This window comes from Amblyomma mixtum, chromosome 10 (genome assembly GCF_055824585.1).
Source record: "Amblyomma mixtum isolate Tamu chromosome 10, ASM5582458v1, whole genome shotgun sequence".
Lineage (NCBI taxonomy): Eukaryota > Metazoa > Arthropoda > Arachnida > Ixodida > Ixodidae > Amblyomma > Amblyomma mixtum.
Window position 1 is genome coordinate 32,752,209 of NC_143021.1, and position 106,937 is coordinate 32,859,145.

Here is a 106,937-nt window from a genome sequence, read left to right on the forward strand (position 1 = left end):
CACCGCACTTGTCACACTCTACTAAAAGAACCAGGAGTAGGTGCAGCTCTCACAGGGTGATCTGCTGCTGCGGCGCGGGGAGGTGGCGACGGAAGCGAACTTTTCTCTGTGGCCGTCCAGGCAATCGGCTATGTCATGCAACGTTTTATTCATTGATATTTGCTCCATTATGACACACGCTTGGTTTTCTACATTTTCTTATCGAAACAAACAGAAGTATCCCGTATAAGGAGACTTTTTAACGTCATGTTTAATTGATTTATCTGCCATATCCTACACACTGAGCCCCCCGTAGGTGATGCTCAATTTGAACGAGCCTGCAAGGCATGCCATGTACTCCGACTTCCTTGTCGTTTGGCGAGATGCGCTTGGACGGCGCTGTAAATCCTGAATCCGGCTCTTGATGTGTTAATAAGTGCAAATGAAGTCGCAAAAAAGTCAGCGCGGTCAACGCGCATTATTACGTATGTGTTCGACGTTGAGTATTCGAATAAAGGGCGAAAAAGCGTTACATGTGCAAACGTTTGTGCGTCTGTTGTCTGTTTGCGTTGAAGTTTAGGCAATGGTTCAGGACGCTTGATACACTCGCGGAAAAGTTGACCTCTTTTTACTGTTATAGGGCAGCTATTGCATTTTTCTCAGACATATCTGATGCTGAAAAGTTTCTAGACATCTCGCGCTATCAGGAGCTGAATATTTTAACTTCAAGCAGCCGTTGCCTAGCGCTATGCCCGAGCTTACTACTGCATTTTTTGCAGCAGAATGGCTGCGCTGCAAATAGCTATATCATTCAAATTCTTGGAGGACTTTCGGTACTGTTTCTACATCCGCCACGCACGCTGAGTAGTTAGAGTGCTCGGCAACTGAGCCGACGACCCGGGTTGTATACCTGCCGCATTTGATGAAGGCAAAGAGCGAAAGGCACCGGTGTGCTCTGAGATGTGAGATTCCCAAAGTGTCTAAATATATTCAGAAGCCTTCACAGCGGCGCCTCTCACAGGCAATGTGCAGCTTCGAGGCGCACTTCACAATTTATAACTTTTCCTAATTTTTCTAGTCTTTGGCAAGCTTCCAAGTGCACTGCATCGGAGCTGCACTGGTTTTCAGCCGCGCGGTATCACTTGAACTGCCGTTGTCTACAAGCAAAGTGCACCGCGTATTAGTCGCTGCGCTAAAATCGGCACATGAGGCTCGTTGAGTTCTTCCTCTAGAAATTCTGCGTACTTAACAGTGCTTCACAACCTTACCTAGGCACACAATCTGCTTTTCTGCCGGTACATGTCCCTCTCAGAACTTCTTTTGTTCAGTAATCGCTACTGTTTATGGCATAATTACTGCCGAATCTGGCATGCTAGACAACTACCTGAAGAAATTGAATTTCAATTGGGCTGTAATGCGAAAATACAGGTGCATGACAAATATGCTGCATTTTCAGCACTACTGTTTCCTTTCTGCTAGCAAAAATTACGCCTCAGCCAGCATGCACCGAGATTTTGTGGCTGAAGACCTCTACTAATGCGCGTCAAGGGCATTGATGGGCAAGTGACACAAAAAATTATGTTAATCGACTTACTGAGGTTTTGGTGCAGGCGAGATAACCTCACACACTAACAGAGTTAACAAAGCATAAAAATGCACGGCAATGCATCTCAGAGAATGCATGCAGGTGCGATAATTACATGCCATTTATATATCTGTTACGGCTCTTAGTGCTATTTGTTATCGTCCTTGATTTTTTCAATGCTGGTTGCTACGTTATGTAGGTGAAATAGGACGTCCTAAAACAAATGCTTTGTTTTATGGCGTCGGGTAAAAACTTCACTACATTATGAATATAAACTCAACATTGCTGCCCATCAGGGTAGAGGAGACTGTGTAGACATTTTGCTGTTGTGTACTTTGTACTGGGAGCCTAGTCGAAAAAGAACCACCTTGGTGTGTAGGGGCAGATGTCCTCAACGGTTGCCTTCTCAAATATTAATGCAGATGTAGACAAATGTGGAAATGCATTGTGCGCCGAGTTTAGTAATAACACTCAAAGCTAGGCAAAGGTCAGCTTGCCTTGTGTTTTTCCTAATGGAAACCTTGTGTAAAAACAAAGCAATGTGCAGTTTTGGGACAGTTGGTTATTCTTAATTTACAGGTTGGCATAGCGCCAGTCAAAAGAGGAGAATAGAGGGACACAGGACAAGCGCTAACTTTCTCGAGCTAGCAAATTTGCTTCCGTTTCTTTCAGTTGCAAGTTAGCGCTCATCTTGTGTCCCTCTCCTGTCATAGTTTGTCTCGCGCTAAGCCAACCTGTAAATCCAAACAAAGAACCAAGGTCCCCTGCAAAGCTTCGCTAGAGGCACCGCAACAAAAAGAAACTCAGGCACAAGGACAAAACAAACCGTAGGTTAAAGCAGAACTAGCTCAATAAATCGGCAGGCTTACTACTGAACTCTAAAAAAAGCAAGTTTTCCCGCTGCTAGTGGGAAACTTTTCTTGTGGCTTGGGTAAGAATATATGGTATGAAGTGTTTCTTGCAAAAACGTTTGCAGCACTTTTTTTGTCATGTAATAAATACTATTGTAGAGCGTACAAAAATTTTGCATCGGCTCTTCCAGCACAAATAGAAACTTGATCAGAGCTGATTTCAGAATATTTGACCACTTCCTATGGCTAACTCTGGCAGGCTGTTGACCCAAAGGCATTCACATCCGGTTCTAGTTCCGGCGTTAGCACTGCTGTAGAGTGTGTGCGTTAAAAGCATTCCCATCCGGTTTTAGTTTTGGCGTTAGCACTGCTGCAGAGGATGTCCCTTAATAGACTTTGCGAAATCATTGGAAGACATTGGTGACACCAAAAATTCTGGAATGTATGTGAACATAATGTGTTCCTTCGCCTTTCAAGTACAATTATTATCCTTTATCATTATGGACCCATCGCCCATTAAACGAACCTTTCCATTCCTTAGAGCATCTTGCATTTTTTGAAATGGCCATTGACCTCACTCTCAATTTAGCTCGGGCAGAGGTCATTGCTCCACCCAGCTCGGACAATCGGCAAATGCCCCTCTGTACCATGGTATCCGCCGTTTCCGAGGAGATTCGCTGCTTTAAGGGCCTACCTGCAGGTCCGAGGAATGTTCTAAACGATTCTGCATCACCAACAGATATCCGCATGGAAACCCGGGGTCTACTTTGGCAGTGCAGTGCACATTAGCCAAAAGCTCAGTGCTCTGCCAATTGCTTCTCCTTAGGCTAGCTGGAAAGTTCAGCGTGGAGAGTTCTTCAGCTCTTAGCACTCATTTTGACAAAGTAGCCAACAGAACTCACGCGGTGGACTTTTCATTATCCTATTTTTCTATAGGCTACGTTTGATATTTTTCTGACCTTTGAGCTAGTCTCCGAAATCTTTCCAAGCAATGATTTGTTCCCTTCCTAAGGAACCTATACTGTTTTGTCAGTTTGCAAAAACAAAATTCTGTTAGGTACACCAAAATGTGGAGGCATAAAGAAAGAGTTTTAAATTAATGGGCGCGAAAGAAAAACCACCCTGAAACCGCTTGTTTACCCGCGGTGAGAAAACAGATCAGTGCCAGAAAAAGTTTGTTCTAACGTGCTGGCACCCAGGATCGAGAATTCATGTTTCTCACCGCTTCCTCCCACTGAGAAGTGCGTAACCCCGTTTCACGCACAACGCGGGTGAGCTCGCGCGCCATGTCTATGAAGTTATAGGGCCTTCATTCCAGTGCACGAGCCATGTAAGGGCTGTCGCTGTAAAAAATTCACAGAACGCTGTTGAGATCAACGTATCTCCCTATCAACCTATCCTGTTGTGATCATCCTATGCCAGGTGGCACATGCCTGATGATCAGCGAAGAAATTCTGATTTCCTCACTTCGCAGCGCTGATGCCGATGCGAACATGATTTGCGCTATACAATGTTCTACATGAAGCTGTCGCTGTAAACTAAACAGCTTCTGCGAGTAGCAAGCGAGCATAGAAGGCGTCGACACCTGATGGACCGCGGCTGTTTGCTGGGCTCTCTTTACGCATCACAGCGGGGAAGTTAACTGGACATCAGAGAGCGACTACGCCACGATCCATTTTGCACACATCACAGAATAGGTCACGAAGCTAGAAGTCTGTATCCCACTCTCGATGCGTTACACGTTTGCTTACGGCTCATTGTCTACGGAAAAAAGAAAGAACCAACACATGTCAGTGCAACACCGCGCAAAAAAAAACACCTGCGCGTCGCTAGAACCCGTACCACAAAACTCCACGCGTATCACATTTAGCATCATGAGACCATATGCACCACGCCGTTTAAAAGCAGCTAAACATTTTTGATAGCAATGCATCGCATGTCAGCTGTGTGGCTGCTTATTTTCCATTGGCGCAACGTGAGCCGCACGTAAGCCTGCATCATATTTAGAGAAATTGGGCAAAACAGCAGGCTTTCAGCTTCGCGAACTATTCTGCTATGTGTACGAAACCGCTCGCGTCGCGGTTGCTATCCTGTCTGTAATCACAGTTAACTTTCCATCCTCAAACAAGGCGCGAGACCGCAAGTTACAACACTATTGCCTCGTCAGCTCCGTTTGCAGTGCGGTAGTTTGTGCTTCTAACCTAGAGAGACAAGCTGCGGCTTAAAATCGAAGCGCTCGAGATGAGCGCCGGAGCGGAAATTGTGATGCGATTTGGCTTGACGCACCGCAGCTGAGAAACAGGCAAGGGAAGTGTCAGAAACAATCCTGCTGTCTTTGTGATTGATTGTGAGTCGATTTTATGTACTACACCCCCTCCCCCCTATGTAATGTCCCACCAGGTGTCGTTAAAGGCCTAATAGATAGTGGTGAAGGTGACGGTGATTGGGCTGAGAGCGCCAGCGATGAGTACTGGTTCAATATGCCAAACGAAGGCGTGTCAGGCTTGTAGCAGAAGTTTGTGCTCAAATATGGGAATTAGTATGGTTGGTTTGCTAAGGTAATGGTGCATTCTTGATCGCGATCGCGACTCGCTGCCTTTTTTCTACATGAACGCAGTATCCTCGACTAAAAAATGCTCTGTTTTGACGTTTATTGGAGGAAAATACAACGTTTTTTGGGTGTTGAGTATTACGTCAGTGGTGCTTCATGTTCATGAGTGCAAACTGCTGGGCTAGTTGGTTCATATTGCATAGAAAGGGAACCAGCGAAAATAGACGCAAGACAAGAACAATGAAGGCACACACCACAACGCTGGACTTACAGTTGTAAGTCCAGCGTTCTCGTGTGTGCCTTCTTTGTTCTTGTCTTGTGTCTATTTTCCCTGGTTCCCTTTCTATTCATGTTCATGCTGCGCATAGTTCAGATTGGCCATGAGAGGTCGAGAACTATGGGAATTATGACGTCAGATAAAGACTGCCTTAAGACATAAAACTGCCCTCATAGATACCGGCGCCGATGTGAGTCGTGTTGTTGGCACAGCTGGAAGCCATGTGGTGATGCTGCTCGCTGTCTGCACTGTCTGGGCAGGAAACTTGGGGAAGCTGTACGTGCTTAGAGTAGTAATGTACATAGATGACATCACCATGTGCTGTAGTAAGGAATCCTTGGCCCAAAAAGAACTCCTACAAATGCAGCAGATATTGTAAACGAGCACGTGCAGAAGTGTGGCATACAATACTCAGCGGAAAGTCGGCAGTCATCAGGATTAGCGGATGGAAGAAAGGGGAAAATACAGGAAAGCTTACAGGAAAAATTTAGCCCAACATATAATTCCAGAAAAAGTAGTAGTCAATATTAGGAATGTGGATACAATCCAGTCAGAGATGTAGACACACCATCATCCTGATAAAGGACTGAGCGTAACAAGTGGCGAGGATGTCTGGTAGAATCATGAATAGAAAGGCGGAGATGAAGGGAAATGAAACCCTCACACTTGCAGACAGTCCATTACCAGCAAAATTGCTCACGCGCAGCCCTACCACCTAATCAACAATGAGTGGGAAGGAAAAATAGACACCATCATTAGGTCTGTCTACAAAACTTTTCTTAGACGGTCGAAGAAGCAAACGAATGACCTCTTTGTCCTTGGTGTAATTAAAATCTTCCAGGATATCAGAGAACCCGTTGTGAAAACGCAAGAGAAAATATTGAGATCCACTAAAACCAGTCGAAAATTAATGAGCACGCTAGGATACAGATCAACCCACAAATCGAAGACAACGACGTGGAAGAAATAAATGACACGCATAGGGAGCAATACTAGGTAGCACCAGTCCATAAAAGCACAGATCCCACGCAAACAAGGGAACAAAAACTGCCCGAGTTGTAAGCTATGAAAGAAAGTCTCGATTGGACATTTTGGCGAGATTCGCAGATGCAACCAAAAAGAAATTCAAAACATCCACAGTAGTCTGCAGTGACAGAAACGGTAAAATCAGAGGCTCACAAACGATCACCAAAAGCACAACCCAAGAGCTGGACGAAGTTGGAGTCGTCCTTGCGATCAGACTGTACCACCTAATCAAAACCTGCACCAAAATCTATACCGATTCTCAAACAGCATGTAATGGCTACCTCAAAGGATAGAACTCTGGGCTAGTTGGAGGCTGTTCATGATGACATTAGAAGGCGCAAACATGACAAGCACAGAGAAAAAGAGGACAAAGGATACGCGCCGCCCTCGCAACGAAACCTGCTGTAATACGAAATAACAATGACATGACAAAAAGTAATCAGTTTAAATCAGTGAAAGTTACTTCAACTGATTACTTTTTGTCATATCGTTGTTTCGCTTGAAGCAGTCGTGGACTTTCAAATAAAGCAGTTATGCGAACGACGCGTATCCTGCAACCTCTTTTTATCTGTGCTGGTAAAGTTTGCTCCAACAAATTTCGTGATGAGAAGCTACCTCACCGGGGACATCTGCAAACAAGCGAAGAAAATCATAAAAGACTGCCGAAAGCACTAAACAGTGTGCCCATCCAATAGCCCACGACCGACAATAATGTGGATATCCGGACATGAAGTGATCACGGGACGCGGAAGAGACGGCACGAGCATTCTCTCCTCAGGAGGCTAACGCCGTGCATGCGGAAGACTTGGCCCCGTTCACATTACTTACCCTTAAACAAGAAGTAAATACTGAGGGGACAGGAGAACCTACCCTCCCCAAGACAGAAGCCGGGACATCACTACTTCGACCACGCGGAGAAGATTAATGAAAAAACACGTACGTCAACCAGCATATATTGAACAAGGTGCACTCACCTGTTTAAAAAAAAACATACCTATGGTGGGGCAGACAACCCACCCTAGCACATATAACATGGATCTGCGACAAAAAATGCTTCCAGAGCGCACACCCAAGCCAACATGCTGGCCAGCGATGGGCCTGCTGCCCACGCCTAGCTAGCGCACAGAGCGAACAGCTGGCAAACTCCGCTGTAGCCCTGGAAAGAGGGCGCACACATTTAGCATTTATGTACAATCGCTAACAAACGTTTTCTTCTCTCTCTGTCTTTCTCTAAGGGCCTCATCATCGGCATTGACTTTCTTCACGAACACCATGCTCTTATCGACCTCCGCGAACTCATATTGACAACTTCTACCCCGCGCGCCCAAGCCTTCGACGTGAGCCAGGCAGGCCAGTTTTTCGCCTGTCAGACGACCACATCACTCTGCCACCGCGCTCCAGCTTATTTGTTACGATGGAATGCGACAAACCCCGCGCGACCACCGGCATCGAGGATCCAACCTGTCGCTACTCCTCAGCCACGAAGTCTGCATCACTCGGGGAGTCCTTCCACTCAAAACAAGTGAACTCCGCTTCTAGTCATAAACTTTAGTGCCGAATGCTGCCATTAGCCGAACGAAGGATATAGCCATCGCCCCTTTCTTTGAAATTACCAAGCACAAAAACCGCTGCGCGTTGTGAGCGTTCAGAGAAACCCCTCCAGGCAGCACTATTAAATGAGTTAAGGCTGTCTTCAATCCTAACTTGACCACTGATCAGCAACAACGCTTGGAAACTACACTGCCCTAATCTTTCCATGACTGCTTTCAGACCACCTCTGCGGCCTGACAGACACCAGTAACGAAACATCGCATCATAATTGGTGACAGTAAGTGGCCTATTCACCAATACCCCGATCGACGAAAGAATGTGAGGCGACACGGCTGCAGGTTGACGATTTAAAATGCTCCCGGATGGCGTTATACAGCCATCTACAACTTCTTAGGCTTCGCCAGTTGTGCTGGTCGCCGAGAATAACGGGGCACTCCGATTTTGTGTCGACTATCGAAGACTAAACAAAATTATCAAAGAGGACGTTTACTCATTGCCGAGAATCGATGCGTACTTGGATCGGTTGTGTCATTCCCGCTACTTTTTTATTGTTTTTTATTCATAGAGCATAGTATGCCGGCCCAATGAAGAGCCCTGGTAGGAGGGGCACCGCAAACACGCAACAAAAACTGCAAAGCAACACATTAACAAAAACAAATGAATGAACGGCCTGTTCTAAGGCATCGATGTCAACTAATGATGATAATGGTAGCTGATTACACTCGGTAATGGTAAGGGGGAAAATAAAATATTTGAATATAGTTGTTCTGGCAAAGTGAGGTTTTAACGATTAAGTGTGCTTGTTTATTGTTAATCTGTACGTTATCAGCTGAAGGTACGAATCAGGAACCACTGAAAATTTCGTATTTTTTAGCAGAAAGAGAAATATTAACATTTGTATTCTGCAGCGAACTTCAAGGGCTCTAATTATGGAAACATTAAAGCAGTTGGAGAGTTAGTGGTGCGATATTTAGAAAATATAGACCAAACAGCTTTGAAGATTTTTTCTAGAGCATTAATGTTATTCTTTGCGTGAGGATCTCAACGAGTGCACGCATACTAAAGTTTGGGTCTAATCATGGTGTTATAAGCCAATTACTCAACGTTAGGCAAAGTTTGTTTTAACCTGCGCCTAAGAAAACGAAGATTATGAAACGAAGTAGAGCATGCGGGGTTAATATGTTTATCCATGCTGAGGGTACTCAATTCAATTCAATTCATTTATTTCACCGCATGTATACATGCTAGGAGCTCTTGGGCAAAGAGCTGCTCCGGGCAGGTTGACGAGGCCCAAGAGACCATAACAAGCTAGAGCAGTGCAGATACATGATTGCAATATGACAAAAAACCATTATATGCAATATTATACGCAAGAAAAACACGGTTAGTGTATACAATGCAAGAACTGACTCTGTATATCATATACTGAAACACATTAGATGTTCAAAAACAAACTATCGTAGGCGAGGTAATCATGCAATGGTCGTCAGTATTTGATAAAAAAACATAATGTGATCAAAAGACGGACAGGCATTAAGTCTTTTACTGTGCGTTCAGAAATTGTTCCCGCAAGTCGTTTCTTGTGGGCTTAGCGTCAAATTTACACTTGTTTAGCAGTGAGGGTAGCTTATGTTTTAATGACTGGTTCTTATACTTTGTTCGCAAACGAGGAACGTGCCAGTTTTCTGTACTTCGTGTACATACGACTGGTTCGTGGCGTTGCAGTGTTACTCCTAAGTTCTTGTGTTCTTTGACTTCTGAAAGGTGGGAGATGGGAAGGTTATGTTTTAAAGAACGACTCTTACTTTTATCAGTGATCGGCATAAATACTGTCTTGTCAGCTTTTAGTTCCATTCCCCATTTAACAAACCATTCGTTAATATTACCGTAAGACGGGTATTTATTGAATGCACTGGGACTTCTGAAGCAGGTACAACGTCCATGGTTAGGCAGGTCGAACACACAGCATGCGCAGTGATGGCAGTGCCACCGCAAAAACAGAATGTTCGTCTTAGTATTTATAATTGCCGCCGGGGAGAAAAGGAGCCACCCTGGTGACTTAGGGTGCAGGCAGGATGGCAGGGTCGTAAAATGGCTTGAGGCGTTCATTGTGAACAGTCTCGCGTCCACGTCGGCGGAGGTCAGAAGACGTGATGAGAGGTTCTACTGTGTAATTAACAGGAGATATGAGCTGGAGGACACTGTAGGGGCCATGGTACTTTGCAAGAAATTTTTAGGACAGCACAGAGTATTTGTCGGAATCCGGAGCCACACTAAGGTTTGAGGCCATGGCGAGATTTCTGTCGGCACCGGGTGTCAGTCGTGAGAGCGCGGATGATGTGATGACCGTTTTCAGCGTGCTGTGCCGCTTCAAAAAGAGGTGTGTACTCGGAAGCGTCTGGTTGGTCCGGCAGAATTGTATCGATGGTAGCAGAAGGGTGACTGCCGGCCATAAAGGGGAAATGAAGGAGAGAAGCCAGTACTGGACAGCGTTTAGGAATTGTGCGCATACGTTACATACGGAAGGACAAGATCCCAGTTAGAGTGGTTTGAAGAAGCTTATTTCGACAGCGTATCTCTGAGGGCACGATTAAAGCGCTCGGTGAGGCCACTGGTTTGCGGATGATATGCGGTGGTGGGACGGTGAATTGTATTGCACTTGATGAGCAGCACTTGCAAAGTTCTAACAAGAATACACTGCCTCTGTCACTCAGCATTTCGCCAAGGGCGCTGTGACGAAGGATGAATCTGTGCAAAATAAGCGAAGCAACTTCTGAGACTGTTTCTGCCAGAAGACCGGCGGTTCCTGCATAACTTTTCAAATGATGAACCGTGGCTATAGCCCACGGTCGCCGCTTGAAGTGTACGGAAGTGGTCGTATAATTCAATGCCGACGCGGTCAAATCGGCGTCGAGGGCAAGGTAGCGGCTGCAATTCTCCAGCGGAGCGAGAAGGAAGGGTCTTGCGACGTTGACAGGTAAAGCATAACCGCACGACGAAGTTGTACATACTACGCCAATAATATCTGCGCCGAGTGTGAGCGTATGTCTTGAACACTCCGAAATGACCACACTCAGGGTGAGCGCGAAAATGGTCGCAGACTTCCCAGCGATGGTAACGTGGAACAAATAGTAACAGCTCGTGGCAATATGAGCTTTAGTTGCGGCAACAAAGACACTATCTAAAGACACTATGGGTGATGGGACCTTTGGGACACTTTAGCACACTATCCTAAAGGTACTGTGGGTGATAGGAAAGACATGGATTAGGTTCAGTACTGACCTGCTTCCCGCACAACTCCTTTTAGCTCGGGAAATAAGTTTTTTCAGCGAATGATGATTATATGCCTCTTCACTTGGTGTTATTTTGTTGCCTTTTGATAAGCAAAGGCAACAGCTTCAAATATGACGTCGTATTTAGAAATATGCGGAGAGAGAAGCTAACTTTAAAGGTCACTGGCGAGTTTCCATGGCATTGTATGCTCTGATATGCGAAGTAGTTTTCAAAATTCGCCAAAAATAGTGTTCCGAATAGCGAGGGCATCAGCATTTTGCTCTTTTAATGCAACTTCTTATGCAAATAGATGACTATTTTGATTGCACTTTAGGTCTGTTATAAAAAAAAAGGACGATAGCTGTTGCAGGAAAGAATAACGAGGAAATCCGACAGCGAAAAAATGATATTTTTAATTTATTTTTCTCTGCTGACAAGGAATTTTAGCTAAGAGCGAAGAAAGCTTAATGCAAAAAAAAGGGCAGAGAAGCAAAAGCAGCGCAATAAGAATTTTTTTTTGCTTCCAGTGGGCAGCAGTGAGGTAATAGTTTTATTTCCTCTTCCGTGCTGTTGCTTCTCTGCAGCTGATACCAATTACAGGCTCAGGTCTGGGTTGTCGAGTTTGCATAGTAAGTATTGTACGTCATTGCCTCTACTGGGGTGGGTTCAGTATGAATACCGTTATCAGGTGTCATTCACGCGCTTAAGCACCAGAGGATCATGGTGATTGGGCCGGCGCCGTACAGAAACTTAACACTCTGTACGACTCTACTGTCCACGCGAAGCATCCTCGAGGCGACGTCTCCTGGAGAGTGGACAGAAAAAGCAGTTATTATTATCATTAAAGTAGTAGTGCTTTCGGTCGAACATTAGTCTGTCGGCAGTACATCATTGCTACTCGGCACAGCAGCAAAAGTTCGACAGTAATAAACACGACCAGCAGCGCTGGGTAACCTGGCTTTTCCGACAATTGCACGCTGCAGCAGTTTCGACGGAATCCGATACGCCATATATTCCTGCTTCGAGCTAAGTGCCCCGAAGATGACTAAGTAGCAAATATTTGCGCGTACAAAAGGGTTATACTTCGGTAATAAAGACAGCCTGCCAGCCCATGTACAGATATCTTTTTTTATTCAGATTATCAGGTAGCACTAAGACTGACTATGCGGTATCTTAAAACTCATTTGAGCATTGCTATTAACCACGCTCATTTCTTTGAATAGTCAGGTATTTGCAGGTGTGAGGGGCTTGAAATGCGCCAGCCATATTCGGATAGAGAGTAGTCTGTTTCAAGGAACCCGCCTGCGTGCACGCCTGTTGGATGTGCTCAATATGAAGAAACTAAAAGCTGCACCGTTTACGTGTGTTGTGTTAAGAAAATCTCCAGGTGAGCGTAGTCGATATTTTTCTACATTTTCATTTGCATATAGTGTATACATCGCCACCCTACCTCTCTTCTTTATTGCTATCGTTCCCCACTTTATATCACACTCCCTTTCCTCTACCTGTCCTTCTTCACACACTAACCAATCCCAGATGTTTCAGAGTTGGATGACAGATGTCGCGGTTAGGAACATATTTTCCTTTCTTTGTTATGTTAATAACGAAGAGCCACTATTAATAATCATAATAGTAGACTCTGTCAGAGTCGACCACGTCAGACCATTGTCAGTTCGTGGTGCTCACTGTGATCAGCCGCAGCGTAACGGGGTAGCTGTTTTCACAGCAGAGCTGCATACAAACCGACTTCATGCTCAATGTAAAAGAAAGTAGCGCTAGGAACGGTAAAAATTATGAAAAAGAGACAGACTTCCTCTTCCGCCCTTTCATCCTTGTTTGTTGTGTTGTCTTGGGTTTAATGGCGCATAGGCAGCTAAGGCCACTATGGATCAAGCACCATGTGTAGAAACTTTTCTGCAGAAGTTTATAAACGGTGAAATGTGTTCGTTGGTGTAGGTGGCCATTAACGTTAACTATTATACCTAGTGATGGCAAACGAAAGGCATTTTAAAAACAGCCACTAGTAAAAACATTAAAAGGGTCGGGAAAACCTCTGCAACTATCCTGGACAGGCAAGGATATCGAGGCTCTCCACCATCGACAAAAACCTCACCCTTCGTCTCGGGAACTTTTTTCCTTGTGTCTATGCGAGCTGCTGCTTCTACATCTCTGTTGCTCGCGAAAAGTTCTCGTGCCTCTCACAAAAGTGTAGCCATAAAATTTAAGGGCTCTTCTACAGTTGGCAGGACGAGACGTTAATGAATATTTATGCTTTACCTTTGAAAGGACGTGTCCTGAAGCAACACTCTTCCAAATATCCCTCGACTACGTATTCACTCAAGGAACCGGACCGGGAATCAGGTGAAAATATGTTTCGAGCTGGTAGCGCTTTATGAAAAAAAAATCTCTAGCTGCACTTCGAAGAAAGTATGTGGGGAGCACATCGTGAATGACAGTTAGCACTCAACCACTTGTCGTTTCTTTTCTTGTGAACAAAAATTCCCATAACAGTAAGGAAACATTTTCGGCATAAAAAATTCCTATTTCTGTGAAAACTGTCATTTCCACAAGACATTGCACCTAAAAACTAACCTGTATTGTCTAATATACTAGTCCTTTTTTCCATCAAACCTGAGTGCTACGTTCTGTGTTGTGCGAAAAGAGAGTTTTCAAAATGCAACACACTATTACTTGAATACGCACTGATAATATCAAGCGTCGCTCATATTTATACCTTCTGTTATGTCCCACTCCCTCTTTCTTTTCTTGGCCTCTGCACTTCGTCCTGACTTTCATTTTGACTCCCCATAATGAATCGCGCTCAGCATTGCTAGTAACTGGGATTGTACAGTGTTTCAAATGCGAGTAATCTGAACCAAGAAATAAAAAAAGGTGCGTACCGCAGGTGGGTAGAACCTACATATTGTCTCGTGTCATGTGGCGTTCCTGCGACCAGAATTTAACTTCAGCGCAGTTAATTAATTAGCTATGAATATTGCGCACAGAAAATTATATTCATATAGGAATTACTCGCGCTTCATCAAGTTGCAGAGAAGCTTTCGAAACAGCTTATCAAGTTTTTTCTAGCACCGCATCTGCCACGCGGTTCTTTTATCCAGCATATAAAGAAAGAAATATAACAAAAATTAACTAAAAAAACTTGTGATAGCGTTGTCAAAAGGGTTCTGAATGAACAAAGCGTGCGTGCTTATCGTCTCGAAGTGTGCAGCCGTCGCCGCTATTAGGATGACATTGAAAGTGCCTCAGCACAATCGTACACACGCGGAAAGCGAGCGCTGGTATAAGCAGTAGAAAGGGCACTGTCAGCCACTTCAGCTGGAACTTCTACTGAGCCGTCAGCCAGAAAAAAGCAAAACAGGAATGGAAGGCAGTGAAGACGCTTTTTTCAAGGTAGCCTCTCTTTTCGTTATATGTATCAATGTGCAGCTCGTCAAAGTGAGCGGCTGGAGCTCAATTGGGCACGCTCAGTACGCACGTTTGATTCGTTCTAACCACGGTTGGGAACGCTGAAATACGGTAGCGGATGAGCGCAGTCAGGTGTTTTTGATATTTCCAGGGTTTTCTTTAAATGACAGAAAAGACCAGAAAGTTGCCACAGAAAAACTTCATTGGTTGTATCTTAATCTCTTTTACAACTTTGCTGAACTCACGTGGCCCTCATGTGAATAATATTCCATTATTAAACTTAATCTTTGGTTGAAGGTACGAGAACCGCCGTTATATGATACATGTACGCTGCTTCTCTGGATTTATTCGCACACTTAGAAATTGTGTTCAAGCAGTGTTCAAAAAGTACTGTTTCAGCTAATATTAGATCCTCCCAAATCGGCATTTCTGCAACTTTTATGCGCATATACCAGTATTTATGGAACTGCGTGCTGTGAAATTCTTTGCTGACCTCTTCCGCAAGAGTGTAATTAATGTTCATCTAAATATATTAAAACTTCACATTATTTTCTCATGCAACAACACCTATAGACATGAAGTGCGGGTGGTAGTTACCGAAGTGTTCTCTAATCGCAGTTTCTCTTGTGCTCACTGGGGCCACTGTAAACAAGAGAAAACGATTAAGAGAACTTTTGTTTCAAGTAGCATAAAACGTTTGTTAAAACTAGTGAGAAAGGCGACAGAAGAAGTTAATAACGCTTAATAATATATATATATATACGTCTGCTAACAAAAACCGCTTGTAGTTATACACAGGACAGAGTATAGAGCTTTGGAAAGGAAAATGACGGGTGCAGCTTTGAGGACGAGGGAAAGAGCATACTTGGTCAGAGAACGGGAGTGAAACAAACATATTCTAGCTGCAAGCAGGAACATGAAAAAGACGTGGTAGGGCATATACAAGTTGTTTGATCAGCTTGAATAAAAGTGTAAATTACAGTGAGGGCAAGTGTAGCAGGAGAAGCCAGAGAGTGTGTTTGGGGATTAGATTAGGAAGTTTGGGCGTATGAGGTTGCTTTAGCTTGCACAGAACAGTCCTAATGAGAGAACAGTCGGAAATTTCCTTCTGTACAAAATGCGGCGGGGCTACTTGTGGTGATATGTGCTTTTCCACGACAACTTCAGGAACATGCGCTATGAGCAGGAAAGAAAAAGTGATCCGAGCATTGCTTGTGCTATTCGCAACTCTTTCTGAACAATGGTTTCTCGAGCTACTTTTATACGTGTTGAAAACTGCCCACTGATTAATATTGCACTACAGCTATCAGCTAATGACTACGAAAAATCGGCAATAGCAGTGAGCTGCTGCAGTATGGCTTATGCATAGTAACTGCATAATGATTGTTTCATAACTTGTATCTGGAAAAGCGGGGGATTGAGGTTTTGCTCATTTTAATACCGTAAATTTAAATACCCTGTGATTTGCACTAAGGTTAAGAACGTGACACTAAATCTCTTCCTTATGCATTCGGCGCAATTTTCACAGTTGGTAACAACCGAAGACAAAAGACCCGGTTTTCTGGTCACGCATAGGAATACATATTCCTCCTGTAGTACGGCTTCTGCATAGTAGCTACATGATCATTGTTTCCTAACATGTAATTGGAAAAGCGGGGGTTAGAGGTTTGGAAAGTTTTAGTAGTATAACTTGAGATACCCTGGGATAGGCTGTCGCTACATTTAGTTGCACTAAGGTGGAGAATGTGATACTAACTTCTTCCTTGTGCAGTCGACGCAATTTTCACAGTTACTAACAAGCGAAGACAAGAAGCCCGGTTTTCTTGTCGCGCATAGGAGTGCATATTACACGGGGGAGCTCAAAGCAGAGGCAAAAGCAACGTCCGCTCTAATTTTCCGCTGTCGTTGACGCTCTGCTGTCGCCGCTTCTCCAGACGAACTTCTCGTTCTCCTCTTTTTCTATTTCAATCCTAGCACGTTTCCTCTCTACCTACTTCGGTAAACGCGTCCTGCCGACTTTCAAAATAATAAGAACCATCAGATTCAATCAGCCGTCTAGGATGCACAGTCGAAGCACTGGTTCAAGCGAGTGACTCCTTCATAGATATCTGGGAACATCAAGCAACGCTTCGCTCATTTTATTATCTTATCAGATGAACGGCGAGTCATGTGGTTCAGCGCACTGCGAGCGAACGCCGCCAGCTCCGCGCGCTGCAGCTGCGCCGAGGCGCAGTGACTCACATGGTCAGGTTATTGTTCGAAGCGACATAGCCTTGAGGCTTTACATGACAGGAGTACATTTTTCGCTCTAAAAACTCCGTTACTGTAGTCAGTTCTAAATTTTGCGGTTTAACACCACCACTCTCTATATTCTGAGGGGCGCCATTGAATGAAAGGCCCCAGAAAGATATTCACCGTCCGAGGTTCTTCAACATGCCATTACATCTCAGGGCACAAGGCTGTTTTTGTGTTTCTCCTCAACCGGCAGAGCGCCGCGATCGAGCCCGGAGCTTCGTGCCAGGAGCCGAGCGCTTGAAATGCTGAGACATCACGGCGGGTTAAATCGGTCTCACTATATTCATAACTGTCTTAAAACCAGTCGGAATACACAACGCAAGCGAATAGAATAGCAGAAGGGTATTTCTCTTCCCCTGTGCTCTGTCTTACGGCTGGTTTTAAGATGAATCACTACCAACTCGCACAGTCGCCAGCCTTGTTGATATCTTTAACATCGGCGTGTCTTTGTGTACGACTGGTGATCCCTTTGGTTAGTCATATTTATTTATTTATCTATGAAGATACCGGCAGCGCCAAAGACACTGCTTTGGGGGGGGGGGGGGTGTATAGCAAGAAATACAGAAGTTAGGACACATCCGACCACGGGAAGAATAAAAGGCATGCAAGAAATGAAAAAAAACGCATTAACCGTGTATTTTCACTGTTCACGAAATTAAGGCAGGTTTAGAGCTGTATGCACAGCCGTGAGAACGAGACCCATTCGGTTTGGAAGGCTTTTACACGTGCCGCATGAATAGCGGTTGTAAAGGTGCTGCGTGCAAAATCATAACTAAAACAAAGGAAGGCACGACACCCCTGTGAGCACGACCGATGATAAAGGACCTAAACTAATGCTGCACTGGATATTTCGCATCTTGATTAGTTCATCTCTCGGCCACCTTCAGTTCTCCTATTTAGAACACTGAGCGGAACGATTTGCCTTATCAAGAAGCGGTACATGCGTTGGCACACCAGCAGAAAAAGCGTCACATAAAAAGCTGTGAAGTACTGTGGGGATACGCACTGGAGAATCGGCCCTTTGTTCCAAACGAAAATATTTAGGAAAACATCAACGATTTACATCGCTGAATTTAATGTGCGAAACGTCTGTGCTGGCAACAATTACAGAACTTCTAAAATGACTTAAAAACTTACATGAATCAGCTGGCAGGGACTCGTCGTAAACAACAGACCACATACCGTAAGAGAAGTCTGGCGCCAGTATTGGCTTCAGAATGGCGGCATATCTGAAGCAAAAGAGGTAGTTTGAAAAAGGGGTCGAATTTTGCAAAGCCTGGGTTTACCCATGCTGAATGCAACGCTTACAGCTCTCCACATAGGCGTCTGCTCGCACCAAGCTTCTCAACATTGAAGTGTCGTGAAATATAGACTTACTGACTGCACGTCATGTAATCATTTATAAAGCGACACAGCCATCGACGCCAAGTTCATAGTGTGCAGCGCTTTCTCATGAAATCGTTTGACGTTCCTGGGAAGAACGTAGGTGCCAAAACGCCACTCTGAAGCAGTAGGATTCTGCGCTGTCTAGCGACGACCCGGATTGGTCAGAGTGGTCGAAAAGAGGCACTAGCGAAAACCCCAAATTGGCTTGTAACAGATAGAAAACGACCGCATTCCAAAACTATATAGGTTTGCGCTCCTTGAACTGCAGTAGGTACATCTGTCTACGGAAACACAGCTGTTTACCCTGTATATATTACGGATACTGGCCTGCGAGTATGTCTTCGACGCAGCTGAGAAACTTGCCCTTTGCGGCACTGCGTTTGTTGCATGTGGATTTTAAACGTTGGTTTCAGAAGTAAGTGAGGTCTTCCACATTTTAAGTTCCTGCTGGACGCGATGGCAGAACTAAATCGAGTCAAGAAGAAAGGATCGCTTTTCTATGCTAGCAATCATGCGACAAGGTTTACGGCGAGCCTAGAGGTGCTCTCTGGGGTTGTTATGCGTTTCCCTCTGATGCGACAATTTTTCCTGAAAGGACACTAAAGCGCCATCTTCATTGTTAAAACAGAGTGCTTTATGCTTGCTAGTGACGGTGGTAGCGTCTTTTATAGGAAAGAAAAATAGGAGGCCAGCATACGCTCCAACTTGTCCATTAGTCCGCGTGTGGTAGTTTAAAATTTTCAACTCTTCAAGTTATTTTTCGAAAGTAGGTTTCTTAAATATGCGTACTACACATTTAAAAATTTTCTCCAAGTAGAACGTAATTTGTTCCTGGAAGCTCCTGAGGATCGAAAAAGTCCAAATGCGATGGCGGGGAATTCGCAGCATACTTTTTCCCTAAACTACAGCGCGCGAGCAAATATTTTAACTTAGTTTTTCTTTGTTGATGCATGACTCGCAAAACAGTATTTGGTCGTTTAAGGTTTCAATACTCACTTCAGGTGTGGATATATTCCCTCACCGTCGGCAAGTGCCAAATATTTCAAACAAATCTTCCCAGAAAGCATATTCATCATCATAACGGCACTTGACCGTTCTGTTTAAACGCATCAATCATGGACTGCATTGTTCCTCACATATGAGGAGCTGCGGATTAGAGGGGTTGCTTTCCTATGCTGCTGCAAAAGCATTCCTCTCTGAATGAAGGCTTCACAAAGAATGCAATAATTACCGGCACAAGCATAACTAATGCATGGTTTTGTTTTTTCCAACATAAATAAAAGTGTTCAATGCAATCCCAAAAGATCATTCCCATCCGACCAAGCAAGCCCAGAAAAGGCGGTTCACCTTGCACGGTCTTCATTCTTCATCGCAGTGAATCCCGACCTGTCCCACACGATGTCCACGGGTCCAATGCATTCCCTAAGAAATAAAGGAAAACGTAAAAGAAATTGCTTAGCTTGCTTCTTCCACGCTCTCGCGTAGAGTAGAGGTAAGTTTAAGGCATTGACTAGTGCAAGTCGTTGCTTCCCATCCCGCACCACGCCAGGAATAATGGAGGCCTGTTTCTTTTAATATCCTCCTCGACGGCAACCTGGTTGTCGGAGGAAGGTTTTCAGCTTCTTGTAAAGCTTAGCAGCGCAGTATACGCGCTTAGCGTATTAAAGAAAACCTTTAAATTTTAACGCCAGCAAAAATGAGAGCGCGATGGTATAAAATGAATTGGCTTGTATAAAAACTACATCATCATCAAGGTAAGAAATATATTCTGACGCTGTTCATACGGTGGCTTTAATATTAAATAGGACGATAAGTAGTGGAACCACTCTATTGGATGTTGTGAATGCTGCACTGCAGCGGTATTAGTCCATTCGCAGAAGTCGCTGCTTTCGGAGATGAAGTGTGTTGCAATAAACGCTGGTCTTTTTCGGGACTTACTCTACAGACCCACCCTTATTCTGGTACGAAAATCTTTTGTTTGGAAGAGATCGCCCGAAGTGTGCAACGTAGGGGTCGAAGCGTGGGTCCAGAGTTCGAAGCGTGGGTCCAGAGTTTGAATACTGGTGTAGCACAGTTTTTTTTTAACTACGAAGTTCCTTCGAAAGCTGTTCAGCTTTCCTTTGTATCTCTATGGTTGCATTTGGGTAAGAGCCAATGAGTAATTACTCCGTTATTAGAAATCTACTCCACACTGACCGATTTCACTAAAGTTCTGGTCGAAGAAGTGACTTGCAGTGGAGCAGAACAAGAGAGCGGGGCGGAAAAATGATGTGCAGCCCTCCGTTTGTCTCTTTTCTTTCGAGCGCTCAACATTTATATTGCCACGTATCATTGTAGTGTTTGTTCGTTCACGCTCAATGCTGCAGGAAAGGGCTGTTATCATTTTTGTTCGTGACGCGAGAAGCGACCAGTCTAATCTCGATTTATCGCAGCCATGAAAGGCTGCATCTCGGTTTTTCCAGATTACTGTAGATGATCTTGTCCTGCTATCTGGAAGTTTCCTTGCTGGCTTTAAATTGAGCGATGCCGCGAGCGGCGGACATTCGTAGTTCGACGATTGACGAGCACGCTTGTTGCTTACGCCGCCACCGAGTGAGTCAGTTCTTTTGCGGGCGCAAGTCAGCCCAAATAAAGAGCTTCGTTTGTAAGTATTTGTGGTGTCTTCCTGACCGCTGGACTGCCGTCACTACAACGTGACATCTGGTGGAGGGGCTGGGTGGCCTTCCATGTACCGGACACCCCCTACAAGCCGTGCCGCCAGCCCTCTGAGTCATCAACCGCAGGACCTGAGTCCAGTCCACCGCGCTAGCCGACGTCTGCAAGGGGACGCACCAGAGTTTGGGAATCTGCCGGACCCTACCCGGAAGCGGAAGCCAGCCGCAACGTCTACCATGAGCTTGCCCCAGACGACGACTCCAATCATTCTTCACCAGCCCCGGGTGCCACCAACCTTCGACGCTTCGCCTGGCGCCGACCCCGAAGAATTGCTGGAGCAGGTCGACCGTGTGGCTTTCTTCAACAACTGGGACGATGCCACGAAACTTAGGTACGTCTTCTTCGCCTTGGAGGAACCAGCAAAAGTCTGCTTTGAGAATGAGGAAGCTAACCTCACGAACTGGGAAACCTTCATGGAGCAGCTTCTAAAGACCTTCACGAACATCGTGCGAAAGGAGAGAGCCCAGCAGCTGCCACAGTCTCGCATACAACACCCAAACGAGACCGTTGATGTGTACACTGAGGAAATGAAGCGTCTCTTCCGGCGTGCCGACGCGAGCATGAAGGAAGAAGAGAAGGTGAAGTTGCTTATGCGAGGAGTTAAAGAGCAACTATTTGCCGGCCTCGTTCGCTACCCACCGAAAACCGTCGCGGAATTCGTAGAAGAGGCATCCACAATGGAGAAAACTCTTGACGCCCGAGCCCGCCAGTATGACCGCCAGCAGCGCTTCTTGTCAGGAAGCTGCATGGACACCGCTAACAACGATAATCTGCGGGAGGTTATACTTGAAGTTGTGCGAGAGGAGCTCCAACAATTGCTGCCAACGGGAACGCAGGCGCAACTTTCATCGCTCACTGACGTCATCCGGGACGAGGTTCAACAGGCCTTGGGTGTGACGCCGACACCAACGCAGCCTCTGCAGTCCCCAGCCATGACTTACGCCGCAGCTGTGCGCCGTCCTGCACCTCGACGACGGGACCCAAGCCCCTATCGCCCTCAGCCAGCTGCGTTGGACCGCCGCCCACTCGCCCCAATCCGCCCGTCCTACGAGCGACGCGCGCAGCCGAGGAAATGCGACGAGTGGAGAACTCCCGACCAGCGCCGCCCACTATGCTTCCACTGTGGCGAATCCGGTCACGTCCTCCGGCACTGCCCATACAGAAGACTTGGCATCCGAGGGTTCTCTTACGACGCTCCACGACCCCGACCCGACCAGAGACCAGCTGAAATCGAAGAGTTTTTACGTCGGGAAGAATACTCATCGCCGAGCCGCCTATCACGTTCCCCGTCGCCATCGTCCCCGCGCTTTGTATCTCCTAGCCGAGGTTACGCCGTGCGTGGACGCTCCCCCAGCCCCCGAAGGTTAAACTAAATAAAGGTAGCCTCTGGAGGTGAGGTTGCTTCTAAGCGCAATGACAAAGATCCTCCATCGACGAGTACTCAAGACCATGCCTCAACTACGACGACAACACCGACGACGACGACACCGACGACGACGACACCGACAACGACGACGACGACGCGGCCAGACTTGAAGCTTTTTCCGCTGCCCAGTGAAGTAACGTCGCAGTACGCCCACCGCAGCCTCACTACTCGACGAAGCCGAGATCGGACACCGAAGACAACGTACAATACGAGAACGCGAACAAGTGACCTTGAAGTTACGGTAGACGGTCACACGGTTACTGCCTTGGTGGACACGGGAGCTGACTACTCTGTCATGAGTGGCCCACTCGCTGTCCGACTCAGGAAGGTAACAACAACCTGGGATGGCCCGCTAATCCGCCCCGCAGGTGGCAACCTGATTACGCCGTCAGGACGCTGCACCACGAGAGTTACTGTAAATGGGAGAACCTATGCGACAACCTTCCTGATCCTACAGCAATGCTCGAGAGACGTGATTTTGGGAATGGACTTCCTGAACGAACATCGGGCGATCATCGACCTTCGATCTAAGTCGATCAAGCTTTCCACGGAAAAAGCCATACCGGCTGCGACGGGCGCGACTCATCACGTTGCCTTAAACGTCCTCGATGAAGCATTGAGCGTGCCGCCCCGATCAAGTGTTCTCGTCGGCATAGGTACTGGAGACATCGAAAATTCCGAAGGTGTTATCGAGGGGAACACCCAGTTACTCCTGGATCGAGGATTGGGCGTCGCGAGGGGAATCGCCGAAATCCGAAATGGCCAAGCCCAGGTGTTGCTAACCAACTTCACCGAAGAATACCGGCATCTAAACAAAGGTACGACGATCGCTTTCCTCGAAGAGCTGGCAGACATCAAAGACGTATTTGCCCTACCCGACCAACCCGCAGAACCATCTGACCAAGGCCATCAACCCACGTTCGACATCAACCCGGCATTGCCCCGGAGCAGACAAGACCAAATACGCAGTCTTCTTCAAAGGTACTCCGATTGCTTCTCATCAGCATCGAATGTGCGACGAACCCGGCTTGCCAATCACCGCATTGTCACAGACGAACACGCACGACCACTGCGACAGAGCCCCTACCGCGTATCGCCTCTAGAACGCCAAGCTATCAGTAAGCAAGTTGAGGAAATGCTTCGTGACGACGTCATACAGCCATCGAGGAGCCCCTGGGCAGCACCGGTCGTCCTAGTGAAAAAGAAAGACGGCACTTTTCGCTTTTGCGTCGATTACCGCCGCCTGAACAACATCACGAAGAAGGATGTCTACCCCCTCCCCCGCATCGACGATACACTGGACCGGCTGTGCAACGCTAAGTACTTCTCATCGATGAACCTGAAGAGCGGCTACTGGCAAATTGAAGTCGACGAAAGAGATCGCGAGAAGACTGCATTCATCACGCCAGACGGACTCTTCGAGTTCAAGGTGATGCCATTCGGCCTCTGCTCTCCCCAGCGACGTTCCAGCGAGTAATGGATACGGTGCTCGCAGGCTTGAAGTGGAAGATTTGCCTAGTCTACTTAGATGACGTTGTTGTCTTCTCCTCAAGCTTTGAAGACCACCTCAGAAGGCTTCAGATAGTGCTGGAAACGATCAAGTCTTCAGGCCTGACACTGACACCAGAGAAGTGCCACTTCGCCTACGAGGAGCTGCTCTTCCTTGGTCACGTCGTAAGCAAGGACGGAGTTCGCCCAGACCCCCAGAAGACGGCTGCGATCGCAGAGGTTCCACAGCCTAATGACAAGAAGGCTATACGCAGATTCCTTGGATTGTGCGCTTATTACCGGCGATTCGTAAAGAACTTTTCGCGCATCGCTGAACCTTTGACCCAACTTACCAAGGCTGACGTACCTTTTAAATGGGAAAGGCCACAAGAGAAAGCTTTCAACGAGCTGAAGCGCCGCTTACAGTCCCCTCCTGTGCTCGGGCACTTTGACGAAAACGCCGAAACCGAAGTTCATACCGATGCAAGCTGGGTGGGCTTAGGAGCGGTCCTTGTTCAGAAAAATGGCAGACAGGAGAAAGTTATCGCGTACGCTAGCCGTTCACTGTCGAGAGCCGAAGCCAACTATTCGACGACAGAGAAATAATGTCTCGCCATTATTTGGGCCACGTCCAAATTTCGGCCCTACCTATACGGATGGCCATTCAAGGTTGTGAGCGATCACCATGCTCTGTGCTGGCTGGCCAATTTGAAAGATCCCTCCGGCCGCCTTGCTCGTTGGAGCCTGCGTCTTCAGGAATTCGACATAACTGTAGTCTACAAATCTGGCCGCAAGCATTCCGATGCAGACTGCTTGTCACGAGCTCCTGTCGACGCAGCACCCGAAGAGGAAGACGACGACGCTTTCTTAGGACCGGTAAGCGCCAGCAGTTTCGCGCAGCAGCAGCACTCGGATCCTGACTTGCAAAGCCTAGTTGATTATCTGAAAGGCAAGACCGCATCGCCTCCCCGAGGGTTCAAGCGGCAACTGTCGTCCTTCGTCCTTCACAATAGTGTCCTCCTGAAGAAGAACTTCTCGCCGAACAGGACAGTGCATCTTCTTGTCGTGCCCAAAAATCTCAGGCAAGAAATTCTGCAGGCATGTCATGATGAGCCGACTGCAGGACATCTCGGGATTGCTCGCACGTTGCACCGCATTCAGGAGAAGTACTATTGGCCACGGCTAGCTACCGACGTTTCCCATTACGTGAAAACGTGCCGTGAGTGTCAGCGATGCAAAACGCCTCCGACTAGACCAGCCGGACTCCTGAACCCCATAGCACCGCCAACTAAGCCCTATCAGCAAATAGGGATGGACCTCCTCGGCCCCTTTCCGACCTCTTCATCAGGAAACAAGTGGATCATCGTGGCCACCGACTACATGACACGCTACGCCGAAGCAAAAGCGTTGCCTAGTGGTACCGCAACAGAAGTCGCAAAATTTTTTGTCGAACAAATTCTCCTGCGACACGGCGCCCCGGAAGTGCTCATCACAGACAGAGGAACGGCGTTTACAGCGGAGCTGACGCAAGCCATTTTAAACTACAGCCAGACAAGCCATCGGAGGACCACTGCCTATCATCCACAAACCAACGGACTCACAGAGCGCCTGAACAAGACCATCGCAGACATGCTCTCCATGTACATCGACGCCGAACACAAGACGTGGGACTCCATTCTGCCCTACGTGATCTTCGCTTATAATACTGCCGTCCAGGAGACAACCAGGTTTACCCCATTCCAGCTGGTATACGGCAAGAAGCCCACGACAACACTAGACGCAATGCTCCCGCACGTTTCCGACGAAGACAACACCGACGTCGCCGCCTACCTTCAGCGCGCCGAGGAAGCCCGAAGACTTGCGCGGCTTGGCATTCAAGACCAGCAGCACATCGACGCCCGACGCTACAATCTGCGCCGACGAGACACGCATTACAAGCCAGGTGATCGGGTTTGGATATGGACGCCAGTTCGCCGCCGTGGATTGAGCGAAACGTTGCTGCGACGCTACTTTGGCCCGTACAGGGTTCTCCGTCGCATCGGTGACCTCGACTATGAAGTCATCCCCGATGCCACGACAGCATCTCAGCGACGCTGCCCACGCCCGGAAGTCGTACATGTCGTACGACTGAAGCCATATTATGAACGCTAAAGGACTCGAAGTTTCATTTTCCGTGTTTATTTTCATTTTAAAGCATCGAGACGATGCTTCTTTGGAAGGGGGGTAATGCCACGTATCATTGTAGTCAAATCAAATCAAATCAAATCAAATTTATTCATTTTCATTTAGTACATGAGTTTTCCCGTCCAACCTAAGCACAGCGTGCTTGTTGGTTGTTCAGGCAGTACAGTGAATCACCGAATGTGTACAAAAAATTATGCACAAAACAATAAATTTGAGAACACTAATGCATGCATATTATACAAAAATTATGTATGCATATTGAGCAAATAGGAATGCAACTCGAGAAAAACGAAAACAAACATGAACAGACGTCATCACAACTTGAAATGAGCCATCTAAACAACTGAACAAATCTAAAAATATCTAAACAACTCTAAAATCTGAAGCAAAAGGGAAAGTAGATTATAGCAAAAACAGAGAAAGTAGATTATAACATGTAAGAGGCCATCAGTGATTTATCTGCAAGGATATGCACCATTTTCTTATTGCTTTAGTCATTTTACGTTTTGTTTTGAAATTGTAAAATTCTTCACCAAGTGTATTGAATACCTGTGGCACGTAATATCTCCGTATCTTTTTCCCATAATGCGTGAAGCAGCGCGGCTTAATATAAGCTTCTGTCTTTCTTAAGGCAGCGTTTTTCTTGACGGGTATTTTGAAAGCATTTGTAAAGTAATGACGTGTGAGCACTGTGTAATAAAATAGTTCCCGCATTTCCAGTACACCTAGTATACTGTATTTTTCCTCCTTATCAACCTCCTGCAGCATAGTACCATAAGTTATACTGTTTACAATTCTTTTAATTATGCGATTTATGGATCCCATTTTGTGATCAGAGCAGGTGCCATATAATGTAATGCCGTAGGTTATAATAGATTCAGCTAGTGCCTTGAATATGACGCGCCTTAAGTGCATCGAAGTCTTACCTCTGAGGTTGTACATCATCGCGGACACGGCTCTAAGCCTGTTACATATATACTGCACATGATTAGTCCATGCCATATGCTCATCAAATATTATTCCGAGATATTTTACTGAAGGTTCAAATGGTATGATATTACATGTGCACGAATCACAATGCGAGCCATGTAAAAAAAGTGACTCATTTAGGAGTACTCGCTTGTGCGGGTTTCTAAAACAGAGAAGTTTCGTTTTTTGCTGGTTTAAATAAATTGAGTTTTGAGCAAGCCAGTCTATTACCTTGCATATATCCTGCTGAAAGCTTTTGCTTGCAAAATGAAGATCAGTGAATTCTAGTGCTAGTGCTGTGTCGTCTGCATACTGAAAGATTCTCGACGTTAATTTCAAAAAACCGAGTTCAGAGACGTACATATTGAATAGTAATGGGCCCAGTGTACTTCCTTGTGGAACACCAAATTTGATCGCCCTAAATTCACTGTATTTATCATCAATTCTAACGCACTGTGCTCTGTCTGTGAAATAGCCCTGAAAGAATTGATGAAATCGTCCCCGGAAACCCATGTTTTCTAACTTTTGCAACATTAATGCGTGATCAATAGTGTCAAAGGCTTTCGATAGGTCTAAAAATAGTGCTAATGTAAGATGATTGTTTTCAATGGCGGTGTTAACGTAATCCGAGAATTCTTCTAAGAGCGTAGTTGTGTTCCGGTCCTTTGTAAAGCCGTATTGTGCCGGGTTATTTAAAGAAAACTTCTCGCAAAAAGACTGCATAACTAATCCCACGTGTTTTTCCAAAATATGCGCAAGAGCAGATATAATAGAAATCGGTCTGTAGTTTGCGCAGTCATTTCTTTTTCCGCTTTTATACACAGGCCTCACTATCGATATTTTCAATTGTCTGGGCATTATTCCGGTTTCTAATATGCCGTTTAGTATTTTGAGGATCACACCTTTTAATATGTTAAAGTTGCAGTACAGATCGCGCACACGGATCTTATCAAAACCTGGCGGCTTGAACATCTTCATTCTACGTATGATGTTCCACAACTCAGTCTCTGTTAACTCGGGAAGGTACGCTGTTTGTGCGCATGTAAGTATTGGCTTGTATTCTAGACGTTTTGTTCCATGAGCGACGCGCAGCTTATCTGTTGCGTGAATGAATGTGTCGTTAAACAGTTCACACAATGACTGTGTTTCTTCCTTCGGAAAGTTTTTTTCGATCGTCTCCTCAATCGTAGACTGTTTGACCCGGCCCATTAAACTGTTTGCTAATTTCCATGTCTTTTTTCCGTCGTTCTTGTTCAGTGCAAACTGCTGGGATAGGTATCTTCTTTTAGCCAGTCGCGTTTTGGCTGTTACAAGATTTCGCAATGTGCGAAATTGCTGTCTAAGTGCAGTGTTTTCAGGGTCCTTCCTACAGTTTTGCCAGGCTTTATCCTTTAAGTAACACAACTCCATAATTTCCTGCGTTATCCAGTGGTTGTCTGGTTTTCTTTGTTTAATTCTGACAGATTTGTATGATGTCGAGTATATTAGGTGCAACTTTGCAAGAAATGTATTATACAAAGTCATGTGATCCAGAGATAACATCGCATCCCAGTTTGTTTGCTGAATTGCATTGTCTACACTCCTGTCGTCTAAAATTTTCCTAGCTATAGGTCTTATGTTCGCACTACCTTCGTAGTTGGAAGTTTCTGTCATGGTTACTAGTGCCACAAAGTAGTGATCTGCGAGTTTCAGCTTAATTACTCCTGAAGAGCAGTGTTTGTCTGCCATGCGAACAACTATATGGTCGATGCACGATGTCGTTATCTTGGAACCTAAAAATTCCTCTCTAGTGCATTTATTAATAAGGTTAGCTAAGCCAAACTCTGCCAGTAGATCAAGATAGTCCCTGACTACCCTCTTTGACTCTTGCATTATATCTATATTTAGATCTCCGGCTAAAATAAAATGCTTCTCGTTCATATATGTTTTTACTAGTGAGCTAAGTTCTTCCAGGAATAAAGTGGTGTTCTTGCTGGGTGGTCTGTATATTGCACACACAGTGTAAGTTACATTCAATTTGTTAAGAGAAACAACAACCATTTCTGCGTTGTCTATGGATACCTGAATTTCGTATGACAGCCAGGTATCATTAACAAACACGATCACACCTCCTCCTTTTCTGTTTTCTCGACACCAAGTGTAATGAGAGTAACCAACAAGGCTGTAAATGTTTTGTTGTGTTGCGTCTAGATTAACCTCGGTTAGGACAATTACATCTTCTTTCTTCTGCCGGCTATTCACATAAGCACATAGCTGATCCCAGTTTTTTTTTATGCTACGTATGTTTACATGCAATAAACTTAGTTCCTGAATCAGCCCTTCTTCTTTTGCAACCTGTTTTACATGAGAATCCCACTCAAAAAAAGACATGAACTCAGCCATTAATTCATTTTTTCCAAATCACTTTCCGTTGCAATGTTGATAGCAGTACTTCCTTCTTCCCGCCTTGCAAAGATTTTGCCATTGCGCATCCAGACAAACTTGTAGCCCTGCTGTTTGCCCCTCTGTTTACTCTGCCAAAATAACTTCTTTTGTGCTCGTGTCAGATTTTCATTTATGTAAATGTCATCAGACTTCAGTGCATACTTCTTCGAAATCCAAATGTCACGATCAGCCAAGTCCTTAAATCTGACAATGATTGGGGGTATCTTATCTTTCTGCTCTTTTAACCTGTGAACGGCTTCTAGTGAGTGACGCTCGACTGTCGCTATTTCTAGCTTTGCGCTCAGTTCCGCTAGAACTTTGTACAGATCTTCGCCCTGCTTATAGGGAACGCCATGCAGCTCGACGTTTTTCCGCCTTGAGTACTGTTCAGCACTCTCAACGTTTTCCTTCAGTCGTGCAATTTCAGTGTCCTTTTCTGAAATCCTTTGCATCAGCTCTGCTGAAGTGGTTTTTAGTTCAGCAATATCCTTTTCTTGCCTTGCCATGGTGGCGATAACTTCGTCATATTTATGCGACAGGAGTTCCATCGATGCTTCTATTCCTGCTGTTGTCGTGCACTGGCTGTCTACCTTTGTTTCCAGCGCTTCCAGCCGAACCAAGACTGCAGCCATCTTTTGGCTAATCTCCTCAATCAGTTTTGCTACATGACTCATTCGACTTTTCTTTTCTCCCCTTCGTTCTGTACTTAGTTCTGTGTCACTGGTTTCTGATGTTTCTTCCTCTGTGTCCTTCTTTTTACAGCTCTCACACATCCAGCGGTCGATTTCGCGTGCTGTCATGTTTTTGAAAGTTTTTTTAGTCATTCCCGCACATTTACCTGCATGGTATACTTTTTTGCATTTAGCACATGATACACTCTCTTGACCGTTTTCAAGCAACTTTGAACATTTCATGCAATCTCGCGGCGGCATGGTTCAATACAGGAATGCAGTCCAGTGGAGCAAAGAAAGACGTCTGAACTCAGCTGAAAGGCCTCTTACCTAGAAGTAAGCAGCAAGATCAGCACGTAGCTCGGTGCTCCACCGGACTGCACCCCAGCATCGTTTGGCTCTTCCTTTTGTAGGCTTCAGCTCCTTCCAGGCCCCTGACGTCACCGCTGCCGTTGAACATCAAGCGATGATGTTATCGCTGGCCCGCCCACGCTCTTGGCTTAGATGTTGCGCCGTGCGTATTCCGTTGCTCGCTCGTTGATCAGCCGGCAAGTAGCCGGCAGGCGGCAAAGTGAACGGGGGCAGCAGGCGATCGCAAAAACGCTCAATGCTGCAGGAAAGGGCTGTTATCATTTTTGTTCGTGACGCGAGAAGCGCCCAGTCTAATCTCGATTTATCGCAGCCGTGAAAGGCTGCATCTAGGTTTTTCCAGATTACTGTAGATGATCTTGTCCTGCTATCTGGAAGTTTCCTTGCAGGCTTTAAATTGAGCGATGCCGCGAGCGGCGGACATTCGTAGTTCGACGATTGACGAGCACGCTTATTGCTTACGCCGCCACCGAGTGAGTCAGTTCTTTTGCGGGCGCAAGTCAGCCCAAATAAAGAGCTTCGTTTGCAAGTATTTGTGGTGTCTTCCTGACCGCTGGACTGCCGTCACTACAACGTGACAATATCATGAAATCTTCACAGGGCTGCTTCGTCGTGGACATACATAGTCTTTTTGCTAACCAAACTTTGTCTCCGGCGGCTAGCGGCAGTCATTGTTACCAAATGAACTGAAAATTTCTAGAGTGTGGTTGGTGCTTGGATGACCCAGAACTATGAGCGCCAAGGGCGCAAAGAAAAGTTCATAAAGCTGGCAGCCTGCTAAACCCAGAAAGCCTGCTTGCAAACACAACGCAAATGTCGGCACGCCAGTCCCACGACCCCGATAAATATTAGGGGCACTTTGACGGTGCCTTCAGACTATGGGGCGATAACAGCCTGTAGTCCTCTTTGACTACGGAGACACTCATTGGCATACGCTTGTAAGATAGCGCTATACGTGAGAGATGACACGACATGCATATAAACCCAGCTTGTTCACAAATCGTGCAAACGTGCTTGTTCTGCCCGTGTCGGCAGTGCCTTCGGCTCGCACCGCATAGGTCGTGGATTCAAATTACGTTCAAAAATTTCTTTACAAATATCTTCAACTGATAGCCATTACGAACGAAGTTCATTCATTGGAGATATCAGGAACTTCTTTATTTTGCATTTCATGTGTAACGACGAAGAAGTTCTTGTTCAGGCAAAGACGACGACGAACTTCTGACCGTTGTGCTGAGCGGCATTGCCATCGCTTTGTGTGTGAGCTCTCGGTGCTCGACCTGTGTGTCTACGAGGCCTGTGTCTCTGTGTCTACCACCGGCGCCCTGCTCCTCTAACCGTCCCAGTGCCCATATTACATTTGGTGGAGGTGCTGGGTAGAAATCTCCATCGTGGAGCTGCGTAGCCGCACTCTTCTCACGCTTGAAATGCCTGAAGACGCCCAAAATCAATCTGTGCAAACGGGACCAGCTCTCATCTGCGCCGGCTCCCTTCGCCAGCGAGATCCGGCAATCTTCAGCGGAGCCGATGAGAATGACGTGGAAGACTGGCTCGCGTCATACGAACGGGTGAGCCTGTACAATAGATGGGACGACGATACGAAGCTGAACAACGCAATTTTTTATCTAACGGGGGTCGCTAACCTCTGGTATCGGAACCATGAGGGAGACATCCGAACATAAACAGCCTTCAAAACGAAGCTTGCCGAAGTCTTTGGTCGCCCCACTGTCCGGCAACTTCGGGCTGAACAGCGTTTGCGTGAACGCTCGCAGCACGTCGGCGAAAGCTTCACCAGCAATATAGAAGAAGTCATTGACTTATGCAAACGTGTCAATGCGAACATGTCCGAAGCCGACAAGATAAAACACATCTTGAAAGGTATCGACGATGATGCCTTTCAGATGCTATTAGCCCTTGACTTGCGCACCGTTAAGGAAGTCTTCACGCTCTGCCAAAGCTTCGAGGAGCTGCGCAAAGAGCGGTTATTGACTCGGAAACACCAACAAGCCCAGGTTGAATCGCTTTCTGGACTGGCGCGTGCAGCTGACAACACCTCTATGCTGCAACAAATCAAAGATTTCGTCCGTGAAGAGGTAGCTCGGCAACTTTCTCTTCTGCCTAGCCCTCAACAGGCGCCGCCTTATTTGGCCCCGGCTCTTCGACAGGCTATACAGGACCAGGTTACTGAGGCGCTTCCATCCTTCCATCCTCCGCCACCTTTCGCCGCACCCTTGATTTACGCCGATGCTGCTCCAAGGTCTGTCACCAGTCCCATGCCTTGCGCCGACGTCGCCCCAAGACCTGTAGCCGGTCCTCGGACTTACGCCGACGTTCTAGTACAGCCCCCGCCGTCGTGCTATCCTACAATGTACGTGCCTGTGCAAGCGTCGGCACCTGCCCTGCGACCAGCTCGAAGAGCAAGCAATCCGTGGCGCACCAGTGACAACCGTCCTGTATGCTACACTTGCGGAGTGCCTGGCCACGTCGCGCGCTACTGCCGTCGCCATCTCCAAGCTCCAGCCCCACGCGCGCAATCTTCGGGGTACTGGCCTTCAACCCGTCAGTATTCTGAGCCTGTCGACCAAACGCCAAGTCGTCCTTTCTCCCCTGATCGTTCAGCCCTCTCCAGCCGCCGCTCCCCTTCGCCTCGACGCCGCTCTATCTCCCACATGCGACGTCGCCCTAATTCTCCTCAGCAGGAAAGCTAGGCGCCGAAGTTCCGGAGGCAAGAACTGCGCCCCCGTCGAAATTTCGAAGACCTCATCGATCACCTGCAAACCTTATTGATGTTTTTGTTGAGGGCGTGTCTGTGATGGCTCTGATAGACACCGGTGCAGCGATTTCGGTAATGGACGAAAAGTTATGTACTTCTTTAAAGAAAATTAAGACGCCAGTTTCGGGACTCACGCTGCGCACGGCCAGCGCACAGCCGATTACGCCGTTAGCAGCATGCACCGCTCGAGTTCGAATCCAGGACACACTATACTCCATCGAGTTCGTCGTGCTGCCTTCTTGCTCACATTCTTTAATTTTAGGGTGGGATTTCCTGTCGCGTCACGAAGCTGTCATCGACTGCGCTCGCGCAGAAGTTGGGTTCTCCGCTTTGCCTAATGTCTCGCCAGACGCTGCTCCTTCTCTTCCGTGCGCTAAAGCCGTCGTCACTGAAGACATCATCCTTCCTCCCAGCTCCACTGCGCTTGTAAGCATCTCTTGTGACTCTGTTTGTGATGACGTTGTTATCTTCACGCCTGCCTGCACTTTCCTGCGCCGCAAGTCCCTCCCGCTGCCCTAGGCTGTGCTCACTATTTCTGCAGGCCTTTCCGTGCTATGGGTCTCTAACCCGTTTTCCTTCCCTACTGCTTTGCGCCATGGCGAATGTCTCGGCAGTATACAATCTATTGCGTCCATTCTCACCTGTGAGGACCCCGCCGATTCACCTCATCTAGCCATGACTGCGCTCAGCCCTCCATCTTCTGCGCCTGATTCCTCCGCTACAGACCTCTTCCTTCGCTCTATCGACACCGATCTTCCTTTCCCGCAACAGACGCAGCTTCTTAACCTCCTTCACCAGTTCCGCTCCTCCTTCGACTGTCATCGGAGTTCCTTGGGCCAAACTTCCACGGTCACCCATCGTGTCGACACCGGCAACCACGCACCAGTGCGGCAGCGCCCCTATCGTGTATCTGCCACCGAGCGCCATGTTATCGAAGAGCAAGTTGATAAAATGCTCCAAGACGGCGTTATCCAGCCCTCCAGTAGCCCTTGGGCTTCGCCTGTTGTGCTGGTCAAGAAGAAAGACGGCTCCATCCGATTTTGTGTCGACTACCGCCGCCTTAATAAGATTACGCGGAAGGATGTCTACCCTCTTCCGCGCATCGATGACGCTTTGGACTGTTTGCAAGGGGCCGAACTATTTTCTTCCCTCGATCTTCGTTCCGGATATTGGCAGGTCCCCATGGTAGCGGCCGATCGCCCCAAAACCGCTTTTGTAACCCCCGACGGCTTATACGAATTTACAGTTATGCCATTCGGCCTTTGTAATGCGCCTGCAACATTTGAGAGGATGATGGACACCATTTTGCGGGGATTAAAATGGAAGGTATGACTCTGCTACCTCGACGACATCGTCTTTTCTGCGGATTTTCACACCCACCTCCATCGCCTGAGGCACGTCTTGAACTGCCTTTCTGACGCCAGTTTGCAGCTAAACTTGAAAAATGCCGTTTTGCCGCTCGTAAACTCACTATCTTAGGGCACGTTGTCTCCAAGAAAGGCGTTTCTCCAGACCCAGCCAAACTTCGAGCGGTCGCTGCTTTTCCCAAGCCTACATCTGTCAAAGAACTGCGCAGCTTCCTTGGCCTGTGTTCCTACTTTCGTAGATTTATCCGAAACTTTGCATCGATTGCTGCCCCTTTAACACAACTCCTATCCAGCAGCTCCAACTTTTCACAGTGGTCACCCGCATGCGACAACGCGTTTTATACCTTACGCCGCATCCTCACCGCACCACATATCCTGCGCCATTTCGACCCGACGGCCCCTACCGAGGTCCACACCGACGCCAGTGGTGTTGGTCTCGGAGCTGTACTCGCTCAGCGCAAACCTGGCTTTCATGAGTACGTTGTCGCCTATGCAAGCCGCACCCTGACGAAGGCAGAGTCCAATTACTCAGTGACGGAAAAAGAGTGTTTGGCTATCGTTTGGGCTCTTACCAAATTCCGCCCTTATCTCTATGGTCGTCCATTTGATGTCTTGACGGACCACCATGGGCTTTGCTGGTTATCCTCCCTGAAAGACCCCTCCGGCCGCCTCGCAAGATGGGCTCTTCGTATGCAGGAATACGATGCCCGTGTAGTTTATCGCACCGGACACAAGCACCAAGATGCCGACGCCCTTTCTCGCTGCCCACTTCCGATTGAGCTCGCCGGCCTCTCAACACTCGACGACTCTCCTCCGTTGCTTCACATCAACGACATGCCTTCAGCGCAGCGCATGAACCCTTGGATTGCGTCTCTGCTTGATTTGCTCTCTACCACTACGGCGGCTTCTCCATCACGCGCTCTCCGTCGCCAAGCTCCTCACTTCGCCATTCGTGACAATCTCCTTTACCGCCGCAACTACAGCGCAGATGGTCGCAAGTGGTTATTGGTTGTTCCTCGCCACCTCCGCTCGCAAGTCTGTGATTATTTCCACGCTGACCCACAGTGCGGACACGCAGGAGTATTCAAAACATACAATCAGATCCGGCTGCGTTACTACTGGCGCGGAATGTATAACTTCATCCTTAAGCACATCCGCTCATGCCTGCCCTGCCAACGTCGCAATCGCCCTGCCCACCCTTCTGCAGGCGAGGTGCAGCCGCTACCTTGCTCACCACGCCCATTCGACCGCGTAGGCATTGATTTGTATGGACCTCTTCCCTACACCGCAGCCGGTAACCGTTGGGCTATCGTCGCATTTGACCACTTGACGAGTTATGCAGAAACCGCCGCCCTTCCGTCCGCCTCAGCGTCTGACGTCGCCTCCTTCATTTTGCGACGGTTCATTCTTCGCCACGGCGCACCACGCGAACTCCTGAGTGACAGAGGCCGCGTTTTCTTATCGGAAGTTGTGCAAGCCTTGGTCCGCAAGTGCAACATCATTCACCGAACAAGCTCTGCCTATCACCCGCAAACTAACGGCCTTACAGAAAGATTTAACCGTACCCTCGGCGATATGCTCTCTATATACGTCTCATCAGACCATTCCAACTGGGATCTCGTCCTTCCGTATGTGACGTACGCCTACAACACCGCAACGCAGTCGACTACTGGCTTCTCCCCGTTCTATCTTCTTTACGGCCGTCATCCTTCTGCTCCACTCGATACCATTCTCCCATACCAGCCTGACGCATCTGAGTGTACTCCTATTTCGCAAGCTGCACGACACGCAGAAGAGTGTCGCCAAATCGCCCGTTCTCTCACAACTGAGGCCGAATACCGTCGGAAATCCCGCCACGACAGCCAACACACGTCCCCGCACTTTTCTTCTGGTAGCCTCGTGTGGCTCTGGGTTCCATCCAGTACTCCAGGCCTCTCCTCGAAACTTCTTGCGAAGTTTCATGGCCCCTACCGAGTTGTGGAGCGCACCTCGCCTGTTAATTACGTGGTGGAACCGCTGATGCCGTCTCCTGATCTTCGCCGGCGCGGACGCGAGACTGTTCACGTGCAGCGCCTCAAGCCGTATTATGACCCTGCCATCTCACCCACGCCGTAAGTCGCCAGGATGGCTCCTCTCCTTCCCGGGGGGGCAGTTGTAACGACGAAGAAGTTCTTGTTCAGGCGAAGACGACGACGAACTTCTTACCGTTGTGTTGAACGGCATTGCTATCGCTTTGTGTGCGAGCTCTCGGTGCTCGACCTGTGTGTCTACGAGGCCTGTGTCTCTGTGTCTACCACCGGCGCCCTGCTCCTCTAACCGTCCCAGTGCCCATCTTACACATGTAATATTTAATAGCTGCAATTCCGCGTGTTATGTGGTGCTTAGCGTTAGTGCTATGCAGTGTTTCAAATCTCCGCGCGTGGTTATGTGGCTGTAACATCGTAACGCAGTTAACCAATCAGGATTTTTCGCTCATGCACAACGACGCCGATGCCGTCTTTTTCGCCACATGGAAGCCTTACGCGATCGCGAGAAACGGCCGCTGCTGCCACGCAGCCTGAATAACGCAGTCCAGTTCACCAGTTTCTAGTTCGGCTTTCTTTACTCTTGAGCGTGACCTGAAAAAAACACCGTAGAATTACCTTTTGAAGTCGAATATGTTGCAAACAAAAACTTGAAGGCGCTGATCGGGAGTCTGTGAAGAAAAGGAAAAAAAAAAACAGGAAATTCAAATGTTAAGTGAGCGTACGCAACTCATGCCCTATGCAAATGTAAGCGGTCGTTGCATGTAATACTTTAGAGTGATTATGGCGATGCAAAGATCGAACATTTGCCAGTAACAGGAAATGGGTACCGAAATTCACAATTCCAACATGACATGCCAGGGCGGCAGCTTTACCCCCAACACAAGCATTTATGCCATTATATTTAGTTCTTGTGGTGATCGCTCAGAAAGCCTACATTGGTAACTCACTTCGATACTTGATACTTACACTGTGCAATGGTAAAAGCTCACGGGGCGAATCATTCAGGCATAAGCCTGTGTTAACCTGCCTGCGTAACTGATAATGTTATAGTGGAGCGCCTGAATTCCTTCGGCCGCATGCATGATAGATTGAAAGCATTAGGTCATCCACTAAGCAAGGAACTGTTGTCAAACGCCATGGATATAGACGGAAACTCCCGGAAATTTTCTACTCCATTGTACCGTGCTCAACGTCTGCGAAGCTAATGAATGGAGGCTGTGGTTAGGGCCATACTACCAGTTATACCAAATCTCAAATATTTCATCGCGGATATGCGTACACGTTTTGTCGAATACATGCATGTCTTCAAAGAAGTGTCATTATCAATGACACTTTTGAATGCCGTTAGTAACTGGTTTAAACACCAACTGTACCCAGCCACGTTAGTAAAACTACGTGCTGCATATCATTTCACAGTCAGGTTTTTAAATTTAGCAGCTATTTGCAAATCGGGGCTTGAAAGCGGTGGTATCCAGGACACGATAGAAGATGACTGGATGCGGTGAATATCTAACTCTGTCCCAGTCAACCGTGCATAGCATTTCGCAGTAAGAGAGCAACAGTTCGCACCAAGAGCGAAAAGCTCTAAAGGCAGCTTGTTCGCCATACCTGAATAAATTTACAGCTGATAATTGGGCACGTAGTTTCTTCCATGGGCAGGTCGTTCTCTTCAAAGTAACTTCGCACGATTTCCTCTATAAACTCCACACCAATCACGCTGTGACCCAGGTCCAGAAACCTGCGTGTTCAATGAACCTGTCAATCGCTTTCGTTCAGTCATGAAACATTTTAAATTCACACTTCTATGTTGAACTTGAGCGTTCGATTTAGTACCAGAGCGAACACAAACCATCCAATTATGCTTAAGAATATTTGGTCTCTTTTGCCCGCCGAAGAATTACAGGGTTTTTATAAACAGGTATGACACCGATCAAAATATCATGTGCGAAGGTATGTTAGATGCTAGTGACTGCCTCATATAATTGAAGACCTGTGTAAACGAAATACATGAGATAGTTACGTCTTTCAGAGCCCATTTTGATCGTGGACTTAATAGCAGTGATTTTTAAATTTTTTTTTAGATTTGTTCAAAAAAGTGCATTACGCTACACCTATAGAAGACAGATCCATTCAATAGAACCTGATCAAAGTGAAAACAGTGGTTGTGTCAGCTCACATTTTCTGAAAACTACTAGCGAATGATTTCTGCTATGCATTTTGCTTGGAACTCAGCGCGCAACAATTAAGACAACCGCTAGAACCCTGCATTTACATTGTTTTTAAGCCTTTTCAATCGTAACAGGCCTTTCTCTTACAATTTTGTGATAGCTTCTAAATACTTTATGTGTGGTTAACTGGCATGTGTCAGCAGATTATGTCGCTTTTTTGCACTCCTGTCATTGTTAATTGAGATAGATTATTGCGTTAAATAAAATATATAAATATCACGAATTTTGCTGCATGCCGTTCTCAGTAACAAGGGCGACGTTTCTTACGCGCTGTACTGGGTTTACTCGCATGTTTGCGAAAAGCACCCGATATGCTGAAACCGCAGGGCGCATTTCAGTAGTTTACGCCTTCTTTGCTAGAAAAATTTTCTAGATGAACGGGACAGTGGTATGTTGTCAAGAAAAAATTTATACTAGGAGAAGCTTCATCTTGCGCACCTTCTTAGTCTTTCCTACATCAAAATGGCCGCAAAACTTTGTACTCAAATTTAAATACCTCAAACAAAACTCTACTTCGAAACCTTCCTTACAGTGGAGACCTTTTCAAAAGCCGTTTTATTTTTGTTATGAAATCCTAGCGTCTTAGCATATATAGACAACAGGTTAAGGGTACTAAATTGTGAAAAAAAAATTGCTTTTCGAAAAAAAAATGCGGCGGGAATTTAAAATTACAAGTTTTGGATGCGAAAGCATAGTTTCATTGGGCACGTTGTTGCGAGGTTCACTAACGATTACTTATTTATAACGGAAACAATGAATGATAATCTCACAGCTATCGTTACAGAGTTCGCCGCAGAAATAGGTGGTAGGACGGTTCCACAGGATACCAGCAAGCTATCTCAGGAGACTAAAGATCTGATTAAGAAACGCCAAAGCATGAGGACGTCTAACTCCACAGACAGGATAGAACTAGCAGAGTTATCGAAGTTAATAAATAAGCGCAAGGTAGCCGACATAAGAAAGTTTAACATGGAGAAAATCGAGCATGCTCTAAGGAACGGAGGTAGCCTAAAATCAGTGAGGAGAAAACTGGGCATAGGTAAAAACCAGATGTATGCGCTAATATACAAACAGGGCAATGTCATCAGCAATTGGGATAAGATAGTTGAATTAGCCGAAGAGTTCTACACAAATCTATACAGTAGCGAATGTAATCATCAAGTTACTGAGGGAGGCAGTCGAGCACAGCAATGGGACATCCCGCCAGTAACGAAGGAGGAAGTAAAGAAAGCCTTAGGAGCAATGTAAAGAGGGAAAACAGCTGGTGAGGGTCAGGTAACAGCAGATTTGTTATAGGACGGAGGAGAGATAGTGCTACAAAAACTAGCCACCCTGTATACGCAATGCCTTGTGACCTCGAGAGTACCAGAAGCTTGGAAGAACGCGAACATTATCTTAATTCATAAGAAAGGAGACGTCAAGGACTTGAAGAATTACAGACCAATCAGCTTATTGTCTGTTGCCTACAAGGTATTTACTAAGGTAATCGCTAATAGAGTCAGGACAATCTTGGACTTTAGTCAACCAAATGATCAGGCAGGCTTTCGTAAAGGATACTCGACAATAGACCACTTTCACACCATCAATGAGGTTACAGAGAAATGCGGAGAATATAACCAACCCCTATATATAGCCTTCATTGATTACGAGAAAGCATTTGACTCAGTGGAAACCTCAGCTGTCATGCAGGCATTGCGGAATCAGGGTGTAGAAGAGTGTTATGTGAAAATATTGGAAGATATCTATAACGATTGCACAGCTACTATAGTTCTTCATAAAGTCAGCAATAAAATTCCAATACGGAAAGGTGTCAGGCAGGGAGACACGATCTCGCCAATGCTCTTCATTGTCTACTTACAGGAGATATTCCGGGGACTGGAATGGGAACAGTTGGGGATAAGAGTTAATGGAGAATACCTGAGAACTGCAAAGTATGATAAATCAGTTAGACAGGCAGAGCAGAACGGTGGGGCTAAGAATTAACATGCAGAAAACCAAAGTAATGTTCAACAGCCTAGCAAGGGAACAGCAGTTCGCAATTGGTAGCGAGGTGCTGGAAGTAGTAAGAGAATATGTCTACTTAGGGCAGGTAGTGATCGCAGATCCGGATCATGAGAGGGAAATAATCAGAAGAATAAGAATGGGGTGGAGCGCATATGGCAGGTTCTCTCAGATCATGAATGGTAGCTTACCAATATCCCTGAAGAGAAAAGTTTACAACAGCTGTATCCTACCGCTACTCACATATGGGGCAGAAACGTGGAGGCTAACAAAGAGGGTTCAGCTTAAGTTAAGAACAACGCAGCGAGCTATGGAAAGGAAAAATTATAGGTGTAACGTTCAGAGATCGGAAGAGGGCGGAGTGGGTGAGGGAACAAACGCGGGTTAATGATATCTGAGTTGAAATCAAGAGGAAGAAATGGGCTTGGGCAGGGCATGTAATGCGAAGGCAAGATAACCGCTGGTCCGTAAGGGTAACGGAGTGAATTCCAAGAGAAAGCAAACGTAGCAGGGGATGGCAGAAAGTTAGGTGGGCGGATGGGATTAAGAAGTTTGCGGGGATACAGTGGCGGCAACTGACAAAGGACAGGGTGAATTGGAGAGACATGGGAGAGTCCTTTGCCCTGCAGTGGGCGTAGTCAGGCTGATGATGATGATGAATGGCATGCCTACTCGCAAGCATATAGTCGTAAGCCAACGCATATACTAGGTTCACATTCATTCGCCGACAAGTAGCGCGTTTTTGTGGCCCATGGGTTGCGTCCTTGCCTCGAAATGTGGGGACCTTTTCTTTAATTCTCTGTGTCTTCGGACAGAATTTTACTTTTCTTTCCTGTAAATGTTATTATCTTTCGGCCTCGCGCTGCCGTCATGGAGACAATGATGTTGTCACGGGGGGCTTGGGACCACTACTGCTGGTCAACGCCGCCGGGTTTCGTTCCAGCTAAGCCATGTATTGATTTTGTGTTAAAACATTGTCGCTGAAGACCACAGGACGCAGACACACGTTTAGTTGCGAATCACGACCTTTTTTTTTCAAGTTCAAAAATGTTAAGGCGAAGGCTTTAATGCTTCATCGTTGTCGGCAGAAGGTTGTCAGCAGAGGTGACACGTTTTTCTAGTCAGACCAGAAAAAAATCTTTGTGCACTATAGAATTTGAACCACCATCCTTCCATTCCGCAGCCGAGCATGCTAATGGCTACGCTACTTCCTGCCAACGCATATGTAGTTCTCCTTGTTTAGGACGCTGGAGAGTGCAGAAAGGCGTCGAATCAGACGGATGCCTCCCGAACGCCCTGCAGTGTCTCCAGCACTTAAGATTCACAAACAATTGTGTACTTAATTAACATCTTAGCCACACAACAGTGACACAAGCAGCAGCACCGCGCTTAAGGCTTTCGCCTCACCGCACTTTAGGTGAACAAAGTTCCCCCTCAATTTTTTTCTTTCCGGCTATATATCCGAACTTCAACGATGAAGTATTGTCATCTATCAAGCTCGTCGTATCATTTTTTCGCTAATTTCTCCTGCTTCTCTAGCGGTTTTTTTTAATGAAACGTTATTCAGGAGATTAACATTCATCGAGCATTCATAACATAGTATTATAATAAATAAGCAATGTGCTGAAAATAAATCTTCTATTGTTGGTAGGCTAATGTGTTAGAGCTATTTGGAGAAAATAACTTGTTCATTGAGGCCACATCATTTACGACGAAGAGAGGTTAGTATACTAATACCGGACACTACGCCTTTCTCAAACTTAGTTGGCTCTAAAATAGAAAGAGCGATTATAATCCTCTAAACTTTTCTCGCCAATGAAAAGAAACCGACAGGGGCGCAAAGCCTATGTGTGTGCCACTCCGTTAGTAATTTGCTGATAGGGTGGCCACCTCGCACGTTGTCTGCTGCATGGTTGTTTTATCTAGTTGCCAATCTAGCACGAGCTATCCATGAAAGCATCTTCTAACCTGACAAACCTAACGAATTTGTGGCAATTTATTTATTTTTTTCAAATACCTACTGGCCCATGGGACATTGTGTAAGGGGGGCCGTCACTTTTTAAAAACTTTCTAACAGAAAAGGCAGAAAGGTATAAAAACAAAAATGCAGTAGACGTCTAAATTAGATGAGCACATGAAAAAAAAAGCGTACTTAAATAAACATAACAACAGGGAGATAAGAAAGAGAGGTAAGCTAAACTTGATAAAGCACAACAAAATAGCATGAAATGCGCGCAGCTGGTGTTATCAGCGCGCAATCAAAGAAGTGGTGATACAATACAGATCCCGATTTGCTGGGCAAAATAGGGCAAACAGATCTGAATAAATGTGGCAAAGAATAAAAGACAAACGTTAGTACAAATATTGTTTCCAAATGACACTTGACGGCTGGAACAAAGCAAACACGATATCAAAAGATGTCATTGAAGGCATGCTAAGTGATGAGTCCACTTAACGTGCGGTCAGTTTGTAATGGAAGGTATCTGGATGAGGCCAAAAAGCGATAATATCTGGCAAATCATTCCATGAAGTAATCGCTCGAGGAAGTGCCTATTGATTAAAAGCTAATATGTCACCGTATATTCATATGAAGCTGATGTGATATAGCAATCTTTTAGCTGAGCGAGATGGAACATCGAGGTGAAGAGAACAAGATATACTAAGGTGAATAAACTTTTGGAATAGTGTAAGAGAGCAATGTCACGGTCTGTGGCTAAAGATTCTATTGAATGATGGGTTCCGATCTCAGTGATGCTGGAATGGTATTTAGAGTTTATCGAAACGAATCATGGAGCACAGGTCTGGATGGCCTCTAGCCTGGTGATCATGTTGTTATTATAAGGAGACCATTTGGTCTCCTTATAATAACAACATGATCACCAGGCTAGAGGAAGCGAGCTCTAGTTGTGGACGAACAAAAGTAAAGCAAACTTGTTTTCGAATATTAGCAGGAGATGTTCTTAGATTACAGTGTAGGCACCTAAAAGTCTGCTTTTTTGCTTATATTTTGCAGAGTTAAAACAGTGCACTTGCAAAAGAAATGTGCCTTAAACAACGAGTGTTTCTAGTCAGGTACGGTTAAAGTGAAAATGATTACTATTATCTGTGGACTATATTCAGGTATGCACAAAGAGGGGGCGTGTTCTACCTCAGTAGCGTTCGCACCGTTCGCAAGGAACGTTTTCGCGCAGTATGTCAGCATCGATGAGGAGGTGTGTTTTTGAGGACGGTATATCGTGTCCGTGAACGGCGTGCAAGATAGCGGTACTGCCAACCAACTCTCCAACACTTCAACGATCAAAAAGCTTTCGGAATTATGCCCTTGACTAACTTACATTTGCAACGAGTTAAAGCTAATTGCCATAGTGGTGTGACGCTAACAACAGGCGCAATACATAACAAAAGCTCAAAGTGTACGACATGATTTGAGAAAATTCCGCGCAGAAAGTATGTGCGTAAGGCAATTGAGCCTGGCATTGGCCTTTCGGTGAAATCCAAATTAACCGTTTTCTTTTGGCTCAAAGTGAAACGTGCCCGAAATGTTGAGCATGCCACGACATGCTTCCAGGCAGCCTCAAGCACCTCAGAATTGACAAAAGACTCACCACTTCAATTCGTGTGCTTTCCCGCAAAGTGGGATGAACACGCGTGCGTTCTCCTTTCCAGCCAGGATTGCGTCTTTGTTGTCTAGCAGCAACCTGCATGAAATTTGAAGCACAAGAGGTCGAAGTTCACTGTAATATCCATGCAAAGAGAACTTTATTCAACGTGCCTCAACCTGTACCGTGACGGTTTGAGATGTTCCTTGATGCATCGATTTAATTCAACTATTTTCCAGCATTCACAGAATTTCCAGCTTATAGGAGACTCACTGCGGTTGTTTTTGAACGCAAATAAGGCACGCTTTTTGTTCTGCAGTCATGTATAAAATTACATTTTGTGTCACAATATTTAAAAGCTATAAAGCAGAAGTTGAACGCATTGTCAATTAAATACTCTAGGTATCTTAGTGTCACGTAGTGGTGACTGCTGTCCGGCGAACAGGAAAACAGCGAGAATGTCTTCGAAACGACACTCTTTATTTGGCTGACTTGCACCCGCAAAGAACTGAATCACTCGGCGGCAGCGTAGCAACTAGCGTGCTCGGCGGTCGTCGACAGAATTCCCACCTCGCTCGGCCGTGCTCAATTTAAAGCTGATAGAGAACTTCCAAAATAAAGCTTGGAAAGTTACTAGAACGCTCTGGAACAACGTAGGTTCGGCTCCGCCTGGATGCGATCGATAGATATAAATCTAGGCGCGTCTTGCATCACAAACAAAGCGATAAAGCGGCGTGCCGGCGGCTCAGAAGAATAAACAAACAAAAACTACAAACATTCGCGGCTATGGGAAACGACGTTCAGCCGTCTAAAACGACCCAACACAATTTCCGCGAAACATGCACCGCCTGTGGCTGTAAAAGTTGATCGTGCACGCTAACAAAAATACTTTAACACACATCCTCATATACGTGTCCTAATTTTCAATGGTGCAATGCGCTTGCCCATTTACCTTTCCTTCCAATGTCCCCTTTGCAGTCAGCGTTCCATGGCATTACACAATGGTCTATGTTGAAGTATTTCTATTCAGCTTACAGCCTTCATTTAGGGTCATGACATCAAGTTGAACGGTATCTCCTACACTGTCTTCACTTGTGCGTGGGATTGTGCTAAAATAAAAAAAAACCTGAAAGAAACTGGAAGCGTGGCGCTGGTGGCTCCGCTTGAGATTTTTCTAAATACGCTGTTGGAAAAGAATGGCGTATGCCTATAATATAAATCAGGGCCACAAGTAGCTTCATCAGAGATATCTCGCACTGCCAAACTTTTCCTTAACTATGGGTGGGGCAGAAACCGAAAAGAATTTTAAAATCATCGCCAATACACGTTGTTCCCAGATATGAAAAGCAAATACAGCCTAGTTTTTTCCCACAGTCCTGTCATCAAGATCATGAAATGAAAGGGTCCAGCTGAATAGCAGTCAAACGAAACACTGTTCGGGGCAAAGTTGAAGCACCTCCAAAATAACGCATTACTTATTCTTGGAATGACATTAGCGTTAAGTGCAGCGTTAGCGTTAAGAACATGGAGACAATGTCTGTGAGCAACTTCTATTAGATTGCATTGTACTAATATCGAGCAGGGTACTCCTTGTTGCACGGCCTATTCGTAAGCAGTTTCACCTCTGGCCTCTACATGTAGCCTGTGAATGCTGTATTTTTGAATTTCGTGCATTCTTCGTCAAATTATTTTGGTTTTAGTGACACAGCTGTTGCTCTTGCGCTCAACAATGCTGAATGGACATGTAATTTAGTTCGAGTCTTAGCGCGTGAACAGGAGCTTTTGAACGCTAAAGTCGGCTAGACAAAACAGAGCTCCCTCCTTAGTCAGAATTTGTTGTGAAATAGACGTTCAGGCCAGCGGGCCGATTGCGACGCTGAGGTTCCCAAGACCTTTTAAACAGTTCTTGGCTTTCATATCTTGTCATTTTGTTTCCTGTTCGCTTGTGGGCGCCTTTGGGAACACCAAAACGCTTGATGGCAACGGCAGACCTTGCATCCCTTAAGAGCTTTTTTGAGTATTTCTGCGCGCTAGTCGGCATTCACTAGCCTACTTTTCTACAACCACACTATAGAAAATGCCTGGAAACATAGGTGGAGCTTTAGAGCAAGCAATAAAACTATTACATATACTTAGGTCCCTGCATAACAACACAACGTCGCGTTTTGCCCCATAGGTAGCCAGTTGCTCAAACACTTTTTCTCTTAATTAGCCGAGTCGAAAACGTTGTTACGAATTGCACAAAATAACAAAAACAACTAGACACTTGCGTGAACCTAGAACACCAGGTTGATTGGGGCTGGGAAGTGTGGTCTGCTGAATTCTGTGCAATTTCAACTTCTTTCTGCTCACCAAGGGTCACTTCGGTATTTTTTTGTGTGCTTAAAAAAGCCCGGTCCAGCTAGCCTTCAAGAAATATGTATTAGACTTGGGGGGGGGGGGGGGGTGTATTCAGCCCGAATGTCCCTTTAGTATGCGTGCTGGTTTAAAATTGAGGGGCGTTAGCTACCAAAGCCTCGATGTTCGCCCACTGATATCTTTTGCCCCACTCTCCCGTATTCAAATAGTTGTGCTGTGCACTGACTTCGCATTTCGTCTTCCATTAAACATTCGTTAGGACACCTAGTCCGCGCACTCCAACTATTCATTTCACTTTTATGCATGAAAAATGGGAAGCACAAAAAGGGGGCTTAACACAAACAGAAGGACTCAGGGTCGGAGAGTGAAGGGGGCATGGTTTTCGCAATACTAAACTAATATAAGCGTCATAAAAGTTTATTCAATCGCAAAAACAACTACAGGGAACATATAAAACAGTACCTTTATAGAGCGGCAGCGATATTTCGTAGTTCTTTTAAGTTATATGGTAAAGAACTGCTCCAAACAACTTCCACTGATATTTGTTTGATATTTGCCCAAGTTACTTCTCACTGTAGACTCTTTTGTGTTTATTAGGTGCGAAATATGATGTACCTTGCGCTTAAAGTTTTCATATGTTCATTAGATAGTATGAGAACTTACCGTTATAGAACTTGAGTACTTAAATACTTTTCAAATGCTTAAAAAGTTACATCTCGGCAATCTGCCATCATTCCGAATCAGTGAGGAAGCTTTCAATGTGTCAGTACGAAAGATTACGATTTCCACTCACAGCTTGGCTTTGGAGGTGTTGGAAGCGTCGTCAATAATGACTCTGCGACCTTGATGGCTGTAGAGAGCCTATATTATAGAGGCCATTGATTGAATTGAAAAACATTTCTTATCGGCTTGAGTAACAGGTGGATTAGTTGATCTTGCTAAGTGGCCGTCAGTGGAGCCTGACGGCAACCTCTTCGACGCTTGTCATGACCAGTACTAGTGTGTTGAGGTCGAAGCTGAGGAGCAAGGCCGCCCACGGGCCGACGTTCGTGAGCCTCTGAAACGATATTGGTGGGTGATATGTCGGACGCTCCCAGAAGATGTGGTCTACGGTACTGTTGCCGCCGCATTTGCTGCACTCCCATTTTAATATATCTGAACACACGTGGCTTAGAACGGCGGGGTTAGCGACAGTTTTAGTTTTCAGTGGTCTCCACAGTACCTCCTGTTCTTCGGTTAGGCTTTTTTTGCGGAGGTGGGAAGGTTAGCCTTTCTAGCCAGATATGCTGAGTGACCTCGCGGTAGGTATTAACACATATCTTCTCATTCAGACGTCCGGGTTAGCATCCACAACTCGGCTGATAGATCCTCCAGTTTTAACTTCGGAAGCCTCGTTCCCCGGGTTTTAGGAGTGATTCGGTACTGTTGTGATCGGAGCCCCAGCCAGCGGAGAGCGGGCAAGCCGGGCTGGCGCCATCGGGCTACGCGGATCAAAGGCGCTGTTTTTAAGAGAAGACGCAAGGAAACGGTGGCGTGGGGCGGCTTCTGGCGACGGCGTCGGCGTACACAAAGGCGTCTAATCCCTTCGCCGGGGAGGCTGAGTGCGGTGTTTCTCCCGGACTGCCCGTGGACCGACGGTAGAGACTCAGTGGCGGCGACGGCGGAGGCGACGGCGCCGCCAGTTCATTGCCCGCGTGCGCCCTGAACAGCCGACAAAGCGAAGGGGCGACACGGCTGTTTTGTTTCTGAAGAGGTCACCAGTGTGAGCTGTCAGCGCTCGCGTCTCCATCGATCAGGATCATCACACAGCAGCTGACGACCTTGCGCCTGGTCGGCCCGCGGCAAACCAAACAGTTCACGACTGAGAGACGCCAAGTTCCTCCTTGCCACTGTGTGTGTGTCTGTACGGTGTGCGCGGTCACGTGGGGAGAACGGAGCCTAAGAAGATGCTAACGGCCCATTGGATGCTCAACCAGAGATCAGATTCCCTAGCTGGGTGCCTGGGGAATGTGAACTGCATTTAAGCAGCAATCTGTGCTGTGTCACGGAGCTTCATCCCTGACCTCTTGTCAAGAGTTTCATCCCTTTTCTTACTTTTGGACCCCTTGCTTATTGTACATAATGTAAATAAACCCAAGTTTCCTTGATTCTCCTGAAGACTTCTCTCCGCGGTCTGCCTGCTTCGTCCTTCTGCGGTGAAGACCCTGGTCCCGATGCACGAAGCACATCAACTGGTGGCAGCGTTGGGATGGTCTGCGCGGCGTCCTGGCTCTGGTATGGGTAAGTGCACGGTCTTGTCTGTGAGTTTTACCAGGTTGTACAACTTTGGAAATTTGTAAACCTAGGTAATGTAATGTGGCCCCAGAGATTGCCTGGGAATCTTCCTCTGACTACTAGTAGAGACTAGCCGTCGCCTGTGAGCAGACATGGACTGGAAAAAGCTGCGCAAACCGTACCTACTTCTGATATGCGGGAAATTGGGCATCGATTGGGGGTCGATCCGTAGGAAACCGCTCATAATTGAGGCAATTGAGGCAAGCGGTGCAGACGCGGAGGAGATAGTCGGATGTTGGGAGGACATTCAGGAGGAATTAGCGAAGGCACAGGAGATCGAGAAAAAACGGCTCGATGAAAAGAAGCGAGGGGATGAGGCAGCTAGGGAAGAGCGCGAAAGAGAGCTGCGGGAAATCACACGCGAACTTAACTTGATCAGAATGCAAACAATTCGACCTACGTTAAGTGTTTTCCTGACAGGCGAAAATTTCAGCAATTTTCTTCAAAATTGTCAGGGAATTTCTACGGAGGAGCAGCTAGAACTGGGTTACTGGTCAGTTATACTGCTGGCTTTCCTCCCGTGTGAAGTCGCCAACGTACTGGCGCGCCTCTCGGACGAGGATGCGGGAAATTATGGAAAAGCTAAAAGTGCGCTTTTCATGTACATTGGAATTCCCGCAGAGGTCTATATCAAAAGCGAAAGTGAATGTGGTCAGGTACACCATGACAGTGTCAGAGACCGACATCGGAGCACCGCTCAGTCGCCGAAAGATGCGACAGCTGCTAAGAAGTGCCGGGATAGGGCAGATTTGGTCCTAGAAATAAAGGCTACTTCAGCAGCAGGGACCGACGATTTCGGTCAAGAAACTAGCGAGCAGTGCAGTTCCGCAAGCCGCGAGGGCTCGGGGAATAGTGTAAGCACTAAGGCTAAGAATGAGGAAAAGTGCAGATCCGCAAGCCGCGAGGGCTGTGGGCACTAATGCTAGCAGTAGGAAAAGGTGCAGCGCGGCGGTTTTGAGCCCAGAGGAGCGTGCTATTTCCGGGAAGAAGGCGGCCGTCTCTAACCCTGAGGAAGATGCTATGTTCAGAAGGGAGGTTGATTGCTGCGATCGAGAGGGTAGCACACGGGACAAAAACGCTACGTTAGCCGAGCAGCGTGGTTCAGGTCAAGTTGCAGGCCAGAGCTTTAGTGTCGTAGGCTCGAACAGCAAGCCTCGAGAGAGCACATCATGCTCAGGAGAAAGTAAAGTGCCGATGAGACAGTTAGATACTGCGACATGCAGTGACTCGCCGAAAGCACGAGCCCATTGTTCAAAATCAAGTGGGAAATGTGGCTCGGTGCTGCATCAGAAAGAAGATGCGGAGGGTGAGGACACCGCGAAAAAGGGTACTCTCCAGAGAACAGACAAGGTACGAGCCGCGGACACTGTAAGGGTAAAGGCCGGCCAACAGTGTAATCGGCCGAGACGGTCACCGCGGCACGCCAGGCGAAATAGACACCGCACAAAGCGAAGGCCACCCGACCCATTGTGGCGACCCTGCGGTAGTTCATGTAGAACGGGTGAAACTCGCAGCGGGCCGCAGGGGAGCGCGCACAGCTCTCGCACGAAGCAACGCCGCAGAACGCGTTCCAAACGAAGAAAATTCCTGAATCGAGAGAGGGGTAAACGTAGGCATGTTTTCTATACTCGGTCGTCCCCCCCTCGCATTCAACGTTCCACGTGCGGCTCAGGTGTTGGAGATGTGCGGCCGGGGTGCGGAACAAATCAATGTCGCGTGGCGTCTGGAGCCCGAAGAGGTGAACGCGCACTTAAGCCCTTCGACTTTTGTCGGGTGTTGTCTGCCGAGGCTACTGTCAGTCTGCGACCGCGCCGAGCGCGGCTGAAGAATGCGCAACACCTTCGAGTCGCGACGCGGGTTGTTGGCAGATTCCAAGAATAGAGTCTCTGCTGTTTGCTTTTTCTTTTCTTTTTTTTGCTGCTGCCGAAAATGTTTTGAGCACATGTAGTTTTTGGATGCTCGTTGTTAAATTTTCGCAGCAGTGGTCTAGCGGTTCTTGTAATGCAATTTGTTTGGCACAATGCACTGATAGTGCGTAGGTCTAGCAACGCCCGCTTACACGTGAAGTGTTAGTCAGACGGGCTTTTGTAGGTCACTAGGAGCGCCTTGGGTAGCTTTCTTGTAAGACATTAGGGAGATTAACGTGACTTGTTCTTCGATATGGAGGGAAGCTTTGCCAGGTTGAGCAAAGGTGACGGCAGTATGCGGTCATGCAAATGAGGGGAGGTAAGCACGTTCGTGATTCTAGTGATAAATACGAATTGAACTCCACTACAAAGAGGGCGAGAAAACTGAAACGCGAGGGCCTCAGCACGTGTTTTCTTCGTGACCCTATCGGAAGTGCTTAAAGTTCCCGAGGAAACAGTTTGGATTTGTTTTCTCCGCATTTGCATCTCTGAAACGTAACCGTTTTGTCCTCTTGTCGTCTAGTTACAGCGGTTTTTTTTGGTCAAAATTCGGAAGCGAGTGTCTTCCAGTACAAACGAAAACACAAATTTGGCTCAACTAGGTCCGATAGGCCAGCTTTCCAGGCATGCGCTTTCGAGGCGAAGGCTGTGTTGGGTATCGAAATTTACAGCCTTTGTTTAACCTTATCCGAAAACCTGGCAGTTCTCTGAGGTTGGCCGTGTGCTGCCCTGCTGGAGGTATGGGCTTAGCGTAGACCTGATCACTAATGCTCCGTTTCGAGGACCATTGCAAGATGTGCAGGGCTTCCTGGCCGACCTGTCGACCAGAAGGACCCGGACACTGATGCACATTCGTGGTGCACCGATCAGCTGCAACCACTCCGTGACGTCTTCTTGGCGGCGGAAGGATTGTTGTGATCGGAGCCCCAGCCAGCGGAGAACGGGCGAGCCGGGCTGGCGCCATCGGGCTACGCGGATCAAAGGCGCTGTTTATAAGAGAAGGCGCAAGGGAACGCTGGCCTGGGGGCGGCTTCTGGCGACGGCGTCGGCGTACACAAAGGCGTCTAATCCCCTTCGCCGGGGAGGCTGAGTGCGGTGTTTCCCCCGGACTGCCCGTGGACCGACGGGAGAGGCCCAGTGGCGGCGACGCCGGAGGCGACGGCGCCGCCAACTCATTGCCCGCGTGCACCCTGAACAGCCGACAAAGCGGAGGGGCGACTCGGCTGATTTGTCCCTGAAGAGGTCACCAGTGTGAGCTGTCAGCGCTCACGTCTCCATCGATCAGGATCATCACACAGCAGCTGACGACCTTGGGCCTGGTCGGTCCGCGGCAAACCAAACAGTTCACGACTGAGAGATGCCAAGTTGCTCCTTGCCACTGTGTGTGTGTCTGTGCGGTGTGCGCGGTCACGTGGGGAGGGCGGAGCCTAAGAAGACGCTAACGGCCCATGGGCGCTCAACCAGAGATCAGATTCCTTAGCTGGGTGCCTGGGGAATGTGAACTGCATTTAAGCAGCAACCTGTGCTGTGTCACGGAGCTTCATCCGTGACCTCTTGTCAAGAGCTTCATCCCTTTTCTTACTTTTGGACCCCTTGCTTATTGTACATAATGTAAATAAACCCAAGTTTCTTTGCTTCTACTGAAGACTTCTCTCCGCGGTCTGCCTGCTTCGTCCTCATGCGGTGAAGACCCTGGTCCCGATGCACCAAGCACATCAACTGGTGGCAGCGGCGGGATGCTGCTGCAACAAGCACATCAGTACCAAGTTCAGTTCAACGTTTTTCCTGTCTTTCAGGTAAATTCCTGAGTATTTCCAAGGAGGTTGGATATATTGTGCCGTTAGCAAAATTTCTAGTGGCTCGTCTTGAATCGTTGACAATCACTTCCGTTTGTAGGTTTGCCAGGGCGAAGGCAACAGCAGTGTCTTTTGCTACTTCTCAAGAGTTTGCGCATACAGTCGAGTTCGCTACGAGTTGGTCTTCCTTGGTAACCGTGGCTATCGCGTACGCTTTTTCGGGTGTTGGGTAAGCGGCCGCGTCTACATAGACTACGTCCGGTCGGCCCTGAAGTTTCTTGCCTAGGGCTTGCGCGGTGGCCTTGTGTCTTATTTAGTGGTGGACGGGGTGCACGTTTTTCGGTAGTGGTTTTACCGTGACTGCCTTTCTGGTGATGGACAGGATTTCACAGACGTCCACGTGCAACGCTTCCGCGTTTAATCCGAGCCTTTATAATATCGTTTACCCGCACTGGGGCGAGCGCTTCTGCGCTCTTGCTTTCTATCATGGGCTTCAGTCAAATCTCGAGCGTGTTGTGTTGGCCGAGTTGCAGTGGCTTTTCTGTAGAGGTATTGATGGGTAGACGTAGATCTGCCTTCTAGCCCTCCCTGATGAGTGCTTCAATTTTTGGTTTTCGGCGTTGATAAGAGAAGGCGTAGGTCATCCTTCTGATGAAAAAGGCCTGCACCAATCGGCTGAGATCATTTTCGCCAGCGGCTTCTCTCCTGTTCGTTATGCGTCGGATCAGTCAAATGGTCTGGCCTACCGGGACGTTTTGCTTTTCAATCTTTTCGTTTTTTCTGTGATTCGCTTCGATGATCTGTCCAAAAATCAGGATGGAATTGACATTTCTGATGACTTTGTCTTTAGATTGTACATTTTTGTTGGCTGGCAGGAAATTGTAATTCTGTTCCCTCAGTTTGTTTTAATTAGAAGCCCTAATTTAGAATGAAAAAATTCTAGTCCTACCGTTATGACGCAGTATTTTCTAGTGTCGACTGCCCTAGAATGCTCTTTTCTCTATCCCGATCATTTTCTTTCGTGATCTAGAGAGTTACATCGTCGTTTACATGTAGCATGTCTGAGATCGGGATGGCCTCTAGTTTTTTCTGCAATTCTACGAGGGTCAGGTTAAATAAGAACGACTGGACTACCGAGCCTTGCGGGGATTCCCCAACGCCCCATGTGAATAGGGTGCCAAATATTCCCGCCGAGCTATATTTCTTTCGCCCTCTGGTCCAGAAGCGATTTCATGTATTTGCAGGTTCTGGATCCTGGATTTACCTTCGACAGGTTAGCGAGAATAGCCTCATATGCCACGTTCTCGAAGGCTTTGTTTAAGACTAATCTGAGGATGGCCGTCGTGTTCTTGGTTTTGAGAATCACTTCTTCGTTAAGCTGCAGCTTGACGTGCTGCGTGGACACGTCAGCTCTAAAGCCAAGTATGGAGGGTGGTAGGAGGTTGTTGTCCTATGCGTATCAGTAGAGTCTGTTTAGAACTACGTGCTCCGTGAGTTCCGTAAACAACATATATGACGAAGATGAATTTACGTTTTCAGCTTTTAGCTACTCGCATGGTTTAAGAATAAAAATGATTCTGGCTTGTTTCCATTCTTGGGGTTTTCATCCCCTTCCAATGCTGATGGATTAAGTCAATTAGGGACGCCAATGACGTAAGGTCTAGATTTCTCAGCATCTTATTGGTGACAGCGTTGGGTCCCGCGACTAATGTTGTCTTGAAAGGGCGCATGTCGTGCTGAATTTTTGGTGTGATTCTTGGTTCGGCTCGCCGCCTGTACCAGGGCAGTGTGGTCGATGAATTGAGTGGTTTTTAGATATCTATCCTGGAGTTCTTTCATTAAATATTCTTTATTGCGTTCATGTTGGTGCACAATTACTATGGTTTTTCACTTTATTTTTGTTATAAGTGTCCTTCAATGTATTGTCTACTGAACAAAATCTCTGTATAATATCCTTGCATTTTTTTTGTACTTATCATACTGTGTTAATGTTGTGATTATAATGGCATACTTTACCCACATTTGTTTCAATTATGTGACTTACCTTCTTGTTATGCTCAAATTTGTATTGCACTTCCGTCGACTGCAGAGGGACAGAGGCCTCGTCAGGCACCACAGCCTTTAGCCTCTGCCCCTGCAGCAGATGCTGTAACTGCTCTGCTGAAATAAATCTTTTCAATCAAAAAAAAAAAATTTGAGCAAATCTATTGTGTTGAGCCGTTTTGGTCTGTGTATGGTCGTGTAAGTGCCGTAGGAGGAGCCAGGTGGTTTTCTTACCCAGATGCTCATTCATGCTATCCCACGCCGGTCCCCACTGCTGTTTTTTCCAGTTCGAATGCGTAAACTTCTATTTTCCTCTATAGTTGTGTTAGCCTCTTTCTGAGGGCGTGATTGCGTGTTTGTTTTTCACAGCAGTTGTAAGCTCAGGGGGATTTCCACATTAGCTTCAATTTTGGGTCGGTCGTGTGTTGTGAGGTTATAGCCTGTTTCTTCTCTTGTGGATTTGGCGTCTTGCTTCAGAGCGCGGGTCCACTCGTTCAGGTTGCCGATTTCTTTAGGAGCGGTTTTGTACTTGATTATATAGAAGCTGTGCCAATCCATGAGTCTCGTTTTTAACGGGAGGAATTATACGGTGCTTACTTGAAGGTCGTTTCCATTCTACAGTAGTCGCATCTTAACGTGAAGACCGTATTTATCCATGTGGCTCAGTTGACGCTTTTACTCAGGGCCAGATCGGGAGCTGTGCCTATACTGAAGCTAGTGCCTATCCGAGCAGGCGCTTTTACATAGTTAAGGATTGTATGGATTGCCACTGCGCCACTCCCTTGATGTGTGCTATCCGGTATGCCCACGATTGGTGATGCGCGTTTAAATCGCCTACCACTAGGAGCTCGCATTTCCCAGCAAGTTTTATGGCCTCACGAATAATGTCGAAAATTCCTTTTGTTCTGATCCTATGGTAGCTGTAGAGGTTAAGAATGTAGATGTTTTTGTCCCATTTCTTTCGCGGTAGGATTTCCATTAGGGCGTTCTCGACTTTTGTCTTCGGTTTGGCCTTGTATGGAAGGAATTTTGCTTTGAACGAAAGTAGCGGCGACCGGGATTGTTTTTTCCTAAGCCGTGTTCGCAGGGAGGGGGGGGGGTGTACAGCGTGTAACCAATTAATTTTTTTCGGTTGACTTGCTCCTTGTAGAGCTATGACAACCGGTTTTCCGGATAGTTGTTGAATATGGAGCTGCATCTTACAGCACTTGTTGTAGAGCGGAGCTCTTAGGCGCCCGTTTCTACGTTCTTCGGCGTCGCCGTTGTCTATTGTAACCAGCAGTGGAGACCATTTAGGCTGCGAAAGCAATCCAGCGGGAGCTTGGAAAGGAGAAAGTAAAAGCGCAACCTCTTGCCCTCCTTAGCAACCGGCGCGCCAGTGGGGAGAGCAGCTGTACGTAGGAACCGTGACATCGCATAGTAGCATAAGAACGAGCGCGCGCACGTGGGCGGTGGCAGCTACATCGCCGCTGCTTCGCCAGACGTCTCATTGCAGTCGAGTGAGTGAGACGCATTGCTCCGAACGGCCCAGTGATTCCGCGCCAAGCATTTCAGGGAATGAATGAATGAATGAATGAATGAATGAATGAATGAATGAATGAATGAATGAATGAATGAATGAATGAATGAATGAATGAAAAACTTTATTGTACTACAAGAGTTCTTTCTCGCAACGTAGGTGGAGCCCTCAGTCCAGGGCCCCAGCGGCCTTTGCAGTCTTGCGAGCCCTGTCGATCAGCTTGAGCTGCTCTTCAGGCTGCGAGCTGGACAGTGCAGCCTCCCCCTGCTCTAGTGTTGGTGTGTTGTTTATCGGCGCAGCCTGCATTTTCTGACAGGCCCATGTAACGTGGTAAAGCGTTGGGTGTTCACCGCATAGCGGGCATTTGTTGTCATATGCGGAAGGATAGATTCTGCTGAGTAAACTCAGATTGGGGTATGTATTAGTCTGCATTTGTCTCCAGGCAACCGACTGCTCTCTACTAAGGTCTTTGTGGGGAGGAGGGTAGGTCCTCCGGAGGGCTCGTTGGTGTTCTAAGATGGCTCCATACTGTCTAGGGACTGCGTCCAGTTCCCCTTCGGTGCGCGCCTCCCGGTTGGCGTATCCTCGGGCGTTGACGTCCACACGTTGGCTCCCTTTGACAGCCTCATGGCCTGGTGTCCACGTGATGAAGCATCTCGTAAAGGTGATTGTCCTCGCCTTGAGTATGTGAATGGCTGCAGTGGATATGCGTCCACTGCTGTACCTTCTCACGCCTCTTGCGAGTCTGTAAAGATGTGTGCATGGGGCTCGTCACTCTGCTGGGTGATGGCGAGTGCAATTGCTGCTTCCTCAGCCTCGAGGATGTTGTTGGTTTTTATCGAAGCGCAGTTGATTTCCCTGAGCTGGTGATCCACCACGCTGGGAAGTGGCAGTGGGTTGACCACAAGGCTTTCGCCAAGCACATTTTGGAATTTACAAAGTGTCTTCGGCATTTTTTTTAGGAAAGGAAATGCGCAGTATCTGTCTCCCAGCGCTGCGAAACCAATACAGCGAAGGCTTGGAAAGCAGGAGCAAAAATTTTTAAACTGGTTTTTGAGGAAAGAAAATGCACAGTATCTGTCTCACACATCTCGATGGACACCTGAATCAGAGGCAAGGCGCTTAACTGCCCTCTTGGAACAGTGGACACCTCATTCGTGCTTTAAGCTACGTGCCGGTAGTGACAGTTGTGCGCTGCATGCTTTGGCATTGACAGCATGGTGCCAGAAACGCTGCCGCATGCCAGGGTGGCAGTGTCGATGGGGACGTTTATGATATATATAGAGACAATCAGGAATTTCTTACCACTTGTGCGGGAGAACACCCCGTTCCTCTCGCTCGTAACGGCTCCCACAGCTATGACAACCTCGCGAAATGCTTGCGCAGACCGCTTGTTTATTTTTCAGCGCAAGCCCAGCCAGGCCACTGCTCATTGGCTCGCTGTACTGTGCACGTCACTTCCACTCCAATTAGTACGCAGGCATTAAAAGTAAATGGCTGTTCTAAAGAACTATCTACACAAACGTTTCATATGCATACAAAATATAATGAATCTTTGAGAAACTAGATTTAAGCGTTTAGTTTGGTCACGTGACTAGTAGTGGCGAGTGGCATCCCCCTAGGCGCACACGAGCAGACTGCGAGCAGACGACGCCCAAGAGTGCGATCACGTGACATGACGTCACTTCTGTCAACAGTCAAAATGGCCGCTTTAAAAGTCGTCGCGCATGGACGAAAAAAAACTGCATGTCGTCGCGGCAGTAGCGGCAGTCACGGTGTTTTCAGGCAGTTGTAAGCAAGTGGTTCCAAGACCAGTGCAAGCCGCCTAGTTGGATCCAGGATACTTGCTTCTGAATGGTTAAAGTGCGTCGAATCCAAGGTGCTATGTAAGCCGCGCGGTTGGATGCTAGATATGCGTATTGCAATGGTCTTCAAACCGACGTAGGACCTACGAGGTGGCGATGTCACGAAGCGTTTGTGGCCGTGTTGCAAGCGTTTCTAATTCCTGTGAGGATCACCACGGACAGCGACGAGTAACAACTGCTCACGTTGGAGAAAAGAGGCTGCTCATGGTGAATTTCCTGTGCGTGCATAAGCTACACAGCACAGTGACAGTGTCCGAGAAGTGAAAGTGATTGCGGTCGGAGCAAGTGCTTCTCCGCCGAGGCAGAGAAGTGCGCACGTGCAAAGGCTCACTACGCACGCAGTGTTTTCCGAATGCTGAAATGAACTTGGTGTTGTGCAGCTAGCGTTGTTATACGCATATCTATTTTGCAATAACTGTCAGCAGGGAGGAAGCCTGTTTACATATTACAGTGAAAACTACTGTGCACTGCTAGGGAAGCGCCCGTCCCATCCTGTCTCTTCTCTCGTGATCGTCCTTTTTGCGCCTTCCCTTCGCCAATATTTTTTTTCTATCAAAAATATAAAACCACTGCTGTGTGCTATTTTGAATAACTCACTAATAATTTAAAATATATAACCTAAGCTATTTCAAAAATTTGATTTTGTAATTATGACGGTTATTAGCAGCTTGTACTGCAGCCTGGCTTGTTCCACTCAGTGTGTTCGGCCCGATAGAGGATTCGTGTGCACAGTGTGCTAGTTAGCCTGAATACAACTACTGTGCGCATATATTTATTTATTTATTTGGAACACTGCCAGCGTCTGGTTAAAACTTTAGCAGAGGGGCATTACATGTATCATAGTAAAGGATAACATTTCTAAAAGCGGCTGTGCAAAGTACGTATTGCCACCTGGTGTACTCAGGTGGCGCTGAAGTGTCTTCGAAGACGTTGAAGTGTCTCGCGCTGGCTGGCTGGCTGCTTGCTGTATTCTGCCGGTTAGCGATCTGTCGCCCTATTTTCCGTTACATATTATGGTGGAGGTGTGGGGTAAAGATCCCCGTATATGTCTCATACTCCTCCGGATACCCTGGGCTCCAGTTCTTCGCTAGTGGACACCCCCGTGCACCGTGCTAGCCGGAGAAACCAAGGCCTACCTCCCGAACACGAGCTTTTGGAGTCTGCCAGAGCATCCACCCATCGACCTGCCATGCCAGCTGCAGCCTACTACACCTTGCAGAATCCGCGACTGCCCAAACCATTCCACGGCAGTCAGCTCGAAGACGTAGAAGACTGGCTTCTCGAGTTTGAACGCGTGGCCTCATTCAACCAGTGGGACGACGCCGCCAAGCTTCGAAACGTCTTCTTTAGTCTCGAGGATGGTGCGCGTACCTGGTACGAAAACCGAGAAGACGCCCTAACATCATGGCACGAGTTCCGCCGACGCCTGCTGGAGACCTACACCAGCACGGATCGTCGAGAACGGGCTGAACGGGCTTTGCAGTCTCGCATTCAGATGCCGAATGAGACTGTAAGCATGTACGTGGAGGATATGACTCGGCTCTTCCGGCGAGCTGACCCGGCCATGGCCGAAGATAAAAAGGTGCGCCAACTCATGCGCGGCGTTAAGGAGCAACTTTTCGTTGGCCTCGTGCGCAGTCCACCTGGCACTGTTGCTGAGTTTCTCACGGAAGCGGTCACGATGGAGAAGATGCTCCTGCGGCGGTCTACCACGTACGACCGGCCGGTACTCGCCGCTTCACTTACAGAGCCGCTCCCTGCCTTCGGGGCTAACCCTGGTCTTCTCCGCGACCTGATCCGCTCCGTTGTGCGCGAAGAGCTCCAGGCGCTTTTCGGTGCTCCCCTGCCGACGGCCGGCTCTCTCGCTAGCCTCGTCCGCGAAGAGGTTCAAGCCTTGAGACCTTCGTTCCCGTCCGTTGACCCGCCGCCTTTACCCACGGAGTGCCGTCGTTCAACGTATGCTGAAGCCTTGCAACGTCCTGCGCCCTCTTCGGCGCAGTTTCCTCCGTCCAATCAAGGCTCGCTGTTTGCCGCACACCCCGACACGTACTACATCGACAATCGACGATCACCCCAGCGGAAGACGGACCTGTGGCGTGCTCCAGATCGGCGGCGTCTCTGCTTTCACTGCGGGGAACCCGGTCATCTGTATCGCCAGTGCCCGTATCGAGAGCTTGGGCTGCAGGGGTTCCCTATCGACATGCCCCGTCCACCAAGAGGTCAACGACCCCGGGAGATCGAGGACTACGTAGCCCAGCAGCGCATGGCGAGAATTCCCCAGCGGCAGTCTCGGTCTCCATCACCACGCCGACCTTCGCCACAGCGATGGTCGATGGTCAGATGGAATCATTCAACCTTCCAGCAGCCCCTGGTCTTCACCTGTCGTGCTGGTGAAGAAAAAGGATGGGACACTCCGCTTCTGCGTGGATTATCGAAAACTGAACAACATCACTAAAAAAGACGTCTACCCGCTGCCTCGTATCGACGACTCGCTCGACAGACTTCGTCGCGCCCAGTACTTCTCCTCCATTGATTTAAAGAGTGGGTACTGGAAGATAGAGGTCGACGAGCGGGACCGCGAAAAAACGGCGTTCGTGACACCAGACGGACTGTACGAATTTAAAGTGCTACCTTTTGGGCTATGTTCAGCGCCGGCAACTTTCCAGCGGATGATGGATACCGTTCTCGCTGGACTAAAATGGCAAACTTGTTTGGTTTATCTCGATGATGTCGTCGTATTTTCCGAAACCTTTGCCGAACACCTTGAACGCCTGAGGACAGTATTAGATGCCCTCCGATCGGCCGACTTAACGCTAAAGCCAGAGAAGTGCCACTTTGGGTACAAAGAGTTGAAGTTTCTCGGTCACCTCGTGAGTGCCGATGGCGTTAAGCCCGACCCCGAGAAAACTGCTGCCGTCGCCAACTTTCCTGTTCCTGCAACAAAGAAAAGTGTGCAACGTTTTTTGGGTCTGTGCGCATATTACCGCCGCTTCATCGCCGACTTTTCAATGATTGCCGCACCCCTGTACCACCTCACGCGCAAAGATACACAGTTCGTGTGGGCTGCCGAGCAGCAGGAGGCTTTTGCCGAGCTTCTTGCTTGTCACGATGAGCCGACCTCCGGCCACTTGGGCTTTGCCCGCACACTTGCACGCGTGCGCAAGGCGTATTATTGGCCCAAACTTTCTCACGCCGTCCAGCGTTACGTCAGAGGCTGCCGCGATTGCCAACGTCGTAAGGCGCCTCCTCTCAAGCCAGCGGGCTTGCTCCAACCTATTGAACCGCCTCGGACGCCTTTTGATCAAGTCGGCATCGACCTTCTGGGCCCATTCCCTGTGTCATCGGCCGGTCATAAATGGATCATAGTCGCTACCGACTATTTAACAATGTATGCGGAAACTAACGCGGTGCAGCGCGGTACGTCATCTGAGATCGCCGAGTTTTTTATGCAACAAATCGTGCTCCGTCATGGCGCACCGTCCCACGTAATCACTGATCGAGGTACGGCGTTTACGGCACAGCTCATGCGCGACGTGTTCGAGCTCAGTCACACGAACCATCGCAAAACCACTGCCTATCACCCACAGACGAACGGGCTCACAGAGAGACTCAACAGAACGATCGCCGACATGATCGCAATCTACATAGACTCGCAGCACAAAACCTGGGACGAGATTCTCCCGTACGTCACATACGCTTACAACACGGCCACCCAGGAGACGACCCGATTCACACCATTTCGTCTAGTCTACGGACGTGACGTTCAGACGATGCTGGATGCAATGCTTCCATGCTGCACTGATGACCACCCACTCACGCCAGACGCCGAGCAGTTCGCTCAGCGCGCCGAGGAAGCACGTCAACTTGCCCGTATTCACATTCAGCGGCAGCAGAGCACGGATGCGCGCCGCTACAACCTCCGTCATCGGCACGTCGAATACCATCCGGGTGACCAAGTTTGGGTGTGGACCCCGGTACGCCGCCCAGGCTTGTCTGAAAAACTGATGTGCCGCTACTTTGGACCGTATCGAGTTTTGCGCCGCGTCACCGAAGTGACCTACGAAGTTCTTCCTGACGGGACTGTGCAGCCTCAGCGTCGTCCACCCCGCTCTGAGGTTGTGCACGTTGTCCGCATGAAACCCTACTTCACGCGGTAATGGATAGTATGCTCAGTGTTCCGCTAGTTTTCGCGTGGGACACCTTCGCCCACCTCCCTTGTACATTTTTATGTGCTTGTGCTGTTTTTTTTTCTCTTTCCACTGCCCGTACTGCAACCCCGCTTTTATGTTTGTTTGTTTTTTTGGAGGGGGAGTAATGCCACCTGGTGTTCTGAGGTGGCGCTGAAGTGTCTTCGAAGACGTTGAAGTGTCTCGCGCTGGCTGGCTGCTTGCTGTATTCTGCCGGTTATCGATCTGTCGCCCTATTTTCCGTTACAATATTTATATGCCGTGATATTACTTGAAATAGAGGAAAGTTCTCGATGACGACATTATGCATAATAGAGCATTTTATTGGTTTGCCCAAGTGAACGAGTCAGTAGGCACTTTATTAGATCAATTTATTTCACGCATGTGTTCGGGGACAAACACATGCGTGAGCAATCCATCTGTGACGATTCTCAAGAGAGAATTAGAATTCCTATCAGAATGATTAGATTTGGGGCATGACGACGTACGCGTGTGCCACACGTGCCATGGGTGCTGATCATTTTTTGCCTAATGCTGTCTTCACTGCATGTTATCTTTTTTTTTCTGTTGTCATTGATGAGCGCAAAGCATATATTCGTTGACGCGGGTTCCAATAAAATCAGTTGTTAGTTGGCTCTCTGTGGTGTTATTCTACGTTTTGTCCTTGTCTGCCGCGCCGAAGCATTTCTTGAAATTATTTTAATATTTATTATACCTCAACGGTCCTAAGTGGCAATAGCTGAAGGGTTAACTTTGACATGGTGAGGCAAGTAGGAGCTTGATGAGTTCGCAATGTACTAATAAGGGAATAATTACTCATTAGCATCCAAGCGCAGCCATACAGCTGCAAAGAAAAGCTTTGTAGCTCTTTTTGTAGCCGTATGGCCGTGCTTGGGTGGATGCCAATGAGTAATGACTACCTTATTAGAAATCATTTCAACCTTGAGGGATTCGCCTAAAATAATTGACCAACACCGCTCCCATTTCGAGCTCGCCCTATCATATGCTAGCCATCCCGATTCGCGCACTTGGTAGGGCAACTGCCCCGGTGAGGCAGTAGTCCCGGGTTCGAACCCCAGACTACGGTAACTTTTCCTCTAACTACAAAGTTTCTGTGGAACCTGAGTAGCTTTCTTTTGTAGCCGTATGGCTACGCTTGGGTGGGTGATAATGAATAATTGCTCCCTTATTTCAAACTTTCTCCACACTGGGGGATTCCTAAAAAATATTGGACTTACATTGTCATTAACTGCATGGATTTCTACAGTGACCAGATCGAAGGACAAAAGGTTAGTAAGCATAGCCTTGCGAGATGGAAGACCATTCTAGCCTTTCGTGGCAAAAACAAAATTGAATTTTGAAATGCAATGGCGTAAGCTAAGGGGGGCACAGTGCTTGTGCAGCTAGTGCAGAAGGAACCATGAGCAGGAAAAGATTAGTTGGTTATGTCACAGTAAAGAGCAAAAAAAACCTGCAGTTTATGCATGAGACAAAGAAATTAGAAGATTCATCTGTAGTGCTGTGACGCTGGAGCTTCTACAATAGTCTGAGAGAATAAAACAAGCAGCTCAGTTCTGAATTCATCCCAGGATCTGAGAAAAACTAGATTTGTGCCGTGTGGCATAACAATTTTCTGTTGATGCCGCACAGGAGTTTTGAATGCAAGCAACATGGAAGACGGTGACAATAAGGACATGCTATGGTGTAAATGTCCTGGGATATGGGTAGTTGTATAAGGACGGATTGTTAGGTGAGACCATGTTACATTGTCAGCCAGTTCCGGTATCCGCCGAGATATGTGACACTTACTAAGTAATTTCCTTTCCTCAAAAATCAATTTTTTTCAGTATGCAGCGAATATGCCTTTCTCAGTAAGGCCTTGTAAGTAGGCAAGATGTAGTTTTACTGAAAGTAAAAAATGTTAGTGCATTCTTAATAACATTAGCAAACAGGCTAGTCGAGAGCATCCGAAATATTGTTCTGAGAATTGAAATACTGTTATTGATTGCAGAGGGCAGACTCCATAGTCGTGAAAGAAGGCATGTTAGGAAACACTGAAAGGAAGGTCATATTGTATTTAATAAAACCTCGGGCCCAAAGGCAATGCCTTGGGGACGCCCGAAATTGCAGGAAAAGAACAGGACACGTAAGAAAAAATAATAATAAAATAATAATAATAAAAGTTTAAAAAATAGTATGGGAATTCTGTTGACGGCTGGCTGTTAAAGCATGGAATCAGTTCAGAGCCATTGGATCCAAGTTATAGGATTAGAAAATACACCTTATTTATATAAATGGGGGTTTTTACGCACGCTCTTTCAAAGTCCAGAAAAAAAGCGTTAAGGGGGATGTTGACTTTGAGGGAGAATGAGAGCAAGTTGGCTATCGCAGGAATGCTTTCTAACGCCTTGCCAATTTGGATGAAACAACTTAATCGGCCAAAACATTATAGCACCACAAGAGTATAAAATATGTTTACAATTGGGCGCACATGCCAACGGCACAAATAGGGTCATAGGTGCTGGGTGATGACTGGCAAGGCACATACAGGAGCCAAGCTATGATGAGACAGGAGGCTATCTTCATGGCATGCACAACATATAAGTACACACTGGGTCGCATCCTGCTGTTGCATTCCCCAAGTTTCAGAGGGCTTCAGTGTGCTGTCGGGTGAACTGCTGGAAAGGCGGCATATCGACGATGTACTAAGGACGAGAATAACATTACAAGAATGGCTACTGCGTGCGGTGGTGGTGTTGTTCTGTCCTGTCGTCTTTGTTCCTTGTAGTTTCACTAGCTCCACAGGCCTTGTTTTCCTATCCACTGTTTCAAAGTGGTGTCAGATAAAGCCAATTGTTATTCTAAAACCACGAAACTGCTGTGCCATACAACTTTTTTTTAATCAGCTTTCATAATTTGCAATGGCAAATTTACTTCATAAGTCATCTAGGCAAAGAACACAGCTCAATAACTTGAGTCATCATCAGGAATAAAAATAACCATAATTTCATTTATACGGTCATGCCTTGTTAATATAGACGCCACTATTATGGATTCAAATTATGGGCAGTGTTTCTGGGGGCAAAACGTTTTCAATGCACTCACACCTCCATAACATGAAAACTCGCTCATAACACAGTGGACAGAGTGAAAATGAATACAGCCCTTTGTAGCATGATTGTGCAGAGTGAAAAGACTGTTAAGACTTCTTGAATTTGAGTAGATAAGTCAAGCACAGCCTGAATCATATACTTTTGTTACACACTGTAACTGCCATCATACTGCTTGTCGCACTGTGTGCAGAGAGTTTTGTGTTAACCCATGAACTGCCAGGCCCAGCGACTCCTCCTGCTGACACACTTTCTGGATGCCAAAGCACTTCTTTTTCTGGTGTCAAAAGCATTGTCAGTGCTCGGCGACCCACATCCTGGTGCAGATTACTCATTGGACAAAATTAATGAAGCTGCTTAACAATTAAGAACAGAGCCGCAAGCTTACATTATAACCTCACAGATGCCTTTCCGCAGCCCACAATGCTATAGCACTTTTTAAACGGGGTGCACCGTGCTGTCACAACCTAAACCGAGAACTACTCCTCTGGCTCAGCCCACCATCATGCTGAGAAGTTTTTCTTGTCACCAATTCTTCACGCAAATATTTTTTCAGACATAGATCCGCATAGCAGGCAGAAAATGAAAAAAAACGACGCTCCACAAGACACCACTGCACTACACACCGATGTTTTCGCACGTCGTAACCCGAGCATCCATAATCACAAAATGTACTGTATGAAGCAGCAAGACGCAGAATGGCGACGCTGTTGTTGTCGCGGAAGAAACCAGTTCGACGGTCGCGCAGCCAAGATCGCGTCACGTCGCACACACAGCAGTTTCGAAGCAGAGTACCTACACGAAGCGCGATCAAAATCGGCGATGGATACGTAACAGAAACAACGTCGTATAACAACGCTCGCTTCGGTCGCAGTCACTGCAACCAGTACGACTAGCTGCACAACGCCCAGTTCATTTCAGCATTCGGAAAACACTGCGTCCGTAGTGAGCCTTCGCACGTGCGTATTTCTCTGCCTCGGCGGAGAAGCACTTGCTCCGACCGCTATCACTTTCACTTCTCGGACACTGTCATTGTGCTGTGTAGCTTATGCACGCACAGGAAAGTCACCATGAGCAGCCTCTTTTCTCCAAGTTGAGCAGCTGTTACTCGTCGCTGTCCGTGGTGATCCTCACAGGAATTAGAAACGCTTGCAACACGGCCACAAGCGCTTCGTGACATCGCCACCGCGTAGGTCCTACGTCGGTTTGAAGACCAATGCAATACGCATATCTAGCATCCAACCGCGCGGCTTACATAGCACCTTGTAAACGACGCACTTTAACCATTCAGAGGCAAGAATACTAAATCCAACTAAGCGGCTTGCACTGGTCTTGGAACCACTTGCTTACAACTGCCCGAAAACACCGTGACTGCCGCGACGACGTTTAAAGCGGCCATTTTTACTAAGTGACCTCATGTCACGTAATCGCACTCTTTGGTGTCGTCTGCTCGTGTGCGATGCCGCCCGCCAACACTTGTCACGTGACCAAACTAAACGTTGAAATCTACTTTCTCAAAGATTCATTATATTTTGTATGCAGATGAAACGTTTGTGTAGATAGTTCTTTAGAACAGCCATTTACTTTTAATGCCTGCGTACTAATTGGAGCAGACGTGACGTGCGCAGTACAGCGAGCCAACGAGGAGTGGCCTGGCTGGGCTGGCGCTGAAGAATAAATACGCGCGCAGACCTCGTCTTTGAGAACCAGGCATTGGTGCAGCAAGTGGAGCATAATCCATCTATTTCTCCGAACACAAAGCTTCCTTTGTGACAATCAAGAGCTCTTAATGGAGTGTTTCTTGAAGAAGGAATATGTGTGGAAAATAACAAGTTGCCTGCAATTGTACATGCATGCCTTGCTCGAATTCCTTGCCTCAATCTATCGAAAAGCTGAAACAGCTCATTAGCTGTGCTCAAATTTCGAGTTAGGAAGTAACGTAATCGTCGGAAATTTTTTCTAGACCTGCAGTTTCATAACAATATACTAACTTGCTGTACAGTTCTCCGAGACACTCTCTACGCCATGCGTTGGACGGCCTGCCAGGCCCTCCTGCGGTTCTTGCGAGTGTCGGGCCTGCACGAAAAGCTGTGATTTTGCCTAAGCCTTTTCGCCTTTCACTTTTTCTCATCTCTCCCTTTCCTCCTTCCCCTATATATGCCCTCATCCATTTTCCCCAGTGCAGAGTAGCAAACTGCTTCCAGCTACTGGTTAACCTCACCAACCTAGCTCCTCCTCTTCTTCCTCATCCATTAATTTGCTGAGATCGGGGGGGAGGGGGAGGCTATTGAGTGGTTTGATGGCGGTTTCAAGGGGGTTGCTGCACGTCGCTTCTAGGCTCGCGAGGTGGCCTGGCACCATCAGTCATTAAATGATTTGTTAGAAAGTGTCTCAAACTAGTTTGAGATTTTTTATGGTTTCTTTGTTGTCTTGTTCAAGTTCGTATAACCCCTCGTTTATGTGAGCAGTTGCCTTAGGGGCGATGGTGGTTTTTGGTATGAGCTGTGGTTAACCCTCTGGGGATGCTTCGGCAACTCTTTTTGCTTTAGCGTCTAGGCTAGTAGAGGCCTGTCACTTTAGTGTTGCGCGCTGAGAGTCCATATTCATCGCATCCTCAGCTGCGTTTGGGGCGAGAGTAGAGGCTGAACCGGTTTTGCGGTTGCCGGTTTTTTAAGAGTAGTATAGTTGGGACCTGTTTTTATGAGTTTTTAGAGCTAATCTACTCTTCTACGCAGTGCTGCATTCTCCTCTTTTAGCTTAGAGAGTCTGGAGTCTGCTTGGGAGACCCTGGCCGCTCACCTCACCTGTTTGTCAGCGTTCTGGGGGGGGGGGGGGGGGGGGGTTCTTGCTTTTGTTGCTCTTGCTTCTTGAGCTGTTTCTTCACCGATCTTCCAGGGATTTGTAGGACGTAGTCCCGTCCCTCGACTGACTTCCACTGTGGCGTCGACTTGACCGAATCTCGTGAAAATTACCACCAAATATAATGGCGCCGCCTCCACACACGCATCTTGATACCATTATTTGCTCTCCCGCATCCACCAGGGAGCATGCAACTCCTCCTGCACCCAGTGCACCCACCCCTAATGTACTCATACCCTCATTCTCCTTGAATCTCGCGCGGACCCCCTTGAATGCCCTGCTGACCACTTGGGAGGAATGGGAGATCCTGCTGTGCTTGACGGGCCCAGGCGGAGGATGGCCATTGACCGAGCCGCCCACGTCATTGGATGAACATATAGCGCAGTGAGGTAGTGCGGGCACCCAGCGACCTACGTATCCCAAACCCCATAGTCAATAAAGTTATTTCTCTTTCTCTCTCGACGAGCGTTATTTGGATCTCGAGCGTCGGCCTGGGTTGTCGCCCGCCAATGAAAGTAAGGAGTAGCGATTTACGGAAGGTGGCTTCTTGGCCTGGTGTTTCTTGGGTTTCTCGACAAAACAGTGCTTACAGTTGCGGCTTCCCGCTACGTGCGCACCCTCACAGATGATGCATTCGCGTCGCAGTTGGAGGGCACACCTTCCTCCGGTGGTGGGTGCTCCTGTTCACAGAGAACGGCAGCGTTCGTTTTTCAGTCTGCACAAGTCGCCTCGATGTCAGAGCCTGCGATAGTTGAGACATGTTTCGATCCGTTTTTTTAAACGGATACCAAGTGAAGTGGTCTGCTGGGAAAACCATTTCTCTCGGCGCTTTGGTACCCTGGAAGGTGATGACGACCGCTCTGGAGAGTCCCATGCGGCGTGCGTTCAGGATGGGGAGTTCTGGGCTTCCCGTGATGCAGTAATCAAGCATTTCGTATGGCGTCTCGCTGCACTGCTCTTACTGATTGCTGCGGCGTGGGGATGGACGCCGTGAATGGGTAGACTTGGAGGTTTATTGCGATTCCTGGCAAGCTCCGGCAGACGTCTGATTGTTCTTTCACGTATGTGCTGGTTGTGAACGTGTTGTTACACTGTGTTATCCGGAACCTGTCGTTCGTGAAGATCTCTCGACGCGGGAGTTTGAGCTGCTAGCAGATCGCTTTGAGCAACTGGACCGGAGTAGTCGTGAGAAGGTTTAAGTTTCTCGGCCTGACTATACGACCTTGCCGTCGTCTTCCGGTAGGCGCGGGAGGGCTAGTCTTCTATGTTTGGTTGACGTTTTTTAGGATTAGTGGCGAGCTATGACATGCCTTTGCTTTTGGGTGGGTCTGGTTGTAGTCGATCCGGACTGCAGCTGCGTTAGGCCTAGCCGCTCTGCTGTTTCCTGGATCCTGGTCTGGCGCGGTGTGTGGTTGTAAGGGCGTGACCCTTCAGGTCACGACCCCCAACACCTCTCCCTATGATTTAATAAATGTTTTCACCACCCACCATCACCCGGTCTTTCATATTTTCCACAGATTAACTTCTCCTCGAGCCACCGAGCGGTGCGGACGTGTCCGCGAGCGCACCGGCTTTGCAGTAATGAGCATAGCGGACAGTGGGGTTGCATGCGTGAGTAGCACATCCCTTTCACTACTATCAAAGGAAAGGGCATTTTTGCAAAAGGGAAGGTAGGACTGGACATGTGACGAGACAGTTTGTCGATTTTTTATCATCCGGGTGTTACCATCTTCCATTTTTATCAACTGCTGGTGTGTATAAAGAGCAGTGTTTCCCGAATAAAAATTCAGTTGTAAGTCCAGCGCTGTGTGTGTGTGTTTCTATCTTTCAGTCCGTGTCTTTTAAGCTCAGGTATATTTCAATTTCCAGTAATTTTTGGCGCAACGCGCCACCGTAAGCTGAGTGTGCGGCACATCACCAGATAAGGCAAAGTGCACCGCATGGACCGACGTCACATTTGCCAGGGTGGGTCACTATCCGGCCGAATTAAGAGAAGTTTTGACAACACCTGGTAGAACGTGCCAGGCCTAACCTCAGTATCAGGCGCCAAAGGACCGCCACCGTGCCAGCGGGCCCCCAAAGTTGCCGCCAGGATGAAACACGCCATGTAAGGCAAGTCGACCACCCCCGCAGTCCTCTTCTAGGAGGGCGGCAGTTTCATCATGAGGCGCTGGTTATTGCTGCAGAAAATTCTTAAGCGTACCTCAGGAGAAGTGTGATCGACACAATTATATATTTTAGTGTTAATAAATCTCCACTCGCTACTGATAACCACTTTCTGTAGTGCAAGAAATATTTCAAATTTTATATCCAGAAAATTATTAGAAAACCATTTCTGCGACATCAGTTCATAAAATTACCGAGCTTCAGGTTAAATTTTAGTATAATGCGTTAATGTTGTCGTCAAGAGATACTATTTTGATGTCATTCGTAAATAGTTTTCAATCAGGTAACATTAAGCACTGATGGAGGGCAATAATATTTTATGAGAAATAAGATAGCACTAAGCTGCATTACAAGTAGGCTTACCAAAACGGATTCTGCATGTTTCTGCCTAAAATACAGTACAGTTAATAATAAAATCCAGACCGTCGTCGAAATAGTACTTACTGATGGAACAGTAAGTTATGGGTAACGAAATCAGAAGCTTGATAGAGGTAGTCAAGAAACAAATGATTTATTTAGCCCAGTAAAAAATACTATATGTTGACCGGTCTGCCAAATAACCTCTAAGAAAGAAAGCATACCTCGCCCTCTAGACATAGTCAGCAGCCGACCAAAGACAAAGTTTTGAAAAGTTGTTTTGAGCTGTACATAAAAAATTTTGCGGTTGTCTTAATCACAGATAACAAAGTCGCATTGGGCCGATAATTAGAGCTCAGACACTATTATCTTCTTTGTAAAATGATAGTAGTTTACTTTTGATTGTTTAAGGACATCGGAAAATGCACTTAATTTAAAACTGCTCTTAAAATTTGAAACAGTGCCCTTATATGTTCTGTTATTTTGATATGTGAAGAGCAGAATTTTTTTACATCAGGGCTCATATTTCGTTGGCTGGCTATTCAGTTCACTTCACACCTCATGCGACACAGAAATTTCACTTGCCTACGCTGGTATCACCCAGGTTGCGTGGTCGGATTTCTGTCAGGAACGAACCGATTGGGGGCGGGTTTAAGGTGAAAAGACGGAAAAATTTCATATGCAGTAATTTAATATTGGTGAGAATTGCCGTAAACGGCGGAGATCGACCAGCGGATTGGCTCCTTTCACGAAAGTCATTAACACGCAGGGTGTCGAACCGGAACCGAACCCGAAACCGGAACCGAACCCGAATTTTCGCCCCGAACCGGAGCCGAACCGAACCCATAATTTTTTCGCCATCTTGGAACTGAACACGAACCGGAACGATTCAAAGGAACCGTTCCGAACCGGTACGGCCTCACTTTTTTGGCATCTCGGCATACTTCTTCTTTCCGGGCAAAATGAGATGATCTAGCGCATACATTTACTCACCCGTAGTTGTCTGCGCTGGGAAGTGCGAAAATGGTACCCAGTATATGCGACAGCAAACTTACAGGAAGCCTGGGGCCCGGGAAGAAGCCTAATTGACGCTTCTGTAGTGTACATACTACCGCCAATTCTTTGTACTTCAGGTTTATGTGAAATCTTGAGCTATTATTCCTCCCCTTTTACATATTTGCGTAAATCTTTAATCAAATTGATAGGACTACTCTAACTCAATGAAGTACTATAGACACCAAATTTTTGCTTGCGTGCTTTCTTCTTTCAAACGATGCGTTAGACATTGGTGTACACGGAGCACCGCGTGGTATTTCACCAACAAATAATAAATAATTTATATTTGAATTTCTTCATGACCCTGTTTCGATTTCAGCAACATAACGATGGCTGTGACATGTAGAGGAAATTGGGTCGTGTGAGGTCCAATAAAACGGCAATATAACTGCTGATTCGTCGTTTGTTGTAATTATAGGTCTTGAAGCCAGCTGATTTGAGTGCTATAGTGAGTCAAAACAATGTATCAGCGTTTGTATTAGTTTTCCCGTGCCTCACGTTACCTAATGTTGAACTCACGTTACAGCCATCATTCGGTTGATGAAACCGGAACAGCATAGAAGAAAAAATTATTTTCTAAATTATTTAGTGGCAGCAGGGGAATACTACACGGGGGTCCATGTATTCTAATATCTATGGTGTCATTTGAAAGAAGAAAACACGCTCTAAAACTGGGTGTCTATATAGCTATAGTCATTTAAGCACCGATTGAGAATGCCTTCCCTTTATTTGCGTCATTGGCCACAAATAGATGAAATATTAGCGCGAGAATCCATCAACGTTGTGATGGCGGTTTTTGAGGAAAGCAAATGGCGCAGTAACTGTCTCACTTCTTGATGGACACCTGAACCGCGCCGTAAGAGAGGGAGGAAGGAGGGACGGAAAGAAAAAAAGAGAAACAGGCGCAGTAGGGGACGTCTACGGAATAATTTCTACCAGCTGGGGATCCTTAATAGGCAACTGCATAGGTTTTAGAAATCGACGAGCTTAAAAGGATCGAATGTGTGGTACTTCCAGGTAAAGTATGCGAAGTGGTTTTGGCCTGGCATTTGAAACGATGACGTAATCACCAATTAAAATTGCGACGGCCTTCAAGCTTCTCCGCAGCTCAGAACGCTAAATGTGGGGAGGGGGGGGGGGGGGGGGACGAATGATGACGTCATCGAAGGTATCGGTACATTTCCAACGCATAAACGCCTGCTTTGAAGGAAAAAAACCAACGCTACCGAAGACAAAGCCCGCCGAACGTTGTTTGGCAGCGTCCAACGAGGCACGGCAGGGTGTGGCTAACGGCAGCGGTAATTTGAAATCATGCCTTCCCTGACGTCACACTGAACTTCCCTGCACACCTCCATTGCTTTGATGAGAAGTGCAAAATTTAATCGTTGATTACGGCACTATTATAAAAGGTAAAGAAAAAAAATTAGCGTGTTTTACCTACAGCCTGTATGGATTTGAATCCTTGAGTATCCCGAAATTCTCAAAAAGTGGCGCAGTTGCCAATTAACGCGCACTGACATCGCGCAGAAAACGGTGCGTTTTGCGCTTCGCCTCCGTCTAAATGTGTCCCCCGGGGCCAGGTTCGAACCCGGGTACACCGAAAAAGTAACCGACCGCCTAACCACTGTGCCACCGCAGTCGGTAGTGCAACATTTACTTTTGCAGGCACTCATTGTCTCAGACAGCAGGTTCTCAATAAAACCCCTCACGATGTAGGGCAACAAAAAAAATAGCTCAATGACTGTGGAGCTCGGCTGCTGATTTCAAAAATACAATAACCAGCGTGCTCTGTCGCACGCCGAAAATCCCCAGCTGATCTCCGTTAATCTGGAGCCCTCTACTATACCGTCTATCCTATAGCCTCAATGTCTACTCGACACATTAAACCCGGGTTATTACAAATAGTATTACCAAAAGAAGGATGTATAAATTGGTGCAGCTTCTTTTCTTTTTTTAGAGTCTGCATATTCTCGCTTGGACGCGATGGAAATAAGCAACGAAAGGCGGGTTCATGGCAACAGTGGAGATGAACTAATAAGAAAAAAATTAAATACTGGATAATCAAAAGGGCAATGCGGAAATATATGCGCTCGCTTGCATGCGATAGTGATTACGCCCAGAAAGATGCTACTGCGAATAAAAGTAACTGCTATGAAGTGATTTCATTATGCCGATTCGCTGAAATTGTTCTGCTTCTGAGAAAGAATTGCTGTCAGTCCACAGCGCGCGGCTCCATCTGCTGTTCGTGCATTGTTCGATCTTGAATTCTCTGTCTGGCGACTTATATCTACTTCTTTTCTGTCTGGCGACTTATATCTACTTCTCGCTGTCATACTTCCGGTTCTTAGTGTCTCACAGGACAGTCTTATGACTGTTTGTTGGCGTTTTTTTTTTCGTAGAACGCTTGGGCGACTGAATACGTTGAGCCTTCACAACAATCTGCCTCGGCTATATCGGGTAAAGGTGGGTGATGGGGTGTGAGGAGATGGGTAAAAGTTTTTGAAGGTGCATTTTTACCGGTGAATGCCCGGATGTGCGCCCACCGGAGTGTGCATTAAGGATCGAGACTGTACGCACGCACCACCTCCGCCCCCCAACACACACACACGCACACGCACACGCGCACACGCGCACGCACGCGCGCACACACACACACACACGCACACGCACGCACGCACACGCACACACGCACACGCACACGCACACACGCACGCACACACGCACGCACACACGCACACACGCGCACGCACGCACGCACACGCACACACGCACGCACACACACGCACGCACGCACACACGTACACGCACGCACGCACGCACGCACGCACACACGCACACACGCACGCACGCACGCACGCACACACACGCACACACGCACGCACGCACGCACACACACACACACACACGCACACACACACACACGCACACACACGCACACAGTGCGGTTATTTTTGGGAAAGCAAGCCTGTTAACGTAGTAAAAAGAACAACTAAAAGAGTATGCATACTCTATCCACTGACTCCGAGTGGGATTCGTACCAATGGCGGCGCAACAGAAAACTGTCTTTACAGATGCTTTAGGCTACTCGGCTATCTTCTAGGCTTCTTTTTATGGTTGTTGCATGGAATATTTGGAACCGCTCTGAGCCTCCTCATGCCTTACTTGAGAGCGTCGAATTCAGCGATCTCGGCATAAGGCCTGAAGCCACCATAACTAACTTTCTCCGCCCGCACATGAAAATTCCAGACGGTGCACACATCAAGAAAAGGGAACCAGTCAGGAGCTTGAACTTGCGCAGCGTATTTTAAAGTGCACTGTTGTCTGAGCAGTGACCTCGTTGAACGCGGCGGTTTTGCGTGTTCATCGATCTTGCGGGTTTTCCACACGCTAAGCGGTCTATCAACACGCAGAGTTCGCATGGAATTCCGGAGTTTTTCATCGCAGACATAAACGTTTTAAAGAAATGTATGACATCAATGGGGTTTTTAAAAGACTGCTTAAGTATGTCCCAAAAGAACAGCATCACGACAAAAATATCATTTTATTTCTCAAATTGTCTCTTGTTGCTCGCAAAGGTGTAAATGCAGTGACCACGGCACAAACGTCCTTTGGCGCGAAGGTTCGTCCTAACATGTAAGGACCATGTCAGAAGCATGGAAAAGGTTTTTGTGGCCGATTGAAACTACAGTCGAACCCACTCATAACGAACCTGACGATTACGCAGCTTCCGTTCGTTATTGAAAATTGAAAACGTTGAATACACAGCACCTTCTTCACATATCTTTGCTTCGCTTAATTTATTAAAAGTGAGAAATATATACGAATACAAAATATGCAGGCAGTACCGTTTAAGCGTCCAACGAAAGAGTACAGTTTTTTTACTGAAATGGCAGAATTAAGACCCAATTATCCCACCTACAGCACCAGAACTCCAGAACGATGGAAAATTCCAAAATGTCGCACTCCCTATGGACAACAAACACTCCGGTATAATCTTGCGCGATTATTGAATGCTGCAGAAAAAGAAGCCGCTGATGTATCCAATATGTCTCTTCCAAATATGTACAAATATTTTGCTACTCATGCTTTTTTTTTTGTGAATGAACTCACAGGTCTATCCTTATGTTCAATTACAGTGCATTGTTTACATTTAAACAAAAGGCAAAAAAAATTTTCCCAGGCGTCCAAAACCTGTGCTTTATTGAAACTCTTATTTAGGCTTATTTTATTTTGTGCTGCGATATAGTGCTGCTTTTTTTGTGTGTGTTGAAGCTCCTTTTGTGTTGAAGCTTTTTTTTTCCTCTTTGCAACAAAAATGCGACTGTTTATTGCCCAACTCTGCTGCTGTATACACTGTAAGGGGGCGGAGGATTTTTCAAGCCGCAAATGTACGGCTTCTCCCTCCGCCTCCTTCCACTTCTTTGTGGAGAATAAAACTTGTATGTATGTATGTATGTATGTATGTATGTATGTATGTATGTATGTATGTATGTATGCATGCATGCATGCATGCATGCATGTATGTATGTATGTATGTATGTATGTATGTATGTATGTATGTATGTATGTATGTATGTATGTATGTATGTATGTATGTATGTATGTATGTATGTATGTATGTATGTATGTATGTATGTATGTATGTATGTATGTATGTATGTATGTATGTATGTATGTATGTATGTATGTATGTATGTATGTATGTATGTATGTATGTATGTATGTATCTGATGTTTGTAGCAAGTGGATTCTTCGTACAACAGCCAAAAGTACTAAGGGTGCTAACAGTTGGGTTTATTTCTATAAAACTGCGTTATGCGTGCCTACTTGTGCAAAGCAGAGCCTGCCCCTGCTATTTCCAGGCTGTCTAGGTGCAATGAACTAAACGGAAACTTGGGTAGCGCTAAAACATGGGCGCTGCTCAGGCACCTCATAGACCCGACAAAATCGAAGAGAGAAAACAGCAAAACGATAGAACGTATCACGCACAATTTTCAGGGCACGGACGCCCAGATTACAGATTTTCTTTGGTCCAGGTACGTCGGAAGCACGCAGGTGCCACCCTGCACCATGGTATATTCAGCGACAAGGAACTCGAAGCTGGATGAACCGATAAAAGAATACGAGGTATACGCGGCTGCCAGGTCATTCACGAAGAACACAACACCGGGAAAAGATCAAGTAACAAATGCAATGATCCGAAACCTCAGTGATGACCAAATCGAAAGCCTGACTGGACTAATCAACGACCACTGCGAAAGGGGCACGGTCCCGGTGGAGTGGAAAAACGCTGAGATTATCGTGACACGTAAACCAGAGAAAACACCCAGTTTAGAGAACCTTAGGCCCATATCACTAACTTCATGCCTGGTAAACTATACGAGAAAGTGGTCAAGACTAGACTGAGCAACTACATGGAGGACAACGGTCTGTTTCCGGATACCATGTTCGGGTTCAGAACGGGGCTCCCCACGCAAGACGTGATGCTACCGTTAAGAGACACGGTACTAAAACAAATATCGGGAACTCGAGAAGGCGTAATCTTGGCTGTAGACCTCAAGGGGGCCTTCGACAACATCAGCCACAACGCCATTCTCGCAGAACTCGAGAAAACAAACTGTGGGGAAATGATCTTCGCATACGTAAAGGCCTTCCTGTCTAACAGAACAGCAACGATTGGCATCAACAACATTAGGTCAGAAAAGAAGACGACGCCAAACAGAGGGACACCACAAGGATCCATCATCTCGCCATCGCTCTTTAACATTTCAATGATTGGATTAACTAGGAGACTGAAAAACATCAAAGATCATTCAATCTCATTCAATCTCATTCAATCTTATCATTCAATTTATGCGGACGACATAACAGTATGGACGACAAAAGGATCGACGGTAAACAAGCAAGAAATACTGCAAAGAGCGGCGGATGAGATCGGTCAATTTGCTTTATTTAGCGGGATGCAGTGGTCCCCAGAAAAATCAGAATTTATTAGACTTCACAAAAACAAAGAGGACAGGGGAACAATAGGATTACAGATAAATGGACAACCCGTAAGAAGGAGAAATAAGCTTCGCATCTTGGGAATGTGGCTGCAGGAGAAAGGCAAACGGGACCATACCATCCAGCTCTTGGAAAAGTCCACGAAACAGATATGCAGGATGTTAAGCCGGATTACGAACAAGCGAAAAGGGGTGAAGGAGCGAGATGCGTTACGGATCACTTCTGCGCTCATCATACCGAAGATGACGTACGCGCTTCCGTAGCTACAACCTAACAAAGGGGAAAAGAACAAAATGTAAATATGCATCAGAAAGGCGTATAAGCAAGCCTTAGCCGTCATGACCTGCGCCTCGATAGAGAGAGAGAGAGAGAGAAAAGGACGGAAAGGAAGGGAGGTTAACCAGGCGATGCCCAGTTGGCTACCCTACACTTGGGGAGGGGAACAAAGGGGAAAAAAGGAAAAAGAGCGGCAAGGAAATGAGTTTTCTAAGTGTCCAGCGACCACCATGTCACAGGGACAGAGGGCGCGCACTGAAAACTTAAAGATTATAGGCGGGAATGCAACCCCGAGTCCCGATAGAAAGTCAGGAGCGCTTTCACCGCTTTCCGTTGTCTGGAAGGTTGAGTCCAAGGCCCCAGAACGTTAGACTCTGTTAAAGGACGCGAGTCCAAGCGGAGCAGAGAAACACTTAGGACACCGCGCTCTCGCTCAAAACGAGGGCAGTCACAGAGGAGGTGGCTGATCGTTTCGTCACAACCGCACTGGTCACACGCAGGAGAGTCAGCCATTGTGATCAGATGGGAATAGGCGTTTGTGAACGCCACTCCCAGCCACAGGCGGCACAACAGCGTAGTATCACCGCGAGGGAGGCCGAATGGTATGTGATGTTGGAGCAAGAGGTTGAAGTGATGCGAGCGGGGTGACCAACCTCCAGGGGCAGACCACGACGTTACAGTCAGGTTTCGGGCGAGCAGTTGAAGGTGCCTTGCTGCGTCAGCTCTTGTCAGTGGTATGCGGACAGTGTTGGTTGTATCGTGAGCCGATCGAGCAGCATCGTCAGCTAAGGCGTTACCAACAATGCCGCTATGGCCTGGTACCCACTGGAAGATGATTTCATGATCTTGTTCGATTGCCTGGTGGTGCAGATATCGTATCTCCGCTGTAAGTTGCTCATGGTCGCTATGTCTCAAGGCAGATTGAAGACATTGTAGGGCAGCTTTTGAATCACAGAAAACAGCCCATTTTTGAGGTGATTGTTGTGAGATATACTGTACTGCCGCAAGAAGCGCAGCCAACTCTGCTCCAGTAGAGGTAGTCCGATGCGAAATTAGTTGGTGAATTTGAGTCTGTCGCGCAGGAACGACCACAGCGCAAGCAGAACTAGTAGAGGTTACTTATCCATCCGTATAGACGTGAGTGCGGTCCGAATATTCGAAGTGGAGCATGGACAGTGTCAGTTGCTTAATGGCTGGCGTCGATAAATTTTACTTCTTCGCTATCCCCGGAATAGCAAGGCGCACACATGGGAGCCGCATACACCACAGAGGAGAGGGAGGTAGTGCTGCCGGGGTGAACTGTTGTGGGATCGACGACTGTTGCGTCGTTATCACCTTTGCAAATGCAGAATGTGGTCTCTGCAGTGGCAGAGGCGCAAGGTGATGCTGTGGAATCCTTGAGATATGTCGTATGTGCATTCGCAAGCAGTCTAGGACAATATAAGTAGAGATCGGGTGGTCTTTGGCGAGTGCAATGCTACCCATTGTTGATGCGCTCCGAGGTAGACCTAGGCATGTGCGAAGGGCCTGACCCTGCACTGACTGGAGGGCACGCATGTTAGTTTTGCACGTGTTTGAGAGTACAGGTGTACTGTACCGCAAGCATCCGACAAATAGAGCTCTGTACAACTCCAGCATTGACTGGACCGACGAGCCCCAAGATTTTCCATCTAGAAATCGCAGTAAATGAGCGATAGATGTTAGCTTTTTTTTCAGTAGAGTGCAATGCGGGCTCCATGATAAATTGCGGTCGATCAGGATCCCTAGGAAACGATGAGTTTTGCTGTAAGAAATGACTTGACCGTCGATGCGTACCGGATATGGAGTCATACATTTACGTGTAAATGCCACTAGCGCGCACTTTTCTGGTGAAACGCTGAGACCTTGCTTCTGGAGATAGGAAGAAGTAATCGATGCTGCCCGCTGAAGTCTTGCACGCACCTGGGGACGCATCACAGAGGAGGCCCAAATGCAGATGTCATCGGCATACATACACATCTGGACGGTGTTGGGGAGATTCTCAGGGAGGGCGATGAGAGTCAGATTAAACAATGTAGGGCTAAGGACACCGCCCTGGGGCACGCCACGGTAGGTGTAATGCTCAGGCGTCGGGCCATCTTCACATTGGATAAAAAATGATCTTTTGGACAAATAGCTCTCTATCCACGCAAAACATCCGACCACCGATGCCCACAGTTTCCAGCGCATCAAGGATGGCCTCATGGGTCACGTTGTCGTAGGCACCTTTTACATCCAGAAAGAGTGCCGCTGACGAACGTTTCAAGCGCTTCTGTTGTTGAACCGTGGATACGAGATCAACGACGTTGTCAATAGAAGAGCGACCCCGCCTGAAGCCGGCCATAGAGTCGGGGTATATTTTGTAGTGTTCGAGGTACCACTCAAGGCGCGACAAAATCATTTTCTCCATGACCTTTCCTGCGCAACTGGCCAAAGCTATTGGCCTATACGACGAGAGCTCGAGTGGAGATTTCCCTGGTTTTAGTATGGGTATCAATCGACTCGATTTCCATTCTTGAGGAACAGCACCGTCGAGCCAAGAGTCGTTGTAACGTTTGAGGAGCTCTTCTCGCGCGTCGTGGCCAAGGTGGGACAGCGCAGCATATGTGATTCCATCTGGCCCTGGTGAAGACGAACGCCGACATCCTGCAAGAGCAGCGTCGAGTTCCTCGCGAGAAAAAAGGACATCCATGGCTGAGACCCGTGAGGCAGGAGGAACACGCCGGGAACTCGAAGCCGTTGGTACACCAGCAATTTTCCTGCAGTAGTCCGTTGCTACCTCAGACTGCTGTCGATCTTGATAGACAGCCAACGCATAGAAGGGTTGTCTTTGCTGCGGAAGCGTACGGAGGCCCCGCACAGTACGCCATATAAGGGACATGGGCTTGCGGGGATCCAAGTGCTGACAAAAGGACCTCCAGCGCTGGTTCGCCAGCTGATCCATTCTTCGTTTGATTTTTTTCTGCGTACGTCTCGCCTCCCGTAGATCATTTAAGCACTTGGTTCGTCTGTATCGCTTTTCTGCTCGCCGCCGAAGAGCACGCAGGCGTTCTAGTTCAATATCAAAATCACTGCGTATTCTTGAGGACGTGATGTGACTTCTCGCAACGTTCATAGCATTAGCTATAGTGTGCTCCAGCCTGCCAGTGAGGGCTTCTTTGCTCGTTTCTTCCATATGTTTTCGAAATACTGCCCCAGTCAATTCGCGCGAGTTAGGTTGGGGAGGACGCACCAAGGCCGCTTATTTTGAGGTAGGTAGGAATGTGGTCACTTCCATGGGTCTCCACATCACAGAACCAGCGAACACTCCGGTGCAACGACCTAGAAACTAATGTCAGGTCCAGGCAGCTGCTGTAGTTACAGCCGCGCAGGTATGTCGGACTGCCGTCATTCATAACATACAGATCATTGTCGGATGCAAATAACGCCAGATGTCTTCCTTTGGCGTTAATTCTGGTGCTTCCCCATAACAAATGGTGGGCGTTAAAATCGCCAGTAATGATCCAAGGAGCACGGGTTTCTTCCATGATGGCTTTCAGCCTTTCGCAGTCTAGTTGAGAGGAGGGTGACACATAAGCTGCAATCAGTGTGAATTCTAGCGTTTTTGTCTTAATTAAGAAACACGCGTATTGATTGTCATTGTGAGGTGGAACTGGGCAGCAAACATACGTCATGTCAGTGCGGAGGTATACCAAGACTTGGCTGCGTTCCCCGCATGTAGGGGCGAAGAAAGATTCGTACCCGGAGAGCCTGATTGCTTCTGATAATTTGGGCTCGCAGATTACCAATATCGGGAAGTAGTTAGTGAATACGTAAGGACGAAAACTTGACATTCGCGACCTCAGACCTCTTGCGTTCCATTGGAAGATCGTGGCGCCTCTGACTTCCTCACGAAAGGAGGGAAGGTGGCCAGCCATTATGGATTAAAGTCCTTGAAGTGCTGAACCCAGGGAGTCCAGCACTAGTAAAACGCTTCGAGCAGTTGGGGATTGCAGAGCCTGTAGGAGGGGCCGAATTGCGTTGACCACGGTCTTTAAAATCACGAGGGTTTGGCGGTCTTGCTCCGGGAGCCCGTCTGCAGCGGCCGACGTGCTCGGCGATGGGAGCTTACGTGGAGGGGCCTCAGGAGGACATAATGGCGGAAGCGCAGGCCAAGGATCGGAACCTGATGACATCTGGCCACCCTTGTCCACAGAGGGCGGACGGAGCACACTGGGGCGAGGTGGAACAGGAGGTGGAGGAGGGTGAGCAGGAGGCGCCAACAGCGCGTCGTTGCGGCTGTCATTCGCAGCAGCCTGTCTGGATTTCCTCTTGCGATAGAAAAGCTGATGAACATGGGGGTGTACGGCACCTATGATGAGCACAGCGAGACCATGCTCAAATTTCAACTGAAAAGACTTAAAAGAACAGCCGCTGTCCGCGCACTAGTGCTAAAGCTCGGATACCCGGCAGAAGGCGAGGGCGAAGACAAGACAGGCATTGGCAGCCAAATTAGGAGCACTTTCTTGGTTAAACCATAGCCCAAAAACATGCACCCGAAGAACCACGAAGGAAGACGGGCGGCGAGATCATTGGAGTTGGACAGGTTCCTAAAGAAGAAACAGATGGTTCTGTATGTTGACGCGTCCAAGTACAGAACGAAGGAAAACGCTAGGGCGGTAGCAGTAGTGAACGCCAATGGGAATATAGTTACTGGTGCATCAGTGCGCACAAGGACAACACAAGCAGCGGAAGATATCGCCATAGCTCTAGCCCTGACTGAAGCCAATCGGCAGGGACTGAGTTACTGGATAGCCACGGATTCTCAGGCTGCAGCAAGGGCGTACAGAGATGGAAGGATCGGCCGAAAAGCCGCGAGTATCCTCTTCGAACAAAAACAACACAGACATGGATCAAACAACACAAACATTCAACACACCATCATTTGGGTCCCTGACACTGGGGTTGAGGGAAATCTCATGGCAGACACCGTTGTCCGAGGGTTCACGAACCGGAGGGCGGGTTGGCCGGTGGAACCCTTCAGCACGCCAGAATCTTACGGGGAGGCAATGAAGGCGTTGTTGGGAGCGCGCAAGAAGTATGCGGCTCCGGTGGATATCCTCAACAGAGAGCAGGCCACCACGCTCAGACGACTACAAACAGACACCTACCCAAGCAGAGCCATGTATCATAAAATTTGGCCTAGCAGATACCTGAAAGGGTGCGTGTGGTGTGGGGGCTACGCCACAACGTACCACGCCACCAGGGGCTGCGAAAAAAACCCTTTATTACCAAAGATAAATAGCCCTAGTCTAAAGCAGTGGAAGGCCCTCCTGACAGACTCCGACCCGAGCACACAGCTTATGCTGGTGACGAGGGCCAAGGCAGCGGCGGAGGCCAACCGGATACTGGAATCGGAGAGACCGACCACTGGAGCTCCACATCTACCTATCCCCAACCCCCTACTCCCTAACTCTTCCTTTCGCAAAAATAAATGTTATTACTACTACTACTAGGGCGGTAATTTAATCCTCGCCGAAACCTTCCTGCCAACTATCAAATTTAGGGACAGGTGTAACTAATCATTGATGAAGTGTGCATAACAACTGGTGGCAAGGCGGCCACATAAATGAGATTCCTGACAGTAGGGAGAGCTTGCACTTGTTGTTCAACGTCTCCGTCAGAGCAGGCGCTTCTGCGAATTTGTGGTCCGCAGGAATGTAGTTATCCGAGGAAACATCCGGGCGGCTATGTATTAACGAAGCGTTGCCAGAAATCTGCATGCGTCTAGTGACGTGTGTTTCGAGCTTCTCCTGTCGTTCCTGGGCTGATGCAGCACCGAAGTAGCGCAGCGCTCGTGGCGCAGAATGCATCTGTTGCACTGTCCGCTGTTTGACAATGCCTGCACATGGTAGCGGCGCAAAAGATGGAGACGACTAGGCAGGCTATGCATACCCCGTGACCGGCATGGCCAGCAAGGATTTCAAAATTATCAAATCACTGCTGTTAGTTGATCCACGACCATGGTCATTCGCTTTCGACGATGCCCCCGTCTCACGCGCACCGCGCTTCTCCCATTCGGGATGCTTTTCCGAGCCGGAGAACGCGTAGGCAATGATTGCCCTCGGCCATCGACGCGGGTCTTCTCGCGAGCATGTCCAGAAAAGACAGGCGAGCACTTAGTCGCCTATTAAGCACAGCTGCCAGAAAGGGGTTGTTTGTATTTTTGAAAATAAATGCCTAAAATAAGTTGGTGGACAAATGGTGCACACCAGATTAACCACTCTTTATCACTCTATCAAGGGTGCAAAAAATTTTGTTGATGCAAAGGTTCCCTTTTATAGCGCCCCAGGAAAAGTCGCAAACATTCAATGTAGTACAAGTATATCTCCTTCCTCGCACAATGCTGCACTTGCAAGAATGTTGCAGCTCAACGTCGCAACAAACATGTGGTAGGTGTTAGCAGCGCACACGAAACAAGGACGGACAGAAAAGGGAACGAAACACAGCGCTCAAAAGGACAGCGCTGTGTTTCGTTCCCTTTCCGTCCGTCCTCGTTTCGTGTGAGCTGCTAACACCTACAGCTTGAAACACCAACAAGCCCAAGAAAAGGCGATTGTAACCAACATGTTGCCAATTTGTTGGGTTTGGTTTGGTTTATTGGATTTTAACGTCCCAAGGTGACCCAGGCTATGTGAGACGCCGTAGAGAAGGGCTGCAGAAATTTCGACCACCTGGGGTTCTTTAACTTGCGCTGACATCGCACAGTACACGGGCCTATAGAATTTCGCCTTCGTCAAAATTCGTCCGCCGCGGCCGGGATCGAACCTACGTCTTTCGGGTCAGCAGCCGAGCGCCGTAACCACCGAGTCACCGCGGCGGGGCTGTTGACAATTTGTGTCCGTGCAAAAACGAAGCATCCTCAACCCACCCAAGCGTGTGTTTTTTATGATACTATTTTTATCAGAAGAGAGGAGGTTGACGTCATCATAATAAGTCAATGTGGTAATTTCTCACTCTACTATAGTGAGAAGCCACGATTAGCTGTGTTTTTGAAGATACTGAGCTAGAGGCGTTCGGGATATATAATGTGAGTCACAAAGGCGATCTCGAATAGGTGATTTAAATAAAATATGTTTGGTAAGTTCTGGATGTTAGGGAGAGCCTGTGCTCCCTCGAGGCTCTCGTTGAGAGGTAGATGGGCGGTGGAGGGATTTTCGCACATTTTTTTACCATTTAGTAAAGGAGGGGGGACTGGCAAGTCATTTTCGGGGCGACGGAAAGGTGTTCGTCTGTATGTAGGTACCGATACATGGTAGTTTCGGTTCCCACTAGTGCGCGGAAACGTAGAGGGCGCGTTCGGTGGCAATCTTGGGGCCCCGTAAGTACACTGCGTACAAGAAAGTCCCAACTGACTCAAGCTTCAAGGGAGACCTATAACTTGCGTGACGGGGTCTCCTAACATGCTCAAGCAGGAGGGCCTTGTAGATGCAAAATCCACCGGCTTTTCGCCTTACACCTCATAAGTTGCATTATAGCGTATACATAACCGATTTTCATTAATTTCAAATTCATTTCATTTTGCGGCTCTTGCCGTAAATTCGTCTTTGCCGCGGACAATAAGTAAAAAGGGTTAAGTCGCATTAAACAATTTTTTCATGCTTAAGTAACGCAGTAAACACGGCAAAAGGAAGACGGGAGACGACTCGAGCGCTGACTAACAGCTGGTTATTTTATTCTGGGAAAAGTATATAAAGGCGCTGGACTTAGCGAACAACCCCAAAAACAGCCGAACAAAGGTTAAAATTTAAAAGTCATACTGCGCATGCACATCACAGTCGAGTCATGAAGACTCATCGCAGTCGGCCACCCAGGGTCTCGCCCTAACAGTGACTCTACACCGGCCCGGGGAAAGAGATGGTGCCCCAGCTGCCGATGCTGAAAGCAAAGACCAGTTCTTTGAAAGTGCTTCATGCTGTTTGAGCAGGGTAGTCAACGGCGTCCACACGTCGCTCGAGCAACACAGTTTGGAGCAGTAGCAGCGTGGTGCTCCTCTCACCACCGTGCCGAAGGCACTACCACGTCTATTTGGCGTGGCCACGTCTGCTGCTAATTTATGCCGTCAATCATGCTGTGTGCGCCTAAGAGCCGGGGCACAGCCACTACGCCGCTGCTCAGTGAAGGAGGGGCTACACACCATCCCTCGCCGTGAAGGGTAGAGCCACGCGGTCTTGCCCGTAGTCCGGCATGACATCATCATGTGCTCCTGCTTGATTCGAAGACCTCGTGCCAATGACCGAGTGATAACCACTGATAACTGATAACCACTTTGTGTAGTGCAAGAAATGTTTCAAATTTTAGTATCCAGACAATCATTAGAAAACCATTTCTGCAACATCAGTTCATAAAATTGCCGAGCTTCAGGTTAAAGTTTAGTATAATGCGTCAATGTTGTTGCCAAGAGATACTATTGTGACGTCATTCATATACAGTGATCAATAAGGTGACCCTAAACTCTGATGTAGGGCAATAATATTTTATGAAACATAAGATAGCACTAAACTGCATTACAAGTAGGCTTACCAAAACACATACTGCAAGTATCTGGCGAAAAGAAAGTACAGTTAATTTTAAAAGCCATACCGTTGTCGAAATAGTAATTACTGATGAAATAGTAAGTTATTAGTAACGAAATGAGAAGCTTGATAGAGGTACTGAAGAAAAAAAATTGTTTATTTAGCCCTGTGAAAAATATACTATATGCTCACCGGTTTGCCAAATAACCTCTAAGAAAGGAAACATAACCCGCCCTCAAGACATAGTGAGCAGCCGACAAAAGACGAAGTTATTTTGAAAAGTTGTTTTTAGCTGTACATAAACATATTTGCGGCTGTCTTAATTAAAGATAACAAAATCGCAGTGGGCCGGTAATTAGAGCTCAGACACTCTTATCATCTTTGTAAAAAGAAAGTAGTTTCTTCTTGATCGTTTAAGGACTGCGGAAAATGCACTGAATTTAAAACTGCTGTTAAAGTTTCAGCGCTCGTGTGTGTGTTTCCTCGTCTTGTGTCCTTGTGTAGCTTGCGCTGTTGAAAAAATATTATTGTTAAAGTTTGAAAGATTGCACTTATATGTCCTATTGTTTTGATATGTGAAGAGCAGAAATTGTTTACATCAGGGCTCTAATTTTGTTGGTTGGCTATATATTTGTCTTCGCACCTCATGCGACTCGGAAAACGTACTTGCCTACTTTGCTAATAGCTGTTATTACCCAGGTTGCTTGGTCGGCTTTGTGTCAGGAACGTACCGACCGGGGGCGGTTATAAGGTGAAAAGAAAGAAAAGTTTCATATGCAGCTATTTCATAGTGGTGAGAAATGGCATAAACGTTGGAGATCGACCAAAGGATTGCCTCCTTTCACGAAAGTCATCAACATACCTCCTGAACTCTGCATTGTTATCGGGTGTCAGAGGTCTCATCGCAGTCGGCCACCCAGGCTCTCGCCCTATCAGTGGCTCTACACCGGGCCGGAGCAAGAGATAGTGCTCCAGCTGATGATGCTCAAAGCAAAGGCCAATTCTTGGAAAGTGCTTCATCCTGTTGGAGCAGGGTAGTCAACGGCGTCCACACGTCGCTCTGGCAATACAGTTTGGAGCAGTAGCAGCGCGATGCCCCTCTCACCACCGTGCCGAAGGCTCTACCATGTTGCTTTGGCGCGGCCACGTGTGCAACTGAATTAAGCCGTCAATCATGCTGTGTGCGCGTAAAGGACGGGGCACTCCCACTAGGCCGCTACTCAATGAAGAAGGGGCTCAACAGGCATGATTTCTGCCATTCCCATAACATGTGGAAATGTTCATGTAGGCGAAACCGGCCGCTGCCTCAACGAAGAATTGATGGAACATGCCCGCAATAGAAGTCAATTAAAAGATAAGTACGCATATTTGGGCGCGCACGTAAGTAAGTGCAGAGGATGCGTGTCTCGTTTGGGTGAGACTAGGGTTCTAGGTAAGAGTGCCGACAATATAGCGACATTGCATCAGTACTCCCTCATTATCATTCTTTGCAGCAGAGATCGTCTATTTAGAAGCAGCTAATGTTTGACTTTTTATGTCTTGTTGCTTGCTTGGGCTTGCTGTTATCTTTCATGATTTTTCATCCTCCCCCTCTTCACCTCTGCCGCTCGCCTTATTTAAGGTGTGTCTTCCTTGAATAAAATTCAGTTTTTAGTCAGCGCTTGTGTCTTCTACTTTTTTTGTCTGTGTTTGCATGCTTTGGCGATGCTCCTTTTCTTCGCTTCGAAGAAGGGCCTACACACCATCCCTCGCCGGGAACGGTAGAGCCACGCGGTCCTGCCCGTAATCCGGCATGACATTATTACGTGCTCCTGCTTGATTCCAAGACCTCGTGCCAATGACCGAGGGATTTTGCCAGCTACGGTTCGCACATTCTCTAGTTGGCGTTGTTTCCAGTAGGACGATTCGAACCCAACAATGTACCATACTGCTCCGTTCACACTATAGCAGGAGGACGCTATCAACTTATGTGATCATCCTTGTCCGCTACTTTTCTTTAACAGCTCTTTACATGACCCATGAGTTATTCTATAGGGACGTGCCTCCTTGTCTCATTCCTGCCTTCGTTCAGAGTTCTGCGTGGCAGTTCAGTGTCCGGTGTCATTTCTCTCGCATTTTTATAACGCTAAGCTGCTAAGCCAACACTTTCGGTCTCCGCTAGGCGTCATACAGTTAAAAAAGTTGCTGACGGTTTAGTATTGCTAGGCAGAAAATATCATGCGAACGCATGTTTCTTCAGGTAGACATAACCGTTACATACCTCAGAAGCGCGTTTGAGGTATCCACTGACCCAGCGATCCAGTTACGAGCCTTGCCTTCCCTAATAATCTACGGAAATAAAAAAATCAACGAAACAACGTTGTTAACCCCAACGAAACCAATGAACGCTGCGGCCTACTGCTACAGGGCTGCGTTTCCGCCAGTAGTAGTAGTAGTAATGAAATTTATTTAGCCCAAAAGGGAAGGGGCAGAGGGAGAGAGGTCTTAGGCTGGGTAGGCCTGCGCTACCCTCGGAGCCCAGTCGGCGATTCTTGTGCTGTAGATAAGGCGCTGGGCAGCCTAGGGCAGTCCCACGGCTCCTTTGAAGTACTATTCATGTTTTTTTATTACGAAAGCAATACTACTTGCACTTTCACGCCGTTGCGTGCCGCGGCCGGTGGCTACCATCGCGCCGTGGCGGTGACCATCATTGACCTTCATTCGACCTTGATTGCATTACATTGAATTAGATTGGATTAGATTGGATTGGATTGGATTGGACTGGATTGGATTAGATTACTTTTACATAAGATTACATTGGTTTGGATTGGATAGGAGTGGATTGGATTGGAATGGATTGCATTGGAGTGGATTGGATTGGAGTGGATTGGAGGGGATTGAATTGCATTGGATTGGAATGGATTCGATTGGATGGGATTGGATTCTATTGGACTGGACTGCATGCGATTGGATTAGATTACATTATATTGGATTGGAGTGGATTGAATTAGATTGGAGTGGATTGCATTGCATTGGATTTGAATGGATTCCATTGGATTGGATTGGTTTGGATTGCATTGGATTGAATTGGATTGGGTTGTATAACCGATGCATCACCACAAGTCTAACCACAAGCACCACCACCAGCTACACTACCAGCTGTACCATGGTGTACATATGGATATTGCTTTCGCAATTACCGGGCTTAACCAAGTTAAGCCACAGAGTTTTTTTCGCAGGGAGGGGGGAGGGGGGGAGGGAGGGTGACAAGCACAGCCCCACGTCATGTGGTCGAGTATGCCTCTGGCTGGGCAGCAGAAATTATAAGCTGCGGTGGGATAGACAGCTGGGTGGATGAGGTGGCGGAAGTAGGAGCTGGAAGGGTTCAAGTCTGAAGCTGACACATAAAATCTCGCTATACTGAGAGGCTTTGTGGTTGACAGGAGGGTACACAAGTAAACTGAGGCGGTAATGGGAGCATATGTCATGAATGGAGCGGAGGCCGTCCCGCACAGTAAGAGCGGCCACGCGAGCTTAGGCGGGTTTCATCGCCGGCGCCCTTTTTCAGCCGTCGGCCATGAACAGACTTAAGGCTTTGAAGCTAAAGTGCGTCGTTTGCTGTTGCTATCTGATGCGGTCGGCCTATACTCCGTTTCATAGATCAGGTGCAACGCTGTCAAAGCTAGCGCTCTTTTTTGCGCAGCCTGCATCCGTGACAGAAAATATTGATTTGCTTGTGGTGAGCGAAAAATAACAAATGCTTTGCCGACAGGCTTCGTGGATAATACTTTTTTCATCAGCGTGACAAAAAACGATGTTATTGCGAGCGAATCGGTCGAGATCTGTGATTGTGTATTTTGTGTTTGTCGTCTTTTTCCATTTCACGTTTTCGCTCTCCCCGCTGGCCGCCGTGTTTATTTTTTCTGTCCGCCTTCCTTTTACTTTTGAGAACATGGCGTCCAGCTCAGCGGCCGCGGCCAGCTCTCCTGTACGCATTTTCCCGAAGGTTCGTGCACGCCAAGCAAGTAGTTGCGAATATGTTCTGCCGCACCAGGATCCGTTTTCCGGAGAAGTCTGTTCGGGAAGTACTGAGCGCTGTGAGCGAGGACACCGGAGTATCTCCCCGTAGCGTTGCCAAAATCAAGGCGGAGCGTCTGTGCGTGCCTGTGGCGTCTCCGAAGACCTCGCGACGTGAAGATTTCAAGCTCGCGAATAGTCAAGAATGACAGCTTCACAGTCCATGCCATCCGTCTGAAAGTGCACAGTATGTACGCGAAGAGGGAAGTCGCAACACTGGGCAGTGTGCTAAAGGCTGGAAATGAGGACGACCACCCGCCGAACTTCAAGAAAACCACATTGTGGAGGTTGATGAAGGACATCAGATTCATATTTCATAAAATAAAATGGAATCTTGCACTGATCGAGCGAAGTGACATCATTGACTGGCGTCGCAGGTACCTGCGGGCGATCAAGGAATTCCGAGGACAGGGCAGGTACGGGTCGTTAATTGCTTATTTTCTTACGCAGCACGTTTAGACTGGCTTCACATAGATCTTGATGTTAGCTTTGCAACCTCGTAGCCGGAACAGTGAGTGTTGGTTCAGGATAACACATTTAGAGGAAATCGTCTTAACCACGTTGCTGGTGCCGACCTTTTGCGTAGTGGTGATGTTTCACGACCAGTTTGGCGCTACGTTTCGGTGGGGCCCGTGTCTGCATGGGTCAGAATAAATCGCTAAATCCCAATTGGTGCTTCAAGCAAAAACAGCAAAACTGCCAAAAATGTAGCACCGCAATGGGTAGTGGCATCTCGTCGTCACCGTAGGAACGAATGGACACCCACTGTACACTGCCAGTTGCTCCGGTGGTGCGAGTTATTGGCGCTACTGCTGCGAACGTTGGAAATTTTTGTTTGCAGTCGCCGCGAGTGAAGAGATTTCAAACGTTGCCGAATTAGTCAAGTACTCCATGCAAACATACAGTGAATATAAACTGGCTACCAAATGCCGCCTGAGCGTGAAATATAAGCCCGAACAAGGGAGCAATTAAGCTGAGATAATTATTTTTCTCGAGTGTCTGAGCGGCTGTTTGTGAGACAGGGGACAGCAGTGCGTTTGGTGCAGTGCATTGCCTACTTACATACTGCAGCGTGTTTGTTTACTTTCAAGCATTGACTCGTGTACTGGGTCGTTTTGCATTCACAGGCGCATCGTCTACCTAGATGAAACCTGGGTCAACGCAGGGCACCCAAAAAATAATCTGGCAGGACAAGACTGTAAACTCATCTCAGGATGTCTTCCTGAAAGGTTTAACAACGGGATTGGCTGCGCCTTCGGGCAAATGGGCCCGTTTGATCTTTCTACATGCTGGGAGCAGTGCAACAGGATTCCTGGAAGACACTGCTGACTTAATCAGAGCAAAAAAGGGAAACCACGCTGACTACCACTCTGAGATGGATGGCAACTACTTTGAGAAGTGGTTCACCGATTTTTGCCAAACACTCCGGCCAATAGCACTGTCGTCATGGGCAATGCTCCGTATCATAGCGTCTTTCATGAAAAAGCACCACTGGCTGTTTCCAGAATAGACCATTTCTGGCAAACACTGCGGGGTCAGCATATTTTATTGTCCTGTCTCATTTATTGTTTGCTCTTTCGAAATATTTTTACCTAGCGTTGTACAACTTTTTTCGCATTCTTACTTGACGCTCCCTCAGCTTGGAACCCTTTTACCTGGCTGCATGAAAATCCTGCCTGAGCAGCTTCTGCTCTTCTAGTAGAGCAGGGAAATCGAGACAAGCTGACTTGCCTCTGTATTGCCTTCATATACATTTGTGCACGACAACAAATCTAACTATTGAGGCAATACTATTTTCTCTCGCTGTGTGAATCAACACTATCTTCTAAATTTAACACTTAACACGGGAAAACACGCCATATCGAGGTGGTGTGTGTAAAAATAATTTGACCCGAAAGTTGCTGACGGCCACTTGTTAATCGGGCCACGGTGGAGCACTCACCACTGTGCTAATTAAACCCGACGAATGAATGTCATCTTTCGCACAAACCTCTCGCTTGCATCAAAAAAGTATAGTCGCAATGCTGCAGAATCGGGAAGAAAACCTCTACTGGTGACCAAAAGCCGGTGGGAGCTCATTGACAACGAATTTCGGACAGCTCACATTAACGCGGTATGCATCAAATGAACAGATCCGTGCAGTTCATTTCAGAACACGCCATAATATTCAAGCGATTCTGAACAAAACGAGTTTTCTCAGTCAAGTCACGCGAAATTCAACTTGCGATGAAAAAAAAAATGTGCGAAAAAAATAAGTTTCACCATCCGGTATTTGAACCCACGCACCTGTACTGCCTGTCGACTCTCCGGAGCGACGCGTTAAACCACACGGCCACAAAACAGCGCGGAGTGATTTACCTCTCTTTATTTTTTTCTGCGGACTACTTCCGTAGCCTTCAAAGCGTTGCACATGGTGTATGAAACGGAATTAGCTGTAGTGTATTTCATTCCTGACACGATCACAAAGAACGCAGGAACAATACGATATGTGCCAAGCCAGTAAGAGGATACGAGGCTGCTCATATTTTCTGACCTACAGGAGTGATCTCGGCTCGCGGGCAGACAAGGCACCGGTGCCCATAACATAGAGCGATGGTGGCCCGATGCCTCTTCTCACATATTCAGGGGAAACCGTCCAGTGCTAAAAAAGGGAGCATGGGCTTCGAAAGTCATCGTGGGCAAAAGCACTGCCATTTATTGCTGCAGGAGCTGTCTGCGATACGGCGACGTGGAGAACTTACGCAGTTCACGCATATGTACAGTCTGTCTGGACGGCAAACCATTGTAGATTACTACTGAAACCCAAAAGTGATAAATATGGAGGTAACCATGCTTCTCCTTTCAAGAAGTTCTCTGCAGATACAGCGTTTAGCCCTGCGACGACAAAATATTTTTAAAAAGAACAAGTTCGTAAAAGAAGAAGTCATATTAAAATACAGGGCCTGAGACACCCAGCACTTCCCGGATGTGAGGGGATTCGCTGACAGCTGAGCATACTGAGGGCCAAATGATGGCTTAAAAGAATAAAGAAAGAAAAATGTGCCACAGTTGAGGGCTCCGGAATAATTTCGACCTCGTAGGGAACTTTAACCTACTGACATCGCACAGCACATGGGCGCCTTTTTTCGTTTCACCTCCATCGTGAGTGGCTTGAATAACAAATTTCTCTGTGCTTTTTACCCTTCTCACTTTCTCTTTTCAATCCCCTCATCCCTCCTCCCCAGCGCAGGGTAGAGAACCAGAGCACCCTTCATGTTAACACCCCTGCCTTCCTTCTTCCTCTTTATCTCTCTGCATTGAAACGCGGCCGTCGCGGTCGGGTTCAAATCCGGAAGCTCTGGCTGAGCAGCTGAGCACCCTAGCCACTGAGCCACCACCGCGGGTTGAATACGGGCCATTGACCTTTTACTGGAAACACGAAAGCAGACGCAGCGGCTAGGCTAACTCGTGCCAAATTGCTACTTTCAGCGTTGCAGTCTCATGGTGCGAAATGCCGAGTGTTTCAAAAATGATGCAAGTTTGAATCAGGGAAAAGATGTGGTTAGATGAATATTTTTGAGAATGGAACTCAAGGCTTCATTGAGCGTTTCTAATATGGAATTTTAGAACATAAATAAGTTCATCAAGCTTTGCTCGCTGCTAAAATAGAACTTCGAATCCGCAGCATACACCATTGGTTTTTTCTTAGACATGCGAAACACTTTAGGTTGTCTGTGCCATGCAAATTCTCTTTGAGCGAAGTAAAAGTTACGGAATACTCAAAATTCCTCCAAGTCTGCTCAGAGGTTACTTAAATAACGAAATAAATATGTTAAATATATTAATTTTGTTTCAGAGAGCCTCTGTGTTACTTAGGCAATTGTTACTTAGGCGGTTGGTTAACCGAGAGAGAGCTGCCAGACAACCACAAAGACGATATACATACCGACTGCAAAATTATAAAAAAGTTTGTTATCCTTTCGCGTAACTTGGCATTTCAAAGCACTATCTTGTTAAAACAAAACTAAAAAAATTGTTCATCGGATATTTTATCCTGCGATTTGCTTTGTGGAATTGGTACTGCGGTTCACCAGAACCGTTACAATCGTATAATTCACAAGTTCCGTTTAAATATGCTGCATAGATGCACCTTTCAAAGAACCGTCGTTAACGTTCGATGGTTGCTGACTCAATGGGAGTTAGATTACTGATCACAGAGGATTACAACTTTTGTCCGAATAAATTGAGAGCTCTGGACGACCCCTTATATAAAGGAGACACTATCATTATCATCAACATATCTATCCCCACTGCTGGACAATAACTCTTGTATGCGTTTCCAATCAACTCAGTGCTATGCAAGCTGCGGGACTTAATCGCTTCAAACTTCCTATTCCAATCCAGCAACCTCAATCTTTCAAGCCCTCTATTTTCCGCAGCACAACGCGGCATTTATATTGCTCAGGTAGTCCGAGATACAAGTTGGAACAACAGATACATCTGCTAACTGTCATCTTTACAGCGAGCTTGTCATGAAAGTTGATAGGCGGCGTTCCTATCGTACTTACTTGGTCACGTTCTTTTGCTGCCATATTGACTGACCATCATTCCACAGATTGACCCAGAACTGTTTGTTCGCTCTATCGACTAAATCACTCATGATGCTTCTCTTGAATGCCTTCTAGGTAATGGGCGCCGTATGCCAAATCCCATGCACCGCTGCTGGCACCGTGGCGCTTATATAGTGGGTTTTTCTGTAGGCCACAGGTGCGCTCGCCTAATTATGCAAACTGTGATGTTCGCTCAAAGGACAGCAGGTGGTGTATTTGCGAAAGAGAATGATTTTCTCCACTCGGCGGCACGCAGCTGGAAACTTACCTAAACAGGCGAACTGACCCCGACCTCCCGTTATCCATTCGCAAACGTTACTTGAGCCTGGAGTTGTTTTGCTCATTTTCTGCCGGTAATTTGCGATGTAAAGCAACATTTTCTATTCGCAGCACGAGGCGGTTCTGCAGGCTCGAGCAACGCAGCTGTTTACTTTCAAGCGGATTGCATTGGGCCCTGTCATGTTGCCGAAATTTCTTGTAAGAATGTTCAGCGGAGTGTACAGAAAAGCCGCTGCCGTGATGATTTCGACCAATGCCATATAGGCGAATCGCTTTCGCTGCCAACAGGTTTATACTGCTTATACAGCTACATGAGCAATTTCGCGCCCAATTGACGGGATTTTTTCGGGTAGTGGGGGAAGTCTGTGTGCAACATTTAGCATGATATTGTGCTTGAAAAATTGCATTCTCATGTGCGTTTGGCAAAAAGAAATGTTCCTCCACTTGTTGTCCCATACCGGCCAGTATCCTCTCGTTGTTGCGACCCTAATCCATCGTTATCGCCAGCTTATCAATTTATAACGCGTCTTTAGTTAAAAACATTCCATGTGCACAGCCTTCAATGCAATTGCACCATTTTCACGGCGGCTGAGGTACGTACTGAATCAATCGTCGCTGACTGCTGTGGAGTTCGTTAAGCGGGCTTTCCGCCACAAATTCCTCGGACGCTGTGATCTGATCTCACCATGTCTCCCTGCACAAAGGAAGTGAAAACTGTTATAAAAACGGTTATTTACATTTTCTGTGGCTTTTATGGTAGTCACTATAGCTGCACAAGTATCGCTGGATAGCTGCAGGACATTAAGCATTTTCGATTTCCATGGAAGTCTTAGCCGGCCGAAAAGGGTCAGTGGTCGACCTGAAAAGTACGGCATGTGAGTTGTACAGTAACGTTTGATGTGCAAGGGTTTGTTTATGTTTTTTGAGCTTGTGCATTAAATCAAAGTTCATGTAACGCGCTCTGTTTCAGTCCGGATGAGGCCTATGGCAAGAAGTTGGTGTAACGCCGACGGTCAAGAGACGAACAGCAAATGCATGCAGCATACCTTCAACCTGACGCCGTACACAACGCTTTTCAAAGGACCGCACAATCCCTGTTGTCCTAGGGCACAGCCACATTGACCGCTTTTCTGTGCATTTCATACAGGAGCTTGGCCTCGTACTGCTGGCGCGCAGCAAATTATTCTTTTTAAAATATGCGTTAACATTTTCAATGGTCCGAAAGCCCCAAAACAGCACGCATTGAGGAGCTTGCCGTGTGCTTTTCCTCCCGGGTCGTGTGCAGAGAACGATTTCTCTCAACCACGGCGTTCGTTTGGACCCAGCAAGGGGGAAAGAAAACAGAGGCGCAGTTGGTGAATTTTTCTTTTCAATCCTTTACTCCCGCATTCCTCTTTTTCCTCACGAATCAGTTAATCAGTTGAGGTATGCACCGAGATGTGCTACAGTTACTGCGCTATTTCTTTTCCTCAAAGTTGAATTTAAGAATTTTTCGAGCTGGGGAAAGCTGAAATGCCTGTTTGAACAGTCGTGTAGCATGCGTCTATGCATGTGCCGGCGCTTCAGGGCACATCTTACAGTGGAATCAGTTGCGCTGAGGGAACGCGTGTTCTCCCTGTTCTGTGAATGAGTGCATTCAAACGCCTTCCCAATGACTTTTTCCCAGATGTCCGCAGCGTTTGATTCTGGGTAGCGTAGGTTGCGATTGACGCATCATCACTGGGATCAAAGGCAATTAGACCACTGCACGCTTCCTTACTATTTTTTACTTCCGCTTTGCCTTCAAACTAGCTTATTGATCAGGTGTCGAGTCAAACTTCAAAAACCAGGCGCATCTAAAGTTTACACGCGTGGAGGCTAGCATGCACATTGGAGACGTCGGTGAATAAAGGTTAGCTGCTATCTTTGCTTTGATTTATATTAAATTGCAACACACATATGCGGTCTCTCTGTGTGTGTGTAATCTTGTAGCTTGTGTGCATGTAACTGCTTTGACGCCTGTCTGCGCTCAGAAGAGAATGTGAGAAAACAACACAACGACCGGACGTGGCGCAACTATAAACTGAAAGCTTATTTGAAAAACAATGCATATAATAAAGGACATGGGAGCCGTCAGTGATCAGGCGGGTCGCTTTTCCATTAAGAACTATGGTTGCGGAAGCAACACTACGCTAGGGGTGAGCGATTTCCCGGAGCCACAGAGACACCCAACTGCGCATGCGCGAGTGACGTCAGAGCGGCGCGGAGCCACCGCCAACTCCTCCGGGGCGCGGGTGACTCAGAGGTGCCGTCGCCGCTGCGCCAGCAGTGCATTCTCCAGAAGGTGTGACGTCACACGGCGCACACTTGCGGCGCTGGGCCCACCGCCGGCTCCTCCGTTACGCGGGTGACTGAGATGTGCCGCCGCAGCTGCGATTGCCACGCCATTGCTTCCGGAGTTCTACTCGGGGTGGCCATTGGTCAAACCGCAGCCATTTGTTTATATTCGTGAGTGCTGGCGGTAAAGAAAACCTTATGATCACCCTGCCGACTTTATCTTTGTAAGTGGCAAGTACAACAGTTTTTTTTTTAATTAGGTTTTCTTTTTGGCAAGGTTGCCACCTTTTGCAGTGATTTTGAAGCGTACCTGGTTTGTGAATGGTCCTACAATCTGACATTCAAACAGGGGCCAGTTTGGCCTACGTAATTTAAACTGGAACACAAAGGTTTATTGATTTATTGGGGTCTAACGTCCCAAAGTAACTCAGGCTATGAGGGACACCGTAGTGAAGGACTCCCGAAATTTCCACCACCTGGAGTTTTTTAACGTGCACTGACATCGATCGCACAGTACATCGACCTCTAGAATTTCGCCTCCATCGAAATCCGGCCGCGGCGGCCGAGATCGAACGCGCGTCTTTTGGGTCAGCAGCCGAGCGCCGTAACCACTGAGCCACCGCGGTGGGGCTCAACACAAAAGAGTACCATAGACAATTTAAGTTTGGCAGTGTAGAAGCGGGTTTTATGCTGTCGACCACAAGAACGGCGACAGACTTGCGTGTGAATTTGATTTACCTTTTCGCACATCGACGTAAGTTTTCTTCGAGCGGAGAATAAAATTCAGGGAGCACTTTGGCTTTCTAAAGTGCTGCAAGGCGAAAGCGTTCCTGGCCACTGTTTGTTTTTATTTACTTTTTATTTTTCACATTTTGTTTTTATTTATTTTTGCTCATTTTCTTAATTGTATTGTTTTTTATTTTTATTTCCGCACCTTCTTTTTATTTGTTTATTTTCTTATTTTTATTTTCCTTTTCTTGACTTTACTCCATTTATTTTTTTTTTTTGAAGCCTATGCATTCACTAGATGCGCCTTTATTCATGCTGGAACCTTGAGCAGTGACGCCGAAAGGCGGACGAATCTGCCGACGCGTCTGTCGACACGGCTGCCGACGCGTCTGTCGACACTTCTGCCGACGCGTCTGTCGACACTCTTGCCGACGCGTCTGTCGACACTCTTGCCGACGGGTCTGTCGACACGGCTGCCGACGCGTCTGCTAACGACAGTATGAGGCATTAAAGGCTTTCGCCTTAAAAATCGGCGGTGTTGCTTGTCACAACGCTTTTGCTATGTGCCAATCTAACTTTCCCTTCACAAGCAGGGCGTTCAAACGAGGATTTCTTCTCGCTCTGACCGTGCTCACTAACGAAGACGTTCTCGCATTTTTGCAGCATGGACATTTCAATCTCTTGGTGGAAGCGGCAACTTTTTCCGAAAAGGTGATAACATTCATTCGTCCTAATTTCTTCGGACAGGGACGATTGCTCCCCCAGCCCTGGCTATAAACTGATACCCGCCTGTTACTTTCGTTCCCGGATCTCCCGAGGACATTCACTGCTTTCAGAGCCTCCTTGTAGGCACCGGCAAAGGTTCTCAACAATTGCGTGCCAACAGCAGTGTAGCGGAGACAGCTATATGCTTGGCCGCCTAGGTTCCGCATTGGCACTGCCGTGTGAATTAGCCCTAATCCCTGCACGTGAGGAATTGCTTCCATCCCCGCTCCCCCCCCCCCCCCCCGCATTCTTGACAAAAAGTTTTGTACGGAGACTTTTGTAGCCTTGATTGTTCAATTTTGCCATAGTAGTGCATAGAGAGTAAATTACAGAAGTTATATGCGTCTATTTCCAGAAAAGATATGTTTAATATTTTTGCGGCGCCGTGCAAGTCTCAAATTTTGTCTTTGAAAAATATTTTCTTTCGAATGGAACATATTCCCAATTTTTCACACTGTACAAAAGAAAACTTATTACCAACATTATAATGTGCTGCCATAAAAAAGTTAGCAAAAAATTTTATTGCCCCCTATCTGAAAAACTCCGTTTTCCATGCTAAGGAAAGAGTTAAGCAGCGAAAAGCAGTTCTGTTCTAATGCGATGGCTACAGAGGAGCCGACAATTTCTCCGTCCACTGCTTGACATTGTTTAGGCTTGAACCACGTTTCACGAGCACCGGACGTGAGGCTGCGCCACTTAAGCCATGGCGCCTCGTTTCCAGCGAACGATTGAGGCTTGTAACGCCTGTCCTTGTAAAAATTTTACAAGACGCTCTTGAGATCGCGTTTCCACCGGCTTGGGCCCCCTGGCATAGCGCGCTCATTATCCTAGAATTCAGCGCAAAAATTTGCTATTTCATCAGTGTGCAACGGTGAAGGCGATCGAACACTATCTACTCCAGACAGTGTCCTACATGAAGTTTTCGGCGCAAACCAAACTGCCCCAGCGAGTGGCAAGCGGGTTTTGTGGAAGTCGAAATCAGAAGGAGCGCATTGTTTTGCATTGCGATCGTTACACATCACAACTGCAAAGTTGTCTGCAAAACGGATAGAACAGCGACCACGTCACGACCCGTTTTGCACACATTGCAAAACAGTTCGCCAAGCTAAAAGTGTGTTGCCCACTGCCTGCGGATCAGATGAACGGAAAAAAAGGAAAAGCAGCCACACGTGTGAGTGGAACCCACCGCAAAGAAAACACCTGCGCGTCGCTAGCACACACGCCACGTAATTCCACATGTATAAAAGGAGACATGACAAGGTCAAGCACCGCGGCGCTGAAAAACACCGAAGCATCTCTCACAGCAAAGGCTCGGGTGACAGCTGTGCGGCTGCTTTTTTTTTTAGCGAGAAGCGGGAAGTGGATGCGAATGTCCATCATATGCACAGAAAGCCGGCAACACAACAGACTTACAGCTTTCCGAACTACGCATTCTACGATGTGTATGGAATCAATCGCGGCGTGGTCGCTGGTCTTCCCGGACTTAGAGATAGCATTCGAATCGGACACCTCATAGCGAACCACCACCACTGAAAGCTCTCAGTGATGGAGTTTGTGCTTGTTACCAGCACAGGCCAGCTGGGGCCTGCAAATAAACAGCTTGTATGAGCGCAGACGCGCCAAATGTGACGTGATTTGGGTCGACGCTCGGTAGCTCAGGGACAAGCAAGGGAAGCATGAGAAACCATCTTGCCATAGTGGCTATCTATTTTGGAGCTGTTTTTATGTTCTACCCCCCCCCCCCCCCCCCTATTCTCATCTATGACCCTTTCGGGGCCTTGGGCCTTCAAGGCAAAATAATTGCGGTTGATGATGACTGCCGGGCCTGTAGTGTAAGCAAAGAGTTCTGACCCAGTCTGTGGAAGTTAAGTATGTCAGTATAGTTGCAGACTGTACACAATTCAGTGATATAGAATCGTCGTGATGTACTGCCATGATGTAGCCACGTCGCAACCGCGACTAATTAATTGTCTCTGCATTCACGGAGCATCCTCGACAAAGAAAACCTGTGCTTAGCCTTAGGGCGGGTTCACATTTGTTCAAAATCCGGCAAGTGAAGCGGATTCGGTCGCCAGAAATACTAGAACCTGTTTACGCCCAGGTGAGGCGGAACCAGTGCGTCTCTGCAGTTTCTAGCCTTTCCACACAACGTCGCCGATCGTGGAGTACACAGGTACAGTGAGAAAATAGGATTAATTTACGCTGTCTACATACAATAAGCGTGTACATGCTTACTTACGCTAACCGCAGGCACATTCCCACTTTTAATCAGCGTATGCTAGCAGTGACGCAAAAATAAACTCGGCCTATAGTGGGGCAGTTTGGTTTTCAGGACGGGAACCATCACACTCAACAAACCTATTCTTCTCTTCAGCCTAAAAGCGGCAGAATCGTCGATCTAAATAAAAAAAATAACGGAAATTTATCGCATACGCTTTTTTATAGGAGAGGTGAGACGAAGCGAAAGGCTGGTGCACCATTTATGGCCAGTGAACGTACTGATAAAGATGGCAACAACAAGAATTCAGTCCGAATCGAGGGGTCCGGCTTCGAATGGTGACTGCATGCTTGTCACCGCGGAATTTTTCAGTCGGGGGAAATCGATCTGGACCAATCGGATTCGCCGCGCCGCTTTCCGCCCCGGTCGGTGTCAGAAGCATCCCAATCCGCTCTGTACGCCGGATGTTTTGGAAACTGTGAACGCTCCCTTAGAGTCCAGTGAAATATACCGCAATTTTTTGTGTGGAATGTATGGTCCATGGTGTTTGATCCTGCGCACAGTTCCAATGGGCGATGAGAGATTGATAGGACGGAGTTTGCTCTCACATAAGGTAAGCGCCAACTGAAACGAAAGTTTATTTTGGTGAAACTCCCATTAATATGCTAGCTTTGCTATAAAACTGATCGCAGCTATGTTCCGCGTTCTTAGAAAATTAGTTCCGCTGTGTGAAACGTTTAGGAAGCCCTGTATGCTACACCGCGGTATCAGAGTACGCACCCGCCTGGCGGTGGGTCACGCAGTTGTGGACTTTACCTGACATGACGCACCTTAGGAAACCCGAGAGCGGTCCTCAAGCAATGCCTCCCAGGGCAGTGGTCCGATGACGACAGAGGTGTGGTCGGGGAAAATTTGACCCGCACCTAGGGAACGATGCCAGGACATAGCATGCCAGAATTTTCGGCTGTAGTCTGTGTAGTTTCTTTGCGCATACGCTCTTATTAAATGCGTTTTTAGAGCGCAGCTCCTAGGCGCCCGTGTCTGCGTTTGGCGGCATCGCCGTCTTCGTCGTCGCCGTTGTCCGTTGTAACCAGCAGTGGACACCCTTTAAGCTGCGAAAGCAATGGAGCGGGAGCTTGGAAAGGAGAAAGTAAAAGTGCAACCTCCTCCCCTCCTTAGCAACCGGTGCGCCAGTGGGGGGCACAGCTGTGCATAGAAACTGTGATGTCACACAGTAGCGGTAGAACGAGAGGGAGCGCGTCGGTGGTGGCAGCCACACCGCCGCTTCTTCGCCAGACGGCTCGTTGCAGTCGAGTGAGTGAAATGCATGGCTCCGATGCGGGCCAGTGATTCCTCGCCAAGCGGTTACACCCCAGCCATGCTTTAAGCTACGTGGCGGTGGTGACAGATGTGCGCTCCATGCTTTGGCATTGCCAACGTTGTGCCAGAAACGCTGCCACCTGCCACCGTGGCAGGTGGGTGGGAACATCAATGTAGATATAAAAACAAGCGGGAATTTCTTACCCCTTATGCGGGAGAACAACCCGTCCTTCTTGCTCTTAACGGATCCCATATATGTGACAACCTCGCGAAATACTTGCGCGGACCTCGTCTTTGGGAACCAGGCATTGGTGCAGCAGGTCAAGCATAAATACATCTATTTCTCCGTCCACAAGGCTTCTATCATGGCTATCAAGAACTGTTAGTGGAGTGTTTTTTGAAGAAGGAATATGTGTGAAAAATAACGAGTTGTCTTTAATTGTACACATATATCTTGCTCGAATTGTTTGCCTCAATTTATCGAAAAATCGAAAGGGCTAATGAGCTGTGCTCAATTGTCGCATTAGGAAGTAACGTAATCGACGACACTTGTTTTATGTGGGAAAGCTTTTAGATCGGATCTTTTCTTGTTCTAATCGACGCTGATAGTCCAGTACATCTTTAGGGACCATGTATTTGGATATTTCGGCACGTAGTTCATCACAGCAAACTAGGAAGCAATGGAGTGATCAGGATTTAGGCCTAATTTATGCCGACAGAAGGCAGCCGTGTGTTGTGAGCGATGGACACCACCCCGCTGCTCTGGAAGCGAAAAGAGAAGAGGAATATGAGCTCTGGCCCAAAATCTATTTCTATGGTGAGGACGCGTGCACTTCACTTTGTAGGCAAGTACTACTATCCGTGCTGTGTAAAAATATTGCAGGGGAGGGAAAGAGTCTGTACGCGATGGCGTCTGCTCCCCGGCCTCGATTGAGTGACAGGAATGTTCTAAAGCATGTTATCGCGAATTACCGAGCGTGAATGTTGCGTGCACTCCGGTTAATATAAAAAAAACACTCTCTTCTTAGTCTCAAAGTTTCTAGCCGCCGTAAATGGGCCAGGAGAAGGTTCTCGGCGCTATGACGGCACTGCCACAGCCGGGGCGCGCCGCTGCAAGCTAGCGGCGAGGATAAGCAGTACAACGGAAGCATGGCCCTCATTCTGAGCGGCCCCTTGATAAAAGCGCCCGCGAAGACCTACTGGGGCGTTTGTTCTACCTGGTGCGTGCTTGTCTTACGACCGCAGTGCACCGTTTCTCATGCATTGCTGTTACATAAATTATCTTATCTAAGTATATACCCTACAATAGCATCCGCTATTGTAGGGTCTGTGCAGCCCCGTAGTTCTCTTCGCGCCGGGCACATTAGTTTCGGGTTGTTTACCTTTGCACACAAACCCTCGAGTTCCTTTGGTGCAGAAAACACTACAGCGACACCATTCCGTTCAGCAACTTTCTTTTGGCTATGAGAGACGACGTGCATGTAAAGCAAAACCACTGGCCGCTTATCATTTTAAGGCCAATGACTTTTATGACTCTTCGTTGTGCATCTGTCCGCGAACACTGTGACACTATAGCTGCGTCACGTGGTTAGGGACGTGCGCGCCGCTCCCTACTGCGCATGGTGGTAACACCGTTGTGCGGCGCTGACATTCCAGCCGACCCAGTCAGACGTCTCCTTCAAGTCGCTCCAGATGAATGCATTCCATGCGCTCTCCCGTTTCGCCAACAACCAAGCGCGCTGGCGTTGCAGACCGCCAACAGAAATCACGAGAGGCCAATCGGGTGACTTGCTCACCTGCCGATTCTCCAAACACCTCAAGCCACACAAGTTGGCACTCAGCGAAGATACTTAGTTGAGTGATTTAGCCAATGAAGTCAGTAGCAGAATCGGCAACAGGAGTGTAGTCTTTCACTCGCAAACAGCGTGCGATCAGCAACAGAGGCAGTCAGATCGGCACGAAAAAGCTTTCGCCTCGCGCACTTTAGATCGTGTCACCAAGTGCGCATCTAAAAGATTATTCATCAACAAACCACATTCTATCAGGTCATTACTACTGCGCTTTGAAGATAAATGCGAAGAGCTAACAGTGCTAGATGCCCTACCGAATATTGCACAAAGGAATGAATATTTGCCACCATGGTACAGCCTGCCTTCAGTATGTGACTTCAGAATGACACATTTAGACAAAAAGCAAACGCAAAACGAGTACATATTACAGGAATTCTTTGCACTACAAGAAAAGTATGACACCTACATTGAATTTTATACCGATGGCTCAAAAAAAGAAAGTTATGTTGGAAGTGCAGTAATCCAAGAAAAAAATAAACAGATAATGCGACTAGCAGAATGCGCATCAGTTTTTGCTGCTGAGGGTTATGCCATCTTCGTAGCTGTAGAAAAAATAGTAAGAGAGAACATCAAAAATAGCATAATTTACACCGATTCCCTCAGTATGCTCAAAGCACTGCACTCCAGGAACTCTACTGAACCCATAATAGGAAACATCATACATAACATAGTTAAAATCACAAAACAAAAGTATAACATTAAACTCTGCTGGGTTCCTAGCCATGTTGGAATTGTAGGTAATGAGAAAGAAGATGTATGCGCTGCACAAGCCCGGAATGGCCAAATAAAGCAAGTGAACATACCGCAACAGGGATTGCAAGTTTATATACAGTAAACTCAGAAATAAGTGGCAGGCAGCATGGGAAGATCACGCAAACAACAAATTACAATCTGTTAAGCCCATTTTAGGGGAATGGCAATCATGTAGGCATCAAGAACGTTTTACCGAAGTTATTTTATGTCGGCTCCGCATTGGACACACCCACCTCACGCACAACTTTCTGCTAACCAAACAAAACAAACCTCTCTGTGAAATGTGTGGTGCTGAACTCACAGTGAACCACATTTTAATTTCATGTATAAAGCTAGAAAAACTAAGAAAGAAATATTTTACAACATTTTACAGGGAAAGCATCCCATTACACCCCACGTTACTTTTAGGTGATCGAGCACTGGTTGACATCTCATGTATTTTTAGGTTTCTCAAGGAAGCCAGCATTTTAAACAAACTCTAAGTATAGAAAGCTTCACCTTTAACAAAAACTCTAACCTTATGTTTGGCGCATCATAGCCTCAGTTGCTTTTGCGCCATTAAACTCAATATAACTAACTAACTAACTTTAGATCGTCAAAGTGCTCCCCTAATTTTCTTTTTCTTTCTTAGACCTTTCTTTTTCGTTTGTGATGGTCTTGAGGACACTGCCAGCCACTGTACTTGCATTTGCGTTGGATAGCCCGCTGCTTTCAGCCGTTCGGCTTGCAGGTTGATACTGTCACTGACATTGTGATAGTAATACTGTGTCACTGCGTGAGTGAAACAAGACATCGTGATGCCGTGCTTGACCAGCTTCCAGTGCGCTGAAGCAAACTGCAACAGTTCCTTCTCGCTTCTGCATTTCGGTTCTTCGTTCTTCCTTCTACCTGGAAAACTGCGGTTTGAACTATTAGATGACGATCTTGCATTGCAGAACTTCAAAAAAGTTTGTCACAAGACGAGAGACAGCAGAAAACACCGATGCATGAAAAGTCAGCTGAAAGTTTAATCTACATTACAATACACTATAGGCATTTCAAGCGGAAACAAGTTTCGAAAACGCCCTAAGGCAACATCCCACTTATCATTTCAAAAAGCACGAGCATTTTCCTGCATGTTAATTCATACTAAGCGACGAACGCGTGTGCGTATCAAATTTCTGCTGGAAATTTGCGCATCTTCGTTCAGTGTTCTTTCCCACGTTGTGCCAA

General features: G+C 47.2%; 1 protein-coding gene across 1 annotated transcript; it reads right to left on the bottom strand.

The window, feature by feature from the left end:
• Window positions 1-11,788: 11,788 nt before the first annotated feature.
• Window positions 11,789-95,545, bottom strand: LOC149325557 (thiopurine S-methyltransferase-like). The gene is made up of 8 exons (XM_089563189.1): window positions 95,454-95,545; window positions 44,448-44,540; window positions 38,222-38,351; window positions 37,229-37,281; window positions 19,548-19,622; window positions 17,952-18,043; window positions 15,117-15,161; window positions 11,789-11,898 (listed from the first exon to the last, which is right to left on the bottom strand). The coding sequence occupies exons 1-8, from the start codon at window positions 95,543-95,545 to the stop codon at window positions 11,789-11,791; spliced, it is 690 nt and encodes a 229-aa protein (XP_089419315.1).
• Window positions 95,546-106,937: the final 11,392 nt, after the last annotated feature.

What these genes read in the sequence shown, in the direction of transcription:
- LOC149325557 (XM_089563189.1), bottom strand. Translation starts at nt 95,545, where the DNA reads ATGAGTGATTTAGTCGATAGAGCGAACAAACAGTTCTGGGTCAATCTG. An exon ending in AAAGCACACGAATTGAAGTG is followed by an intron (nt 38,352 to 44,447) that starts GTGAGTCTTTTG and finishes TTGAACACGCAG; the next exon opens with GTTTCTGGACCTGGGTCACA. An exon ending in GTCCCTGCCAGCTGATTCAT is followed by an intron (nt 15,162 to 17,951) that starts GTAAGTTTTTAA and finishes TCTTGTTTACAG; the next exon opens with TGGCCCCAGTGAGCACAAGA.